Source organism: Chenopodium quinoa, unplaced genomic scaffold (genome assembly GCF_001683475.1).
Source record: "Chenopodium quinoa cultivar QQ74 unplaced genomic scaffold, ASM168347v1, whole genome shotgun sequence".
Taxonomy (NCBI): domain Eukaryota; kingdom Viridiplantae; phylum Streptophyta; class Magnoliopsida; order Caryophyllales; family Amaranthaceae; genus Chenopodium; species Chenopodium quinoa.
In genome coordinates, this window is record NW_018745286.1 from 3,127,237 (window position 1) to 3,271,415 (window position 144,179).

General features: G+C 34.9%; 5 protein-coding genes across 6 annotated transcripts; 1 reads left to right on the top strand and 4 right to left on the bottom strand.

Moving 5' to 3' along the window:
• Window positions 1-21,069: 21,069 nt before the first annotated feature.
• On the bottom strand, window positions 21,070-39,337 carry LOC110711926 (DNA repair protein RAD51 homolog 2-like). Of its 2 annotated transcripts, XM_021890362.1 has the most exons (12): window positions 37,607-39,337; window positions 36,673-36,786; window positions 36,426-36,578; window positions 35,271-35,374; window positions 34,948-35,011; window positions 34,813-34,868; window positions 30,757-30,837; window positions 26,952-27,011; window positions 26,746-26,852; window positions 25,346-25,462; window positions 21,637-21,780; window positions 21,070-21,412 (listed from the first exon to the last, which is right to left on the bottom strand). In XM_021890362.1, the coding sequence occupies exons 1-12, from the start codon at window positions 37,688-37,690 to the stop codon at window positions 21,375-21,377; spliced, it is 1,122 nt and encodes a 373-aa protein (XP_021746054.1). In that variant the 5' UTR covers window positions 37,691-39,337; the 3' UTR covers window positions 21,070-21,374. The 2 variants fall into 2 exon arrangements, with proteins under 2 accessions (XP_021746054.1, XP_021746055.1); XM_021890363.1 differs by lacking the exons at window positions 34,813-34,868; window positions 34,948-35,011.
• A 14,644-nt stretch (window positions 39,338-53,981) lies between these two features.
• On the bottom strand, window positions 53,982-61,565 carry LOC110712015 (cyclic nucleotide-gated ion channel 18-like). Its single transcript, XM_021890442.1, is given in 9 exon segments — window positions 53,982-54,439; window positions 54,441-54,518; window positions 54,520-54,989; window positions 55,564-55,800; window positions 56,618-56,729; window positions 58,011-58,238; window positions 58,240-58,319; window positions 59,109-59,321; window positions 60,853-61,565. Coding segments are annotated over 9 exon segments (1,989 nt in total). The 5' UTR covers window positions 61,318-61,565; the 3' UTR covers window positions 53,982-54,333.
• A 20,610-nt stretch (window positions 61,566-82,175) lies between these two features.
• On the top strand, window positions 82,176-84,687 carry LOC110712009 (protein CHUP1, chloroplastic-like). Its single transcript, XM_021890438.1, has 5 exons — window positions 82,176-82,979; window positions 83,177-83,493; window positions 83,598-83,709; window positions 84,176-84,307; window positions 84,403-84,687. The coding sequence occupies exons 1-5, from the start codon at window positions 82,392-82,394 to the stop codon at window positions 84,493-84,495; spliced, it is 1,242 nt and encodes a 413-aa protein (XP_021746130.1). The 5' UTR covers window positions 82,176-82,391; the 3' UTR covers window positions 84,496-84,687.
• Window positions 84,688-85,172: 485 nt separating this feature from the next.
• Window positions 85,173-85,622, bottom strand: LOC110712049 (RING-H2 finger protein ATL63-like). Its single transcript, XM_021890474.1, has one exon. It carries the CDS (start codon window positions 85,620-85,622, stop codon window positions 85,173-85,175), a length of 450 nt encoding a protein of 149 aa, XP_021746166.1.
• A 2,092-nt stretch (window positions 85,623-87,714) lies between these two features.
• On the bottom strand, window positions 87,715-109,984 carry LOC110712029 (6-phosphofructo-2-kinase/fructose-2,6-bisphosphatase-like). Its single transcript, XM_021890455.1, has 23 exons — window positions 109,735-109,984; window positions 109,574-109,637; window positions 109,127-109,416; window positions 108,191-108,388; window positions 106,889-107,095; window positions 106,701-106,796; window positions 106,445-106,543; window positions 106,325-106,354; window positions 106,142-106,195; window positions 104,649-104,702; window positions 104,479-104,556; window positions 102,765-102,856; window positions 102,630-102,687; window positions 102,465-102,539; window positions 101,506-101,553; window positions 99,722-99,819; window positions 96,634-96,709; window positions 90,330-90,392; window positions 90,106-90,197; window positions 89,635-89,703; window positions 89,450-89,513; window positions 89,283-89,348; window positions 87,715-88,044 (listed from the first exon to the last, which is right to left on the bottom strand). The coding sequence occupies exons 1-23, from the start codon at window positions 109,912-109,914 to the stop codon at window positions 87,967-87,969; spliced, it is 2,229 nt and encodes a 742-aa protein (XP_021746147.1). The 5' UTR covers window positions 109,915-109,984; the 3' UTR covers window positions 87,715-87,966.
• Window positions 109,985-144,179: the final 34,195 nt, after the last annotated feature.

A 144,179-nucleotide genomic window follows, 5' to 3' on the forward strand; every position in this document is an offset into this window, starting at 1 on the left:
GCTAGCATAGCAGCACCGGCTGCATCATCGCTAGCATCCGCAGCATGCTTCGATATCGCAAAGCACAGCACGCAGCATCGCAAGCCATGCGTGCATGTGTGTGGTTGTGCGTGCTTGCTAGCGTAGCAACACCAAGCAGCAGCAGCTGGCTGTGCGTGCTTGCTAGCAAGCAGCACCTAGCACTCGCCACTCGCACAACAACACGCTCCAAGCAGCAGCAGCAACGCATGCGTGTGTTAGCTTGCTGGTTATGCATGTGTTGCGGGCTGGCTGGTTGGGATGTCCAACCTTGGTGCTATGCGGTAGCTGGCAGCCTTGGCAGCCAAGGCAGGCTGCCAGCCAGCCAAGTGGCGAGGTGTTGTGGTTTTGTGTGGGGGCCGAAATTGAGGGGTTGCTTGGTGAGCAAGGGGATTTGGTTCCCCCCCCCCTCCCCCCTGAATGGTCCTCACCTACTCTCTCCCTCCATGTGACACTTGGAGCTTATTGATTGCCTTGCATTTTTATTTTGTTTTTGCTTAAAATAAAATAGAGGAAAATGCAAATCTCTCACATTGATGGGAGAAGGGAGATCAAGTCTCCATTCCCTATAAATACCCAAGTTTTGGGTTTGGGAAAAATCACTTGGGTTGAACTCAATAAGGCATCTCATCATTAGTGAGAAAACCTTTAAGTTCGTAATATTCTAGTTTTATTTGATCAAGTCCCGACTTACCTTCGGGATTAAGACCGTTCGGGTCAGGTCGAGGGTGCAAGCCGTAAGAGGCCGTCGCACTTACGTGGCTCGAGCTTTGAAGTAAGAGCTCGTGAATCGAGCGAAGCACGCGTCAACGGTAAGAATGTATTTTCTCTTTCTCTCTCTTATGTTGTTAATTATGTGATTGCATGTTTAATTGCTTTAATTAGTGGGCGGGTCTTGGGCGGGTTTCCCTTCCGCGTAGCGTTAGATGCTACGAAACCCGACAGTGGTATCAGAGCCACGCTCATTTTAATTATTGTAACTAATAATTAATTGAGGTGATTTAAAATGGATTTAAATTCTGGTTTTTCTTTCTAATTAGATTAAAAGCTCGTTTTAATTAGTATTAATCTCGTATTTTACTAATTTTGGCCAACGAACCCAGATTTCGACTCAAAAATAGTAATTTTTGGGTGGAATCAATGTTCTAAATCGTTTTTGATCTTCTTCGAGAGCTTCCCAGAAACATGTTTTTCGAGGGGTTTTTCGTTTTTGACGAAAAATTTTAAATCTTTAAACCCTGATTAATTATGGTATGTTAAAGGTAGATTAAATATATGGTTGCATTACTAATCTACTGCAATTATAAACCTTATTAAGCATGTTTATTAAGTCATAATTGGTGCTTAATTTGGTGAGTTCATTTTTCACATAAACTTGAAATTTTCACATTTTTGCAAATAAATTGCTTCAAGTGTGAATGTTTATGGTGAACTTGTAATTTTGAAGCCCCTCATATGTTAAAGATCCAATCTTTAATTGTTTATTTGGTTGGAACTTTGATTGCTAAATTCCATGTTGAACTAATTTTTGGATTTAATCATTTTTTAGTTGATCAAAGTCCTAAATGTTCAATACTTGTTATTGAAATTTAATTAATCTTCATATTGGAAGATGTAATTTTTCAATTTTACACAATTTAGTGTTGGATTAGTTTATTAAATGAATGGGTTTATTTTTCCAACCTCTTTAATTTTGTCAAATCTCATTATTAATTTATATTTGGATAAATTAATATGAGTATAGCCCTTCAATTTTGTAGCATCAAGATAGACCTAAATTGATTTAAAGAATGGTTCTTGAATAATTTAGGCTTGTGCGCTACTAAAGTTGAAATTAAATAAGTTGGACTTGATTTATTTTCATTTTTGCTCTAAATTGGTTCTAAAAATAAATTTAGAATTAATTTTTATCACACATAAATCGGGAATTAAAATCCCGAGACATGTGCACGCAATTCGAGGCAAGGACCACTCGAAACACACCCTTGGGCTAGCCGGTCTGCTCACGCAATGTAACACCCCAATCATTCTCTCCTTAAAACCTGTAAATACCTTTAACAATCTGCAAGAGAATTACTTACGTGCTACCGCCACGTGTTCAAACGTTAAGGCTAGTTTAGAATTTAGCAGCGGAAAAACTAACTCAGTTATCAATAAGTTTCAAAACCAAAAATCAAAACCAAATTTAGTCTTACAAGTTGGAACCATTAAGGCCCTTATTCAAAACCCAATAAAAGTAGTAAATAAATCAAACCAGAGTTTAATTAAATCCAAACTTATGAAACGAAATATACAGTGGAAACATCTAACACTCCACTCAAAATCCCACCACCTTGATGCAAATTCTGATTATGTATAAACTAGTGATTAATCTGCTCCCCAATATTACAAGTGTAAAAATTGGATCATTACAGGGTCATTGAAAAGGCAAAGGCCATGACCAAGAAAAAGACATACAAAAGCACGCAATCAGCAACGCTGAGTACATACAAGCTACGAAATATAACAAAGAATTCCTAGCATACTACTAATAAGCAATCAACACACACAATTTAATTACTTACTCAGGCACATGTCTCAATTGTTAACATTACTAACACTGCACTAATTAATAATAAATAATTCATTTCATTCATTGATTGGATTAAGCAATAGACCAGGTTGTCCCCCTATGCTCCATTTCAGAACATTAATAAAAGAAAACTCTATGCCTCCTTTCGGAAACATTAATAAACATCTAATGGCAGACGGGCGCGACTCCGTGGCCATAGCTAGTATGAGATCTTATCTAACTCCTTATAATTTTAAAAGTATTTGAAAACAAGAGACTCGTATATCAGACGGCCTCTGAGAAGTACACGGCTAATACCCCGTGTACCCCAACCCCTGTTTGTAATTACTCTAGATGTGCACAAATCCAGAGTTTTATTGCTCATCCTTCTTGCACTTTACATGATTTACCAGTTTAAACTTCGTGATGACTCAATGCAAAACAATACAACCAATCATACATCAATCATTCAAACAATTCAAATTTCCAATTCAATTCTTGATTTATTAGTGACAAACAATATTTATTATTGAATCTTTTAACTTCCTCGGTGTATAAACACCTTAAGTGCATAATGTCAGGTTTTACAGTGATTTCAAACAAGAAAAACACTTAAAATTTTGTGTGGGAACAAAACCTAAAATAAATTATTACAATAATATAATTGTAAATATCAAATACAACACAATGTATTTCAATCAAGTATTATCAAAGTCTAAGAAATTACAGAAAATTTACAAAGACTACACTAGTGTGAAGTTAATCAAACTTGCCTTTCCTCCAATCCGATACAACCAAGCATGAACATGAGAATACCAATGTCCCTTAAGACTAGATTCTTGATACACTGTCAAAGGCGTGTGAACACTTTCCTAAAGAGGTTTATTTCCCCCACACGGTACTTGGGTTAAACCGGAAATCCTCTTTGAGATACAATTGACAGCAATCTCGTTCTTAGTACTAGAATCGAAATCAAGATGACAATTTACCAAAATTGGATTAATTGGAAGAGTTTCCTCACAAAAGTTTGCAAGAAATTTGAGAGAAAAATGTAGAGAATACTGTTTTTGGGGAAGAAGAATAATGTTTTTTCATTTTCTTCACGAAAATCAGTCTTTTAATAAAAGACTCAACCGTCAGAAAAAACCGCAAAACAGGGTGGCGCGGGCGCGCCATCTCACCCTTCCACTTTGTCAAATTCCAGAGAGGTGCGTGGTTTAGGCGCGCTCTCTGCGTGGCCGCACCTAACTTGCGCGAGCGCTCCTTCATGGTCGCGATCGCGCAACCATCAACACTCTAAATATTCAACAATCCTCCCCCATTTAGAGTGTTCCTTTAAAACATTCTCCACTTCTAACAATTAAACCACATCTCATGCATCAATGCCAATGTCCCTTCGGATTGAATTGACACCTAGTACAACACACTTAACGATGATCATATCCCATGATTTCCATACGGATTGAATCACACGGATATATCCAACCATTCGAAGGTGAAGTACACACAAGACAAATCGAATTTATCATCACTCGACACTTTTATACAGCCATGTGTCTATATCGTTCATAAGTTCATCAAAGTCTATATGTCCATCTAGACTTCTTGAAGCGGCTATTTCGAACTCATATAGGTAGGTTCTCATATACGTAATAGTGCCCTTGTGATAAGACACCTTCATTTAGATCTTCTCAACTCTAAATCTATGAGAACTTTAAATAGACGCTACCTAACACATCACAAGTAACATAGCAATATGGGTCATCATACATTGCTATCAAACAACGTAAATGCAATTTAACCACATTGAATCTAAGACTTGATGTTTCTTCAAGCGTTAGATTGGGTTTCACAAATTCGTGTTTTTGGACATAAACCCATTCCATTCATGGAAAATATGATGGAATGCTTTGGCATAGCCTTTGTAAAGCAATCCGCCAAATTTAACTTTGTTGGGACATAGTCAAGACTTATGACCCCATCATTGATAAGCTCTTTCACTAGGCTATGCCCTAGTGAAATATGTTAAGACTTACCATTGTACACTTAACTATAAGCCTTTATCAACGCCGAATCGGAATCACAATGGATTGCCACCGGTGGCATTGGCTTTGGCAATAAAGGCAATTCTATCATGAGAATCCTCAACCACTCAGCTTCTTTACTAGCTGAAGCAAGAGCTATAAACTCCGCTGCCATAGTGGAATCGGCAACGCAAGTTTGTTTCTTGGAAGACCATGAAATGGCACCTCCCCCTAACATGAATACCGAACCACTTACAGAAGAGTCATCCTCTTTATAAGTGATCCAACTTGCATCTGAAAATCCTTCTAAAACCGAAGGAAATCCACTATAAGTCAGACCATAGTCTAACGTACCCTTAAGGTACCTCAAGACCCTTCTTATTGCAAACCAATGCTGTGCAACCGGATTACTAGTAAATCTACTTAGTTTCCCCACAGTCAATGCAATATCCGGTCTTGTACTAGTCATGGAATACATCAAGGATCCAATTATCCTTGAATATTCCAATTGGGAAACCGTTTTCCCCGAATTCTTAACCAATTTAACATTAGGTTCCATGGGGGTGTTCACGGGACACTTATCAAACATATTAAACCGTTTGATCATCTTATCAATATAATGAGATTGACTTAAGATAAGTCTCCCATTGTCCCTAATAATCTTGATGCCCAAAATGACATCCGCCTCCCCCAAACCCTTCATCTGAAAAGATGAGGATAAGAATTCCTTGGTCAATTCTACTTGTTGTAGACTTGTACCAAAGATAAGCATATCATCAACATATAGACAAATGATGACACCATGACCTTTGTCATCGAATTTGCTATAAATACATTTATCAGCTTGATTCACTTTGAATCTAAAGGACAAAATCGTGTCATCAATTTTTCGATGCTACTGCTTTGGTGCTTGTTTAAGTCCATACAATGACTTAACCAATTTGCACACCTTATCTTCCTGTCCTTCCAAAGCAAACCCTTCGGGTTGTTTCATATACACTTCTTCCTCTAGATCTCCATAAAGGAATGCCGTTTTGACATCCATTTGATGAATCACTAGATTATATACCGAAGCCATTGCAATCAATAACCTTATGGAGGTAATTCTTGCAACCAGTGCATAGGTATCGAAATAATCAACACCATGCTTTTTCCTAAAGCCTTGGATAACCAATATGGCTTTAAATTTCACTATGGAGCCATCCCGTCTCCTTTTCCTAGTGAAAATCCACTTGCAACCAAGAGGTTTGCAACTGGGAGGTAAGTCCTCTATAACCCAAGTATTATTTCCCATAATGGAATCCATCTCATCATTTATAGCTTCCTTCCAAAATGCACTATCTTGACTAGATATTGCCTCGCTATAAGTCTTTGGGTAACTATCCACATTAAAACAATATGGAGTAGTAGAACTAAGGACATCCCTAGACCCTTCAACTAAATAAATTATGAAGTCATCTAGAGGATTCCTAATTTTCCTTTCCCTAGTACTTCTCCTAACTTGAGGAGTTTCAACATTCTCATTATCGAATGTACTTTCATGAGTTTCAAGTTAATCATTCAACTCTACTATCTCCCTATCATTGGCACTGATTTGTAGATCTTTCGGTCTACTCATTGATGAAAATCGATTTTCATCAAAAATTGCATCTCTTGACTCAATAACCGAATGAATCGATATATAGTCATTTTGTTCTATTACATAGAACCTATAGGTTTCGCTATGCTCAGCATAACCTATATATATGCAATCCAAGCCCCTTTCACTGAGCTTTCTTTTCTTGTTGCCGGGCACTCTTACGATTTCCCTACAACCCCAAACCTTGAGATACTTCAAGTTTGGTTTTCTTTTGTACCAAAGTTCATAAGGAGTAGATTGGTTTCCCTTAGTGGGAACCCGGTTAAGAATGTGACAAGCTGTCAACATTGCTTCACCCCAGAACCCTTCACTCAAACCATAGTAAGATAACATGGAATTAACCATTTCTTTAAGACTTCTGTTTTTCCTTTCAGCTACACCATTTGATTGTGGTGCATAACCTACTATAGTCTCATGAATTATACCCAAAGATTGGAAATAAACTGGATCATAATATTCCCCTCCCTTATCAGTTCTAATTCTCTTAATTAATGACTCTACTTGCAATTCTACTTCTCTTTTATAAATATCAAACTTTGTCAAAGCTTCATCTTTGGAATGCAAAAGATACACATAATAAAACCTAGAAAAATCATCTATAAAAGTAATCATGTATCTTTTGTTCCCCAAAGAAGGAGTACTATGAAAATCACACAAGTCACTATGGATTAGTTCTAAAATATTAGAACTTCTCTCAACTCTCTTAAAAGGTGTTCTAGTGATCTTGTTCAACATACAAGTAGAGCATTTATTAGGAGAAATATCACAAGAAGGTATCAATTCTTGTTTGGACATAAAAAAGATTTTATTGTAATTCACATGTCCTAATCTAGAATGCCATAAGTCAAACAAACTCAAATCAACATGATTATCATTTTCATCAACATTCAAACAAACATCATCATCAAATACATACTTGTCTTTCAAAGAAAGTTTAAACAAACCATTATCCAAATAACAACGACCAACAAATGTAACACCCCAAGTAATAATGCATCTATTAGCTTCAAATAAAAGCTTATAGCCAAGACTATTCAGGCCGGGTAGGCCCGGATACAAGATTCCTACTAATTTCCGGAGCATATAAAACATTCCTAAGAATTATTGCAGTCCCTGAACTAAACACAAGCTCAACTTGTCCTCTTCCAAGAACCTTGATGGTAGAGTTGTTCCCCATGTAGAGGTCTTCTCCATCAACAACCTTTTGAAAGGTTTTGAACCAGTGTTTACTCTTGCACGCATGCCTTGAAGCTCCCGAATCCATCCACCATGAGTCATCATCATGCACCATAAAAATGTTAGGATCCGTTGCATTTAAATCCAAACCGGAATTAAATTCAACCTCATGAATTGGATTACCTTTGGTGGGTGGGTCCTTGCTTTCATTAGCACGGCCCTCCTTGGCTTTCTCCATCCTTTTCTTGAAAGAAAAGTAGTCCTTCTTGCGGTGACCAACTTTACCACATTCCCAACAAGCAAACTTGTTATTGTTTGCTTGCCTTTTGGACTTTCCTTTGGAAGAATTATTATTCTTCCTCTTTCCACTAGTAGATGCACTAGCTCTTCCCTCATCTACCATATTAACGGTAGATGTGCTAGGATTTCCATCCTTAGCTCCTTCCATGGCACGAATCCCTTCTTCAATTTGAAGAGGGGTGGCCAAACCGGACAATGTATTCTTTAAATCATGTTTAACACTTTTCCAACTAGGGGGTAACTTATCAATGATACTAGAAACAACAAACAATTCATTCATGGCTATTCCATGTTGTTCCAAGCTACCATATATACGTTGTAATTCATGAAATTGGTCCATTATGGACCGACCATCAACAAATTTAAAATTATTAAAATTGCTAACTAAGAATTTCTTACTTGATGCATCTTCCGCCATGTATTTGCTTTCCAAAGACTCCCAAAGCTCGTTGGCTGACTCAATGTTTTGATAGACATCAAACAAGTCATCCTCCATACTATTCAAGATATGACCACGACAAATGAAATCATCATTGTCCCATCTCGATCTCTCCTGAACGGATTCCAAGGTCTCATTCTCATGTTCATCCGGCCTTGGATTACTTATCACATAAGCAACATTAAGAGATGTAAGAAGATAATACATTTTCTTCTTCCATCTCCTAAACTCAACACCATCAAACTTTTTGAGTTTGACAAAATTTGTTGTTAATTCCTTCACACTAGACATACTTGAAAAATTCTAAAGTAAACCTCTTTAGATTGTTAGGTTTTACAGTGATTTCAAACAAGAAAAACACTTAAAATTTTGTGTGGGAACAAAACCTAAAATAAATTATTACAATGTAATTGTAAATATCAAATACAACACAATGTATTTCAATCAAGTATTATCAAAATCTAAGAAATTACAGAAAATTTACAAAGACTACACTAGTGTGAAGTTAATCAAACTTGCCTTTCCTCCAAGCCGATACAACCAAGCATGAACATGAGAATACCAATGTCCCTTAAGACTAGATTATTGATACACTGTCAAAGGCGTGTGAACACTTTCCTAAAGAGGTTTATTTCCCCCACACGGTACTTGGGTTAAACCGGAAATCCTCTTTGAGATACAATTGTCAGCAATCTCGTTCTTAGTACTAGAATCGAAATCAAGATGACAAATTTACCAAAATTGGACTAATTGGAAGAGTTTCCTCACAAAAGTTTGCAAGAAATTTGAGAGAAAAATGTAGAGAATACTGTTTTTGGGGAAGAAGAATAATGTTTTCTCATTTTCTTCACGAAAATCAGTCTTTTAATAAAAGACTCAACCGTCAGAAAAAACCGCAAAACAGGGTGGCGCGGGCGCTCCATACAAAACTGCGAAATTTCCACAGGAAGGCAGTGAGGAGCGCGGTTTAGGCCCCGACCAGCAGCGCGGGCGTGCCACCCAGGACGCACGGGCGCACCATCTCACCCTTCCACTTTGTCAAATTCCAGAGAGGTGCGCGGTTTAGGCGCACTCTCTGCGCAGTCGCGCCTAACTTGCGCGGGCGCTTCTTCATGGTCGCAATTGCGCAACCATCAACACTCTAAATATTCAACACATAAGACACCTCAAATCCTCGACCTCGTCTTATAAGACTTTAATTCTCCCTTTACTCATTCCATTTCAATAATCATGAACGAGTAATAAGATAATTCATTCCACATATTTATGTACCTTAACCTCTTAGCTCATCTTGCAAGTTATTGCATAAATAACACTTACAAGAAAAACCAATACGCATTTCTCATACATGAATCAAACCAATCATCACATTAATCATCAATCAAATTCACTACCAAACAATTTCAACCAATCTACAAGTTTCCCTAACATGATTCTAAGGTTTTCCAAGTCCTTAAACATGCTTCTAAAGTCAAGGTTTTCGTATCCTTGTACGTACCTTGAGTAAACGAGTTGGTTGGCCACCTTAGAAACTAAAAATCGCCTTCTACAAAGTCCTCTCCTAAACGAAACAACAATGGTTCAATCAATACCCAAGCAATATAATTTACAACAATATTAACTTACTTTAATACCCCTTAAACCATTGAAATAATGCTTTTAAATTACTCACAATCGTCAAAGTTAATAATTCAATAGTTCAAGTATAAGTTTATATGTTAAAATCATGAAAATATAGCTTATAACATAAAATTCCAGCAACTTTAAAATAAGGATCATAATCTGGAAATTTAGTTTAAGATTATAAAACAACCTCATAAACATCTCTACTTGAAAAAATCATTATATAGTAGGTTAGTAGGTTAAAAACTTAAAAATCCATCATAAAACCATGATTTAAAACCTTTAAAACCAAGATTAAAAATCTGAAAATTTAATTTAATTGTAGAATGTATGAATACAACAATCTAAACTTGAAATATATAATTAGAATTCAATTAGTTTCATAAAAACTCAATCAAACCTTCAAAATTCAATTAAACAACACTTTAAAACCTTCCTTTTTGCTAGAATTAAAAGCTTATATATTATTCTTAAAATTTCCTACATAAAAACATTAAAATACATACTTATTCATAAAATTACAGCAAGTTTAAAGCTTTATAAAAATTTGAAAATTTATTTTAAACATTAAACCTTCATTAAAAATCAAAAACTGCCCGAAAACCATATTTAGAGGCTGAATTTGGCCACGAAAGGGTGGTGCTCACTACCAAAAGTAGTGAGTTTTGATTAAAACATTGTTTACACACGAAAAACACTTTTTTTTTGTAAAAATCGAAAGAGTTAGAATCTAAACGTGATTAAAACGTGATTAAAAAATTAAGAACGGAGATCAAAGTTGATTACGGAAAACTGAAAATTTGTTTTTATGCTTAATTAATCATTAGAAATTCAATAGGAACAAAAGCCCCAAATTAATTGATCATTAGAACCCTAAAATCCCAATTTAACTAAATTAAAACCCTAGGTTTAAAATTACAAAATCTGAAAATTAAAACAACAATTATAATCTGAAATTATTAGTTTAAAACATCAAAAACATGATTTTGATACTAAATAAACTAATTTCAAGCAATAAAAACCAAAATCCAAATATCAATTGCATAAGCTTAATGAAAATAATAAGAAATAAAGGAGGAAGAAAATAAGACTAACCTTTTTGTGTGGGGGGAAATTTGGGGATTCATGTGGTATTTATAGGAGAGAATTGTAGGGTAGAATTGGGCCTCATGAAAATAATGGGCCAATTAAATAAACAAATGGGTTAGGCTTTGTTTTTATAATAATGGATTGTAGGATATAGGTTCATAAAATAATTTAGCCTAAAATAATTTTTTACCCAAATTAATAATTTGAAAGTTAAATTCTGAAAAAATACAAATAAATATTATAAATAAAATAAAATTTTATAAAAATAAGGGGGATTACACGCAACCCACATGTGGCTGCCAAGGAGAGTGTGTGAGCTACCTAGCCACGTGAGTGCACAAGTGTGTGGTGTGTGTGCAAGTTGGTGCACGCTCTTTTGCTGCGGTTTTGGTGCGCTTGTTGCTGCGGTTTTCTACTATTTGCAGCAGTTTTGTGCGACACATAGGGGCAGCAAGGCAGCCATGGTGGGAAGCCCAGCACCCTAGGCAAGCAAGCCACGGCCTTGGTGCCTAGCAAGCTTAGCCCCGTGGCTTTGATGCTAGGCACTTGGGACATGTTGTGGGCTATTGTTTTGCGTAATTGGGGTCGTTTTAATTATTTTATTTAATTATTTTAACGAGGCTAGGCCTCGATTCCTCCGGCACTTGCAAAATATTTTGACAAAATTTGGGTTAACCGACTTATTTAATTGGATTAATTAAGTTGGATACGGAATTTAGTGGGAACTTCGTTAATTACTTGATCTAATTGCGTTTTAATCACATAAAATGTTTAACAACTTTGAATTAGGCGCGTTAATTGGATTAACCACCTAAGTTAGTTGCTAGTTCGCGCTTGTTAATGCATTGTTAAATTACTTATTTATCGTTGTAAAATGTATGGGCCATTCACATATAGTGAATGGATGAATGGAATGTATATTGTTTCATAGGTTTTGTGAAAATGGCAACTAGTGGGGCCTGACTAGGATAGTAAATACGGACTGCCATCCGTTATGTATTTTTGTAAATCTAAATACCGTCTGCGTACCGTTGCGTGATTTTGTACCTCAATATTGAAATTAATCCTAGTCGTAGTAGCTAGTAGTTGCATAGTTGGTGGAGATGTCTCGGAGACGGCGTTTCTAAGAAGACAAGCCAAGAAGTTGCATCGAAGACCCTTGAAAATTTGAAGACTCAAGGGGTCATGCTAGTTGCCAAATGCATCTTATACTTATGATTTATATATATTGTGTTTATATATGATTGAATTGTATGATAGATGCATGTTTAGGATTTCAAATGTTGCGATGATTAATTAAGTTCACTTAAATCAACCAACATAGAAACCCTAGGTCCCTATAATATTGAGCCAAACTTGCCATTCCAAGAGCGACACTTACCGAACTAATGCGCGTGGTGATGGGCTACGCCAAAGCGAGGCATCACCGCTTCCCTAGGAACGTAAGGTATACTAGGTATACAAGTCGTCTTGGTTAAGCTCAATGATATCAGTAAGGAGTCCTTAGATGTCGTGGAAATGGAGATAAAATGTCAAGGAAGCATTAGATGCGACGTTTTATCAAACCAAGAGTAGCTTGGAGCTATTAGCAATCGGATTGCTTACCCTAAAATATTAAGTGTTAAGACAAGCCAAAGCATGCTTAATCACTTTTTGATTTTTGGGATCTTGGAATCATTTTATTCTCGCCTAAAAGGGACTAATGTTATTGCGTGGATAAAATGCTCAATAAGATTGAAAAATTGCATGAACGCTTTAAATTTCATACTTATTGGTTTTATGAATGGTTTTTCATTTCAAATTCTTTCAATTGTAAAAATATGTCTGCAAGTAACTCAAACAACAACTCTATGTGCCCGAAACTCCCCGACAAGTTGGCTTTTAGCCTTAACTTGGTCAACTTCAAGGAATGGGAAGAGGAACTCAGGAAAACTCTTCGGAATTGTTCCTTGGAGTACACTCTTGATACTCCCATTCCAAGCTTCTTCTCTAAGGGAATCATGAGTGATGAGGCTCATGATAAATGGTCTTCCTTTTGCAAGAAAGTCTCACGACTAATGGCTAATTCCATCCCGAAAGATTGGAAGGAAAATCTCTCCTTCTATTTCTCCGGACATGTTCCTCAAAGCACTTGAGGATGTTGTCAATGTGAGAGTCACCAAGAGTGACAATGGCAACTATGATGGACTCGTGTTTGATGTGACTAGGTCACTCTCGAACATGAAGATAAAGCCACTGGAAGTAGGTTGTCTTGCTAAGGAGAGGCGCCGGCTTTGGTCAAGGGTCTACAATACCAAATTGAGACCCGGTATGCCCCTCCGACCTCATGTGATTGGAATGACTAGGCTCTTCAAGCACATGGAGCTTCTCGGAATCTCATTGGAGGATGAGATGGCGGGTCATATCTTGCTTACTTCACGGATTCCTTTCTTGTTCTCTTGTTGATTCCTTGTAACCCCCACATTTAAGAAAATGATTAAGGTGATTAAATCTTCATCTCTATTCTGATTTATTCACCCCTCACTGAAGCTTGAGATTCTTCTATACTCGATCTTCCATGTTCTTCCATCCTTCTCTATAAATAGAAGAATCATTTTTTGATTTTGATACACTTGAAAATACACTAAATACAATAGCTTAAACACACTCTCTATTGGGCATAAGTAACTTGACTCCAACCTTCCACCCAAAAGTGCCTTTGTGTAGAAGTGGTGTGTTAACCATAGGGAACGTGTCAGCAAATACAATTAAGCACCTTGGTTGCACAAAATTTTGTTTTCAAGTCAGTGATTTGTATCACGACACGCCAATCATGTTCCATTGTTGTAAGATCAACATTTTGATCTTATTGTTTACTTCTTATTGTAACCTTGAAATACTTCTTATATTACAACACCCTTTATATACTCCGTACTTTATTTTTTATGCTAGTCTTCAAAAAATGTGATAATTTTCAATTTTTATACAAATTATATAATAAACGTGATTGAAGAAGCACTCTAACCCGAAAAATCACATGAGACAAAAGTTAGAAGGGACCCAAAAAAAGTCCCAATTTAAAATCTTTTTGTAAGATAAAAAATTAAAAAAAAAATTAGAAAAAAAATAAAAAGTTCATAATAAGAACAACAAATTACTCGTATAAAGAGAAGCACTCTAGCCTGAAAAACCTTTTAAAAGCTTTTTGGTTAAAAAAAAAGACCGATTTTTAACATTTTGGCAAAAGATAACCCGATTGTGAAATTTTTTTTATTAAAGGAAACTTAGTGCCCCTAATTAACTTAATTAGCCTCTAATTTCTTTTTATTAACTTCTAACTCTTACTAAACCATATAATAATAATTAAATTAATTTATAAATTAAAAAAAAAAACGAAAACAAAAACAAACACCCCACCACCATCCAACAACCCCTCTCCGCCACCACTTTCTCTCTCCTCCCTTTAACCTCCATCTCCCCCTCCACCAAACTCATCAACCTCATATTCTGTCATTCTCAAACCTCCAAACCCTTCTTCTCCACCACTATCAAATCCTTTTCTTCTCCCACCCTTTCCCAAGATGAAAGCTAAAACAGTTGCAATGTGCTTCAAAATCACCCTAGCATCACATACATACATAATCAAAGCCAAAACAAGCATCAATTGCAAGCAAAATGCACAAATTTGAAAACACCCAAATCAGTTTTTCTAGGGTTTTTGGACAAAGTAACTGCAAATTCGAGCAAATTATAAGACAAAATCGAAGCAAAAATACATTGATTGTGTAGGAGAACTTGATTCAAAGCTTTTAAGAAGATCCTTGCAAATTTTGGTAGTAAGTTTGAGAGTATTTGAGGGAGAAATGAGAGTAATAAGAAGTTCGAATGCAGGTGGTGGTCGCCAGCGGGAATAAGGGGGAAAGGTAGGGTTGGTTGGCGACTGAGGTAGGTTGCCGAGGGTGGGGGGACTTTGGCGGAAGGTTCGATGGAGGAGGGGGGCAGCTGCTAGGGGAGGGGGAAGGGAAGGGGTTTGGCTTGTGGTTGGAGCCTTGGAGGTGGTGGGATTTATTTTTTTTTTTATAAATTAAAATTAATTATTGAATAATTAGGTGGGTTAAAGAGTGATTAATGGAAATGAGAGGAAATTATAGAATAATTAAGTAAATTATAGGGTAATTAAGTAAACAAGTTTCTTCTTACAACAACATGAACGTGGTGGTTTTTTTTAACTAAAAAACTTTGAAACTGTTTTTTTTTTTTTTTTTTTTAGCAAAATAGCGATTTTAAAAGATTTTTTCTGACAAATTTTCCTAAAATCTTTCTAGAAGTTCATGATTTTTTATTTTGTTCATAGAGAGTTAATAAATTTAAGGAATGTATAAACACATTATCGTTCATTGCAAAGACTTTTCGACACACCACTAATTTCTAGCCCTTAATTCCTGGCATACCAAAGTAAAGAGAAGTCAATATATCACACTACATAGTTAGCATCAGCAATCTAGCATTGCATATGATGTCATCCTTAATTAATAATTCACTAACTATTATAATTCCAACAACAATACTTCGTCTGTACAATTTTCACCAATGCAATAATTTTACGGCAATCCATTAGATATATTATCCCGGATTAAAATAAGAAAGGGATTTCTTGAAAAGAAGAAAGTCTTTCAAAAGAGGTAAAAAAAAACTTATCTTTTGAAAAAGATGAAAAAAAAAATAAATAAAAAAAAAATAAAAAAAAAAAACCTTACCTTTAGAATGAGACCAAAAACCCTTTGTTTTGAGAGAGAAGTTTTTCGAAATGATTAAATTATATGAAATATAACAAAATTACGTACATACTTACTCGACTAAATGATTTCTGGTCGTTCATAAGTCTACAACAAGTTGAAGGTTTTGGAGACCAAAATTCCGTCCAAAGATCTAGTTTATTAGGTTTTGTATCTGTTTCCATGATTCATATACAAATTTCATTTAAGGGTTTGATTGATAATTTTTATTCATGTAAAAATCAAGTTGTTTGATAGTTTGGAGAATGAAAATAGCCTTAGAAGCGTGTATTATGATGATCTAAAACACAGATATTTCAAATTTTTTTAATGATCAAGGGATAACGAGGGTGTGCTCTGCAATTTAGAGTTCGAATTTTTTTTTTCACAAACCTGTTTGATCCAGAATCGAGATCTGCGATTTTTATAATTTGTTTGTGGTTAGGTAATTACCTACATTTAGTCATGTCATTACCTAAAAATTGAGTTTTAATTACAAACAGATTACACAACACTGCTTTCCTTATGTAATGACCAAAAATAGTTTAGCTCATTACCTAAGCCACAAACAAGTTCGCGAACAAATCATTACATTTTTACGGATCAAACAAAAGGGGCTTGAAAAGAAAAAAACCAAAAGGTTGTCTTCTCCAATTATACAATCGGAAGAACGCCTATCATTCAACCTAAATCACTATGTCGCCGACCATTGTGATGTTGCAAAACACCTATGCGATGCTTCCTTAACAAATGCTTAAAAATTAGATTTTTTAATGAAAAAAACCTTAAACCAAAAATTGCAAAAAAACGAAACGCAAAAACACTATTGATATACGAATTTTAATCCCGAATTAAGGCCGAATTTGAGAATTTATCAACCATTAGCAATGATTTTAGGAATGGGTGGCTAATCTATGACATAAATGAAGAACATTAATGGATATTGATGAACAAGATGAACAATTTTAATTTTAGGGTTTTTTATTAAGATTATATTTTCGAAAAGTAATTTATAATTATGTATTTCTTAAAAAAAAAATACATGTATTAAAAAGAATACATAAAAACAATATAATTTTAATACATTATGGACATTAAAAATAATTCAAAATGAATATAAAGATACTAAATATGGGCCAATCAAATTTCGCCACATATGAGCAAATTGTGGTGCCTTTTTAAAAGAATGACATTTTAGAATTTTTAAAATTGTAGACTATTAAGCAAAAACAACACAAACAGCTGAAGGTATAAAATAATTTTGTACATAGTTGCTATTAGATTCAAGGTGATAAACTTGAACTAGAGAAAGAGGGGAAAGGGAATAACAAGATAAACAAGTTCTAAATTTGAAATTATGTGGGACTAATCTTGCAAGATTTACAAGACTATTAGTGGAGTGTGGGTTATGTGAGGCCTTTTGTAGTAGTTGGTGCTAACACAATTTTATCACGCATCAAAAACAATTCAATAATTGCAAACCTTGCAAGTAAAGAAGAACGAAAAAAGTAAAATTTAAACCCGAAAAGTTAGGGTAACATAAAGAACTAATAATTTTGTCTAATTTTTTTTTTTTTTTTTTTTTTTTATGAAGCCTTTATTTCCGAGCCAGCCCTCATTTATATCCTATATAAACAAAGTTGTGTTTATATCTTCACGAATTTGATGTGGAGTGAGTAAATATGAAATGGACTTCCATTGTCATTTTCACTTTGTCAAATAACGGTTGTAAATGCACTAAAGAGAAACCCATCTTCTTTCTTTGACAATGGAGGAAAGAAACCAGAAGACCCACCTCTTTCTCTTTGACAATGGAGGAAAGAAAACAAATGACACACCTCTCTACCTTTGACAATGGGGGAACAAAGCCAAAAAGTGATGTAAACCCAGAACCATTTGACATTGGAAGAACGAAGTCGAAATAGAAGACCCACCTCTCTCCTTCACAAGCATTCTCTCTCCTCTGCCTCATTAATTTCCACCGTCACGCCCAATCGCTCATCAACCTGATCCACCCTCATACTCAAACTACAAGGTGGTAGTCTCAGCTCAAACACTACCATTTTTGGCGGCTTTGCCGCCGAATTAAACTAAAATCCTAAGAAAAATGGAGAAATTAAGAGTATAATTAATCCTAAAGGGTAGGTGTTTCACTCCTCCATTGTTTCCTCCATTAAAGATGAGCTTTTACTTCTTTTCCATAGAAGATGAGCTCTTCATTCTCCGTTGAATAGCAGCCATAAGAGTAAAATCCGTCATATCTCCAAATTATTCCACCGTTTAAATGTTTTACTGAAGTTACAATGATGCCCTTAGTTTACCACTGAAATTACCGAAGATACCCTTATATTAACAAAACTTGTTAATATAGGATATAAACTTGTATTTTCTCTTTACTTCCATCCTATTAATACAAACCAAAAATCAATTATTGCTTTAATAACCTAAATTGAATAATTTGTCTTAATTTCCCAAATTTGTAAACTTTAATTCCTTGCATTGATAAACCCTGATTTTGCAAATTGATAAACCATGATTCCCTTAATTTCAAAAATTTGTATTAACCCAATTGATTAAAGAACACTAAGGCTTAAATTGATCAAAACACCCAAATTAAAATACACCCTAATTTTGCAAATTATATACATTAACTCTGTTCATTTATAAAATTCAATTTCCCCCAAATTTGATAAACCCAAAATTTTCAAGTTTACAAACTATAATTTCCTCTACTAGTAAATTTAAAGTTCCAATTGCAAATCAATGAAATTTTTTCTAATTAAATATTGTTTTGAATCACCAGGGATCAACAATTGTAGAAATGAAAATAAACAACAAATTGGAGGAAATAATAATAATATCCACAAATGCTATTGAAAATTTTAGGTTGGGAAGTAGTGTTTTTTTAGATAGTTATTTTCAAAAGGGATTTTTAATGGTTAGTGTTAAAACACAAATCTATATATAAATTCAAGAGCCAATTTTTCAACTTTTAATAGCCTCCAAATTTTGATTGGAGCAATTTTATGCACTTCAATTTTTGTAAAAAAATTTTGTAAAAAAATAAAAAGATTTAACATGTTAAAATTTTCTCTTTTTTTTTCAAATTGAACAAACCCTGTGCGTAAACTCATGTTCATTCTAGTTATAGAAAAAAAAATGACTTGTTTTATTAGCTATCGTGGAGAACTGGAGACTATGGTAGATATTATTTACCCTAAAAAAAAGGTTGAAATTCTTTCTAAAAGAAGCATAATTGATGAATTTTGAGTCTAACACACATGTTTGATCAATTGTAACTTTATGTTATGAAAATATTATATTTAAATACTAAACATTGTAACAATTCTAATAATATGGTACAGTATAAAGATAAAGTTATAATTTTAAAAATCTGTAAATATTTAAATTGTTAATTTATTAATCTTTCCTTACTTTTCTTTGTTGATTGACTGATTGATTTTTTTTAATTATTTTTATTCTAATTACTACCGCATTTTCAATAGAAATCATTCGGTCCCCGTTTGGTTTGATGTAAACCATTTTCAATGAAAAGACAGTTTTTGTGGAAAACATATTTTCAAAGGAAATTACAATTGCAAATTTGTTTTCGTTTGTTTGGTTCCATACAAGTAAAGTTAGAGAGAAATTAATAATAGGATTGGAAATGTTAGGATGGATGAAAGAAAAGTAAAAAGGAGGCATGGAAAAGGGAGGAAGATGTGTCTTCCCTTATTTGGTAAGAGAAAATGGGTTTCACCATTGGGAAAATTGTCTTCCACCTTTTCACAAACCAAACAAAGCAAAATGGAAAGAAAAAAAAAAGGAAAATCATTTTCCATTAAACACCTATACTCATTTTCCATTAAACACCTATACTTATCTATTAAAAGGAGTTCCTAAAAACGTCGATGTGCCACGTAATCCATTTTCTTTATTGCGCCACGTCATCTTCCCAACATCTCATGACGCCACATCATCACTCAAACAATGTCGCGTCACCCAAGCAACCAACATTACTCCATATAAAGATAAAGAGGTTTGAACCCAACCTCTTTTATAACAAAAATGACTATTTAACCATCTTAACCAATTATCAACAATGTTATTAATATATATGTAGAAAAATTTATATAAGTGAAACCACAAGGTTCAATTGAAAAAAAAATAAGATACTTACAAAATAACTCAATTTTGATTTGACAATGACAATTGGAGTTTAGAAAAGCCTTTAAAAAATTCATCGACTGCACATCTACAACAGTAGCGACACAGGACAACGCCCGGTCACTCACTAGTTTTACATCAAACCATATGTGGTCTTAAGGTAACTGCTTGCAAGTAACACAAGTTACTCAACCAACACAAGCCTAATATAGATAGACATTCCTCAAAGTCATCACCTTTTTAGTTATTTGAAAGTTGGGATCATTTAATGTAGAATGACGATAGTTGATACTCCTTCCGTTTCAATTTGATAGTCCTATTTTGACTTTGCACGGTCTCTAAGATACCTTTGACCATCAATAACTTTATTATATATTAATAAAAATTATAAAATTTAATTTTATAAAACTACACATCGAAACGTATCTAAAATTGTCTCACATGATTATATACCTTTTTATATATATATTTATGTGTGTTTTTGGTCAATATAATTTTATTTTTTCTAGCTTATAAATAGTCAATATGGGACCATCAAAAACTTTCTCCCTTTTTTTTTTATTAACACGTTTTGACTTTAGCATTGTTCACGCATTTGCCTTTGACCGTGATTTATACGTAATGAAAAATATAGTTATGTGAAATCTTGATAGATTTGTCGCGTTATATATTTTCAATATATCAAGGCGTTTATAAATTTGTGTATGTACCACGTAATCCTTACACCAGTATGATGCCACATCATCATTTAACAACCTTTAGCATCATGCCACATGAGATTTGAACCCCACCTCATTGATTGGAAACCACATGTATTACCATCTTAGCTAGAATTAAATCATGTTTTATTAAGCCACATTTATATATAAATACATACATGATACATGTATTAGAATGAATAAAAACCGAAAAATTTCAAAATAAGTATTGTTGTCGTTGTATTCTTAATTACCCACTTTAAAAAATTAAAAAGTATTTTAAAGCGCCTAATACAAAAATGAAATTATTCAAAGTATCACATGGAGCAAAGCACGGGTCACACACTAGTTAAAGATATTAATGGTTGGAGATATGAGGCTAGAGTAGTTGGCTAGTTCTCTGACTTTTAGACGTGAGGCCAAGGGTCGAATCTCACCAAGCACATCTTAGGAGGGATTCCCTTACATTTTCCCTTGATGGGCCTTCTCCTTATCATTCCAAAAAAATAGTTATTAATACTTGAATTTATGCATTGAAAAATGAACTAAAGAAATGTGCCAACTAAAAAGAAACAGAGGAAGTGGAAGGAGTACTATAAAAGTCTCTTTTTCTTTGGTCTTTCAACCATTAAATGAAAAGTAGTTTCTGGGTAGGAATATACGAACATGTACTGAACCAACTAATAGTACCCAAATTAATCGACTACTCCGTATATTGTCTGAGACATCCAAAATCACAACAGCAAATTATAATTAAAAATATTCTGTACATCTTATGCATGATTACAAAGTGGATTAATTAAGAAAGGCTGGAGGGATCAGATTTGTAGTTAGATAAGTGCTTCAAATTACTCATTTACTGATCAATGGGCATTGTTCTGAGCAAAAGAATTCAACTAGCACGTATCACCGCAATAGATAATGTCGCTGTGACCTGAAAACATTGACATGGTTCAGAGATAATTCCCAAGCAGTCTAGGACAGAAACATTAGAGATAATGAGGAATTTTAAAGACATGCATGAATTCAATCATAATTTGTTTCATGACACCAAATTGCCAGTAACATATCAAAAAAATCATTAATGGAGAGCAATATGTTTATTAAAGCCTTGAAACCGGTAGTTGTGATGCCATTGTCTAAACGAAAGTAACTGACCATGAGAGTGTATTGCATTAATTTGTGGCCCTGAGACTTCGACACCATCATCACTTAAGAAGGAAATTCCGGAAGCAGTTATCTCAAAACAAAATTGCAGAGGTGGAGACATTGGAGATTTTGCAATCTTCATGTATCTTTGACCTGCATTTTTAGATAAAAGATAATTAGACATAAAGAGTATAAGACCTGCAATAAGTTTCCAAAGCAAGCCAAAGAGAGAGAGGGAGACAGGAAAGAGCACATAACTCCTCACCAGTAGAAACAAACATTTGAACAGTTATTGGTCGAAATCTGGCAAATCACAGGCCAGAAACTTCCGCAAATCATGCTCATGATTTGGCAAATTCAAGATCTACCATTACTTCCTTTCTCTCGCTTGTTCGGATTAGAGATACAAAGTTGGGGCTTGGGAGTTATGGTGGGTAGAGGACAGGGTGGTGCTCCTTGGTGAGTTGGTGTTGATGGCCAGGGATGAGGTTGGTTCAGGCTTTTCCACTCTCTCCTTGTACTAGGTTTGATTTGTTATTTATATTGAGCATGGTTGACATAATTAAGCATGGTTGACATTACCTCTCATGTCATGAACAAAACCATTTCTGAACATAGTTCACCATGCTATTTCTTTTTCTTTTTATTTTTTGGGCAAACAAAAGGAATATAATAATAAAATCAAAGTGGTACAAAAAAAAAAAAAAAAAAAAAAAAAGCCTGCAAAAATAGGCCTATTGCAATGGTATTAATATAATTTAAGCTCATTCCTTCTACGCAGGGCCAAGCAAAATCACTTCTTCATCTGCAGCCCTAAAGTCATAGACCCCTACTAAAGCTCAATAACAACAGACTTAGCAAAAATTTTGAGCAATAAACATTGCTGACTAGTAATTCTACAAGAAAATTCAAAACAATATATCTTTAAACACAGCCACAGGACTCCTACAGTTACCTCTGAAAGACTGAAAGTCATCTTACTTCTTTGAAGCTAGATGTGATAGATAGCTTTTGTAAAGAGCATCGCAAGTGAAATATGTGCTTATCCCCTGAATTCTTTCAAAAATTAATAGCCTCAACCCTTTTTAGCTTCAAAAGGAATACAACTATACAGGACTTACATTGATAAGGGTACCGTAGGAAGTAGTGACAACCAAAAAATTAGTCAACAAACAACTTTTGGAAATCAAGCCCCAACATAACCTCATGCAAGAAATTTCCTTCAAAAGAGTAGTATGCTTTCTTAAGATTATCTCACTGAGCCTCCCTGAAGAAACCAGCTTGATAAACAATTAGAAAATCTCCAATAATTCTTTATGTTCTAAAGGTCAAGATTTAAAAAAAAAAATAGTAACCACATTACTGAGCACAGTCCATGTACTTGAGCATAGTTTTGGTATGAAAAAATTTATCCACATCATTATACACATCAGACTTAATAAGAGACAAAACTTCTTTTGAAACAGACAGCATTCAAACCGTCTAATCCAGGGGCTTTATAAACTCCAATACCCATCATAGCCAAAATAAATTTCACTTTGTATGACAATCTATCAGAGTTTTCCTCTAGATTCAAGGCTGAGCCTAGGTCCACTTCAAATTGTAGGTGTAACAACCAATGGTAAGCTATTACCTAGAAGTTTTGTTAAACCTATTACTTCATCTTGAATAATTAGAGTCCATCAATGTTTCCATATCATTATAGAGAAGTTAATTAAGTTCACTCTGTGCCTTTTCCTAACAGCAGAAAAGAACCTATGATCAGAGTCGCCAATATTGAAATAATAGCCTTCTGTCTATGAGAAATTTCTTCAATTTCTACAACTCTCCACCATTTTTTTCAGTTGATTACAGCAAAAATGCTCTTTAACATGAAAAATTACTATCAACATACTCTAGCTGAGACTGAACTTCCTCCAAATCACATCATACCTTTTCAATTATCTGAATAGTGCTAGCAAAATCCTTAGGATGCAAGGTTTTCAAATAGACTTTGGTTTTGTCTAATTTGAGCCATAATTTCAGCTTATGGCTTCATTTGACAGCAACATCACTAAAAGGAGCACAAATAATTTCACCAAATTTACTATGAAAGACTAAGTAATTCAAGAATTTAAAAGGCCTTGCTCCACCAATAGAGTTTAGAAGAGAAGTAACTAAAAAAAAGAGGGGGGCGGTGGGGGTGGAGAGGAGTGGGGAATGATCAGAAATAGAGAGATTGAGGTACTATATTACATCGGTAAAATTCTGCATCTAACCTGAGCAAATTCTACTATCAATATGCCCTTTACACCAAGAGTTATAGTATCCTAAACTTTTAAGGGACTTAAACCAATACTATCAATACAATCATCAAAAATCTTTCATTTATGTACAGCTCTATTAACTCTGTCATCGACGATGAATTGAAGTTGTAATCACCTCCAAGCTCCAACTAGCTAGAGGATTCCACTGATTTAATTTACATAATATCAGAACCAAAATCCTGAAGAGTGCTCCATAAGGGCTTGCTTAACCATATATAGCAGTAAAACAGAAAGCAACACGCTCATGTCTATTCCTTACTTCAAAATGCATGAATATAGAGGAGCTAGAGATCAAATGCATATCCACAGCAGCCATCCCACCCAAATCATTCCTCTATTAAAGCAGTTATAATTGTCTTCTCATGTCCAATGTCAAACAAACTTCAGTTGTGCCTTCTCTTTCTACTTTTAACACCACCAGTCCACCACCTTGGCCCAGTTTTTACCACTTAGTATGTTAAAGCTAGTTTTTAGCAATAAATAGCTACCGCAGCTAGTCATCAGATTTCTTGTAAAGAGAGTGAGCTCTGAAAATTTGCCAAGTGGCCAAACCTTTATGCTTAATGTTAAGCTCCCTATTTCTTTTCTTAAAACTACAGGCTATGTTATGCGGCTTAAGATTTTATCCATGCTAGTTTATTGACATCCTTTATTTGCTCCAGTAATGAATTTCACTAAGATCTACTTTCATTAAAAGAGATTCACACTTCTAACGGGGTTATTCCCTGCATGTCAAATCGTAACCTTACTACTTACTAGAAATCTCTTTAATGCATACGTATCTGATATCAGAAATAACTCGTTTGAAATATTAAATTTGATCATTGAGTGAAACACCAAAGTTTATGCTGTATCAATTCTACATCAATAGCCTAGTCCCAAGTCCCAACCATTAAAATTGAGTTTTACACGGTTGTCCCAACTCCCAAGTTGCAAACACAACATTTTGGGATTAAATTTTATTATAAATGGCCATAAATAATTCCCATTCATTCCACGAAAGCCTTAATAAATCAATATTTTTTTCAAGTCCTTCCCATATACAATCATCTACCGGTGTACAGCTCCCTACCTCTGATAATACAATTTTTTAAGGAAGTCCTTCATAAGCCAATCTAACTTTTCTAGCAACCCAGACCAACACCTTCAAAAGGATTCTCTTAGAGGCTCTTACAATTAGGAAAACGACATTTTTCTTTTTTTTAATTTTTTTTAATAGAAAGAGTAACTGATAATGAAATTATTCTTTAGTCCTAAAAAGTAAATCTGTTACAAACAGATACATTAAACAAAGTAAATCACTTGTTATATATAAATTTTTTAACACATCTTACTTTAATTCTAAAATCTGGGTTTCCATCACTGAAACTAACACTCTATTAGAGTCTATTCCCACTTGATGACATGCGTACCAGATCTCGAGTCAAGGATAAGCCTTATGCTTACAGCATGTGCCCAGTGAATCCCTAAAGCAGCAATCAGATGAGTGTCAAATCTTGTAAGATTGTCTGATCTAGTCTGCATCTGCACTGTACATATAAAATGGCTATGAATATCAAACCAAGCAGCAGGGAATGGAATAGATGGATTATGATGACGGGTGATTTTCCAGTTGACTAGTGAGCAATTCATGAAACCAACAAGTGCGAGAGATTAGACATTGCAAGAACTCACTATACGCAGAAAAGTTTATACAAAACTGTAAATTACAAAAATAAAACAAAAATAAATAAATAAATAAATTATGTTTGGTCTCTTATATGGAAACATCCTCTTTTTCCTTTAAAATAGTTGCTGTACAGTTTACAAGTTATTTAGTTTAGTGATTGCAGATCTGTAAAGGGGCAATAAAGATAATTATGGTTTTAATTTTAAATTGGATACGTACATCAATTGCTTTTTTTTACTTTGAAAAAACGAAGGCAACTTATCTAAATATTTTGCTTTCATTCTTTATATACAAAGTTAAGTGAGAAACTTGCAGTTGCTGAACGGCTGAACCTGCATTAAAGGCTTCAAGGGCGCTTAATATCTAAACACCGGGGGTAGTTAAATGACGCTTGCATTTTTGGACGAACATACCCTCCCGTGTATTCCATGCTTTTCACCCATCTAACTCAAACTAACATTCTTATGTCCTAACAAACCACCACCGACCACAACCGGCCAAGAGCAAGGTCATCGCCGTAGTTAAAGTCAGTTTTTTTTTTTTTTTTTTTTTTTTTGGGTGGAGGCCAAACAAAACAAAAATTCCAGGTGTTTCTTTTCCAATTTTTTACGGTTTTAGTTTTATCATAACTTTTGATCCTGAACTCAGATTAAGACAAATAATATATCATTTGAAAGCCCTAAAAGTCTATTTTCCAACCCAATTGGAATTAAGTCATTATCATTTCTAGATCTTAAGATATGGCCAAAATAGTGCAAGGGTATCGGTTTTTGACCGAGTTTAGTACTTTGATTAGATCTCCTTCGTTAAATTGAAATTGGGATTATGATATATCATTGTAAAGCTTATTTCAAGGGATATCCATTCATGTAAGATTTGCATAAAATAATGAAGCACAGAAATCATATTTGCTCTGTTTCAGGCTGCAGTTATGAGAATAGAAAATTGGGTTAAGATTTGTGGATATTGCAATTATTGTTATGTTTCATAATATCGTTAAATTCCAAATGAAATTTTTATCAATGACCTCGCATAATAATTACCTAAAAATGACAATGTTCAATTATAAAACATGACATTATATCATTACTAACCCTAAAAGGTATAATGGGGACTGCAAAAAGTTAAACAGCAAAAACTTACAATTGGTACCATCAGTATGTTGGAAAGAAAACAAAGAGTCATCATGTGATTGTGATCTAACTTGGTTTGTCACAACAATAGGTATCCGTGAGAGCTCTGCTAGTGATCTGTATATCAAATGGTAAATCTTAAATTCAGCAATTCAGAGTGAAAAAAAACATATAGAAGAGGGGTTCAGAAATAGGTAATAGGCAAGGAAATTTTACTTGATGAATGAAATATGCCATGCAAGTGCATGCTGTCTAGGATTTGTCTGCTCATATTCCCTACACAACAATATATTATATGAGCACTTGAACTAATAAAAATCACGCACCAATAAACAAGTAATTAACTGGCACAGGTGCCCGACCCCTGATTTTAAATAAGTTGATCGTGAATGTTTCAACCTGACACTTAAGGCAACTTCTAAGATGTGGCATTCTCCTTACGATATAACTTGAGGGTAACACAAGTCATTTACCCATCCTCAGAAATTGGTTTCAGTGGTTTGAATAAAACCACCAGTCCTTATTAACTGAATAAGTACTTTAGCTAAATCACATGAATGGTTCTTACTCCTTCCTAGTATGGACAAACCTAGAGTATCTATCTTTTGTAGAAAGAGAGAAGGGCTTTTTGCATGGAGACATGCTTCCTCTAGTTAGTTTGCCTCAATCACAACATTTATTATCCAAATGAGTATTATGCATGTATCTATGATTCACGTATGCACAAACCCAATAAATATGCAACATGCACGATACATGCATACATACGTATGTCCGTATATACATGTGCCTAAAGTCTGTGCGTATGTGCTTTTCCATCCAAGTTAGGCATGGCTGTAAAGAGTGTCTAGAGCATACCACCTTCGTGGGTAAGAATCATAAGCAAAGATACACTAGATGACCAAAATAGTGGAAGCATAGCACTTTTTCAGGAAGAATAATACATACATAGTCCTTCCAGGTTATACATGTTGGAAATAAATCACTGCTTTTAAAAATCAGCAGTCTCTTTCTAGACTAGTAGACTGTAAAGGATATATAAAGGAATTTAGTCTAACCAACTTTTAAATTCTTTCCAATTATCAAGAATCAATTTTTCTTTCATACAGAATGAATTTCTGCAAGACGTAAGAACAGGGTCATTAGAATCCATATCATGCGGTGAAATAAGAAATTTCGTCTTGATTGGTCTTTAATCTCTTTATATCTAACCATCATTAACTGCTGATAGCATGTCTAATTTTCCAGAGCATATAAGTCCTGCTTTAAAAGTTCACCATTTTTCTCAGAGCATATTCTGCTGTATGCTGTATCTTCCAAATGTTTCTTTATTCACAATTATATGTTCATCCACTGTGTAAATGAAGTAGATATAAACAACTATTTCATCAGACACAAGTTAGAACATCTCACAGAATATTGCTCTACCAAAATAAGACAGAAATTGGCTCATTAGTAGTGAGTAGTATTTGAACAAGGCTCCTAAGAGTCCTAAGCAGCACATACTTGGTACCCCTTTCTATTTCCGTGGGATGTGGGCAAAGGGGAAATGCTTGAAGATGAAATGAAACTTTTGCAATTTGAAGGGGTGTTCCTCAAGGACCCCTGTAGAACTCTTATAAAAAAAGAAAAGGCTAAGCTGATTGTTAGATGTTCTCAAGTCCCTTATTTCAATTTCTAGCATGCCTAGCAAAAAAGTGACTTGCGTCAATAGCTTGCTCTTTTTCGATAAAAAGAAACTGTGTTCTTATTTTAAAAAATATAGTGAGTCAGTAAGCCACTGAAGGATTTTTTTACAACTATTCCCATTACAATAACACAATCAAATCAGATTTTTGAACAAAATTTGACAAATACTAATCAAATTTATAAATTCTTGTACTGACCAATTTTTCAAGGGAGTGCAAAAAACTCTTGATTGTTTACCATGGCAGTATGGGAGTAGTTACTTGCGTTTGGGCTATGAGCCAGAGTGGTTATCCTCCCTCCCTTGAGACTCATTGTTGGACTAAAGACCATAAATTGGCTCACAAGCAACTCATCTTTTTTTTTTTAAAAAAAAACATTTTTGTACAGATCTGCAACTTGTTTAAAAAATGTATGGTTTCTTTGCAAACAAAGTTCAGAATCAACAAAGTTCCTTGGGAAAGTAGCCATAAAGTAGGCAATAATTTCATTAGATGCACATAAGGCGCTTATGTGCCAAGAATGCAACTACACACTTTATAGTAAATTCAATAATGTATTAGACCATAATTGCTAAAATAAATCAAAGTAACCCTTTAGCTCATGCTTAACTTGCCGCCTTTTTTGGATGGTAGAAGTCGCCAAATTTCTCCATCTCAACTTTTCTTACCTCACCCTAATGACTGTTCTTTTCGGAACAACTGGGTCTTATGACCCCGTAAGGGGCAGGGAAGATATAACCATCTATTGTTTGAAAGGCCTCATTGTCAATACATATAGTTTCTAAATATTGGTACACACTGCATTACTGCAAGCTATCTAGCATACAACACTCACTGCTAATGTGTAGGTATACATGAGTTGTCTCCTAAAATTTATAGGGCCATCAAAATTCATAACCTCACCATACCCAACCTTTTACTATTTCATCAATCATCAATGCAAATACATTAGATGACACATTTCATTTAGGCACGTTTGTTAATGCATACTTTTTAATGCAAATATCCTTGATTACATATCAGCAAAAATTATAAAAAACTGACATTTAAAAAATAAATATTGAGATGAATCTAACAAGACCCCACATGACTATACTGTTTTACAACTCAAAATCACAAAACGAAGTTAAAGAGTGCACAAAGTCAAACTGTGCCATCTAATTTGAAACGGAGGAAGTACTTAAATCTATTTTAAATTTTAAATTATTTTTTTTACATTTCTTTTTTTATGTTCTTTAAACTTTCAACGTTTGTTTATTCCTTTTTGTTCTTTACACTTTTGCTTTCTTCCATTTTCCATTATGACATCTTACGATTTTCCCCCTCCTTATCCCAAAAAAAAGTAACCACTTACAGCCCACACACTTAGTTTTTCACAGACACTTGGTCTGTGTGTAAATGGTAAGTGTAACAATCATTTAGCTGCGGAGAGGGAGTAATTTTATCACCAAATCTTTTTGATACACATGTCATCTCTTTGTGCATTCTCAATTTTTTTTTCTTTTATTTCTTTAAAATAAATATATATCTTCAATTATTATATAGTTTCAAATGAATCTTCATATTCATCTTGGGAAAAAAATTATCCTTAATCTTAAAATCAATGAACTATTTCTCCCTTTTTTGTATATCCAACCACTTCATCAATCTTTAAAAAATGACATGTTAAGATTTCTTAAAACTAAAGGCAAGATAGATATAATATCTTCTCTGTTGTTACTATTTTATTTTTCTATTTACATCTTCCACGAGACTTTCCGTAGTTTAAAATTTTAAACTTAACATTGCCCAAAACTAGTTTCATTACCGGAGTCAAGGAAAAGGCCGTACACATAAATAAATTGAAAATTTTATGTTATACAACCCACACAGCTTACAAAACCAGTTTGAACTTTATACCATGAATATAGCACAGGTGCAACCGTGCAATCTCCTTTATCCTCAACTCACATTCAATAAATGACAACAAAAGCATGGATAAGTAGTGGATAACCAAAATAATTCTTATGCAACGCACAAAGGGTGCAAGTTCCCTCTCTTTCATTCCTTAAAGTCATAATTATAACTTCTCCTCTACCATGGATGTCATTGACCAAAAAGTATGCAAATTGACAAGTTTTACCACTAACAATACTCAATAGCCCCTTAAACAAAAGTAAAAGGATTTTAAGATAAGTTTTCTTTATTAATTTGATCAGATATATGGCTTTAACAATGTACTTCAACTTACTAAGTTACTATATGACTCAACCTACAAGAAAGATTGCCAACTTTTCACATTAATTTACTCAACATAGGAGCACAAAGACACAATAAAGTAAAAGAGGAATTACCCAGAAAGAAGAGCGGCCATACTGTCAATGATAAGCAACTTCGCTTTATTCTGGAGCAATAAAACCTTTATTTGCTGCAAGCTGGGAAACAGATGCATAGCCCATTAGTCTATCATTGTAGTATATTCATTAATGTAAAGTAACTAGAAACCTAAACTGGGTAAAATGACACATATGAGGGTTGCTCTTTTGTATATCAAAAGATAGCATGAAATTGGAACTTGGAAGTCAATAGCTATGCAAAAAAAATGAAAAAAAAAAAAATTGTTCTCAGTACGTTGAGAGCACACACAAACACCCCCCCCCCCAATCCTACAAAATCATCTCGTTTCTTTTGGGGACGTAGATTTAGTAGAGTGTAAGGGTTAAGGTTTTGTTAAGTACTTCCTCCGTTTCTTAATAGTTGCATCATTTTGACAAAACCATTTGCTAATACACCCCCTTGACCACTATTAACTATGCTTTTCTAAAAAGTATAAAACAATAATATTTTGAAAATATATGTTATGATTAAATCAACCACAATAAAAAAGAATAAAATATATTTTTATATGTTGAAGAAAAGGCGTCTATAGACTTGCTGATATTGGAAAGGTCAAGTTTGTGAAGGATATTGACCACAAAGTTCTAGTTGGAGACAAGGAAATAAAGAATACATGGAGGTCTTACTTTGATAACCTATACAATGGCAATCGAACCCAAGATATTGGTTATATAAGTGTCCCTCGTGATAGGGTTCATTGGAAGTTTATGCGAAGGATTCAAAAGGGGGAAGTCAAAATGGCATTAAAAAAGATGGGATTGAAGAAAGAGGTTGGGCCTTATGGCATTCCTATTAAGGTTTGGAGATGTTTGGAAGAAAGAGGAATTGAATAGTTAGACAACTTTTTTCAACGAGATTTGGAGATGTAATAAGATGCCTTTAGAGTGTAGGAAAAGTATTGTAATACCTTTGTATAAAGATCAAAGGCGATGTCCAAAATTGTGCTAACTATCGAGGGAACAAACTAATAAGTCATACTATGAAACTTTGGGAGCAAGTGAGAGAACAAAGGTTAAGGAGAAGTGTAAAGATCTCAAAAACCCAATTTAGATTTATGTGTGGAAGATTGACTATGGTGGCAATCCATCTTATGAGACAACTAATGGAGATTTATCGGGATAAGAAGGATACACATGGTTTGATTTGGAAAAGGCTTACAATAAGATACCAAGGGAGATTCTTTAGCGGGCTTTAACAAGAAAAGGCGTTTCGCGAAAATATATTAACATCATATATGACATGTATGACAGAGCTAGCGCAAGTGTGCAAACCACGGTTGGGAAGACAGAAGAGTTCCCTATTACAATCGGAGTTCATCAAGGTTCTACACTTAACCTTTTTCTATTGATATATGGACGAATTGACGAGTTCAATTTAAGATGATATGCCATAGTGCATGATGGTTGCTCACGATATAGTGTTGATTGACGAGACGAAAGAAGGCATGAAAAGAAAGTTGGAATTGTGGAGACGAACTTTGGAGTCACATGGCTTAAAGGTGAGCAGATGTAAGACAGAGTATTTGGAATGTAAGTTTAGAGGTGATCACCTTGGATGGGAAGATTGTCCTTAGAGGTAAACTGATATGTAGGATCTATTATTCAAAATGATGGAGATGTAGCTCCCAGGATCAAAGCGGATTGGTTAAAGTGGAAGAGTGTGATGGAAGTTTTATGTGATCCAACATGCCACATAAATTAAAGGGTAAATTCTACCGAATGGCAATAAAGCATGCTTTGTTATATGGTATAAAATGTTGGCAGTAAAGCATTGCCACGCACATAAGATGGATGTGGCGGAAATTCGTATGTTGCAATGGATGTGTGGCCATACAAAGAGGATTGGTTGAGGAATGAGATAATTTTTAAAAAAATATATATATATAAAAAAAAAAAAAAAAAAAAAAAAAAAAAAGCAAGGGTTACATTGATTGAGTACAAGATGAAGGAGAATCACTTATGTTGGTTTGGTCATGTATGAAGGAGACCAAGTAAGGCTCCAGTAAAGAGGCTCAAAGAGTTAAAAAGTGATGGGATCACAAAGGATAGGGGGAAACCTAAGAAAACTTGGAAGAGGGTGAGTGAGAGTGATATGAAAAGTAATTATATATGAATTTATTAGGAGAGTAAAATGAAGATGAGTATAAAAAGATATTCATAGAGGTAAAAAACTAAACATTATTACATCATTTGAACCTAAGTAAAAGGAGAAATGGGTAATTCTCGTTGCACATGCAATAAAAGAGAAATGAGAAGTATTTTATGGAATGGAGGGAGCATCTAAATTATCAATTTTTAGTCTAATGCATTTAAAGCACCGCTCAACTAAAACCTATTGTTATGTCTCACCATGGAATTTTAGCTTCTAATAAATAATATGAAATCGATACATCACAAAATATATAATAAAAATTATACGTTACCTATGTTTTTGGGATATAACAAACAATAACAATATGAAGAAAATGTAACTTAAGGGAAAAAAAAAAAAAAAAAAATTGAGTTTTGATTTTCTATATTACCATTCTACAATTATATAATGACTTACAAGCTAATTAAAAAAATTAGTTCACATTTTTTTCAATAACAACTAATGTTAATAAATGTTCACGTAACAAATAAAAGAATAGGGTTTTCTATTTATTTTCTTCTCATGTTCCTTGTATTCTCGCTCTTCTCATGCTCAAATTAGAGATAACCTTACGTTCACCTATGATTTTGGGAGGTAACAATATCGCATAATCTATTAGAAGCTATATTTCCAGTTTTCCACTGCAAGCTCTTATTCCTCTTGGTTCTTTTCCACTTTTTATTGTGATAATTGGTACCCTTTTAGTACATGTTCGGGTAGCTATATCAGTTTGACCTTATGTTATAAATTTAGTTGATAACGAGAGCAAATATGTAAACAAATGGTTTTAGGGGTATAAATGTCCGTACATTATTCTTAAGAGTTTTAAAAAAGAGGCAATTAACATTAATGAGGGCATAAGTAAATAAACATTTTAAATAATACATTTGTCCAAACACTATTCATAAGATATCTCATACTTCTTAAAAGGTAGGGATTCTTATAAGGCAAAGATAAACCGAAGGGAGTAGTATAAAGCTCCATGTCTCCATCGGCATCCCATGATTAGCATCATTTTCTTATTCCAATCATGACTAAAAGCAATAATAAACTCATGCATCAATAACAACCCCCCACCCCCACCCCCCCTTCTTACAAGTTCTTATTACAAAGATGATTGTTAAAACCCAAAATAAAGGAATCCTACTAATACCTCAAAGTGTCAAATCATTTTTGAAATATAAGATAATAAACCCCAAAACAGTCAAGACTTTTTTAACCTTAAAGAATCGATAAGCTCACATCTTAAACTGACAAGAACATATATTTTAGAACAAGTTGCATGACTATTATCATAACGTCCAACAAAGCAATACTTCTACTGTCACCTATCTTCATTCAGATCATTTTAACCAGCCAACATGCAATGCTAGGGCAAAGCTCATATCAATATTACTTCCTCCCTCTCCTTTCTATGGTTACATTTCTAAACTTTCCTGAAATAAAATACTAATTTTACACATTTACCCCACATATTCTCATACTTCCTCCCTCTCTTTTCTATGGTTACATTTCTAAACTTTCCTGAAATAAAATACTAATTTTACACATTTACCCCACATATTCTCATACTGCTAATACACTTACCCTCATATTATCTACTATTCCCATTTATCAAAATATTTACATATTCCCAAAGCAACTATTTCCTTTTACCATGACATTTACCTCCTCCCAAAGCAAATATTTCCCATTACCAAAATATTTTCCTTCCCGAAACAAATATTCTCATTTTATATACTCCAAAAGTCTTTTTCTTAACACTTGTGTAAAAAACCAAATGAAACATCAGAAAAGTGACGGAGGGGGTAGCAAGTCCAATGCAAAAGAAAGGTACATTTTACAGCAATTGGTTTAATTCTAACATGACTTCAACAAAGTACCTATCAGTAAACTCAAGAAGCGATGTAGGCTGCAACACCAGAATTCTACCTGCCATCTGGGGCAATATATGATGATCAATGCTAGTTCTTCATTAACACCAAAATCCACATTACTTAAGTGGAAAACCGTTTTACCTCTTTCGCCATCCCTTCACGATAAAATACTTCTGGAAAACTTTTTGACCCAATCTCTATCATCCTGACGTATTAAACATCAACAAAAAATTTCTGAATATTGTAGATTAGGATAGCAAATTAAATTCTTGTTTAAATACAACTCACATGAAAGTTATCACAATACACCTAAAAAAAACTCTTTTATCTTTTTAAGATAGTTTTCCGAGTCTAGAGAAACAGGAAGATGAGTTTATGCTTCTGTCAAGTAATTTTTTAGTCAAAACAAAAGCTAACTACTACTAATCAATGGAAAGATAACATATAAAATATAATTCAACTACCTTCGTGAGCTGAATTTGGACTCCACATCAATGTAAATAACATGACCATCTAAGCCACCACAACTCACTGGAAGTGAAGCCAGTAATGCCAGCTTCAGGCAAAACTGCATTTTGAACACAAACCAGTCAGATATTTCCCTAAGCATCACTTCTCTTTTATGATATAATGGAAAATCATAAGGTCTTTGTATTAGATAGTGGTAAATTATCCCTTTCAAAAAAAATGGTGGTAAATTATTATACACTCAAGCAATGCAACATTTAGAGCTTCTAAAACATTCTTCTCAAGATCATTCTTGACTTTGATCAATTTATCCCATAGAATAATAGAGTATAGAGAGAACAATCCAAACCTTTTACCTATCCAAGAGATTGTTCTTAGACACCACAATAAAAAAAAGTCTAAATATTCCTCTTGTAATCCATCTCCCATTCCTTTTTTTTTTTTTTCTTTCTTTTAGCTTATTTTCATTACTAACCTTCCTTTTTGATTTTCATTGTATTCTATATCTCTCGTTATTCTCTCTAAAAATCAACTTCATTAAAATTAGTACAATAATCTTTAATTTGATAATATAACCTTGTAAAACCTTGTAATATTTGAAATACCGAGTTCAGTCATACTTCTACTATTTTTCTTCTAAAATTTAAATCCATACAAATTACTAAAAGAATAGATTCCTAAAAACAGCTAAAAAGGATAAAATTGAGATGTTATATAAATGTCTAAACTTTATAAGCAACTTAAGGTCAAGTACAGTGTTTGAAAAAGTGCACGCTAGGCGCAAAGTGACAGGTGGTAAGCTCTTAACTTGGTCTGGGTGATGTGTTTGTAGGCGTAGGTTAGGCACATGAGGCACACCAAGAGGCGCATCTAAAGCAAATTTCAGCCAAAATGTTTAAATTGTTCATATAGTGTGCCTCACACCAAGAGGCGTGCCTAGGCGCAGTGGAACCCCTCTCACTTTAGCGCGCCTTGAGTTTTCTTATACATTGGTCAAGTATAATCATATTTTGATCAGAATAGATTAGTAAAAGCATTCTAAAACTTGGGCATTTTTAAGCAGAAAATTTCATATAAGAACTCAAGTGTACAAGCATATGTGATATATCATCCCTATTTAAAAGAAAGAATCACATTTATGTTTGACATACTTGTGTTTTTCCGATCCCTGCTGGACCAACCAGCTCAGTCACAACGCCAAATGGAATCCCACCGCACAAGGCCTTGTCTAAACCCTCTAGTTTTGTAGGAAGATGGCCAGCCAAGTGTTCATTTTGAACTCGTTGCTCCAAAAGCGATAATGCCTAAAAGCCAAACTTAAAAAGGGCTATATAAGAATGATACAAAGCAAATCAACTATGAAATAAACAGCAAAAACAGCCAGGACCATAGGCTTACAGTTTCAAAGGGTGGGCAGACCACTTCACTGATGTATGCAAGTGCGGATGTCACCTCTGTCAACCCCACATCAAGTAACTCCATCAACTCAAATTCTGTTAGCGAAAGTGCATCCTAGAAGAAGGGGAAAAAAAAAAAAAAAAAAAAAAGGCCATCAAACCCATGAATAGAAATTGCTATCAAGTACAAGTAAAGATTGTTTAAGTGTCGGTGTTATGTTATTTGGACTCTTCATTTCACCTCAAGTACCAATGTCGGATCTACATAAGTGTGAATACTTCGAGTTTCGACAATTCATTTTCAGCCAAACTCATGCAAAGTTTCACAAAATAATCGGGTAGGACATTTGGATACCTACCCCATGTCCAAGTGTACCCAAGTCCAAGTACATAGAGTGCATATAAAAAAAAAATAATAATAATGATCATTTTTAATCTAATTTTCAAGGATGAAATGAAGCTAAAATCAAGGGAAATCAGCACCATTGCCGATATTTCAATCGAAGTTTTTATCTTAGAAATGATAACCAAAGAACTTCCAGTGATTAGAATAGCTAAGATCACCTAAATTAGCAATACCCCAAGTACATATATCAAAATCATCAGTTTTAAACGACTACATACAATCAATCGGTCTTTTGCTTGCGATTCGAATCCTTTTTTTGACATAATACATCAACAACCAAACAATCAATCAATCGAGTTTTTCCAATCACAATAAACTAACAGCAAAATATAAACCCAATAATAAAAAGTATAGATAGAATCAACTAATACACCAAATCATTCAAATTACACCATTAAAGTAACATTTCAAAAGTACCCAAAAGCTAAATCGTCAAAATTTACAAGAAATTTCAGCAATTTGAGGGATTTAAAAATTATGGTACACTTTAAGAAAATTAAAATTGCAAATATAATTTTCATCAACTGACCTTGGCAGTTTTGATATTGCGGGCTGCAAAGATGTTGGCAATTGAGTTGGGAAGACCCATTTCACTGATAAGCCGATTCGCCATCTTCCTCAGTTCTTCCGAATTCAATGGCTTTTCCCGCCAAATATAAACCCTATATCATATAGGAAATGGTAAGGGTTAATATTGGCGCATAGCAGCTATAATAAGACAAAAGAGTGGGCAATTTTTTTTTTCTTCTACCATACAATGGCTATAAACATACTACTAAAACAACTAGGTGCATAGCTGTTATTTATTTGGGATGCATATAGGAGCGCTAATTGGTAAATTCATTTAATTTTTCTGATTTTTTTTATTGATACAGTGGTATTTTTAATGTACAATTATACTAAAAGGGGTATTTTTAATGTACAATTATACATGTATTTTATATTTTATACTACTAAAGTATATATTGTTTTAGTAGTACTATTTATAGTCATTACCACTAAAGAAAAAAAAAAAATTCACCACTCTTTTATCTTATAGTTGCTATGTACTTGTCATGTAAATAACAGCTATGTGCCAATACTTAACCGTAACAAGGTAAATAAAAAATTTTGCGCAATGTAACAATAGGAGGTATTATTGAAATTGAAAAAAATGGAATCGTAACAATTAATACTACCTCCATTTCTAAAGCTGTCAATTTCTAATGCAAACCTTTAAACCCGACTATTTCGAACCGATCCGAAAAAGAAATGAACAGTTAAATACCCGGTTTTTGAAAACCGAAAACCGATCCGGCCTAATTTTTTCAACCCGAAACTGAACTGAATCGAATTTGTAATCCCCGTATTTTTAAATAATTTATAAATGAAATTTTATTTTATTTATTTGTATTTTCTGGAATTTATTTTTTTAAAAAGTTTCAAATTATTATTTTGGGTGAAAATTTATTAGTACAAATAATTTTATGTACCTACATTCTACGATTGACTATTAAAATAAAAGTCCAATTTATTTCTATTAATTAAGTGGCCCGTTATTTTATTCTTGAGTTCCAATCTAATCTTACTTTACTTACCCTACAATTCATATTTTTTTTTAGGAAACTTACCCTATATATACCCCATTCATTCCCAAATTTTCCCACACAAAAAGGTTAGTTTTATTTTATTTCTCCTTTTATTTTCTTTTTCCTCTTTTTTTTTCCTTTCTTTGTTTTGCCTCTTCTTACGTGAGTTTCCACCCTCACTGCCACCTGCTTCTGTCAGTCACCCCTGCCCACCAAAAACCGACACCGACCACCGACAGTTCGCCCAGCCACTGTCGGCCACCTGTCGTGGCTCTTCCCATCTCCCTCTCCTCTTATTTTATCCTATTTCCTATTTTATACCCTTGTTTGTGATCCTTTTTTATTTTATTGTTTTAAGTATGATTAATTGATTATATAATCATGTTTATGATGTTTTAAACTTATAATTTCATATTATAATTATATTTTAAAATTTCAGATTTTATGAGTTTTAAAATCTAGGGTTTTAATTTATTAAAATTGGAATTTTAGGGTTCTTATGAGCAATTACATTGGGGCTTTGTACCTAGTGTATTTTTAATCATTAATTAAGCATAAAAACATGTTTTAAAGGAAGTTTTAAGGTGTCTTTAATCTAATTATATTGCTGGAAATTAGTTTGGGTATTAATTTATGATTGTTAGTTGTTTTCTAGGAGGTGATTATTCCCTAAGAGACTTTTAAGTGATTAAAGTGGCACAAAGGATTGTTTAAACGAGATACGTACACGTCTACTTCGTTGTACATAGTATCAAGGAAAGAACTTAGTTTCGTGTTTAGAGAACTCTTGGATGGAAATTGTTTAGTTAAACATTGAATTAATTCATGTATGACTTATGTTTATGAGACATGTTTTGGTGAATTGATTATGTTTGTATGGAATTATGGATGCAAGCATGTTGAATTGGATTATTAATTGTTTGTATGGAATGTTGATACAAGCATATTTTATTGGATTGGTTTGTTAAGCACATTTGGATTATTGAAGGGTTGGAATAGAATAGTTTAAGTGAAATGAATTTATTAATTATTCCATGAAGTTATTATTATTTTTATTATTACCCAAGTATGACTTGTTAGTATGTTGAGTAAAGGTGGATTAAGCTGAAATGGCTAGTTGGGTTGACTATGTTCAACAATTTTGGATTTTGGAATTTAAGGGAATTAAAGGTCAATTTGTGATGTGATTATCATTGTCCTAATTAAGATTAAAAGTAAATTTCTGTGAATGGTTGTTTATGGTTTAATTGAATGAGTTGACTATTAATTAAACTTGTAATCACATAAAGTGAAACATGGATGAGCAATAAAACTCTAGAAAGTGTGCACTTTTAGAGTATTGACAATTATGGGTTGAGGTACACGGTGGTAGCCTATGACTTTCCGAGGCTTGTTTGATCAACATGTCCTCTTTTGTTTTGGTATTTACAATTTTATTTTATAATGAGAGTTAGATGGGATCCTAGACTAACTTTGAGAATAGTCGCGTTCATTCTTACATCGCGTTATATTTTTTTTATTTTAAATGGTCATTTGGGACTAAAATGATTTGGTGGATTGGACAACCTCGTCTAATAAATGGTCATTTGGGACCAAAATGATTTGGTGGATTGGACAACCTCGTCTATTGCTTACTCCAATTAAATGAATTAAATTAAATATAAAGAGTCAAGTGATTGGGATTGGTTAGTAAATATGTTGAGTTGATTGAACTATTTAAGTGAGGAGTCTTGATTAATGAATTCGTGATGTATGTTTATTTATTTTAATTAGTTGAGCATGCTAGGTTGGTGCGTTGTAGCTTGTATGTACTCAGCTTTGCTGATTGCGTGCTTTTGTATGTTTTCTTTTGGTCATGGCCTTCGCCTTTCAATGAGCCTATGATGATCCAATTATTACACTTGTATTATTGAGGAGCAGTATTGCACAGGTTAGCTTGATGATGTGAAGTTCAGGGATTTGTTAAACGCATTGTCAAGGGATTAGTGTGATTGAGAGTATTTGTTTTTTGTGTTGAACTTATTTATGTTTACTATTCCGTTTATGTTTTGGGATTTGAATATTGGTTTGGTGTTAAATAAGGGCCTTATATGGTCTCAGTTTGTAAGCTCTGATTTATTGTTTTTCTAAACTATATTATTTTAAAGATTTAAGTTTGGTTTTTTCGTTGCGAAATTCTAATAAAGCCTTAACGCTTTAACACGTGGCGGTAACATGTAAATAATTTTCCTCTATTTTATTTAAAGTAAGTGGTTGGAAAAGGGAGAATTATTGGGGTTGTTACAAAATTTGTGCGAACCTTTACTAACCCAACCCGGTATCAAGCCAAATCGTTACAACCCGAACTGATTCGTCTAAACCCGATAGTAACCCAACCCATTTTAAACCAAAAACCGTTTAAACCCAGCAAATATCCGATAAACCTGAACCGTTTCAACTTGTAACCCGTTGTGACCGAACCGTCTATAACTCGTAACCCATTGTGATTGAACCGTTTTTAACCGTAACCTATTGAGACCGAACTGTTTACGACCCGTAACCCGTTGAGATCGAATGGTTTACAACTCATATCCTGTTATGACTGACCCGTTTACAACCTATAAGCAATATGTTTATGATCTGATCCATTTCAACCTATTACTCGATAATCCCAACTTATTTATGACATAACTTGATTATAACCTGACCCGTTTTGACTAACCATACTCGATAATGATCTGACTCGATTTTAACCCTATATGATTTAAACTGAAACCCACTTCAAATTGGGTAAACCCGTTTTCAAACCGACCAAGTTCAATCCAAATCGATTATGACCTGAACCGATAGAGATTTATAGTGTGTGATAGAGAAAAATGACAACTTAAATTACCCCAAAAAAAAAAAAAAAAGTTTGTTGCAAATAGTATGTCAATATTATGAAACATCCATTTTTTACAAATGTTGCAAAAAATATGAAATGTTGGTCTCGAATTTGATTTATTGTGATTTTTGATTCACGTCATCGTTGTTGACCTTTTTGTGTGAAATTTATATGTAAGAAACATGGAATCTTATTAGAAATTTAGAATTCACACAAATAAATAATACAGCAATATCTAGTTTTTATAATTTTTACTCGTTAAAAATTAATAATTGATGGCTAAAGTTGTGCGTTAGCAATAGTGACAAATAAAAAAGGGCAAATAAAAAAGAACAAAGGAACTACTTAGTATGTAGTAGGGGTGAGCAATAATTTTGGGCATCATGTTTTGGAACTTAAACCGGCTGAGACCCAACGGGTCCAAACCTAAAACCTGTCCCACTAGGTCCAAGTCAAGTTTTAAAACCAGGATCAGTACTGGTTCCAATCCTAGGTATAGAAATTTACCCGCTGGATACTCCAGATTAGAATTGGTTTTGATTGAACTTATATAACTTATAGATTAGGTCCAACATGATAGGATAAAAAAAATTAATTATTTTTGTTAGCCTTTACAATAATTCAATTTACAATCCCCTTTTCTCCACTCCATGCTTCCCTTGTCTACATCTCCTTCTCTTTCAATTCACAAAATATCTCTTCAATTTCATCAAGCAATAAATCCCAGAAGTTATTTTCTAGCTTTAGCATTAGGGTTTTCAGATTTCCCCCGCAGATCTTCAAACAATGTTGATCAAAACAACAACAACAACAACATAAACAAAAACAACAACAATAAGAACGACAATAACAATAAGAATGATAATAGTAATAATATTTGCAAAGGGGATCCATGGCATTTATGAAAAAAAAAAAGAAGTAGTTGTAGACACCAAAATGTGTCTCTCCAATATTAAGTCTGATATGAAGCGTATATTGCCACCTAATTTGGTCCTGGTTGTGCAATAGATCTAAAAATTACTTGAATATTCTCTCTAGCCCATTTCTAAATCATTTTAGCATTTCATTAGCATAAACCCTAACCCACTATCCTTTTCTCTAACCTTAGCCTAAAATCAAGCTAAGCTTATTTCCAAGCCTTGGAATTTTTATATGAAAATTATATAGATGGATACCCCTTGAAATCAACTTTGACTTCCAATGATATATTATAAGCTCAATTTCAATTTGAAATGAAAGAGATATGATCAAAATACTAATAAACCAAGCCCAAAATTGACACTCTTGCACTACTTTGGCCATATATTAAAATCTACAAATAATAGTGACCTAATTATGATTGGGTCATAAAGAAGACATCTAGATCTTTCCAATAATTTGTCCAGCAAACTTGAGCGACATGCGCAAGTTTGTGGAGGAAGTAGTAATGGAGGTTAGTTATGTATGATCAAGTACATAACTGAGAGTGTATTTAGTACCACTGAAAGCGTTTATAGTATCACTGAATGAATTTAGTATCGTTATTAGCAAATACATAACAATACTAAAATATGATAAAAGTACATAGAAGAGAGATAAAAAATGTGTTGTAGGACCCATTACACGTAAAAAGAGAGAAAATAGTGATGGGACCACTGATAAGTCTATTTTATATATATATTTATTCCCCGTCCCAATGGTCATAATTGTATTTATTTGAGCTCTACGGAGCTATTTTTATTACTAATATACATTTTCTAGTGTTTTTGTAGAGTTAGTATTATTTTGTAGTAATTTGCAGATTTACGATAATTCCCGAGCTTATTGAGCCACTACAAAGATATTGGAGTTTGATCGTATTTTATGACCGTATATTTGAAGCCCAAGACCGCGCTAGATAAATTTAGTTTGGTGAATAAGGGCTCGATTAGAGAAGAGAATGGGTCACATTATTATCATGGATCAATTAAGTGCCGCGGACCAAGTATGAAAGAAAGAAGAAGTGGGCCCAAAGCAAAAGAAGGCAAGGCCCAGCTCGTAGCATTGCTGACCGGGCCCGATCTTGCAGCCCAATGCCCGATCGGGTGGGAGAAGTCCAAGCACTGTTAAATTGCTAATTAATGTCGGCTACTCTTTTTTTAGTGGGTTGGGTAGTATTACTAGTATATAAATTAAAGCCTATTAGTAGGCTGACATTAAGAAGGTTAGATTGATTCTATTAGTTCTTAGTTTTGCTTTCCGCAGCTTTTTTTAGATCTTTTTATTATTCTTTTATTTAGTTTTAGTTTTCATGCAACAATTAACTTTAACTTTTATTGTTTTACGATTTTCGTTATTTAGCTTTCATTATTTTAGCATCCAGTATTCTTAGTTTTGTTATTTTCATTCGATCTTGTTTTAGTTTTAATTATTATTATTGTTTTTATATTATACTTTATTTAATTGTTTTGATTAGTTTAGATTTAAATATGTGTGACTAGTTTTATTTCTAGGGTTGTAGGGATCCATAAATAATATGAAGGGGTAATTTATTATTGTTGATTGTTAATGTTTTAGATTAATTTCCTATTGATTGATATAATGCTATGCAATTAGATTTGCGCAGGTTTAATTGTATGAGTTATGCAATATTGATTCGAGATTCGAGAGATGAGAATTGATGTTTAGGCTTAGTTTCAATAGGCAGGTTAATTTATAAATGGTTAAGTCAAGATTTGAGAGATGCGATTTAATACCGGTAGATTAATTCTGTGATTATAATACGTAGCGAAAGCCCTTTATGATCTGATTAATTGAGTGCATTGATAATTTATTGTTGTGTTTTACCCTGGAATATTATTTATTAGTAAACCTATACCCTAGGCCTTTTATTATTGATTTCCTCCCTTAGTTTAATTATTTTCCATTAGTTTAATTTTCATTAAAGAACAATTTGGTTACTTGATAATTTAGATTATATTAATTGATTAGGAATAAAAAGACTTGTTTCCCTGTGGATTCGACCCTACTTCCCTATCTATTTTAGTTAGTGGTTTTAGGAATTACTTTTGATTAGGTGATACGACTTTAGCCTGTCAACCACACTTTGACTTGTACCATTGGAAGCTTATAAAATACCATTGGAATTTTTATTCAAGTACTACTGAGAGTGTATTTAGTACCACTGAAAACGTTTATAGTATCACTGAATCAATTTACAATGGTACTATTTGACTACTCAATGAGGAGCACACTCTAATTGTACCACTAGAAGCTTATAAAATACCACTGAGAGTGTATTTCGTACCAATACAAGCATATATATAATACCACTGGATACATATAATGTAACTATTTGATCACCCAATGATACAACGTGAAATTTTGCGAAATTTAAAGTGAAATGACTGCATTGTCCCTCATTATATATTTGTACCTCACTAACCTCCCTTTGGAATGCCTCGAATTTGTGTGACATGCAAATTTGTGTCACGCCACTCCTTTTGAGTGACACACCGACTTCTCATGTGTAACATGAGTTTTCCATCTTTTATATCTATTTTGGCTCGTTAGTCTATAAATAATTCCTTTTACAATTTATTATGGAGATGAACGAATTACCCTCAAGAGCCCAGACGAACTTATCCGGTGTTCCTAATCAACTAAAAGTCTCAATTCAAGCAATCTGAAGGTCTATAACAAAACCCGAGGTTCTACCTTTTGATCAAGGCTTTCAATAATGAGGTTCTACCTTTTGATCAAGGCTTTCAATAATTAACTTTGATTTAACTTAATTCTTTTGATTTATATTTCATTGAAGTTTACTCATTGTTTATTCATGATATAGTCTTCAAAGTTCGTGTTAGAAGTATGCATTTAATTCTTTTTTTTTTTTTTTTATAAAATCAATTACTTTATTTTATTGCTTTGATTTCTAGTATTATATTAGGCTATTTTGATTGCTGATTATTGTTTATATCCTTTGTTGCTTCCAATATGATTTGCTATACATGTTATATTGCTTTATTTGTATGATCACTACACTGTATGTTAATCAAGATCGGTATTTGAATACAACAACTAATAAGATAATTATATTCCTCAAAAAAAAAAAAAAAAAAAAAGATAATCATGGACAAACGGTTAAGAGCCCAATAATTATGTTCTTTAATCACGTGATCATAATATTAGCAATTTTATGTGTGTGCATTAATATTCAACTAACTTAGTAGAATCTAGTTTGGGGTGAATTGAATTTTTATTTGTCTTTTCGATTACAATTAATACATGTCACAATAAGAACCAAGTAAAGGCTAATACAAGCTTAGTTGTCTTCTCGATTCAATTTTGTATTTTCATCCCCGAACTCTCATATGTTTCGTTATTAAATGGGGTTAGCAATCTAATGGATTGTGGATGGAGTTTAACCTTCATAGATCAAATTGTTGTTGCCTTTGAACTTGTTCCTAATCGTGATTGCTTTTTTTCGTCCCTTTCGTTAATAATTCATTAACAATTACGAGTTCCTTAAAAACTTGTTAGCGGCTTCTTGCTTGTCCCTATCAATAATGCAATGTCAATTATATTGATTGATACAATTGCCAAGCACATTTACAAGTGGTAAGGTAGGTCGACACCTACAATAGTGTGACAATTAACTAGATAGGGACGACTTTATAAGGAAAGTGTGGCAAGTCGGCAACTAAAATGAGCTTTTCTAATTACGTGTACGTTTATGTTGTTTGTTGGTTATAATATAATATTTTTGGATTATTGCTCTTCATTTAGTTTAATTTGAGACATGATGGTTTCGATAAGTTATAACAAAATTAGTTTTAATTGGTTTTGGTTTCTTATTTAGTTTGTGAAAGTTAAACTTTCCGTTGTATATCTTTGATAAAAGCCATAGACATTATCAAGATGGCGGCAATAGACTAGTAGTTCACTTAAGTATATTCAAGTACAAGTGTCTTCTTAATGCAGAGAATAATTAGGGTGTTACATCCTACCTTTAACATCTTTATGAAGTCAACAACAGAGCCTTTATTTCCAGCCCCCAAATTGAAACTAGGGTTCAATGTGGTACTTATTTACTTCACAAAATTTGTGATGAAATCAATTCTACAACTTGTTTTGCTTTTTTTTTTTTTTTTTTTTTTTTCTCTTGAAAAATGATTTGCATTTATTAATCACTTTCAATTCTAGCATAAAGAATTTTGCGTTTATAGTAATAAGCCGGCAATGGTGGCATTGATAGATGTTGCGACATCAAAATTCTAGGAGATTATTATGAGTTATTAAAAGGAGAAATAACCACTGGATTGAATCTTGTGGTAATTTGTGAAAGGAATGGTGTCCTTCCAACAAGTGTATTATTCCGATAGAGGGTTCAGAATTATTAGGAAGCTAATTCTTTAGTGAGGTCAAGTGATCGGAATGCTTAGATGGAGGCCGCTTCCGATCAGTAATATTAATGAATAATTAATGTTACGGCTTAATCTTGACTGAACCCTTCGGGTCGCACCCCAGTCGAATAACGATCCGAGACGACGAATCAATCCGAAGGATTAGATAAGTCATTAGAGTATTACGAACAAAGACATCGGATGTTGAGCTTAGAGCGTCGAAACCGAGCGTCGCAAGTCGAGTCGAGTTTAGAATTCGACAAGATGGAAAATCAAGCAAGCGACAAGTTTGAGCTAGGCCGTAGCCTCGCATTAGCCTAACCATGCAAGTGCTAGACTAGCCTAAGCTACCAAGCACATCGCAAAGCATGCCGCAAGCCTAGCATGCATTGCGTGCTAGGCCAAGCATGCTAGCATAGCTGGTGCTGCTGGCCGCAAGCATGCTAGCAGCTAGCGCATGCTAGCGTGCTAGTGTGCTCGGCCACGCACCCAGCCGTAAGTTATGCAATCAGCGCACTCACACAGCACAAGCATCGCAGCAGCGTGCTGGGCTGTGCGTGCGTGCTAGCGTAGCACCACCAAGCAGCACACACATCGCATCCTAGCAGCGTGTTGTGTGTGCGTGTGTGTGCTATGCGTGCTTGCTAGCAAAGCAGCACCAAGGAGCAGCATCGCAGCAGCGCATGAATGTGCTGGCTGGCCGTGTGCTGGCTGGCTGGGCTGCCAGCCAGCCATGTGGCGTGGTCAACCTGGTCATGGGAGGGGACTATGTGCTTGGTGTTTGGCTTGAGGAACAAGGTGTTTTGGTCCCCCCTGGTGGTCCTCACCAACCTTCTCCCTCCATGTGACACTTGGAGCTTGTTGATTGCCTTGCATTTTATTTTGTTTTTGATTAAAATAAAATTGAGGAAAAATGCAAATCTCCCACATTAATGGGAGAAGGGAGATCAAGTCTCCATTCCCTATAAATACCCAAGTTTTGGGTTTGGGAAAAATCACTTGAGTTGAACTCAATAAGGCATCTCATCATTAGTGAGAAAACCTTTAAGTTCGTAATACTCTAGTTTTATTTGGTCAAGTCCCGACTAACCTTCGGGATTAAGACCGCTCGGGTCGAGTCGAGGGTGCGAGCCGTAGGAGGCCGTCACACTTGCGAGGTTAAGCTTTCAAGTAAGAGCTCGGGATCGAGCAAAGCACGCGTTGAGGGTAAGAATGTTTTTTCTCCTTCTCTCTCTTATGTTGTTAATTATGTGATTGCATGTTTATTTGCTTTAATTAGTGGGCGGGTCTTAGGCGGGTTTTTCTTCAGCGTAGTGTCGGACACTACGAAACCCAACAATTTGTTTATTATTAGTGGAAATGTAAATGATTTTTTTGACAATTCACCTCCATCCTCTTCCTTCCATTTCTCCCTTATCTACATAAGAGAATGAATTTTCATCCTTCCTTCCCTCCCTCTTTCACCTTTATTCCTTTCCTAATAGTCAAGGGGGGCAGGAGTGGGTATGGCATCCCCTTTAATTTTAGAAATTTTAAATTATTATGTTAGTTTTATCATAACTCATTTGGTTTTCAGTGAGTAATGAGATTAATTTTTCAAGGTTGATCTCAAGTTCGAAACGTGTGCCTTTCACTTTTTCATTATTTTTGTGTACTAATTTTACTATTTTGTATAAAAGTGTTATAGCACTACTCTAGGCATTAAATTCCCTTTTCCAAATATTTTCATTATGTAGACTTTTTTTTTTTAATTAATTAATTAATTAATTAATTTATTATTATTATTATTATTATTATTATTATATTTATTATTTTTTTTTTATAATACTTGGTTTGGCTCTTTTTGACATTTTAATATTATTTTTGTGCACAATCAAGTATTAGTATAGATATTAAGTTTGGCCCCCCTTAATAAAAAGGCAAAATTACAACCATTGACACCAACTTTGAGGGGTGTTACAATTATTGATACCAACTTGTAACACTAGTTAGATTGACACCAACTGTGATTAAAAAAAACATAAATAACACTAATGATGCTTGAGTGGGGTCTACTTGCCAGAAATTTATTACTTATTGTATTAAAATCTTTTTTAGTAATTTGAAATAGATTATTAGATCAGTAATTAAGTTTAATGTGTTAATTATTGTTTAAAACAAAAGCCCCAAATTAAAATAACAATACCCCAATTTTTTTTTCTCTCCTCCTTTCTTCGGCCATTTTCTTTGTTTGTGTTGCTCCTATCCCTATTTCAACCTACGAAGGCATAATTCAACACAAAATTGAAACAAAGTCAAACCTAACAACACATAATAATCCATTCATACAAAACATAATTCTTAAATTAAAAAAAAAAAAAAAAAGTAAATGGCTGCAAACTTAGTACGCTAGATTCACAATTCCACTTAAAATAACCAAACTTTCATCAATGTTTAATGAATTAAAAAATGTAAACTAAAATGACAAAACTCAATCCTTAAAGCTTACCAGTTAAGTGCTCCAAGCAGAATCTAATTATCAGCTTCAAAAAAAATTGTTCGTCTTCCTAATTTGGTAAAAATAGCACACTAATTTACAATAATCTACCATTGATTTCAAATCTCTACCAAAAGATGATGATGAAGGATGGGAAAAATAAGCAATGAAAAGGAAACAGAAGACGAAACAACAAAGAAGATGACTGGCTGAAGAAAGGATCGGAGGAGAGAGAAAAAATTGGGGTTTTGTTATTTTAATTTCGTGCTTTTTTTTTTTTTAAAAAAAAATTAACTCATGAAACTTTACTGTTTTAATAATCCGTTTTAATATACGTTTTCTAGTGTTTTTGTATGGTTGGTGTTATTTTGTAGGAATTTGCAGATTTATGATAATTCCGAGCTTATTGAGCCACTATGAAGACATTGGAGTCAAATCGTATTTTATGACCGTATATTTAAAGCCCAAGACTGAGTTAAAGAAATTTAGTTCGGTGATTAAGGGCTCGATATATAAAGAGGTCCAAGATTTACAAGTTATTATTACGGAACAATGAAGGAAAGATTTTGGGTCCAAGCTTGAGAAGCCCAATCCCAAGAGAGCCGCCCAAGCAAGCCACGAGTTCTGCTGGGCGTGATTTTGCCGGGCCCAATTGGGTGAGCATCATCTGGGCCTTGGGATACGCATCATTGCTGGGCTGATTGTGGGATTTTGTTTACTAGATTTCTATTGGCAGCTTTTTCACTAATTTGAGTTCAATTAGGATTCTTGTTAGTTGACTTTTAAAAGATTCGTAATCCTTATAAAATGAATGGAGTAGTACGTAGGGGGGGGGGGGAATCTTTTATGCTTTTTAGTTTTCTTATGTTGAGATTAGATTAGTTTTCTTTTTGTTTTATTCGACTACTCATGTTTAATGTTATTATTGTTTTGTTTTCTTTTTAGTTTTAATATTATTTTTACTCTAATTTAATTCTTGTTTTTATTATGAATTGTTTTTTTTGTTTTGCTTAGTTTAAATTTAATTATGCACGTGTAGTTTAATACTAGAGTTCTTGGGGATCCATGAATAATATGAAGGGATGAATTGTTATTGTTGATTGTTAATGTTTTGGGTTAATTTCCTATTGATTGTCATAATGCTATGCAATTAGATTAGTGCTGATTTAATTGTATGAGTTACGCAATATTGATTCGAGATTCGAGAGATGACAATTGATGTATAGACTTAGTTTCAATAGGCAGGTTAATTTATAAATGGTTAAGTCAAGATTCGAGAGATGCGATTTAATACCGCTAAGTTAATTATGTGATTGTAATATGTGGCGAAAGCCCTTTATAATCTGGTTAATTTATGCATTGGTAATTGATTGATGTCTTTCATCCCAAAATATTATTTATTGGTGAACCTATGCCTAGGCTTTTATTTATTTGATAATCTCTAAATCTTATTTGCTTAGTTTAATTAGTCCCCTTAGATTAATTTACATAAAATCATACTTGTTACTTGATAATTTAAATTATAATAATTTATTAGGAATAAAAGAACATTGTTTCCCTGTGGATTCGACCCTACTTCCCTATCTATTTTAGTTAGTGGTTTTAGGAATTACTTTTGATTAGGTGATACGACTTTAGCTTGTCACTAACATGCTTTCATCCTAGAATCACACAACTTATCTTGTTGCTTACAAGCATACAACATACAATACTAATAATGAATAAATAAATTGCTTATTTAATTTGATTACGCATCGAACAAGTTTCCCACCAAACCCCTGCCCCAAATAAATTGAGGTAAACTACACCGGAAGCTAAATGGGTAGGCGAAAGTGTCACTTATGAGTGACTGGACGTACTGCGCATAATAATAAAAAGGAACATATAGCGTCTTGTACTCCCAGTAGAAGTTAAGATCAAATATAAAGTTACATAACTCCTCCCATATGTTCATACTCAAGGTATATACGTTCCAAGAGTTTTGGTACGTAATCTCTTTTACTTTACGTTGTTTTACATATTCTTAGAGTTGGTGATGACTCTTAAATTCACAACACAATCAATCAACATAAATCAGTCAAGTAATCAAACATTCCAATTTAATTTTTAAATAATTAGTGACCACATTTAATTTAATGTTGAACCCTTTTTAAAACTACCTCGGTGTAGAAACACCTTAAGCACATAAAGCACTGCAAATCCTATCCCTCGTTGTTTAGAACACCTTAAGTGCACTTAGGCACCGCAAAACCTTTTATTCCTGTGTACCAAGACACTTACTAGCTCAATTCCAATTATAGCATTAATAAAAATTATATGAAGCATAATAAAATTCCCTTTTCATAATCCAAACCAAATTAAACATTTAGTTTAATTAAACATGCTCTCAATCATGCCAATAATAAAAGTGTGGTTCATATTCAACATGCCATCATAATTAATTTCAATCAATAATTTACCTCAAATAATTCATGCTTCACAAATCAATCACCAACAACAATCCAACCAATAATTTCAACCAATACCTATCATGATACTAACTTGGAATTAATTAAACAAGTCCTACCATGCTTCTACACACTGAAATAATAACCGAGTACGCGAACGTACCTCTAATATGATCTCAAAGTCGCCACGACTACACAAAATCACTCACTTGAAAGTTTCCTACAACCCAATGTTACAAAGAGACATTAATACCTATTCATAATAAATTTCCAGCAATATATACACTCTTTAAAACACTTTTAAATCCTCTAAAACATGCTGAAAATTAATTAAAACCATCTACACACTTTTATTCCCAATTAATGGGTAATTAAAGTGCCTTCAAGAAAACTTAATTCTAGCCTCTACATAAAAATTCCAGCATTATAAAAACTCTTACACTTGTTGTAATTTAGTTTAAAAACATTAATTTCAATAGTTTTAATCAACTACAATCAAATTCCATCAATAAACATCAATTTAGAAACCTAGGGTTATCAATTTGGGGCTTTTTAATTCAAAAACCAAATCTGAAAATTATGTACATATTAAACATTATTAAAACATCATGAAATCATCACACACACCCAAAATCAATAATTAATCAAGGTTAGATTGAATTAAAAACAAAGGAGAGGTTTTTTTTTTTTTTTTTTTTTTTTTTTTTTTTTTTTTTTTTTTCTTTTTTTGGTTTGTTTGTTTGTTTGTAAAACTACAACTGCAAAGAGGGAGGGGAGAGTGGCCGGTGCGCCACCTTCTGCGGTTGCTGATGCTGCCGCTCCGTGCTAGCGGCGGCTGACTGTGGTGGTGGTGGTGGCAGCTGGCACTGGTTAGTGGTGGTGGTGTACGTGAGGGGAAGGGAAAAATTAAGGGGAAAGAAAAATAAGAGGAGAGTGAAAGAGAGTTTACCTTTGGGTATTCTCCACCTTTGAAAAAGTTTAATTTGCTCATAAGATGGGTATTTATACTCTCTCTCAAAACCCTTCCAACTAAATTTCTCTTTTTACCCTTAATGATTCCTATTCCCATTCAATTTGGCATTTGACTTTCTTTAAAACTCTAATAACTTTAAAACTTCCGTTTATAAATTAAATATGCCCCAAAAATTTCTAAATAATAAATTAAAATATTTCCAAAATAAATAAATAAATAAATAAAAATAGTTTATTAATTAAAATAAACCTTTTTAAATTATTAAAATACCATAAATAATTCATTTTTAATTATTTAAATACTTCATAAAATAATGTTTTAAATTAATATACGTATAAAAATACGGGGTATTACAGTATGTTAATCCCAATATAATTGTTGCAATAAAAGCACCATATTTCTCTTGATCATAACTTGTATTGTACTGCATTGTACTTAGACTTGTAAAAAATGTTTCACAATCAAATTAAATCAAAATCAATGAATGCTTTAGCTCACCAAAGACTTTTTGAATTTTGATAACAATGATTCTAATAGCTAACATGGTTGCTCAATTTTCTTAAAAAAGAATCACAATCTTTTCCTTACTATCCCTTCTTACCTATCCAACTAGATCTAGATAACACCTAAGTACAATGCACTCTCAAATTTTGTCCTTCTCTCAAAGTTTCAATACTTAAGTAAAAATGTCGATGTAGCATTCGTATCTTTTGAAAAAAGGTGAGGGGACGTGATTTGAGTTAACAAGATGACAACAATGTAGAAATTAGCAAAGAAGTTTATCTTTCAAAATTAACTCAATAAAAATTCAAAGGAAATGGAGTTAAAATTAATTAAACCTTACTAAAGCCGAGACAAAATTGAATGTGAAACAGGTGATTTATAGAGTTCAAAATACAGAAATATAGTTAGTTTGTAATGAATTAGGCTATTGTACATCGAGAGCTGGAAGGAAAGTAAAAGATAATTTAGAAATGGCAACATGCCAAGGGATATTACGTGAGTTTGCCTTGCAATTCAGTTAAATTGAATCAATACAACAAATGGAAGAAGGGGTTAGTTGGGGGCCAAGGGAGACAATTGTGGAGAGTTTCATTATTATTGGATTCAATTTAGATTTAGTGAGAATCTAACATAACAATGGTGGTGGTAATGCTTAATGGTATTGTAAGTATATCCTTGTTCAATGGTGCATGTTTTATGTTTTATTATTTGAGTAGGTACGTCCCAATTAAAAAAAAAAAAAAATCTTAACTAATTTATAATTTTGACAACATAAAGAAAATGGACCACATTTTATGTCCTTTATGTCAATATTTTTTTTTTTTCAAATAGATCACAGCGTAAATATAATAACCACGGTGACTTTAATTCTAGCAATCCATCAAACAATATCTTTGGGATAATAAGTTTTCCAAAAAACTATTTATCACAATGAATCTAATTTGAAGGTTTGATCATCAATCATCTTGAATGCCTTAATTAAAAAAAAAAAAAAAAAAAAATCTCTCCAAAAAGTGTGCAATGTTCTCAAGAAAACTTATATTTTATAAGATGTTATGTCCATTAAATTAATAAGTCATCTTTTGTGGAAGGTTTAACCAATTGACCCTTTTGATGAACCCCTGTCATTGTACTGGCAGCAAACCGAGAAGCAAAAACCGTTATGTTCGGAGGAAATATTAGTATCATCTAGTGCTTTATTATGGTAGTCATTGCTTTGATCATCATCCTCCATACTATAATACATGCTTTCTTTTCCTATATCTTCTCCATGCAGATTGAATATAGCAAGCCCCCCACATTCTCCATTGATGTGAATGGTATCGAAATGCGTCTTGTAAAGCTTTACTATGGAGACGCTTAAATTGCGTGGAGAAAAATCGAAGATCTTCTGCTCCAAGAGCAAAGGCTTCAACTTCGCTTAGTGCTTTTACTGTTCTTGTGGAAGAAGGAAGACATATGTTTGTATTGGGTAGTAATGCCCATGTTAACAATTCTTCTCCACAAAAATCACCTGGTCGTAAGGTGATCGAGTTGAAGAATCCAGACCTTCCACCACCGGTTGTGGAGCTTTCAAGTTGCCCTCTAATGATGAAAAGCATTTCATCTACAGGATCATCTTCTCTGAATATATATGTGCCTTGCGTACTCAAGGTTGCAACAAGACGCTCACAAATAGCATCAAGCAAAAGCTCATCCATTTTTGAGAAAAATGGTACCTATCAAATTCAAAAAAAAATAACATCATGTTAAGTTTAAACTCTGTGAAAGAAGTGAGGAATAACTCTCATTAACTACTTTAGAAGAATCACATTTATCATTCTTGTCAAAATATAAACATGTAAAAAAAAAAAAAATTCTAACTAAGAGTCACGCCATTTTAATATTATTTAACTCTTGGTTAAAATATCCAACTTGAAGCTATTTACAATAGATTTTTAATTTATGAAGATAACCCATACACATTACACAGATTACTAGCTACAGGGTTAAAACACAAACTCTGAAATGGATTATTTCAAATTAAACACTATATTGGTAATGTAAATGAGGTGATTTTATATGGTTTTAGGTGCATTGAAAATTTTAATTTTATGTGTACATATGGACATAATAGCATGTGATGTCAATTTTTTAATGGGACATTGCATTTTTCCATGAACAAATCATGAGCAAGTCAAATCCTCATGACACAACACTCATATTTAGACAGGTAGTGATTTTTGTACCATGAAAAACTAATATAACATAATTAATAGTAGGAAATAGATAAATGTATCAAAAAAGACATACACGTCGAACAAGGTTAAGGCATAGATGACGTTGTACTTCACGACGCAAATCCAAAGGCAAAGAGCACAAAATAGAGGCTTCATTAACCCCCCTTGTAGCTAGCCAATTATATTGAACAAATCGATGAACTCGTTGTTGCAATGCCGGAGGCAATTGACGATGTCTCATCCACTCTTCGGTGTCTCTTCGTTTTATTCGCCATTCTTCAACACGGACCGTCAACGATTGTAGATATGTCTTCAATCAAAATGCAACTTATTGTAAGTATGCAAATTTTGCAAATATGATTCGATCCACTACAACAGTCATATTTATGTACTATTTATTATATGTAAAAGAAGTTATTTCTTTTTAAATTTATTTACTATAGCTCAACTTTTATTGAAATATTCTCAATCCTTTGAATAGTTTCTTTTAGCAATAGGAATTAGAAAATATCATTAAAATTCAATATTAAGGGTTTAAAGGCTAAAATTAAAATAAATCAAGTTTTTTTTTTTTTTATATCATTTATAATCAATTGTAAGTTAACTAATTTCCTTTTCATTTTTTATTTTACTTTGCAAAATATTGTATAATCTAAGTTGATTTTATAGTCTGCTTTACCATAACTAGTGATACAATTTAAATACACACTAGGTGAAATTCATACTCATAATTAGGAGACTTAGTTCACTTTGATAAATGATTTTTCATAAATTTTCTAGCTATAAAGATGAAAATATAATGAATAAGAATTATTTACAAAATTAAATAATTTCTTAACCAAAAAGGATGGAAATAATGATTCTTAATCAAATGATATAAATTTTACAAAGGTAAAATAATTCATTTCTTAGGTAAATATGTTGATTATTGCCTAACATTTTGAATGTTCCCCTTCTTAAATTTGACCCTCTTTTATTCTTATTCTTTTAACAAGATGGACATCAATAGTATCCTATAACATATATGTTGTGCTAAAAATATGTTGCTTTCAAAAGATATTTAGGTTATAAACATGCATTAGAATCATTATAAAGAAACTTGATAAAAATAAGATGGACATCAAAACCTGCATATTTCCGATCAAGAGGCAGAACAAAAATAATCCCCCGATACAAACACATATCGCAAAAAATGTTTCCCCAATAAAGGTGGTTGTGTCTAGATTTTGCCCGTAAGAACTGCAAGAGAACACTTACACTTGTTAGTGGGATTTGTAGGGACAACAATTTCTATTGATATGTAAAAATATTCGATTTATTACATACAAATATGATAGATAAGATATTTGGATTAATTTGGTGGATTATTGTTGAGGTATAACCTTCCAAAGCAGAACATGTGGTGTCCCATGTTGATTAAAAAAAAAAAAAAAAAAAAAAAAAGAAGAAGAAGAGGAGGAGGAGGAAAAAAAATACGTTATAAGGTTAAAGGGGCTACTCCTATTCTCATATGATTTTGAAATGGAAATCTCCTATGACCTTGTAAAGAAGATTCTCCCTCTCTCTCTTCCCCTTGATACAAGATGATCAGGTCGTATAAAATGATATCAAAGTTAGGCCCACAATTAGACACTTTAACATGTATAATATATTTTGGACCAAATTGAATTAGAATCATGTGTGGGGGAGGCCGCATGAGATATCACACATGGTTGTATTAAAGGGATCTGAAAGGTATAACCTTCCCACACAACACAAGTGAGTTCCACATTGATAAAAAAATAAATTAAAGAAAAAAAGACTTAAACACTTTATAAGGATAAAAACTACTCTTCATGTTGTCATTGATTTTGGGATGAAACCTCTTTTAACCTTTAGATTTTACATTAATTGTGCAAACTATGTACTATCTTTGTTTCTTAAAAACCTTCTTATTTAATTTTCATGATATCTAATGTACATCTTTAGCTATTATGAAAACTAATATATTGAATATACTTTAGGGATGATATTATTTTAATATACTTATTATAAGGGTTATTCAACAATCTAATATTGGACCGAAGACCAAAAATACAAATCATGAAACTCGGGAACTGGACCAAAATTACTAAGATCGAACTCAGACTTGATTGGAAACATCATTCCAAAACTTGAATCGGGCTGATTTAAGAAATTTTTTCATATTTAAAAATACTTTTATTATGATATGAAAAATAAGGGAAAAAAAATGTATGAAAGAAAAACAATAGCCTAATACCTTTGTTTGAAAGTTTAATATAAAAAACTTACAAAATTATAATAATCATAACATATTGAATGTAAAAGTTAAAAGTTCTACAGGTTTATTTGCATAATTTAAAACAGTAAGGAATTATTACAACTATTATATATGCCAATTTCGTGATAGGAAGATGGTGCAACCAAATTAAAACGACAAAAATATATTATTTAAATAGCGATAGAAAATATTCATAATATTTCTCAATAATAAAGTTGTATAATCATTAAATCACATACCTTAAATTCTTGAGCCCAAACCATAGGCAATATAGATATTTCCTAACAAAATTTGAGGAACCAACTCCACTGGTAAAAGCTTCAGCAAACATTCCAAATTTAAAAGAGGCATCATCATTTCTTGGGTCACAATTAATGACCAAATTAGTATTATTATACCAATATTGTCTATCAACATCTGGAACTGTTGAACAATCTAGATATTTAGGTAAGCATGCAGGAAATCTTTTTTTTCTCTTCATTACATTGTGCTCTCCAACATGAGTATTGCCGGCTTATTGCTGCCGTATACCATATAGATCCCAAAACCTGCACTATCAAATTATACTAACAATCAGCTGGATTTTGTAATTAATATTCCCTCCGTCTCATAATATATAGTGTTTACATCTTTTTTTTTTTTCTCGTTTGTTGTCCATGGTTATACTTCCTCCTTTTTTACTTGACCCGCTTTGACTTTTACACTATTCACTAACCTTCCTTCAATCTTCTCTTGTGAATTATGTTTAAGGAAAATATATTCATGAGATCGAGATCTTGTTAGAATCGTCTCATTAAGTATTATCATAATATAACGTTTATACTTTTTTACTTATGCAGAATCAGAGTTATTGATGGTTAAAATTTTGCATTGGCAATTGTAATAAATGAAACAAGTCAAGTAAAAAATTACATAAGAAGTATATTACATTTCTAGTTTAGGAAATGTTCCCACTAATGTGTTTAATTGACTAACACACTCTCTTACACAAATACATAATTTTTCTTGGACAAGAAATACGTAAATTACTTGAATAACTTTTACACATCTATGAAGTACAATTCATAACACAATCCTACTCAATTTGTTTTTTTGGACTTTCCCGATAAGCAAAAGTTATAGGCATGGTTGTACCATGGTACAACCAAATATAGATTAGAAATATTCCTATCTATCCTTTAAATAGAAAATTCAATTATCTCATCACTATCTTATAACATATGTATATGTGTTATAAAAAGTGTAAAAACTATTTTTAAATGAATGGAATATGTATTTACTAGTAAAATTAAGAGAAAAGTACGAAGTTTGATAAATATTTAGTTGATCATGCTTACATGACTAGCTAGCATGTAGAGAAGAAGATTATAAGCTGCTCCCGACCAAGCAGTCTTAGCAACAACTCCTGTAGTTTTGATGATTCGCTTATTTAATGGGAACATTAGAAAAAACCTAGGAATATATTGAAATAAGACAATGAGTGAGAGAGTATAATTTGTTTGATCTGCTTTTGTTCTCTTCATCTTTGGTATGATGAACCAATTCATTATCTGCATATACATATTAAATCATCAATTAAGATTGAGGGAAATTTTGATTTAAAAAAAAAAAAAAAAAAAGACAAGCATATAGAGAATTAAATTAAATATGCATGTGACTCTTAATCTTTGCTAGTAAATGCCCAAGCATGCCTTTGAAAACTATAAATAATTAATTATTTACTGAATTTAACAAAAAAGACAAATTTATCGATATTATTGGAAACTAATTTGTGAAACTATATGTATTCTTATTAATCAACAGACGAAATATTTTGTATTAACATTAACCACACAATCATAATATAAAGATAAGTGTTAATGTTAATTAAATTACATTAATAGTTCTTTAATTATTTTGCTTATTTAGCATGTTCTTGTTTTTTTTTATTTTTTTTTTATTTTAATAATTTAGTTATAAATAAGGTTAAGAGTTCAAAGTTTGTAAAAGTCAAGTCAAAGCTTAAAACACCATGTAACATCAAATCGATCTTTGTACACTAAGAGATGGAACTCAATACACCTCCAAACTTATTTAATGGAAAAAGTGACCTCTAAACTTCGTGTAAATGCCAATGATATCAATCTTTGATAAACTCATCATAGTAAAGTTGTTTGTTGGATGAACAAGTGTTGCTAGTACTAAAAACATACATGATATAAATCACTAATCTTAGATTTGCAAAAAACAACTTCTGTGAAAATCTATCAAATGTTTATCAAAACTCTTATAAATATGTAGCCACTTACATAGTTTCACCCATATTATTCAATAAATTTATAGTGGACGACACTTATTTTTATTTTTTTTTCTTTCTATAGCTAGTTCTTTGTGTAGATAAAATTCGAATTTATGTCACTTTGGATTGAAAAAAAATCATATTACAAAGGTACATTTAATATCATTTTCATTTAGTTTTTGATTTGTAATTGTGAAACTCATATGTTTTAGATTGAACAATGAACCTAATGTTATTTTTACCTATAAAAATCATGTTGGATTTGAAAAATGACAACTAAAAACTAAAAACTACTATTTGTAGATCCCCAAAAACTGAAAACAAAAAGTGATGACAGATAAGCCATCAACTATATATTACTAATGTTCTTATTTGTTGGTGGGAGGGAGTTCTCAAGTATGGCTTAAGGTCTCCAAAATGGTTGAAACAACTTTGCCTCTAAAATTGACATTTATGTTTGATACATGTTATGCAACTATTTTTAATAATTACACACAAATCATGATTCATTGAAAACATTTCATGGGATATGAATTGATTATAAAGATTGTAGTTTAAACAATATATTACATCATTTATTTTCTTTCTAAATCTATATTTAAATTTTATAAAAAACCACAAGATTTCTTACATAACTTGTACAAGCACAACTCCCAAAATAACAACTTAAATTGTTTAGATAATGTTGTCAAAAAAAATGATAACAATCATTAAAAATACTTTTATAAGGATACGTATAATAATTTCAATTTTTATTGATACATATAGAAGATACTACATGTGTAAAGCTACTAATATCATACCTGAGGAAGAGGTAAAGAAGCAGCAAAATCAATGACAAAATCAGACTTGAGATATTTCCATGCGATCTCATTAGGATCCATTACCAACTCTCCCCTCCCAAAAACCCTTGACCTTGGAGAAATGAAACCAGTGCGGAATTTTATTGCAATGTGAAGGACGTAGAAGAGGTCAGCAAGGGTACGAAACACGGTAACAGATGCAAGGAGGGAAGTGTCAGAGGAGAGGCATGCGTGATCGGAACCAACTGATGGGAGAAAGAAATAAAGAGGATCGATAAATAGTGCAATGACACAAGTAAGGAGGAAAATATAATTCCATTGTGTTACAATGTATGAGTTTGGGTCTAGGACTTGGTATCTCCATAATAGATGATAGTGGAGTTTTTGATCATCTAAGGAGGAGGAGGCGGTTGCTATTGGGTGTGAGAGCCGACGAAGCCCACGAGTTGAAAGGATTTTGTTCATGGAAGAACGAAAAAATTATAGAGAAGAAAGGGAAGGAAAAGAAACATTCATGCACAATGAAACAAGCAAAGACTAAATTTAAGATTGTAAATTTCGATGCAGCATATAATGTAGAATTAAAAAAAAAGTATTATTAGTTCATAAACTTCAGAAAAAAAATGAAAGCCAAACAAAAAAATAAGATAAAATTTATTTACAATAGATTTGAGAAATTTATGAAGCTCTCTATATTGTACCCTCAATAATGATCACTAGACTTTAATCAGAATAAATGGATGATTTATAACGTCAATTGGAATTTTTTTTTTTTTTTTTTTTCAGAATTTAAATTTTGTAATATGTGGGTGTGTGTAGGCAAAGATTGAGAGATAGAAATAGCTAGAGAGAAATTACATCCTTTTTGTGTATAGAAAGGGAGCGAGAGTTCCATGAAAATTAAGGGTTTAGAGAAAAACTAGGACAAGAATCTCAAAATAAAAAAGGTAGTTAGTATATTTGACTTTATTATGGAACTTTGAATAACAATTTAATTATTAAGATCTAATGATAATTGAATTACCACTTTTTTCTTAATATATTATATCTTTTTATTTTCATGTCCCATCTTACTTGATGGTTGTTTGTATATACGAGGCTATTAGAAAAATTAATATAAAAGTACCAAGAACATTTTATCCAATATATAGGAAATGTGGATGTTATCTAGTTTAGTTGACTAACATGTTATGGGTGATACACACCTAATATATTTAATTTCGTCTATATCGTTGCCCTTTAAATAAAAAAATCATATAGGAGTTGATACAAAAACATGAATTAGCAAAGGTAATATAAAGGATATCATATACTATATCTTAAATTTCATTGGATTATATTTCATTTTTACATAATGTTCTTAAAAAAAAAAAAAATTGTATTATTTTATTTTATTTTATTTTTTGACAGGATATTGTTTTTCATCCTAACAATATGAAATTTAAAAATAGGTATGGATATTTTAAAAATGATAATTAATTAATTAGATAAAGCTTAGTAGTAGTGAATTGATATTTCAAATGACAGTTTATATGAAATAAAATAACTCCTCAAATGTATTTTTTGTTCTGTTTTTTAATTTTAAATTTAGTTTATGGGACATTTGGTATGTGACCGGGAAGGAAGTTGGAGATCAAAGTGTAGGATAGGTGTTGGGAATCGTTGTAAGTCATGAAAATGTTTCAATAATACATTGTTTGGTAGTGATGATAATGTCTAAGAGATAATTAGCAAGTTTACAAAAGAATTTTTGTTAATAACATAATTCTTCCTTCCTTTTCATTAATGACAATTTTATCATTTTGTTTGTTTTTCAATTTTCCATCCCTTAATATAGCCCCTTATTAGTTGGTGGGGATGGGATGATTTTATCACCAACCCCCACATAAGAAATGTTTTGTGATCCTCAACTTTCGATATGGGAGTGCCATAGGTACCTCAGCTTTCCTTATATGTGGGTTGATACTCCAACCTAGTAGAGGTCTTTTGGATAGCACTTCTGTCCTATACCAAAGTAAAACATGCGGGCTAGGTCTAGAGAGGACAATATCTACTATTGGGTTCATGTTGACCTTGGCCGTTACACAAAAAATTTAAATTCGTGCCTTGAGTATCCTTATTTCTTACTTGAAACCCTACTTGTTTCGGGGTTTTCTGATGTCCTGCGGGAGAGTTACAATTCCGAGACTGGAACCGGGCGCCTGTACCTGCAAAATAACGGAGACTCCTGGGAGCTCCGCCTCCAACGGTCAAGTTAGTACCTGATTAAGGAGTAATTAATGCGGAAATTAAAGAGATTTGGTCTCTCTAGGTGAGAGTGTTTAATGTAGGTAATCTGCTTTGTTAGCGAGATCAGCCGGTTATTACTGTGTGTAATTAATGTGTTTTTTCCGTAATGTTTCTGCTCTCTTTTTGTAATCCCCCTTAATGAGGATTAAGGGAGGTATTTATAACCTTGGGAAACGTGCCCATCCTAGGTTTAGGTTAACCTAGGGCCGGTTGGGCTTCCCTCGGAAGTTGGGCCTGGGTGGCCGGTTTCTCCATTAGGCATGGAGTATGCCACATGTCTTGACATAACAGGTCCAAGGTGGACGAATAAGCGCGTGCCACGTGGGAAGCCCTGACTGTTCCAACTGGGGGACACTTGGCAGGACCTGATTGGTCCACGTGGCGCATTCCGATTGGCGGGAGAAAAATCCCCTAATCATTTGCCCCTCACAGGTGGCACGTGATTGGTCACGTGTTACCTGTGACAGGTGTCGCACTGTAACAGGCGACGGCCTGCTACAGGTGTCAGTCGGCGAAAGGGCGAGAGATTTTCCCGCCCAAATTTTGAATTCTGAAAGTGACCCTTCGCCTTCTCACTTCGCCTATATAAGGGAGAGTTGTCTTGAGTCATTTTCACAATTTGAGAACTTTTTGAGAACATTCGGACCCCTGAACTTGCTCTGACATTTTGGACCTTTTCTGCCTACCGCCTGTTCTGACAAGCCGACTGCACAGGATTTTCAGAACTCATCAACCGTCACTCGTTCAGGTAACTCAGTTCTCTTATTCTTAATTTTCTTTTTATTTTCTGAAATGGCACCACGGAAGCACACGACACGACCTAGGTTAGTGATCAGCCGGTCACCGGGGACGGCTGAATCTAGGACTAGGAGTGCCGCCTGCCCTTTTCCGGACCCATCTTTGCCCTTTATACAAAGCTCGACTGTATCTGTGTCTATGCAGAGCAGGATGGCCAGAACGAAAAAGACAGCTAGGATCTCAAATTCAGACGGCTCCTCCCACAGGGTGCCGCTTAGTGAAACATCTGACCAGGCGCCAGATGTGGAAGTGAAACAAGGCGGCCTGGATGCCGGCAATTCTGTGGGGGGAGTCATAGTGACCCCTTCCCATTTAACAGTTAACAAATCTGCTCCTTTTCAAAGAGAGGAGGCGGGCCCCTCCGGGAGAGGGGAGGAGTCGTCCTCTTCGGACTCGTCGGAGGACGATTCCGAGTCAAGCTCTTCTGGCCATGCTTCTTTGGGTACAGAAGAGAAAAACAGCCGCCTGCAAGAGGCGAGACTTTCTCACGCAGTTGAGAAGGGGGACAATTGGGCGGAACCATCCGCCTCTTACCGAGAGCTAAATACCCCCTACTACTGCACGGTACCTCGGGGTCGAATCACAGCCATGCAAGAGAAAGTGGAGAGCTTTATTGCAAACCACACCATGGGCCCCGATTTTCTAGTGTTTGTGCCGGATCCAGAAGACACAGTCGTCTGGCCGGCTGGTTCCAGTTATGATAGCGCCTGCTTTGGCTGCTACGAGGCGGCCATCAAGGCAGGGCTTCGCTTCCCATTACATCCGGCTGTTCAGCGGATTTTGGATGGGTATGAGTTGGGGTTATGGCAGTTAGCCCTAAACTCCTGGGTCAACGTACTCGGCTATGTGGCCGGGTGCGAACTGCACGGGGTGGAGCCGAGCTTCGAGGCTTTCGCCCATATGAACTATCTCAGCCGGACCCCTAAGACAGGCGGTACCGGCTGGTATCAATTGACAAGCCACAGGGGCTACCTCATGACAAGAGGTAAAGCAAACAAGTGGAAGGACTGGCGGAGCACCTTCCTCATCATTGAGAGTTCAGACATTGAGCTGAACAAGCGCTTCAATAGGTGGAACAGGAATCCGCCCCTTCTTGCAGGCGGCCGTAGCATGCCGCCTGTTCCCCCCAAGGCTAAGAAAGAGATCCTTGATAAAGGACTCTTTAAAGTAGAGTCGAGGGTCGACTCTACATCAGGGGTACGAGAGCAAGTACCCCTGCACTGCGTCCCGAGCTTCAAGTGGCTCTATGACGAGTACTTTTTGGCCGCCTGCGGCCTCAGCAGTCGGTGCTCAAGAGGTAGTCGGCCTGTCGAATACTCTGTTGTTCCATACATTTGTTGTTTATCTTTTATTAACTTTGCTGTTTGTTTTTGCAGCTGACGCCATGAGCAAAACCACCGCCTCCAAGACTGCGGCGGCCATGTTGCGGGCCTCTATTATGCAACAAGCTTCAACCGACTCCCCCAAAAAGGGGGCACCCTTGGTGAGCTCCGAACCTTTCACCCTCTTTTTGGAGTGTTTATGCATATACTGACTTTTTTCTTCTGTTTTAGACGGGTGCTCCAAGAGCTTCATCTTCCCAACAGCCGGACCCCAAGGCCCGGAAGACGACTGTTGGGAGCTCTCCTGGTTCTGCCAGGAAACAGGTGGCGGCTGAGAAACAGCCGGCCACTTCTTCTAAAACTCCAACTGGGCCGCCTAGAGGTATGAAGTTGTCCTTGTAAATTTTAGACTTGCTCCCTTTTTTACTATGTCTAATCCGGTTGTTTATGCTTGATGCAGCCGGCCCCCAGGAGCCTGACTTGGTAGAGATGGCCAAGTCTATGATCAGGGCAGTTCCTCCAGCTGAAAGGGAGGCGGTCAGGGGTGTCGGCACCCTTGACCTTGACGGGATTGCAGGGGTCCTTGCTGAGGTATACTTAGCATATTTTTGAGTATTTGAATTTCTGGACGCCTGTTTTATTTTTTTTTGGAAACTGACGCCTGTTTCTTTGTACTTAGGCCCTGCTCCGAGTGAACGGCCTTCGCAAGCCGCTTGATCGGAAGAACAAAGAGGTAAAGGCTGCAAAAGCTATGGCCGCCTCTGACTGTGATAAGGCAATGTTTCAAATTGCCCAAAATGAAGTTCTGACCATTGATATTCTTTATTATCAGGCGCAGGCTACCGCCGCTGTTCGGGCTCAGTTAGAGGCGGCCCAGAAGAAGAATGACGAGCTGGAGGCGACCATCACAAATCTCAAGGCCGAGCTGAAACCTCTTCGCCTGAAAATGTACTCTTACGAAGCCATGGAGAAATCCTTGGCCAGCGTAAAGGAACGCCTGGTGACCCAGGAGAAGAGTCTTACCCAAGAGCTTTCGGAAAAGGCCGAGCAAGAGAAGAAAGAGCTGGTCCGGGAGATGATGGAAGACTCCGCTCAAATCCAGCGCATGACCTGGGGCCGCCTCTTCCCCAGTGCCGACTTTGCCTCTTGGGAAAGAACGTACCGCCAGTGTTCGAATACATATAATCAAGAGATCCTGGCGGCTGCTGAAGAAGAGGCGTTGGAGGAAGCGTTGGAGGAGGAGGAGCCGGTAGTGGCGCTTGTGCCGCTTGGGGGTATGGCATCAAAAAAGGATGTAGCTGAAGCCGAGTCTAGCAAGAAGAGTGCTGACCAGGCGGCAGCTGCTAATACTGAACTGCCCCCTTCTTAAGCTTTATGTATTCTTTCCACGGCCTGCGTGCCGTTTGCTTTGTATTTACCCGGCCAGGGGGCCGGGGCTTTGAATATTTTGCTGGTCTTTAATGGCCGGCTTATTTTTAAAGAATTTTTGTTTTGCTTCAAATTTGTCTAAGTATTCCATATCTAATATCCAATTGTTCACTAGATCGACTGTTTTACATGGCCGAACGTTGCATACAGGTACGGATAGTTAGTATGCCACCTATGCCCCTGGACGACTGGTTGTCTGTTTCCAGGATAGACGATCAGTCGGCCATTTATCCAATCAGTATTCGAACTATTTTGTCTGGATCCTTTTTAGGCAGGCGGTCCTGTCATTTGTAAATTTAACCAAGTAGGAAAGTGGTCTGACCAAGTAAATAGAGTATTACCTAGTCGCCAAGGAACTGAGTAGTAGAGATAACAAGCGGCGGGCACCGGTTGTTTCCCTTTATTGCTAATGTTTGTTGGCTTTTAACTCATAATTTGTTAACCTAGCAGGAGTAGTGGTTGAGAGCCCCTGTTTGTTAAAAACAGGCAGACGACTCATACCTTTTAGGCTCCATACTAAGTTTGAGTGACTATAAGTTAACATAGGAGTTACTTAGTCTTCGTCACAATCTAGATTGAGTAGTAGAGGTACCAGGCGGCGGAGGCCGGCTGATCCCCTTGATTTGCCAATGTTTGTTGGCTATTAACTCAATAGGTACCCCCTGTATTTATCCCAAGTAATACAGGCGGTCATCTGACTCAGATGTCAACTGCTACCACTGGTTTGGTTAGTGATAGAGTTATCCTTGTCTCAAAAACGGCTACGTGGTTGCCCTTGGGGACAGTCGTATAGGTGTCGTGTATTTAGTTTATAGAACAATGTTCCACCCAAAAGGGAGCTGCTCTCTGCGACGAATTTCATCCGGAGGGATGCCGTCGGACGCCTGCTATGATGTTGGGACAGGTCGTATTAGTTTTGTAGATTTGATCAGTTGGCTTGGCGCCTGGTCTGATCATTCGGCCTGTGGCCTTGGTAAGTTTTGGTGAACGTAGGTGCTAAGTAAAAGGAGGGTAGCCGCCTGTTAGGCACAGGGTCGGCCAGGCCCTAATCTTTTTAGCTAAGTATTAGGGGGGTGGCTATGTGTTTGGAACCAGACGACCATCTTCTTATGGAGAGTAGCCGACTATATGCCCAGACGATATGCCCCTATTGTGAGTAAAATACTCAATGGAGAGTAGCCGACTGTAAAGGTATAGACGACATGCCCCTCTGAAAGAGTTAAAAACTCAATGGAGAGTAGCCGACTGTAAAGGTACAGACGGCATGCCCCTCTTTAAGTAAGTAAAAATTAAACATGGAGAGTAGCCGACTATTTGTTAGTAGGCGTGCCCCTCTTAGTACGAAATTGAATAGTAAGTGCAAACTTTTATTAAGTAGCTCTTGACTATTTACATCATTCAAAAGAAATATTTCTTAAGATTATCTACATTCCAAGTCGAGGCAACGGTTGTCCGTCTGGTGTTTCCTGACGGTAGGTACCGTCCCTGACTTCCTCACAGATTCGGTAGGGTCCTTCCCAGTTGGGAGTTAGTTTGCCAGACTCATTAGCCCTACCAACTGCTTCCATTTTTCTAAGTACAAAGTCCCCTACTTTGAGTGGACGCCTGTGTACTTTTTTGTTGTATGATCTAGTCATTCTCAAGCGATAGATCTCATGGCGCAAGACAGCATTGCCCCTCTTTTCAGGAAGTGAGTCTAATGCCAGGCGCATAGCTTCCCAGTTTGCCTCTTCGTCATATAGCATTACTCGAAGAGTCGGCTCGTAGTGTTCTATTGGAAGAACAGCTTCCGCACCGTAAGTTAGGAGGAATGGAGTTTCTCCAGTCGCCCCTTTTTCAGTCGTCCTAATGGCCCAGAGAACATGTGGTAGTTCATCCGCCCATAGGCCGCCTGCTCGTTCAATCTTTTTCTTGAGACCGTCTGAGATGATTTTATTAAAGGCTTCTACCTGGCCGTTTGCTTGTGGACGGCCGACAGATGCAAAGTAGTTTGCAATTCCTTGGTCACCCAACCAGCTTTTGAGAACAGGCGTCTCAAATTGGGGACCATTATAAAAAACCATAGACATGGGAACCCCGAACCGAGTGATGACATTTTTCCAAATGAATGAAATTACATCTTTCGTCTTGATTCCCTTTACAGCCTCCGCCTCTACCCATTTAGTGAAGTAGTCGACGGCAACAAGTATGTACCTCCTTCCGCCTGTAGCAGGCGTATATGGACCCAGAATGTCCATGCCCCACTTAGCAAACGGTAGTGGGCTGTGAATGGTAGTGAGGTCAGTAGCCGGACGGTGAATTAGTTTGCCAAACCTTTGACACTTGTCACATTTTTTCACCATCTCCATTGCATCTGCTTCCAAAGTAGGCCAAAAGTAGCCCTGCCGCCTTGCCCTTTGAGCAAGCGTCCTACCGCCTATATGAGAAGCACAGTAACCAGAGTGAAGATCGTCTAGTATCTCTCGTCCCTTTTCTGGAGTAACACACTTTAAGAAGGGTTGAAGGTACCCCTTTTTGTGAAGTTCTCCCTTTATCATTTCAAAACAGGTGGCTCGTTTTTTCAGTGCTGCCGCCTGTTGAGGATCATCCGGCAGTGTACCGTTTGTCAGATATGCCCTGATTGAATCCATCCAGGTTGAGCTTCTATCTAGGATTCCAATAGGGTTTTCCTCGATGCTTCTCTTCTCCATTACTTCCCAAAAAACAGTTCGAGGAGTATCAGAGGAGGCGGATGATGCTAATTTTGACAGTGCATCCGCCTGGTTGTTTTCTGATCTCGACACTTGGATCAGATGGAAATCCTCAAGGGAGCCGACTGCTTGTCGGACCGCCTGTAAATACTTGATCATGGCCGGATGGGTTGCTTCGTATTCGCCATTGTACTGACTCACTATCAATTGTGAATCGGAACAGGCGTCTATTTTTCTTGCCCCTGCCGCCTTGCACATGCGGATCCCGGCTAGTAAAGCTTTATATTCTGCCTCATTGTTTGAAGCCTGAAAACTGAAGCGTAGAGCATACTCGTACTTGTCGCCCTCTGGCGACTGACATATGACGCCTGCTCCACAACCATTTGAAGTAGAGCTTCCGTCCACATATACCTTCCATACTTGGTCTGGAACTTGAGAGTCAGGAGGACGAGTCATCTCTACAATAAAATCAGCAAAGGCTTGCCCCTTCACTGCTTTTCTAGGCTCGAATGTAACTTCGAGGCTCTGTATTTCTATGGCCCTTCTGATCATTCGGCCTGACGACTCCATGATGGTAAGTGGCCGCTTGATAGGTTGGTCTGTATACACGACGACTGCATGTGCCAAAAAGTAGGGCTTCAATTTTTTAACAGCCATGAAGAGTGCAAGACCAAATTTCTCCACTAGGGGATACCTCAACTCGGCATTTTTCAGTACGTGACTGACAAAGTAGACCGGGAGCTGACAGCCGTCTCTTTCAGCAAGGAGAACAGCGCTTAACGCATGATCAGAGACGGCCAGGTACATGTAGAGTACCTCTTTGGGCAAAGGGCTGACCAGCCTCGGCAAGGAATGCAAGTGAACTTTTAATTTCTGGAAGGCGGCCTCAGCATCCGGCCCCCATTCAAACCTTGCCTTTTTCTTAATTTCCTGGAAAAAGTATAGGCATTTGTCGCCTGATCGGCTTAGAAATCTTCCCAAGGCCGCCAGACAACCTGTTAACTTCTGAACCTCTCGGATGGTACGAGGCGACTGCATGTCAATGACCGCCTGCACCTTCTCAGGGTTCGCCTCTATTCCTCTCTGATTGATAAGGAATCCGAGAAATTTCCCAGACTCAACTCCAAATACACATTTCTTGGGATTGAGCATGACATGGTGCCGCCTGAGTGTGGCGAAAGTTTCTCGGAGGTCCGACAGATGATCTTTGTGAATTTTAGTCTTGACAATCATATCATCAATGTATGCCTCGACGTTTCTCCCAATCTGATCAAAGAACACAGTGTTTATCATTCGTTGGAAGGTAGCCGGGGCATTCTTAAGACCAAACGGCATGACCGTGTAACAGTATAACCCCTGATCAGTGACGAAGGCCGTCTTCTCCTGATCTTTCTTCCATAAAGGAATTTGATGGAAACCAGAATAGGCGTCCATAAAACTCATCAAGGCATGGCCGGCTGTTGAGTCGACCAGGTTATCAATTTTAGGCAGAGGGTAACTGTCTTTGGGGCACGGCTTGTTTAAGTCTGTGTAGTCTACACACATTCGCTAGGTGCCATTCGGCTTTTTAAAAAGCACCACATTTGCAACCCAGTCTGGGAAGTAACATTGCCGAATGAACCCTGCATCAAGTAATTTTTTAACTTCGGCGGCTGCCGCCTGACTTCTTTCTTCGCCATGGTTCCGCTTCTTTTGCCGTACCGGCTTCTTTTTCGGATCCACGGCCAGTTTATGTACCGCCAGATCAGGACTAATGCCTGGAATTTCATGGACTTCGAATGCAAAGATGTCCTTGTATTCTTTCAATAGTTTGTGAAAGTTGTCACCAAGGTTTCTCAGAGCAGTCGTCCCAACTTTGACTGTTCGGTCAGGACGTGAGTCGTCTAAGATCAGGTCCGCATGCTCACCAGCCGGTTGAGGGCGGAACTCATCCGGCCGCTCCTCTGCCAATGATTGCTATTTTCTTGATTTTCTTGCGGACTCTGTCTGGGACGCCTTTCTCTTTTTGCCGCCTGCTTCTTGAACAGGCGCACTCTCCTTGACATTGTCAAGGTCTGTTTTTTCTCCACTTGACCCAGTGGCCATAACAGTGGGCTTGACATCCGAGAGATAGCACTCTCGGGCCATCCTCTGATCTCCCCTTAGGGAGCCGACTGTTCCATTATCCCTCTCAAACTTGAGCAACATAAGAGACGAGATTATAACAGCCTTGGATTTATTCAGGGTTGGTCGACCCAGAATCATGTTGTAGGCCGAGAGTTCCTCTACTACTAGGAATCGGACTACCATGTGTCGTCCTTCCCCTTTTTCACCAAGGTGAATGGGCAAATCTACTCGTCCCAGTGGGTGGACGACTCCTCCTCCAAACCCTATTAAAGGGTGGGAGGCCGGATGTATGCAGTCCGTCTGATATTTCAGTTTCGACAGACATTTGCTGCTGATGAGATCTGAGGAGCTCCCGGTATCTATGAGGATCCGGCCAACTCTCTGGTTGGCCACTTTACATTCAATAACGAGAGGGTCGTCATGCGGCCCCCTTACCCCTCCTAGATCTTCTTCAGTGATGACAATCTCAGGAAATGAATATTTGGACGGCCGTTCTTGGTGAACGGAATTTACATCTAACCGCCTGATATTGTCTTTGTTGCCCCTAATAGTGGGGCCGCCTCCTGAGAAGCCGCCTGCAATAGTGTAGACGACTGCATCATCTGTATCGGAGCTGTCGTCCTGTTGATTCTTTTTGGCCGACTGCTTTTTTGAGGAAGTGTTCCCCGCGGATTTCTTGACATAAGTGTCAAGATCACCTTGCTCAGCCAGGCGGTCTAGGTACCGCATGAGACTGATGCAGTCATTGGTGTGATGACCTACATCATCATGATAAGCACAGAATTTATCTTGGTTCCGGTTGTTTGCAGAACCCTTCATGGGGACCGGCTTCTCAATTGAGATCCGTCCCTTGTTTTCTTTTAGGATAAACTGGTTATCCTTGTTAAATGCATACTTTGGGGAGTATGGTTTGAATTCTTTTTTCTTTTTCTGGGCCGGCTGTTTAGAGGAATCAGCCGCCCAGACCTCTTTTCTTTTCTCATCTTTGTTAGACGACCGTTTCTGTTGTCCTTCTCTTTTGTCGAACCTTTTCCCGTCCGACTGTTTTATCGTACAAAGATCAGTCGCCTGTATATAGGCTTCTGCTTCAATCAAGGCCTCTTGAAGAGTCGCCACCCTTTTTCGAACCAAATCAAATTTGAAGGTAGACCCGTCTTTGAGACCTCTGAAAAAGTCAGTATAAGCTACCTCATCCGGTAACCCTTGAATCTGTATTCTCATCAGGTTAAATCGCCTGATGTAAGAACGAAGCCCCTCCTTCTCGCCCTGCTGAATTGTTCCCAAATCAAGGGTCGTTTTCTTCGCAGGGATGTTCATGGCGAAGTTGGAGGCAAATACGTAAGCAAGCGTCCTGAAACTATTTACACAACCAGTCGGCAGGTTGCCGAACCATTGCTGTGCGATTCCTTTGAGAGTCGCTGGGAAACACTTGCACCAAGTGGGATCATCCAACCCTTGAAGGTACATCAGGTTGGTGAATGCCATCAGATGGTCTTCTGGGTTAGTAGTGCCGTCATAGGCGCCTACTAGTACATTTTTCACTTTGGCCGGCTGAGCGGCTCCAGTAATTTCCTTGGAGAAGGCCGACGGCTGTTCACCAAGTCTAAGCAACCGTAGCTGCCAGTCCATAGGTTGGACGTTTTTTGCTGCAGGTCCACCAAACGGAGGTGGCTGCAAAAAATACTGTTGTTGCGGCACAAATGGTAAGTTTGGTACCGCCTGGTCACTATGAAAGCTGGACTGACGGGAGGTGCCGCCTAACTGACTCTCATGGTACGACTGAGTATGCCTCATCGAGGCATTTCGCAAACTGTCTTGAAAGTTTGAAGTAGAGGCCGACTCTGACAATCGGTCACTCTTCTTCTGCTCTAGCAGTAGCCGAGCATCTGTGAATGTTTGCTTCGACCCGTCCGCCTGAATATGACGAACAGGTTTCCTATTTCCTGTAGGATAACGGAATTTTGTGAAATCAAGGGCAGGTGGCTCCCGCTTCCTAGATTTAGGATGAGGAGTCGCCTCTCGCCCTTGAACTGGCTTCCTCTTCAGTGAAGTGGAGGGTTTCTTGGCCGACTGCTCCTTGACTGGAGCAGGCGGCTTCTTGTTGATCAACTCTTGAATCTCTCCCTTGAAGTCCCTCATGAAGGTCATGAGTTCGTTCCTTGTGATGGGAGCAGACCCATCAGTCGGCTGTTGCCGAACAGGCGGTGCGCCTGCTGGCTCGCTTCCTGTTTGAAGATGCTCCCGTTCCCTCCTGTCGTTATGACGGGTACGTCGGGCCCTTAGGGTCCCGTCTGAAGCTGTATGAGCTTCAACTTCAAATTCACTTTCGGTATCATGGTCCGACTGAACTTGAGGGTCGTCTAGGGGACGCCTCTCTTTAGGAGTCGGTACAGACTTGGATGCCATCTCAGAAGTACTCTCCCCACAGACGGCGCCAAATGTTTCGGGGTTTTCTGATGTCCTGCGGGAGAGTTACAATTCCGAGACTGGAACCGGGCGCCTGTACCTGCAAAATAACGGAGACTCCTGGGAGCTCCGCCTCCAACGGTCAAGTTAGTACCTGATTAAGGAGTAATTAATGCGGAAATTAAAGAGATTTGGTCTCTCTAGGTGAGAGTGTTTAATGTAGGTAATCTGCTTTGTTAGCGAGATCAGCCGGTTATTACTGTGTGTAATTAATGTGTTTTTTTCCGTAATGTTTCTGCTCTCTTTTTGTAATCCCCCTTAATGAGGATTAAGGGAGGTATTTATAACCTTGGGAAACGTGCCCATCCTAGGTTTAGGTTAACCTAGGGCCGGTTGGGCTTCCCTCGGAAGTTGGGCCTGGGTGGCCGGTTTCTCCATTAGGCATGGAGTATGCCACATGTCTTGACATAACAGGTCCAAGGTGGACGAATAAGCGCGTGCCACGTGGGAAGCCCTGACTGTTCTAAATGGGGGACACTTGGCAGGACCTGATTGGTCCACGTGGCGCATTCCGATTGGCGGGAGCAAAATCCCCTAATCACTACTATTACTACAACCTCTAACTAAAGTTAACCTAAACTTAAATTAGTCTAGCCTAATTTCAACTAGATCAACCCATTTGACATGTCTAGTCATATCTAGAGGTGTCAAAATCGAACAGATCCGAAAAAAATATCCGTTTCGAACTGTAACTGATTCGATTTGACCCAAGAAATTCAGGACCCAAATCCGATCTGTAACCGACTTGAACTAAATCTGAATCCGAATTTAACCCGATCTGAACTTAACCCGGCACTAAGGTTGACCCGATTTGAACACAACCCGAACTCGATATGACCCAACTTGAACTCAACCCGATCCGAAAATGACCCGACAAATAACCGATTTAATCCGATCCGCTTTAACCCGAACTGATATTAACCCGACCCGATTTTAAACGATCCGATTTTAACCCGGCCATAATTTTAAATCTAACCTATTATTGACCTTTTTTTTTCAAGCTCTTATACTACTATATATTTACAAATTTACTAATTATTAATAAGTTAGAAAATCTATTAGTCTAACAAATATGTTATACAAATTGTATTAGTAATAAAGCAAATTAATAATACTCATAGCCTCATGAAATTAAACAATTGAAGAGTAGTACCTTAAAAAGAGGACATTCTTTTTTGTATATCACCATATGTGACTATCATCTATCAATCTATCAGTCTATCACTAGTTCATTATTACTAATCAGTTCACTTATGTACGTAGGTATGATAAGTCATCGATAATTATTCAATTCAAATTTGGCTCCAAGATAAATATTACAAAAGAATTGATTGAATGAGAAAACTAATTTTTCGCATTTCGTAATAATTAACCACGCAATATAAAAAATGACACATGAATGACTTGATATCGAAAATAATAAGCTTAAAAATGACCTTATTTGGATATTAGATTTGGTCAACTCAACCAAAATCTAGACAAACACGGAAAGGATTTGAATTGGAATTGACCAGATACTAAATCAACCTTATCTTAATCAAACCGAACTTGACAGAACGAAAATAATCCGAATCGAAATCAACCCGACCCAAATTCATCCGACCCGAAATTAACTCGGTCAAACCCGTTTTGAACCCGATTCGAATATATCCGAACCAAATATGAACCGATCAGGAGTTGACCGGACCCATATCCGACCCCCACTCGATATACCATGACCCGAATTTGACCTGACCCGAATTTGACTTGACCCGACCCGATTCGAATTAAAAGAACAATTTTGACCCGAACATATCCGACCGAACAGACCCAACTGAATAGACTCGACCCAAACTCCATCCGGTTATCCGAATTGATACCTCTAGTCATATCCAATTATTAAACACCCCATCATTCTCTATTATCAGCCTCATTTTCTTTTTTCTAGATTGTTGTCCTTTAGAGTCTGTCACATAAAATAATTGGTTATAAAATAGGAAAAATTGGTTTTAATAATTTCAACTTTGACCGATTTTCTTTAAATAATCCCAACTTTAGATTATTCTGGAATAATCCCAACTTATATAGGTATTTTCTTCAAATAATCAAAGTGTTATTTTTGTTGCTTTTGTTGATCCGTTTTGGGACTATTACGTATAACAAAAATAAAAGTTCGGATTATTATAATAAGATATCTATTTAAATTGGGATTATTTCAAAATAATCAAAAATTAGGATTATTTATAGAAAATCGGTCAAAGTTAAAATTATTAAAACCAATTTTTTCAATAAAATACCACCATAATTTTCAGAGGTTGAATTTGGTGTGACCAGTAAAATTTTACAGTTTGGTCCAAATAAAACCAAACCAAACTACATTACCTCCCACATTATATCAGACCAAACCACATAAAACAATTTACTACCATTATTTGGTGTTTTTTTTTTTTTTTTTTTTTTTTTTTTTTTAATTTTTTTCTTTTTCAGTGGTCATTATTTAGGTATTAATATTTTATTTGAAATAGTTTGTAACTAATATTTTTTATACGGTAAAGTTAAACGGGTCTCAGCCAAAGGCTCCTATCACTGGGCACCTTGCTGGCAATGCCTGGGGCTTGGAGATATGGGGAGGGAATTTGTTCAAGGTGAAGCTCAAAGCTTGCACCCCGAGGATGTGAGGGGACACCGAGCCATTGCACCAGGAGATCTTCCTCAAATAATTTGTAACATAGAAGCTCAATATATTGTTGGGAATTTTATTCCAAGTCCCACATGGAAGAAATAGCAAGGGAAAAAGTTATTTATAATGTGATGCTCAATACAATAGTACAAGGCCTTTTGGAAAGGAGCCCAAAAACAAAACCGTGCGGGCTTGGCCCAAAGCGGACAATATTGTACTAGTGTGTGTATGAGCAAGTATCCGCGGCTCGACAAATGGTATCAGAGCTGGGTTATTCGGTTCGGGGCTGGTGGCTGCTGTGGAGTATGTGGGGTGTTCCTCGTGTGTCCTCGAAGTTGGTGATCTGTGTCCTTTGTGTCGAAAGTCCTCTTGATGGTGTTCAATTGCTGAAGGGATCAGGGGATGTCCTGTTACCGGTGGGGTTGCCTTGTAACTCGTGGTTGGAGCGAGTGGCCTAGGCATGGTCTGATGGTTTGCGGTGGTCCTGTAACCAGGGGTTGCCGTGTAACTCGTGGTTGGAGCGAGTGGGCATGGTCCGGTGATTTGCGAACCATGGTTAGCTGATGGTGTAGTCAAGGCGGCCGGTTCCGATAGTGCATCGGCGGTACTGAAAAGGAGGCGAGTAACAGATCGGGTTTATCGTTTGAGGGAAGACCATGAGTGGTGATATGGTCCTTAGTCTAAGGGAAGGATTGTTGGGAATTTTATCCCAAGTCCCACATGGAAGAAATAGCAAGCGAAGGAGTTATTTACAATGTGATGCTCAATACACTAGTACAAGGCCTTTTGGGAAGGAGTCCAAAAACAAAACCGTGCAGACTTGGCCCAAAGCGGATAATATTATGCCTGACATATGTTAACAAAATGAATCACGTAAGTCAATACTAACTTGATATTCTTTTATATATTACGAAGTACTTGTCTATGTACGTAAACCAACTTTAATTTATTTAAACTAATAATAATTTATTTTTCACGTTAAGTAGTTTATTATGGCTTTGTTTTGGTGGTTTGGTTTAAATTTGTAAAGCTAAACAAAATCATTAATTGATCGAAAAAATTTCTCAAATCAAACTGCTAATAATTTATAATCGGTTTGATTTTCGATTTGGTGCGATCCACAACATAGTATGAACACCTGTAAATTCCCGGTACATACATGGGAATCACTTGGAAGTTGGCGAAGGAATGCAATATTTAATGGAATTTCCTACCCATATACTTATAAATGATGGACCGACCTTTATCTTCTGTTCATAAATATTTTCAACTACAAAATGAAATGTTGTTATACATTGATAGTAGATAAAAATACGTTTCATTCAATAAGAAATGCCCTCTTTTGTAGGCAATGTGGGAAGTTTTAAGATCTTGATATTGGCATGTTCTAGCTATATGCATGATAGCTACTATGAACTCGCTACGTAATGTACTTTCTGTTTTTTTGCTTTGCTTTTTTAAGTTTCATATTTTTTAGGGTAGTGAAGGAATAAATAAAGATTAAAAGATGAGCCTAGTTTTTCAGCTTTAAAGGATAAGAGATGTCCCTTTCTAGACTAGGATAGACTGTTCATGAAGAAATCTTATTATTCTGTTAATCTACAACCATATTTGGCTAGTTCACAACACAACTTCTAAGCTTGAGATTAAGTTATTATACATATTAGGTCTAACCAAATCTTTCTTCAGTTCAATACAAAATTTGTCTCTAAATAAAAGAGTGTATAATATTTTTTGAATTTAACAGTTGAAACATAGTAACTTGATTAGAGATGTCAGTGAGGCGGGTTAAATAGGAGATGCGCCCCATCCCCGTCCCAATAGGGCGAGGATGGATCTTGGTTTGGCGGGTGATGGGGCGGGGATGGGGATAAAAACCATACCCGCCATGGGTGATGGGGCGGGAGTAGATTTTAGGTTGTACCTGCCCCATCCTCGCCCCACCCCACCCGCCCCATCCCAACATCCATATATTTTTAAAAACAAAATTATATACTTTTATACAATTTTATGAAAAAATTATGTAAAATAAAATAGTAAATATAATACTTTGTAACACACTTATAATATAAAAAAAAAATGTGTAATATTAACAATAATTTTTTCTTATTGTAATCTTTATTAAATATGAAGGATTGTGTATTTGGGAGGCGAGGATTAGACGGGTCTTAGGTGAAGGTGGATATCCAAGTCGGGGGGGGGGGGGGGCGGGGATGATTTTGGAGCTTTATCCGCCGGGGCAGGGATGAGGATGAATTTTAGACCCACCGCAGGGATGAGGATGGGTATGAAAATTTTAGGTGGAGATGGGGAGGCCAACATCCGCCCCGTCCCGCCTATTGACATCCTAAACTTGATAGTGCATCTTGTAGTCTTGTACTGTAGTACATAGCCGGAGGCCCCAAACAAAGGCTTTTGAACTTAATTAAAATTTTAAATTGATATTTTTTTTTAAAGATAATTGATAGCCGATGTGTTACTTTCTTCAAATCTCGTATTTGTTACAAATCTTTTGTTAATATGGAAAGGGTTTGGGGGGGGGGGGTTGATTTAAATAAGAACAATTTACGATTGAAGAAAGAACTTTGATCATGCATCGTTCACTTGTATGCTTATCTTTAAATCTTTGTATAATCATGTAGATCTTTTCCATGCATGCCAAATATAAATGTCATCCATATTACTCGATCTACTATGACCCTACCTAAGACGCTAATCATCAAACTAACCCTAATTTAACCCGAACTATGTTGAGATACAATTTGAGTTCGATCCAAATCAAAGTTGATTGTACTTAAATTGATCAATAATAGATGAAAATTGAATATTAACTGACTTGTTTTCTACCTGATCAAACTAACACTAAATGACTTGTTATTTAGTTACAATCTAAACCCAAATCAAATGACCTATTTACCACCTCTAGCTAGATAAAGATAATATCGTAGAGTTTCAACAAGGAATATTGTTAACCTTCCTTTATGTCATTAGATGATGAATTTGACTAAAAGATTAAGCTGATGGTTAAAATATTTTATTATTTAGTTTTTACATTCTATTAATCATGCCTTAGATTAAAGTCGTGACCTACTTGTCACGTTGCATTTGTTAGAGTAATGCATGTGGAATATTGTTGTGTGAAATCTTCTCCCACCCGCCCTATGACGCGAGTTTGCCTGGGGTCGGGCGAGGTCTTTGGCACCACTCCTTGCAAGAGGCATACTCTGTATTATTTCAAACCCCACTCGCCCAATCGGGTGAGTTCACCTTGGGGTCATGGGGGGTTGAGCGAAGGTTCAGGCCATTATTTGCTGCTTTCTTGTGGACTATTTACCTTGCCCAACTCGCGCGCAATCAGGCGGGCTCGTTGGGGGGTCAAGCGAGTGTTCGAGGCAGCGATTTTTAGCATTATTTTGTTTGTTTTTGTTTCGATACTTATGGATACCCTTTGAGCCACTTCATTGCATGCATATCCGAGGAAAAACAAAAAACCATAGAGTATAATTTTGAAACCCTAAACACAAAAATTATTCCCAATTTGAGTAGTTTTTAAACTAATTCCAGCCTTCCAATTGGGGTACGAAGTTGGAAGGTACCTTTATTACCTTTGGGAATCAGATCAATCATCACTGAGAACCTCGTACATACTGGTAGTGGCGAAATACGCTTCAAAGGCAGCTGTAAAACACATCACAACCTTTTGAGATCTTTGATATTATTATCATATATTTTTTTTATTTTCCTAATTCTATATTATTTTCATGGCTTCAACATCTAAATTTCCTACAACATCTTTATATTATATCAAAGTACTAACTCAACCAAAATTTTAAGTTGATGGTTATTGAATTTCAAGGTTGAATATTATATTCTTAATTTTACTTCATACTAACACTTTTAGATGGTTAGGATCACAATGTCTTACCAGCAAAATGTATATTTTGTACTTCAATTAATTAATATGATTATTAGTAAACTAATTCTAATACTCCAAACCAACTTCGACAAGATACATGGTTGTTTCTTAAAATTGTTCAAGTCCAACAACATATATTATATACATCAATATAGATTTCAATTAGATAAGATGTAGCTCTCATTGTTTCCTTTTTTTTTTTCCCTGAATGTTTATACTGTCGGTGCACCTAAATGCCTACGAAATAGTTTCAACCTTTATTGTTATTTAATTTAATTTTGATAGAAATAAATAGAAAATAGCTTGTATGTGGTCACATACATGAAGCAAAGACATAATAAATTCAAAAGTTTACACTGATTTGACTTAATAATTTAGAGAAATTGACATAGTGTATTAGTCCCCATCCTAATTTATGGCTAAGATAAAGAGTACGTACTATTCATTCTTTAACTATGACCATGTGTTTTACAAATTAATAGAGAAATGTTATTACCTGGTAGTTATATGTTGTTGGATTACACTCAAGGTATGTTCTCAAATTTTTATATATAATTAAATAATTTTTACCAACAGTAATATTAAAATATAAACAATGACATGCGTGAATTTCTAAATGTTGTTATAATTTTTAAAAAATGGAGGAAAGTATATTTGTAGATCACATCGTCCATGGTCAAGTTATCTTTTTTTCTAAGGATTGTATTGATTACATTTAACTATTATTGGTAGAAAAACCATAAGGTAAAATGTTAATGCTTTGAAACTATGCAATGAAAAGTGTCTAAAATGGACTCTTTGTTAATAGGGGTAATTCATGCAATTATTACATTTGTTCAAAAATAATATATCCTACCTAGACCAACAGTAAAATTGTTTTATATTTCTATGAAACATTTTTTAATTGTTTAAAATGTGAAAAACTTAAGAGGTATACGAGGAAATGATATCTCGATTGCGTAGATGATTGAAGAAATTAGGAATGTTGCAGTCAGTTTGAGGATATGCTCTATTAGTAAGGTAAAACGGGAATAGGTGCAACGGGTTAATGATATTGCAAAAAAGTGCCGCTGTACTTTCTCTAATTTAGTGCTTTAGTGGTCTCGTCTTGTAATTTGCTATTGTCAAAAAAAAATGTGAAAAACATAACAAAGACAACTTTTTGGTTCACCAATTATTGCTCTAATTCAATTGTAGAAAACGGGAAAAAAAGAAAAAGAAAAAAAAAACCGTTGTTTATTTAAAATAACATTTGTTGTGATGGTTGATTGTAGATATATAACTCCCTGTATGACTGGGCACACAATAAAATAAAGGTGACTGATAAAACATAGATCAAAGTGACCTCTATGATAAGGAGTAACTCGCAGATTATGTAGTGACTTGTATGTATAGAAATGAGATGAAATTTCACGTCTAATGACACGAGGCTTTTTCTAGAATTTGCCATGATTGTGGAAAGCAGTACACGATCTACCTGGGTTAACAAAGTACAAACAAAAATCTAGTTGAAGCAAAACTTAAGTTACATTAATTCACACTAACTGAAGTTGCATTAAAGGCAATGCCAGCTCATATAAGAAGGTTAATAATAGGTAACTTTGACTAGAGACTTTTCAGCTTTTGTAGGACAAATCACAGGAAACTTAAAACTTAAAATCCAACTTATAGTCACTAGAAAAAGGAGGCTAAAAATAGCCTAAAACTAAGAAAACCAAGTTTTAGGTAAGAAATTGATTAGTTGAGAAGTAACATCATGTAATATGTAGTAAGATCCAAAGTTTTTTCAACACTTAATTTCTCCTTTAAAAGCTTATTGCATATTTGCATTGCCCAAAAAAAGAGCAACAGCATTGCATAGCAATATGCAGAGGAACAATAACAACAATTCAGAGATGACCTTCCTAGTTGAAGACATCGAAGCTGTCCTCGAAATGAACAGATTACTAGAGAAGGAGAATCAAGAGCTGAAACACGAAGTGGCACGTCTAAAATCACAGATTGCTTCCTTGAAAGCTCATGATATCGAGAGGAAATCGACTTTGTGGAAGAAGTTGCAGTATCCCAGCAGTGTGGGAAATAAAGAGGAAAGTTTACAGAAACAGACAGTTCAGAGTCTTCAGACATCAGAACAGCTGCGTACACCAGTGTCAGAAAGTAAAAAACCGTCGCCATCCCCACCACCGCCTTGTAAGCAGATTGTTCCTCAGGATTCAGACATGGGATCAATGAATAATGGTCCTCCACCACCACCACCTCCACTGCCGTCTAAATTACTGCTAGGCTCAAAGTTAGCAGTTCGTCGAGTTCCTGAGGTAATCGAGTTTTATCGTTACCTCAACAAGAGAAATGCCAAGATAGAGAATAGAACAAATAAAACAACAGCTTCAAAGGAAGTCAGTCCAGGGAATATGATTGGAGAAATTGAAAACAAATCAATGTACCTCTCTGCTGTAAGTAATTCTATATTTTCTTTTCCTAACTAACTATTAATAAAGTCTGAATGTCATGATTTCCGTTTTCAAAACTCGGAAACTTTAGGGGGGAAGCTTATTTGATACATCAACAAGTTTTTCCTGCTCTTTATTAATGTTTTCCTGCAATATAATTGGGTAGTGCTAATATAAATTTGATATTCGGGTTTGAACAGGTTAAATCTGACGTTGAGATGCAACGCGAGTTCATCAATTACTTAATAAGAGAGGTGGAAACAGCAGTCTTCACAGATATATCAGCAGTGGAAGCATTTGTAAAACGGCTAGATGGAGAGCTGTCAAGTCTGGTAGACGAGAGAGCTGTACTAAAGCATTTTCCGCAGTGGCCAGAAAGAAAGGCTGATGCTCTAAGGGAAGCCGCTTGCTGTTTCCGTGATCTGAAGAGTATAGAATCCGAAACATTCTCTTACAAGGACAAAACCAAACAACCATTGCCTCAAACATTAAGGCGGATACAAACGTTGCAAGACAGGCGAGCATGTATATAAAAAAAAAGTTTATGATGCTAAGGTTCAAATAATTTGTGATGTTAATAATCCAGATTACTAATATTATGATCAACTGTTGTAAATTCAGGCTGGAGAGGGTAATAGAAAACATCGAAAAGACGAGAGAAGGAACGTGCAGAAGATACAAAGAGATGCAGATTCCTTGGGATTGGATGCTGGATACAGGCCTTGTTGGTCAGGTAAAAAGAAATGAATTGCTGTTAATTCCATATGATCAAATTGTTGACTTATTAACAGAAATGCCACTAGATAAACACTTTTTTGTTTATCATGAATATCAACTTGTAATTTCTCGTTGAACCTGAGGTTTTTTTGTCCAATGACTTCGAAAGCTATAATTACTCCTTATGAACATTGAGCACATACAATTTTCAAAATTTCTATATGAACAATTCAATGATATTAGGATGATTGGGGAACTGAGGTAACAGAAATTAGGAAGATTGAGAGGAATACTTATTTTATAATTTGCCCTTTGTTTTTAATTGTTAATCCACTTTGCTCGAGCATGTTTGTGAATACATAATTTTGACCAATAACAATTGTAATTATCTTTTAGTTAAATTTTAAAAGGTGGATATTTTATATTCATTACTAATAAATAGCTTATATATTCATGTTTCCGAATGTGTAAATTACTGGCAGATTAAGTTAAACTCATTGAAGCTAGCAAGAGAGTATATGAAACGAATCATCAAAGAACTTGACAGTTCTAGATTGCCTAGTTCAGAAGACATCATACATCAGGGTGCTCGTTTTGCATATCGAGTTCATCAGGTCAGAACAATTACAACCATACCAATTTCTGTTTTTCATTCAAAACTATTAACTTGAACCACACTTCTGATGTCTAAATTTTCTAACTGTCACAGTTTACTGGCGGTTTCGACTTAGATACAGAGCAAGTATTTGAAGAACTCAAACGAATTCATAGTGCAAACTCTCCACAAGCTTGTAAGGCTTGAGATATGGACTAATCAGTTATTGCAAAGCAATAAAATAAATCATAGTTTGTAATATAACTCTTCCATGATATTTATTAGTATATAAATAGTATAAATTAGGATAATCACTCTGTATAATTTTTCTTATTTTTGAACTAATAGTTTATAGATACTTCCTATTTAGTGAATACAAATCAACAGAAATTTAGAGCTTCCTTATCTAATTTATCATGGGATTGTATTAGGAGGAAACGTAGATATATAATTTTGAAATTATTCTCTTGCTTATGTTCTTTCATTTTTAATTATGCACATAACTATAACTATGTAGTATGTGCATACTTTGCTTGATTCGATTTTTGCTATTAAAACTTTTGGCTACATTTTATGAAAACAGATCTAGAGATTTATCTATAAGTTATCATGTTTAATCATGTTATTTACTAATCTTTACCAACAATAGAACTTTAAATGTTTTGATTGTTTAATCACGCGAATGATAAGTTAGGTTGCTTGTATTGAATGAGTTAATGTACTACCTCTTCCCTGAACGGAAAAAATGAGAAAGGGAGTACTAAGCCAACACATAATGATCGAACAAACTCCGGTGAGGCTTTTATGTTATGTGCTATACACGAGAGATATACTCCTACATAACTTAGCTATAACTTAGAAGTTGAATCAATAGTAAAAGGGTCTCAAACAACCTGTACTATTAAAGCAGATGAAGGATTAAACCTTTTCTCAGATCTGTTCCTACTTAACATCCTTCTAAGAGAGCAATCTAACATGGGATAATCCCTACTTCCCACATTCTCGTCTTCGGAATCTGCATCAATTCCCATAATTTCTACCAAAACTTGATCATTATTTAATCTGTTATCACGGTTCATGGCGACAGCCTCATCCGTTTGATTCGTATCATCATCCACGAGCAGATGCTCCTCTGCTGCCGGATCTTCAGCAGCAACATCAGTTCCCTCACCACTCGCTGTCTCGCTTTTCTGACTAACATCACCTTCCATCACAACTTGAGCTCGACAGATTGGACAGGTAGAATGGCTAAAAAGCCACATATCAATGCATTCCATATGAAATGCATGTGAGCATCTAGGCAAGCTCCTTCCTACCTCACCTTCCTCAAACATACTCAAGCAGATTGCACACTCCAACGCCACCCCCTTAAACCCTTCTCCACTTCTGCCCTCCGACACCGGTCCATACACAAACGTCGGGATCAAATCTATCACCGTCAATTCAAGACCCTTAGTTTGGTACGAACAAGAAGACAAAGAGGTGATATCATACGTGTAGGTTGTTGACGACACAGTGTGACCTCCGGAGGTGAGGTGTGCGGCCAAATACACCGACTATAGACGTTCGACACAGGCGGCCCTCAGCAAGGAGCCACCTCGCGTAAATATGAAGTAGGAGGACAAAAAGGATGACCAACAAAAGACATAAGATGGCAGCAAGCAACAAGTTATTCTCATAGGCGATAGTGGTGCTACTAAGCATATTGTTTGGTGTTGCTGATGATACACAAAGATGCTTCAACTAATAATCGTATCGCTTTGAGTATATATATATTCTTACAATGTATACAGAACAAAGGAACAAAGATTAACAACCATAGGATACCATGAAGAATGTGAGAAAATGTGAAGTTGCGTAAATGCTAAGTTGTCAAAGTGAAGGGGAGGTGCCTCTAATTGTGTATGTCTATAAAATAAAAACGGTGTTACGTAAGTCAAAAGGAAGGTTCCCTGCATCCAAGGAGAATGGTTGGAGAGTAGATAAAGGACTCGTGAAGTTGACGGCAGACCACCCACGGAAATTTTTTATTTCTTACAAAGCATATTTTATGAATTTGGTGCATTGAAAAGAGGATGATTTTTATGAATTTGTTGCATTGAAACTGGGAATTTTTTATTTTTCAGAGATTGAGGATCCCAATCTCTAAGCACTCGGGAACCAAAGATCAAATTATATGGTATCAATAATAGTAAGAGTGATAGTAATCGCAATATAAACTCAAACTCAGCTTGAACTTGATTCTAAATACGCTAGAAATACATACTAAACATTTTTTTTTCGGTCCTAAAAATTATTATACAAAGCTTAACTAAAGTTTAAAATAAATATTCAAATTTTAGAATTTCTCTGTACAAAACAGGATTTTTTTTTATTTTAAATAACTCTTAAAAAATCAACTAATTTTCTTAGATTTATATATAATCGACTTTACTATTTGAAATTTTCAACATGTATACTCGAGATTCATAAAATATATATTAAAATATCATTTTCTACCCAATTTTAGTACACGTAGAAGAGAGAGATTGAAAGCGAGAGGGTAATGTGGAGATAAGAAGGGTTAAGGTTTAATGTGCATTGAGATTTAGAGACATTTCACACAATTTTACCAAATAATGTTGGTGCCTTGGTGATATACGAAGTATATTAACATATATTGAAAATTTTCCCAAATAGTAGTAATCAAATTAATAAATACAAAGTAAGTCCATATATAATTTCTAACAAAGTTTGGTTCACTTAGTAAGGTTTTTATCTCAGGTCTAAAGTTCGGATCTTGCAAAGTGAGGATGTTTGGAGATAGAAATTTCCTTACCTTTTCCCTACTTTTAATTGCCTAACTCGCAAATATTAGACTAAAACAACTATGAGAGTTGAAGACTAGTGAGAGTCTTTTCCTTGCCCAAAAAAAAAAAAAAAAAAAAAAAAATGTCAAAATTTGCTTAGACATGCAAATCAAGTGCAATGAGTCAATCCCAATCTAAACTGAAGCTGGACAAATATTATGGCTCAAACCCAAAAGATGGCCCAGTTAACTCTGATTTAAACCAGCTTGGGAAAAACAGAGAGGGCTAGCAATAGTGCCACAATTAGAACATATTTTCCATCACAATGTCCTTTGCCATTCTTAACATGCGGCCTGGATCAAATCTGACCATAGAAAGCTCAAGTATACAGGCCATACGCTGATACACCGCCTTTTATCTTGTGAGTGTAATATTAGAGCTGTCAAAACTAGCCCGAGCCTAAATAACCTGACATAATAATTGGCTATTAATTTGCCCAACATGACTCAAAACTGACCCAACCCTGAACGTGAACTTTCAATCTGACAATTTGACATGACATCAATCAACTTTGATACGGAGTAATTGTTTTACTAAACCCATATTACAGATTTACAGTTGCATCTATCGTATAATCTGACACAAAAGACAAATGTAGCAACTTTATATTGACATTGAACTTGTTATTTATATACGAAGTATATTTGTTTTTATGAAAAATAAATTATGGTCAACGAGAAAAACCATGACCATGAAAGATATATGTCAATAAGTACATTGAAATGAAGATAGTAATACATTCATCAAGTGAGAACAATAGAAATACACCGAATTCAGATGAAGGATTTTCATGTTATAAAGCAACAAAAGACCAGCTTCTCCCACCAGTTTAATCCATAAGCTTGTATCGTTTCTCTTGTACACCTGTTACTCCCATTTGGATCTCTATAATTGTGTGAAGAGGCACCTAAACATCGATAACCGACATTAGCAATACAGACATGAAATAACAATAGTTCTGTCCGGAACTTCAACAAGTTAAATTCCCTTCAGATAAGAAAATTGAAGACGATTCCAGATTTTCTTTAAAAAGAGAGACCGCATCAGGAAAAAAAAAAAAAAAAGATAAAATCAATTCAGACTAGAAAATCATCACATCAGGTAATTCAGGTCAGGAATAAAACATATAGGCTCAGGTGAACAAAGTTACAGGAAGCCCCACCATATAGGCTCAGGTGAACAAAGTTACAAATAAACCAGGCAAAAGAGTCAACAACAGTAAGCTAATCTATTACTCTATACTAAAGTGAAATCGTTTTGGAGGGAATTTTCCCTCCTTAACACTACTATTTTTTTTTTTTTTTTTTTTTTTTTTTTGTGAAACATTAATTTGTCTAGGATAGTGAGTTAGTGACTTAATTTTTTTTTTTCTTGGAAATCTTCTCTCTCTCATGCTTAATATTGTGCGTAATAACTCTTATCACCCTTGGAAAGTGATACAAAAGTAGTATGATAATAAAAATAATTCAAAAGTCTTATTAATTACTTTATATACGAATTATTGTAAAGATGATGTATTTGTCCATAGAACAACTAATGGTCGTGAGGGATATTTAATATTGGCCGGGAATTGCAATATGAAGACTTAGGTAATTAAGTTATTGTTTCTTACTATCTACCATTTATATTCCCTTTGATCTTCCTTCTCTAATGTATATAAATATTATGACATGACTACATTTATAAGCCAACTAAAAATTATCAAATAGATGTATTAAATTTAAAACCCTGGGCATCCCATGGGCACTATCTAGTTGTCCATTTACAATACTAGTTGTTTATAGTTCTTAAGCTCGGATTTTTCAAGGACATACGACATCTAGACACTATCAAAAGGGATCCTTAACAATACCTAATCCCAAAGAGGGCAAGATCACTAACTTTTTTCCTAAACTTTAAGGAACCTACAAACATCCAAACATATCACTATTAGTACTTTCTGCAGAATTTATGTGTTTCTGGCAAAGTGTTTGGAGATGAGATGCTTGGAAGTAGTCTTTGAACTATGTACTTATTGCTTAATAATTTTAGCAGATATTTGGTCCCAAATGGAGGTGAACAGGACAAGTCTATCTGTATCTATTTAGTTCATAGGTGTTCATTGTTAACTTGTGAACAGCAAGGGTAGATGTCTGCAAAGTTTACCTCAATATGTGGTATTTCTTTCAAAGGCCTGTCAGCAAAGTAAGCATACAATGCTCTCAGAACAGCCTGCAATTAAAGAAAAAAAAATCAGGATCATAGTAACATGTTATTATCAATAACCAAAATTTAGGGAATACGCTTAGTAAATTAACATTAAGCTGTATTACCTGATGAGAAATTACTACAACAGGTGCTCTTTGTCGCTCAAGCTCAATGATTACAGGCTCCAGCCTGCATCACAGGAATTTATGTAACTTTGAATTTTGAAATCAAGCATATATTGCTCTGGAAATATAGTGTGAGGAGAGAGCAAAAGGGGCTCTCAAGATTATCAGAAGATGTAGATACAAACCTCTGGATGACATCCAAGTATGACTCTCCTCGAGGATAGCGATACCGAAGCTTGTCTTTTTCACGTGATCTGGAATTTGAAGAATAAAGGAATTAAAACAGATGTGTATTCCTTCAAAATTGCCATCTTTCATGTGTAGGTTATGCTGATGTAATAATGCAATAACCTATATGGAAATAATCCAGAAAAGAGCAAGATAAAATTAGTACGGAGTACATTACATAATTTGAGTCGATAGGATACACTGTCAAATATTGACAGACATCCTTGGTTAAAATAATATTTAATCAAACCAAGTCCATCAGGCAATATAATTTAATAAATTAATAGGGCCTTCCTCAGTAAAGATAGCACGGATTTAAACTAAATGTTCACAAATAAAAACACATATATGTATTCTAAGTTGTGGAACTATTCATAAAACAAATACATAACAGTCAATACAATATGTAAATGGAATGAGCTACATACTCATATTCTTCAGGCATATTCTTCTTGATCTCCAAGTAAGTCATTCCATCACATGCTCCAGCATTAATTTCATCAAGTGCACGCCACTGCACCTGTGGAGTTCACAAGAATACGAGAGTCAGATAGTTTTATAATTTTTATATAGTAAAAATCACCAGAAATTAGCGAAAAGGAACATTTAATGTCAAGACTAGACACATATTGCATAACTCAAATTAATTTACCTTGGGAAATCCAACTATATGATTTGCAGTTGAAATCGATCTTTGCAAAGTGCTGGTCCATATCTGCATGATGAGAGAGAGAGGGGGGGGGGGGGTTAGTTCTCTGTAAATAGGAAAAACCAATATCTTGAAATCCAACATACACATTTCTCGCAGACAGTTCACATAACAATCATTGAGAATGCAACTGAAATAGCTTAGGTGCAGAAACCATCACAGAAAATAACTAAAACTATCTGATCAGACACCAATATTAATGATGTAACCCTTTTTGTGGCACATAGTCCTTCAGGACCAGAAACAAATAGAAAGATGAAATAACTTCTTAAAAGGGTGTGGAGCCGCGGGGGGGGGGGGGGGGGGGGGGGGGGGGGGGGGGGGGGGGGGGGGGATGGGGGTGACCAAGACCCTAGGCATGGACTCCTGAAGTTAGACTGTAAAATTGTAAATGGACAGTATTTACAATATTCTCCTTAAGCATGTGGTCAGGTAGCCATGACTTCTTGCTCAAATTCTTATTATGACAAAGTTCTCTCCCAAAGTGGCTTTTCCATTCTCGGGTTATTATGTTATTACAATTACCAGATAAACAGGTGATGAACTAATGACACCAACCTAGTGAAGTTGAAATTTCGACAAGTCAAATAATTTCCCAGCTTATCTCCTTTTGCAAATGTAGAAATTCCACAACCAGTTCAATTCATGTTTATCTCTTCTTTTTTTTTTTTTTTTTTTTTCTTATTCTTTTTTTTTTTTTTTCTTTTTTTGGCGGGGGGGAGGTAGTGGGAAGAAGAGCAAACTGTATTAGGAGTGAGGATATATGGAGGAGATTAACGTACCCATGAAGTAAATCAGAGTAACATGATCAATATAAAGAACCCTTACACCCATTCATAAACTCCTTATGAGCAACGACAACTAGGGATGGAAATGGGTCCAAGACCCTACCCAGACTTGTCAGACCCTACCCTAAAATATGGGTATGAGTCTTACTTTTTTAAAACCTACGGTGCAGGTAGAATATGGGTCTAGGTAGCATTGGATGGGATAAGGGTTACCCTACCCATGGACCCTTAAGACCCATACCCTACCCAAACCCATACATAGACTCGCACAATATATTAACTTAGAAAAAGTTTCAAAAACAAATTAAAAAAACTTAAGGATTTAGATTTTGTTGGGTTATTCTCCCCAAATCAAAATTAGCCAAGTAGTATTACTATTATTGTTAATAATAATATCTAAAGTAGTAAGAAGAAAAAATGAAAAAAGAAGTAATAGTGTCGGTTGGCAGATGTTTGTGGACTAAAGTCCAAGTTGGTTGTTAGTTTGCATTTATTTGGCAAGTAGGTGGGGATTATTGAAGGCATGGCATTTGGTTGTATAATGCCGCGAAGCAAGAAGTGTGTGTGTGTGTGTGTGAGAGAGAGAAGACACACACCGTGAGAAAGGTAGCTAGCAAAAGTGTAGTAGTGCTAGCAAAGATGAAGAAGTTGTTGGGGACGGACAACCGATAGACACAATATCGGGAAGAATAATAATATACGGAACTACAAAAACGACACACGAGATTTTTATGTGGGAAGAAGAGCAAATTGTATTAGGAGTGAGGATATATGGAGGAGATTAGTGTACCCATGAAGTAAATCAGAGTAACATGATCAATATAAAGGACCCTTACACCCATTCATAAACTCCTTATGAGCACCGACAACTAGGGATGGAAATGGGTCCAAGACCCTACCCGTCAAACCCTGCCCTAAAATATGGGTATGAGTCTTACTTTTTTAAAACCTACGGTGTAGGTAGAATATGGGTCTAAGTAGCATTGGATGGGGTAAGGGTTACCCTACCCATGGACCCTTAAGACCCATACCCTACCCAAACCCATACATAGACTCGCACAATATATTAACTTGGAAAAAGTTTCAAAAACAAATTAAAAAAACTTAAGGATCTAGATTTTGTTGGGTCATTCTCCCCATATCAAAATTAGCCAAGTAGTGTTATTATTATTGTTAATAATAATATCTAATGTTGTAACAAGAAAAAATGAAAAAAGAAGTAATAGTGTCGGTTGGCAGATGTTTGTGGACTAAAGTCCAAGTTGGTTGTTAGTTTGCATTTATTTGGCAAGTAGGTGGGGATTATTGAAGGCATGGCATTTGGTTATATAATGTCGGGAAGCAAGAAGAAGTGTGTGTGTGTGTGTGTGAGAGAGAGAAGGCACACACCGTGAGAAAGGTAGCTAGCAAAAGTGTAGTAGTGCTAGCAAAGATGAAGAAGTTGTTGGGGACGGAACAGCCGATAGACACAATATCAGGAAGAATAATAATATACGGAACTACAAAAACGACACACGAGATTTTTATGTGGAAAACCCTTCCTCAAGAATAAGGTATAAAACCACGGTCGATCTCCAAGAGACAAAAACAACTTTACTAGCAATAATTTCGGGAGTACAATACCACTACTACAATTACAATATCATATACAATGCATATTTGGATAGTTTACGCTTAGTACCCTTGACATGGGTACTGATACTAATCCAAAAATACCCATCACACTAATATTGTGTATGTCTCTCGTCAGTTCCTCCCTCACAATGACTATTGTACTCTCCTTCACATTGAGATGCACTCACTGCTAGCACTACTACATTTTTGCTAGCTACCTTTCTCACGTTGTATGCCTTCTCTCTCTCTCTCTCGCTCTCTCTCTCTCTCACACACACACACACATTTCTTCTTGCTTCACGACATTATATAGCTAAATGTCATGCCTTTAATAATCCCCACCTATTTGCCAAATTAATGCAAGCCAACAAAGTCAAGGTTTTATTAAAAACTTAAACGTCTGCCAACCAACACTACTACCTCTTTTTTCATTTATTCTTCTTACAACATTAGATATTATTATTAACAATAATAATAATACTACTTAGCTAATTGTGATTTGGGGAGAATAACCCAACAAATTCCTCCCTCGGGCCAAATCACCAAACACATCTACTATATCACAAAACCAAACCCTTTTCAATCGGTCTCGATTTTGTGGCGTCGAACAACTTGGCCCTACACATAACAAATATTGCTATCGGCCTTCTAACTACCTCCGCAATCATCACTATCACTCACGGGACTCGCCTCCTAACCATCAACATTATCAGGAGAACTTTCGACATAAGACAACAACATAGCCTGGATCTCTCAACTCGCATCACCGCTAGCTATCACCCGAAGCACACTACCTAACCAACACAATATTAGGTAGACTGTCGATACAAGGCTACAACTCCGTAGCATAGATATCTCATCTTATACCGCCGCTACCACCACGGAACACGCCACTTGACCATCACAATATCAAGAGGACTTTCAACACAAGGCTATAACTCCGTAGCATAGATCTACCATCTTGTACCGCCCCTATAGCTATCACCCGACACCCTTGAGACTCACTGCCATAGTATTTTCTCAAATTTTTCCCCTACGAGCTGCTCTTCCCCCTACGACCGATCTTCTAACCTCGCCTGTTATTACGGAACTACAAAAACTCTTATACTAATCCAAATATACCCCTCACACTAATATTGTATGTCTTTCGTGAGTTCCTCCCTCACTACTACAGCTATTGTGCTCTCCTTTACATTGAGATGCACTCACTTCTTCTACCTTCACTTGCTAGCCAGCTTCTGTTGGACCCGGGTCACCCACCTTCTTCGGCCGCACGCACACTCCACTTCACATTAGTATGATAATGTCCGCTTTGGGCCTAACCCGCACGAATTTGTTTATAGGCACCTTCCCAAAAGACCTCATATTAATGGAGTGTGCACTTACTTATAAGGAGCTCTTCACTTTCTTATTATTTCCATGTGGGACTTGGGATGAACAACCCCAACAAACCTCCCCACAGACCAAGGACCACATAACTCATGGCCTCCCTTCCGGCGAAACCATCTTTCATCGCCGCTACCACCACGAAACACGTCGCATGTGAGGCGGACTTTCGACGCAAGGCTACAACACCGTAGCACAGATCTCCCATCTTGTACCACCGTTATCACCACAGAACACGCCACTTGACCATCTATCAAGTGGACTTTTGATACAAGGCACCACAGATCTTAAATTGCAAGGTCACACATTTGAGGGAGCTTCCACACCATAACACCCATGTCTATCCCATGGAACCATCGGCTCTCATACCATTTGTTGGGCCCAGAACACCCACCTTGTTGGGCCGCACGCACACTCCACTTAACATTAGTATGATATTGTTCGCTTTGAGCCTAACCCGCACAGATTTGTTTTTGGGCACCTTTCCAAAAGACCTCATACTTATGGAGTGTGCACTCACTTATAAGGAGCTCTTCACTTCCTTATTCTTTCCATGTGGGATTTGGGATGAACAACCCCAACATATTTTTAACGATGTTGATGATGAAATTGAGTATGATACAAAAGATGACTACAAAATGGAAGCCTATTAACTTTGTAATTGTGGACTTAATTTTACGAGACTTTAAATTGTAAAATGCTTATGGATTACAATAATTTGTGATCTACATTCTAAATTTTTTTATTTAATTTTTTTTTTACAATACTAAGGTGGCTAACGCACGCGCTGCACGCACACGCCATATCTAGCCATGTCTAGAGAGCCCTATCAGTTGGCAACATTAATAAAGGATAATATGTAAACAAATATTTTTAGGATATTAATGTCTGCATATTGTTCTTAAGAGTTCTAAAAAAAAAAAACAATTAACATTAATGAGGGAAAATAAATAAATAAACGTTTAGAGGGTATAATTGTCCAAATATTATTTATAAGAGTTCAATCATTAAATTACACAAGGAAAAGCTTAAATGCAATAAACATCTTATCAATAGGAGCATATAGGTAAACAAACATTTTAAGGATATAATTGTCCTCACACTATTCATAAGTGTTTTCTCATACTGTTCAAAAGGTAGGAATGTCGGTCATGTTCTTATGTATTAGTTTATTTGTTTTTGGCACAATACATATAATTGTATACTAAAAAAATAGATTTGGGGAAAAAAAAAAGTTAGCAAAGGACCCAAATGGGACCCTAAACCCTAGCATAGGGTCCGGGTAAGGGTCTTAAAATTTTAGACCCTAAGGGTCCGGGTAAGGTATGGGTATGGATTCAAAATACCGGGTCCGATTATTACTAGACCTTACCCATTGCCATCCCTGACGACAACCATTTTATAAATTTGAAGCCTCAAATTTTCAAACTCCCACGAAAATTGCACTGCATTGGATGAATTAGACTTTGCCTATGAGAAACAAAACTCTTTCCTATAGGATCAACTGATCAAGCAAAATACATAGCACCTTATCTAACATATACCTACTTATTTATTATTTTATTCTCGATGAAAGATGGCCAATCTGTTGTACACCCAGTTGGACTGGTTCAACAACCATCACCTATATTGAATCCTACTATGGGAAGATCTTCTAAGTAGTGCTATATGTACAAATGTACCCAGCTCCAACCCTAAACAATAACAAACCACTAGAGAGGCTCTTTCAAAGAAATTTCAACAGATACTCACCTTTATGAAAACGAGGTATGAGGTATGGAGTACCAAAAAGAATTATAAGAAATTTTAAGTATAAAAGATAGGAAAAAAAAATTTCAACAAATCCTTTTTAAAATGGAGATTATAGGTATAAAGGCTGTCTAATAGATAGAAAATGCCAAATAAAGTAATACTGAACAAGCAGAGATGGAAATAAAAAACAAATTCTTATTATAAACAGAATTTACGGATAAGGCCAGCATCATGAGTAGACTTCAAATATCTCAGAAAATACCCAAGAAAAACAATATTGACATACAAAAATAATTAATTGAAGAATGAAAATCCACAAGTAAATCGATGTCATGCCTACTACTAATGGATGGGAGAATTGGCTCAGGATAAAGGACAAGTGACTTAAGGAGCCTATCTACATATCTCAAGGTTGGTTTGGAGAAGAACAATGCTAGTTATATGCACTACGCATTGGAACTCACTTAACCACTTGGTCCAAGCCCAAAAGATAAAAGGAGGCAAGAAAGAGTTTCCAAAGAATCACAAAGGCTAGATCATTTCACAGCATCAGCATATTAACCATACAAGTGTCACATAGTACTGCAGCATTACTTTTTGTAATTTTTTCAACCATCAAGTTACTAATGCAAAGCGTAAATAAAAAATGTACCAGGTTCCAGTAATCAGTTTAAAGTGTTAGTTTAAAGTGTTGATAATATACTTACTGAAGCAGCACGTTCAGATTTTAAACGTTTTTCTACAAAGTCAGCAAGCTTCTTGGCATACAGCGCTCCGGTATCACTGCAAACACAAAGCAGATATCCATTTTTATTGAGAGCTATCATCACTATTGGCAATTTAGCAGCAAATCTCTCTAATAACGAAGCTCTGGTTAAGTATGATATAAAGATCTACAAAAAGAAAGATTCAATGAAAGAGGTCAAACAAGAAAAAGAACAATGCATTAATTAATATTCATTACTAAAGTATACTTCTCAAGCATACAAAAGAAATGAGGAAGCTAAAGGGGGTTCATATAGCATGTTCCAAGCAATATACTTCCTCTGCTCTTTTATAGTTGCAACATTTTGACTTTCACATTTGTCAATGCATAATTTCAACCCTTTAAATTTCTTGTTGCAGGTAGTAACAAATATAAATAATTGACATTGTGAAAACTTAAATTGAGACAAATCTAACAAAACCCTACATGACTATATTTCCTAACATATAAATCAACAAAGGTGGTTAAATGAGAAAACATGCACAATGTAAATTTCACTATATTGCAACTAAAAGAGAACGGAGTTAGTATAATTTTTATATAGGAACATTACTATGTTAATATGCATAGACAGATTTGTTGGCCAATTTTATACTCCCTCCGTCCCAATATGTAGTTCCTGTTTGTGTTTTTTCACGGTATTTAAGAAATGGGAGGAGAAAGTGGATGAAGTATATTATAAAAAAAATGAAAAGTACAATTATAGACAAAAGTTAGAGAGAGAAAGTGGAAAAAAGTACAAGGCAAGTGGAAAATTCAAGGATAATTTAGGAAGTTCAATGAATAAAGTTAAAAAAAATGAGGGTATAATAGTCTTTACATACTATCCAAAAATAGAAACAAGAACAACATTTTGGATCCCAAAATAAGAAAACAGGAACTATATTGTGGGACAGAGGGAGTATAGAAGTTGCCCATCATTAAGTTGGGGCTAACAGCATAAACTACTCACTTCATAAGTCATAACAAGACTTACACCTTACTCCTTAGGTAGTTAATTGGCACTAATATTTTCATATGACACCAATTCACCATAACGATCTATGATCACCACCATATGGCTTTTTTCAACAATATAGAATTAGCTAACTCCTGATGTTCCTACTTTAGAATGTTGCATTTGTATGAAATAGTCAAAAGATAATACTAAAATTCTTATATTAGGTATAATTTTTATGTTCAGCGGGCCTTATTAAATGCTTCATTTACTGTATTATTTGACATGTTAAGTATGACCTAGAATTAGGTGCACACATTTTAATTTTCTTCCCAAAAGCCAAACACTAAACGGCCAATTGACCAAATTGGTATAAAAATTAACACCCTTGTGACACATTGGTATAAAAGTTAACATAGGCGACAAATTAGTATAAAGTTAACACCTTTGCGACATATTGGTACAAAAGTTAGCAAATGGCGAAACTTGAACCTTTTTTGTCGCCGGAGGAAGCGCGTATCATATAATTGCTTTTTTTTTTATTATCGTTTTTAACATCTATAGTATTTTCTTATGATTATTGACAAATAATAACAACAAAATTTGTAAGAGCAAATAGAAATCTCAAAAAGACAAATTGAAAGAGAAAGAGAAAGAGAAAGAGAAATGGATAAATCTAAAGAATGGAAATGAGGAGAAAATGTTTGGGAGAATAATTATTGATCAAACATTGTTCATATTGGCATATTTGTAGAAGTAGCAAGTAGCTAAATTACTTTTTTTTTTTTATTTCATATACTCTAATTATTATAATTTGGTGTTTTAGAAGTGAAAATTATTCTAGAAAAGGCCTAAGATTTCATGTCTTTAAACTAAATTAGATGAAATTAGCTTAAAGGTTATAATAAAATTATACTTCCTCTGTTCCACAAATATTGCAACAAGGATGAAATTACGCATCACAAAGCACATTTTATATGCTAAATATCTATAATTATATAAGAGTAAAATTATAAAAATTTGATATTGTGAAAGTATTTTACGACACGAATCTAACAAGACCCCACATGACTATATTTTACTTTACGTATAAATCATAATATGTGGTCAAACAAGCATAATGAATAGTGTAAAATTCCCCTAGAACGGAGGAAGTAGAAATTAGGAACAAATTTATTTGTATACTCTTTTATATTGCAAAAATTGAAAGCTCAATGTAAAGCCAAAAATGTGTTATTAAATCTCGATCTTGCAATTTTTCTGGAATAACTCTTTTGCATTGTCTTGAATTTTACTATATTATTTTATTTCATTTTTCCTCCTCTTTTTATTCTTTGGCTGTTCTTTGCTTTTTTAGAGTTCTGAAAAATATTAAAAATAAAAAGTAATAAATTTAAAAACAATATGATACACACTTACTTCGACATGAAAAAAGGGGTAATTGTTGTTGTTTACTAACTTTTATACCAATTTGTCACCTTATGCGAACTTTTATACCAATTTGTCACATTTTGCTAACTTTTATACCAATATGTCACCGGTTATAATTTTTATACCAATATGTCGCAAGGGTGCTAATTTTTATACCAATGTGGCTAATTAGCCAACACTAAACTATATCCTTAATTAAGTCAAATCCATATCAAGATTTAAATTTACAGAATGGAATAGGCCAGTAGAGACAACAAGTCTATATCCTATAGGCAGTACATGACACGGCAAAAGAGAATGTCAGTGGAAGATGCAAAGATGAACCAAATAACTTTTGCGTAGCATATGATTAATTACTTACAATAGTTAGCATTTAGCATATATTTGGAAGTTTAAAATTATAACGATGAAGTAGAAATAGATGCAAAGATGAAGAGAAAGATCTTAACCGTAGTTTAAAGATATATAAATGAACCACTCAACTTTACCTTTCACATTGCATTTGTGTTATTTAGCAATTAACAATATTTAGCATACACTTGGAAGTTAAATCTTAAAACCGTAGATAAATAAAAAATAAGAGCAGCAGTTGGCAGTTTTAGAACATTGAAAGAATCAAATAGTCTGAAAAAGAAGTTACAACATGGTAAAGCTAATGCACCTTAAAGCAGAGTCACCACCAATCCTGGCTCTGACATTATCTCGGCTTTCACCATGTCTAGTAAGTAATATTGGACGGGGGGTGAGATGGGTGTTGACCTGCAATACAGTGAATAATTATGGTCAATGATTGTTCAGCAAGCACAGCATAATTCAATGCATCAAACATGCTTGTGGACTCTTAATTTAAATTTAGCATGTTGTTGAATCAGCTACTTACCAAATCATGTAAAAAGATAAGAAACAAATTTCATCCAACAAAAGAAATGGCATAACCTCCACCAAAATCTAGGCAATAGACAAATATATCCAATCTTGTAACAAATTAAAAAGGGACGCAGTAAGGCATAACCCCATGGGTGTGAATCTGAAGGGAAGCTAAAGACATCACTTGCTCCCAAAGAGCAAAAGACCACCCACCATAAATAATCTCATCACCCATTACTTTCCAATTAACTGACATGTCGACATATAAATTCAATTTGACCCATTAAATTGATTAAAATATAATTTATTAGTAGCACACAATCATAGCATTTTCAGTTAGGGCATTTTGGGTTGAGGGATATCTATCAGACTTATCACAAGGATAAGGCTGCATACAACCTACCCAGGCACCAAAATAATATTAAGTACAAAAAAAAAAATGGAAATAAAAAAATTAAAAAAAAAAACCCCATGATAAATCTAATTACAATAGTGTTGATGCTGATGTCATACCAACAACAATATCAAGCCACTTCATGTAATGTGAATTGCTTCTGACAGATCTCAACTTCATACAGTATTTTGAAACATGAATTGGATATACCATGAGTCCAGATCCAAATCTTATTTATAGTACTTTGTTATAAAGCAAGTTTCATTTAACAACAAGAGAAAAAAGATACAAAGTAGAGGGACCATCCACCATGTATCAAAGCAGACAGGAAAAAACACTATTATTCTTGAAATTAGTCAGAAAGGAACACATGACGAAACACCCCATGAACTTGAGCACAAAAGAAGAATTGTAAAATATACTCTCTCTCGTTAAGTAACCAATCCCCCAAAGACAGGAATTTGTATCAATTTTTTTCATCCAAAGCACCCATATGATAGAAGAAAAAATGACCATCTCATATGTCTCCTCTTTCTGAATTTCATTACTGAATCTGTAAAAGACCCCTAAAAGCGATAGGAGCATTCTAATGACCCCAGCCAATAACCTCTTCCAAATAAACATCCATGATGATGCAAAAACAGCAAACAGAATTTATCAGGAAAGGTTCAGTCAATTAGTTTATTTTTCCATCTACTCCAAGTGCCTTAAGATTTCTCTAACAATTAAGGGTTCAAGTAGCCCAGTCATCCAAATAAATTTGACCAGACATCCAAATAAATTTGACAACAACGGCAACTCTGTCTAGAAGAGGAAGCACAGTCTAGATATTAGAGAAAATTGTTTTTAGAAATTCTTATAAGGTCTTCTTATCAATGACAATTCAGAACGGATGAAACATTATTGTAAACTATCCTTAGATAAACACTTGAAGCAACTATAAGTGGCTGGCACATTTGTGGGGTTTAATTATTACTTTATTGGTTTTACTATTCCGGAGAGCATGGAAATTTATGCACAAATTTGTGAGACTATTTCTTAGGCTACATTTTGGAGGTAAATATTTTAAGTACCAATAGGTGGCTGGCAGGAATTATTCACCCACATGCGGTAAGGATCTTTGCAACACAAGATTGAAAAACATGTAACAAGTTTTTAAATATTTAAGGATTCTGATAATATACCAAGAAAAAAACAATCCGTCCTGGAAGGTATCCACTTATGTTATTCACCTGCACCAAGAAGAATAGGTTCGTCAACAAATATAAAAGCAGGAATTACATCAAGTCAACAAAGGACACTCTTGGGCAATTTTACTTCAACAGAAGATCAAACTTCAGCTAAAACATGCTCCACCTAAAACAATAGGAATCATGATAATAATTAACAAGCTAACAAGCAGGTAAATAATAATGAACGAGGAAATAGGGGGGAAAGGTTGATGGAGGAGAAGAATTTACCAAGGCTTCCTTCTTTCCACTTCAACAGAAAAACTTATTTGCACTTCTTATAATTATAATGAGTTTACTGATCCTTATTTGTATTTATGGCAACTTATTTAAACTCTCTTGAACCCAAAGCTTTACAAGAAAATTCAGATGGGATACATTAACAGCTGCAGAACTACTGGTACAGGTAATGTAAATAACCTGTGATTGGCACTGTCATGGTAAGCTTTTCTTTTCTTTTTTCTTTTTTCTTTTTTCTTATTTTTATTACCTTGAGGTGATGCAGCCTTAATACTCTATGTGAATATATCTGCACTTTTCTAAATTGAAAATTCAAAATGGAAGCCCTTATCTGACCAACTTCATTTTCCCACAACCATTCATTTTAGGTGAAAAGAACAAAACCTAACAATTCTATCTGTCCCCTAAAATTCACTGTTCAGGTAATCTGCACATTTCTAGTTGCAAAGTACAACTACTCCCATCTTGACTCTTCTATTTGTTGAGCCTTACCCATATTAAGGTTTCATGGACACTTAGATGTGATCCTTTGGGGATATGTAGCATAAACTAAATTCAAAACAACATTCTATTCAATTCATAAATATTGATTTGACGAGTTTATGGAACTTTTGACAAGACTAAATATTAATATAATGGTAAACATGAGCATGAGAAAGGGTGGAAAACTTTACCTGAATTTGGCCACCACGTCCACTGACCGTATCTATCATTTTTATATAGGACCCTTCTTCCACTGGTTCATAAACCTAGTATAATGCACAAAATGGTGCTAATTTTAACTTTATATACATGATTCACATCAGAATTATCAGAAATACATGCAATTTTGTCATTACCTTTTCATAATTATCCAGTCGGCGTTTGAAGTCTCTATATCCAGCTTCAAAATCTGGCCTGATGATATCACAATAATTAGTATTTATGAAATTCCAAGGAAATGGCATAAGTTACAGCAGAGAGAAAACGCATACTGCTCTGCATAATCTGGGCTCTGTTGGACCTTAAGACGTATGTTTCTCTCAATAATTTGTTCATCATAACATAAGGTCTCCAAAAATATAATCTGAAAGAGGTACATAAAAGAATAATCAATAATAGATTTAAGAAGCGTAAGGTGATTTTTTTTTAATAATTTTGCACAGTTGCTAACAGTTACTCCGTCAGTTTCATTGGCAATCTGATGCTGTAATTGAACGGAAGGTACCAACTGATTTTGAAGGTATAGCGTATCCTTGTCAAGGTTTCAAGTTCCAGTTTTTAAGGTTTTGTATATGATAATGTATCTTGATTCGTTAGATAAATTGCTTCATGATAGCTCAAGTGCATGAGCTACTTTTACCTTAGCCTTCCTTATGTAAATGGATGGCACACCTTAGGGGCCATTTTAATACACTTCTTAACTAATCGCCAAAAAAGGCACTCCTTCCATCGAGCATTGACCCACTCACTATGAAGAATATGGTCACAAAAATAACTAGTCAAAGTAGTCACTGTTTTGTGTAAAATATCCAAACCAAATTCCTATATACCGGTCCTAATGCCACACATTGACCTTGCATAGTTATTGTATTCAGCCTGGTCACCTGCTATTGATGACAAAAATTTAGACAAATAATTCCAAGGATATATAGAACCCTGTTGTAAGTTCCAAGGATTTTGATGGATATCAATGTTAGGACTTAAATGGTTAGACAAAGTAGGAATTTTTTGGCAAAGAGTATTGATCAATTTCAGACAGAAGTAGTTTCCATGATTTAGTGGGTGCTACTAGCGGAATAACACGAAATTCTTGGCTGCATCAACCAAAAAAAAAAAAATCATTTCTCTCAAAGAATTTTATCATCATTCTGAAATGCAACAATGGGAAGACCAGGATCTAGTTTCCAATAACAGAGTTTTAGGATGATGCTAATAATTAATATTGAGTTTCACATATAGGTATTGTTATAATATAGCATTTACTTAACAGAACATGCATTTTTTTTATAGACAGATAACACTGCTAGATGATAAAATACATGATTTGATTGACAAACTTATGTGATGTATAGAAGTAGTAATAATCATATTTCATATATGATCCTCAATACCTATATAAAGTCATCAGTGGCACAAAGTTTTAGGAGATTTTTTAGATAATAGTATTATACTGTGAAAGTGGGGAAAGCCCAAGGAACGAGGGAGAAAAAATAAACAAAATCTAATGAATTGTTGAAGTTTGCCGTGTATAAAAGTGATGCAATTATTCTGAAATGGCCGAATATGGCATGTGATGCATATATTTAGTAATACAGGGATTAGAAGTATACCAAAATGGATAAAAAAATAAATAATAAAAATAAAAGGTCTAAGATTTAGGAGATGCCAAAATAGCGCATGCAAAACACATCAAAATGATCAAATAGACATCACAACACATCCAGCAGATGCAACTAGATCTTATATGTAAATATTTTTTGAGGGATGCAACTAGATTTATATGAGCCATATAAATTATTGTGGCAAAAGAAACAGAACAAACTAAGCAAAATGCTAAGCTTCCTGCAGATGCAATGAAATAGCTTAAGTTTGTCAATCTGATCTAAAACAGTTGAAAACAACATATAACAAAACCATTCTTAGCGACCACAGGTATAATTCAATTCACAGCGTTTAAGCATTGAAAAGAAATTGATATTATAATACCTTGCAATTTCCTTCAGCCAGTTTCATCAACATATTTCTTCTTCCTCTGGTGCTGTTAGTAGCATCAAAAATACCTACCTAAATGAAATATTAATGAGTAGATCAAAATAAAAAAACAAGAGATACAACTATCCCATACCAAATAATCACAATTTAACATAAAAACGCACTTGGCCGCCTTCTTGCATCCAGGATATCATATCTTCCATTGCAAGGGCAGCAACCTATTAGCAAAGGCAAAAGATATAAATTAAAATAGTACAGAAACTAGCTTTAACTTTTAAGTCGCTTAGATGACAGTTTTAAGTAAGGAACTAAGGATCACGCATGTAAATTCTACTGTTCAGAAGTAACAAAATGAAGCGCTTGAAAATATTAGGTATCTTCCAAATTAAAACTGGTCTATACAGACACATATGATTAATGAATAAAAGCATAATCGATAAGACTAGGGAGGGTGGGGACAGGAAGGTTAATCCTTTTGTTTCTAGGTAGGCATTATCAACTATCTAAGGGGGTGGAAAAAGTTAGCATCACTTCAATTTTGGGGTTATTAGTTATATGCAAAAGAAACATTCGCATACTCATTTTTTACTCAATGTTCAACATAAAGCATGAATTGAGGTTGATATTGTAATAAAAATTCTTCCACTTCTGCCATTACTTAAGAAACTCAGATACAGTGAAACTGTACAGGATCATTAGCTCCTTTTTCCTTCTCAAAGTTCCCACTTTTCTTTTACCCTTCATAATTAAGCGAGTACATATAATATACTCTATGGACTTTCATCACGGTAATTTGTCCCTCAAAGTGATTGCTTCATTATATTCCGCTTTAAACTAATTTGGTGAAGCACTGCTACAAGTATCTACTATGGAGGTCAACTAAAATTTAATCATTTCTACTTGAAGTTTAAAGATGAATTTGCCAGCAATTGGGCTTCAGAACAGCACCAATACTATGCCATGGAGCCTAACATTATCTAGGTTAAGTAACCTATTTGTGTTTTTAACACTTCTTTGAACATCATAAAATGCAGCCATGATGGTCATTTCTTATTCGAGAAGAAAGAAATTCCATATTGGATCTTAGTAGCCTTTAGTCTTCTCTTCTTCTCATTTTCTTCTTTTTTCTGACTTTAATAGAAAAAACAATAATCGTTTGTTAGCTGTAATTAGACGATTTCCAGGTTTAAATAAAGTAGAAGTGCAATTGCAAAGGAAAAGGTCAAAGGGAAAAGAAAAGAACAAGATTATTAAAGTAAAGCTTGTATAGTCGTGGTTTCTAGAGTTTCCACTATTCGCATACCAACCCTACCCTGTCCTCTTTCATGTGCCTTTCAACTTTCAGCCTCCCAAAAAATAGGAAAAAGAAGAGAAATGCAGAGCAGTGTTGGGTTAAGGCAGCTGGGACATCAAGAATTACCAGCTACAAAGGAACATGTGAATACTTTTGAATTTTACAATGCCTACTTGTCACTTGACTGCATCACATAATCTTTCTTTCGGAAATTAGAACCAGATTGACTAAACAAGCTGATGTAAAGTATCAGCCATAATTGTGAATCGGGATTAAGACAAACTAATGAATAATTTAACACAATCAAACAAAGCAAATCTAAACGTATACACCTCAGTAGGAATTCTTCCAAAAATGAATCACCTCATTTCGTGCCTCTATGCCCTCAGTATTGTCACCTCTAAAAAACTCAGCAGACTGCAACAGAAGATGCAAAATCCGTCAAGCCAAACATACAGAAAGTGAGGAAATGTGACACATATATATTACCATGGAGGATCAAACCAGTTGATTAAGACCAATTTGAATCCAAGAACCATTCTTTACCTGATTAATTCCAAGCTTCAAGCGCCTATACTGTTCAGAAAAGAAAATTCATGAGTCTCCATGCCATCGTCCATACAGACTAAGGAGAACAAATAAAGAGATCAGGAAAAGAATAGTCACCTTCCCCACATTAAAGTGTTTGGTATCATGGCCTAACCACCTAAGATATCTTGTCAATTTAGCAGCAGTGAAAGTCTTGCCTCGAGCAGGCAAACCAACCTTTATGGTAGAGAAATAAGGGAAATATATCAGAGGAGAAAGAGAGAGAAATAGGGGGGTGGGGGGGGGGGGGTGGAAGGAATGAAAACAATGCTCAATCCTATCTTTACTTTAGGCATCATGGAAAGCTAGAGCATAGCATTCATGCAGAGCTTACCAGCACAATTGCCAGATGTCTATCTTCCTTTGGGCCAAGCATTTGATCAGCTACGGCTGCTGCAGCTACTGCTCCAGCAGCTGCCGGCATTGCAGTCTTAAATGAACGAAGGAACAGATAAATAAAACTTCCAATCAAGAAAAAAGAAGCTCCTCAATACAAGATCATTTGAAGAAAAGTTGCAAAACCTTGTTTTCTGAACCAGGTTTCATATCATCTGCAAAAGTACCAGCACTAGCTGATTTGACTAGTCTAGGAGACCCCACCCCTCTGTCCACAAAAAGTCCCTTAGGAGATTCCTGTTTCTGCAAAGGTGAAGTAGTCATTGCTGGTTTTTCTTCCACCACAGCAGTTGTCCACACTTTAGCAGGATCTTGTATTCCTACCTCTATTTCCTGCATAAATATAGCCAAAGTACTTTAAACCTAGAAAACAAAAGATAGAAACATCATAATCAGTTATGTGAGAGAGGTAATAAGATCTTAATGTGAGACACAAGAGATTAATAAACTACACTGAAAAATCATACAGACTAACAACTGACGCTAGTAGGGTTCCTACTTCCTAGTCTTCCTATCTAAGGAGGGTGGTTTTGTATGTATGCAGCTTAACCAAAAAGGTTGGTCACCAAGAGATCCTTGACTACTGAGGCAATTGATTAAGCTACTCCCATAGCATACTAGACCACAATCAGGTGTCCTTAAAAATGTTCCCTCCTAGGACTGGACAAGGGACCAGACAGACACAACCTCACTAGCTAGTACTTTAACCAATGTTACTCAGACCGTTTATTTCACCTCAAGTACCCGTGTTGGACCCTTGACACTTGGACATAGGAAGGACACTTGGACACTTCATTTTTAGTTTAAAATTAAGAAAAAAATTCACAAAATAACCGAGTCAGACACTTGGACACGTACATGTGTCAGACATGGGTTCCCCAGCCCGAATCACATAGCTTACTAGTACAATTGCAAAGAAAGTCATGCAGCTTCGCACTTGGAACTGACAGACCCATTTCAAGCCAACTACGAATTTATGAGTAGATAAAATCAGAGATTGAAACACATGCTCTATTTGAAATTTAAGCAACAAGAACTTTACAAATTGTGGGTTAGCTACCGATGAACATAATACTAACTCTAGCCCAGTCCTTGGGGTTGAAAATTAAGATACATCACGAGCATGATCATGATCTAAGATCTGTAAGCAAATAGCATCAATATTCATATAAAGGTTATGGTTTGCAGATTTTACTTCAAATTCCTTCAATAAGATAGCCTAGTCAGGTATAATTAGGGGAAACAAACATAAGTTTCCACTTGTTTCCTACCAGTTTTCTAAGGGACAGATTATTCCTCAAGTTAGTAGTTTTAACTCTCTTTTTGCATTTACCTCAAATTGGTAAGTCATATAAGCCTTTTACTCTAGGACATTAAGAATTGACAATTACATTAATTACACGTAATACTTGAAAACGAATAACAAACCTCATTAACTGTAGGCTCGCTTGGCCGACTGCCAGTATCACCACTTTTTGAGAATTGTGAAGCAGTTCCAGAGCTATGTTTGCTAGCAGCTATGTACCTAGGCGTTTCTGCCTTATTAGCTGGATACACTGCAGATGTTTCAGGAGATGGTACAACATAATGTTCAAGATCAAGCTCCAAAGTAGCAGAGGACCCACTCTGCATTTAAAGAAAAAGAGATGAAAAACAGAAAAGCAAAAAAAAAGTTACACTATCTACCAATCACATAGAATTTATTTTATTTCCCTATTAAGAAACATCTTCAAACATTGTGTTCAGAAAAACTCATCTGCAATAGCAAAAATGTCTTTGCCAAATAATACCATGATGAAAACAAGATAATACTGAAGAGTATTGGTGCAAGATAATGTCTTACCAAATAATACCATGACGAAAATGTCTTTCCTAAACAAATACTAGTACCATGTAGAACATTTAAAATAAGATCATATATTAGTATATGAATTTTCAAGGCACCAATTAAGTAATCAATTGCCATGCTTGAATGAAGTAAGTTTGAAATTTGAAAAAAGAAATATATAAGGAAAATTTGTCAAAATAAGCCAACCTTTATGCGGTTAGCTCAAAATAAGCCAACCTTTAGATTAACTAAGAATAAGTCGATATCTTCCCATAATGACTCAAAACATATTGGTTTGGGAGGTAACCTGTTGTTTAGGTAACTTATGCCACTTGTTGTTGACTTATTTATGATATATAATGTCTTCATTACAATAGAGAGAAACCAACAACTATATATATCCAACAAAATTAAACCTAAGTTGACATGCTTTATATAGAGTATATTAAGCAATACAAATCATTGCTTTCACAAGCAAGCTTTACATGCCCCAACAATCTTAACGAAACCACAAAAGACCTTGAATTAAATTATACCTCAATGCCTGTCTTTGCATTTATGCTAACATCAGGAATGCCACGGGCAGCAGAAGGGTGAATGTTTTTCTGGTAAGCTCTCCAACTCGATGCGAGATCAAAGGGTGAAACTCTATCAGCATTAATACAAACCCGATACTCCAAAACAGCATCAGCATTCAACCTAAACAATGCACCCCTTGCATCTCCCTCCAACCTACCTCCAGATAGTATCCTGTTCGGACCTTCTTCGATTATACACGGATTATTACTATCTTTCGGCCTCAATAAGAACTTGAAATCCAACGTTTCTACATTTTCCAACAACACACAATCAATCATCTCACTCAATCCAACCCCCTTATAAGTAATATCAATTCAAAAACATTCATTCATCTATCCATTATAATCCAAAACACACAAATAAATCATCATAATAAACTTCATTTCATCAAAAATTCAAATTACCATGATTAGGAGGAACAACAAAGCTCAATTCCCAAATTGAAGTCGATTCACGCTCCAATGGCAACTAAAATCAAACAATCAAAAACAACAAATTAACTTCCACAAAATAAAAAATCAACAACAAATTCATCGATTAAAATAGAAATAATAATCATTATTACAGCTTTGGAAGAATCCCAAGAACCAACTAAAGGAGCAGAACCAAAAATATGAGGAAGAAGGTCGCCATTAAGAATATAATTCTCCATTTTAAGAGAAACATAGAGTTGTCCACCGTTAGCTTGATCATCGTTTCCGCCATGAGAGCAGCTATCGGAGTTCGTCGAAGTTCCCGCCCCCATTTTTTCTCTCTCCTAAAAGCTCAAAGTTTTTTTTCTTTTATCTTACTTAGTTTTTGTGAGTGTTTTTGGTTCGCTCCTTTTTATTTTTCCCTAATTTTTTATTTTTTTTACCTCTATTATTTTTTTTTTTTTTTTTTTTTTTTTTTTGAAATGGTTTAATAAAGACGGCTAAGATCTTCCGCGTCACTAGAATTTAGAGGATTTTTGTGTTTTTATATGTGTGGATTTGGTTGGAGGGATGAAAAAATTAGGGTCGATTTTTTTTCAATTGATAAGGTTTTGGAAATGAGGCTGAGATAGTGAGATGGAGAGGAGGGTTGATAAAATTTAAGAATTAATGCAATTTTGCTTATTTTTCAACTAGTTTAAGTCTCGTGTAACCCACAGTTTTTACTTAACCTAATTATTAATTATAGTGTTAATTTTAAAATAATTTTTTTTAAAAAATCAATATGTTAATTGAAACAAAGTCTTGATTTTCTTTTCAAAAAAAATTAACTTGCATTTTACTTTATATTGATATCAAAAGTTATTGATCATTAAATATTTAAAAAAATGCAAATTTAATGATAATAGGATTTTATATAAGAATGAGATTTATATTAATTATAACCCGTGCAATTTACTTATCTACGCCCTATGTCCCTATTTTGTTGGCATGTTTTGACAGGCATAATGTTTCATAGCATATTTTGACTGACACAATGTTTTATATAAGTTTAATTGATTTATTTTTTGTGACAATTAACAATCATGGTTTTTTATTTTTATTTTATATATATATAGTACGTTATTGAATTGTAGCGTTATTATTATAAATAAATTAACAAATGCTTCATATATAATAAAAGCTAAAGTGTCAATTTTGGTTGGAGCAAAAAAACTTTCAAATAAAAAAAAGACGATGTAGAATGATACGGAGTATGGGAGTAGTACATTATTTTAATATATTACCTTATATGTAGGATATGTTTGTTTATTATACAAACATACACATTATAAAATATATGAAAGATAGTTAAAATATTATCATTGAATGCATATAGAATATACTATATGTGTATATATAGTTGTCAAATCTATATTATATATTAAAAGGCGTTTCTAAACAAGCTTACATGCCACGTGGCGCCCTCCTCATTTCCTAAGCAAGCCTACATGTTACGTAGCATGCTTAAAAATGTGAATTGTACAAGGTTTGAACCCACAACCTTTACTTTATAAACTAAAGTGTTTGCCACTAAACTATCACCACATTAAATGTCATTCTACCAAAATTAAACGTAAATAAAGATTTCAATCGTGGAATTAATGCAGTAACTTGGGGCATCGCCCGAGCTTTAAAACTAGTTGAAAATTAAATATCTATCTATTTATATATATATATACTAAAACAAAGGGCGCCTAGATGCAAAAATGACATATGTCACTATGTCAATTAATATTTTCCCGCCCATTTACAAACTCTTAAATAAAGAAATTTTTATAATATCTGTAATTGTTATTGCAATATTCCATTTTATTATTGATTTTTATCTTAAAAATCATCATTTCGATAAGTACGATCATATCTAATTAAAAAAAATCTACGCCTTTTTATTCTTTTTTTTTAATTTAATTTAATTTTATTTAATCATTTTTATCAAATCTTCAAATATTATAATATACAAAGTATTTTGTAAAATATTTTCTTTAAGTACAAAAAATTATAATATACAAAACTTTGTAAAAAAATCTAGGCCATTTTGAAAATTACGTTTAATAATCTCCTACTTAGTATGAACCATAATGTGTTAGACTTTTAGTATCTTCAAACACACATCGTGTCATCGTGTATAATATAATCTGGTCACTTATAATCTCCTACTTAGTCCTACTGGTCACTTTGATATAGCTTTTTAAAAACCTTTGTCTACTAAAAATGTTTTGAAACTAATCTTTTAGAATGCCCAAAAGGTAGATTTTATGAGTGATTATAAAAGTATATATCCTACGTAAATAAGTATTAGACTTGCTGGATGTTAGTCTTCGATCTTACCCCAAAAGTTAATAATTAATGGCAGATTTTGATGAGAATAATCAATTGGTGGAGTTGGAATGATTTTAATAGGAATATTTAACTATTAAAATCACACAAATTTTTATATGTGACTGGCCACACCGTGTGGCCGGAGTTACTTGAGTTACTTGGTCAGGGGTTACTTGAGTTACTCGATCAAAGTTTCGGTCAGGGTTACTCGAGTTACTCGGTCAAGGGTTACTTACGGGGATCGGTCAGTGGTTACTTAAGGGGTTCGGTCATGGGTTACTCGGTCAGGGGTTACTCGAGTTACTCGGTCAGGAGTTACTTGAGGGGTTCGATCATGGGTTTACTCGGTCAGGGATTACTTGAGGGTTCGGTTAGGGGTTACTTGAGGGTTCGGTCAGGGGTTACCCGGTTAGGGGTTACTTAATTGAGGGGTTATTTAGTCAGGGGTTACTCGGTTAAGGGTTACTTTGTCATGGGGTTACTTCTCGGTCATGAGTAACTCGAGTAACCCCTAATCGAGTAACTTGAGTAACCCTTAAGCGAGTAACTCGAGTAACCCCGGCCACACGGTGTAGCCAGCCATACAGAAAAATCCCCTTTTAGATTATAGTTAATAGAATATTACAAAAGATAATTGGCAATAAAAGATTATCTAAATATTGCAAAATATTTCATTGAATTATTACTAAGTTTGATATATATAGATTCTCATAAATATTGGGTAGGGGTAGATAATTTGGCCTTGGATGTGGATCCTTTGCCTTGGCAATATCAACATAATTATTTATACACGTAAATATATGCTGACCACATATTTAGAATAAATCATACATGTATATTTGGACTAATGTATTCTCCATATATACTTTGAAAATTCTAGAATTACTACTATGAGTATTATTATGAAAGATCATGCATATAAAGTTTTATAATATTATATTTGTTTGATAATTTCCTATAAAATATGTCATTATGCTATCTAAATTATTGTAAATAGATAATTTAATAATATATTATACAAGTAATAAGTAGTCAATTTATTTGTATAAAAAGTAGTCCTTCATCATTACAAATACAAAAGAATTACATAAGAAAATTAGTGATAGTAATAAGTTGGCAGGTAATTGAGCGGGTAGGCTGGTTATAGACGGGTATGACATCAAATCCACCGCTTACCCGTTACCTACGGTGGGTATGACTTATGTACTCATACCTACCTACTTGCCCGCCAAAGTTGGACCCATATCCGCTCCATCTAGGGCAGGTGCGGTGCGAGACTAACATTTTTATACTTGTCATCCCTAATTTTAAGTCTATAAATAATTTAATAGATAAAATAATAGTATAATTTAATAATATATTATACAAGTAATAAGTATTCAATTTATTTGTATAAAAAGTAGTCCTTCGCCATTACAAATACAAAAGAATTACATAATAAAATTAGTGATAGTAATAAGTTAGCAGGTAATTGAGCAGGTAAGCGGGTATGTAATAGACGGGTATGACATCAAATCCACCACTTACACGTTACCCACGGTGGGTATGACTTATGTACTCATACCTGCCTACTTACCCGCCAAAGTTGGACCCATATCTGCTCCATCTAGGGCGGGTGCGATGTGGGACTAATATTTTTATACCCACTTGTCATCCTTAATTTAAGTCTATAAATAATTTAATAGATAAAATAATAATAGAATAATTATGTAAATACCAACGTTAGATCATGCTATGATATTTCTAGCTAGGAGCTATATATGTTAGAGCGTAACTTTTGATTTCTACTTGACTACTATTATTTAAATTTATTTTGATAAGTAAATTATACATATGAACTTATTATACCGTGCAATTGCACGGGTACTATACTAGTTATAGGATATATAAATTAATATTGAAGAAAAAGGGAAGTAAAAAAAAAAAGGAAAGTAAAAGTGGCGGGAAAATTTTTAATCAGAACATGACAAGTGTCATACCAGATTCGCTTTCAGGATTTGGTTGGAGGGATAAAAAATTTAGGGTCGATTTTTTTCCAATTGATAAGGCTTTGGAAATGAGGCTGAGATAGTGAGATGGAGAGGAGGGTTGATAAAATTTAAGAATTAACACAATTATGCTTTATTTTCCAATTAGCTTTAGTTCTGTGTAATGCACGATTCTTAACTCAATTCTGTTTTATTCTCGGACTAACTTTTTTTTTTCTTTAGAAACCACAAAAAAGCACCTTCATTAATTAATAGACGAACTGTCCATGAGTACACAATCCAAAACATCGAAAGAGCAATGACTTTTCCAAAACTGTTCGTTTCCAAAAGGTACTAAACTTGCTAGGTGATGAGCAATTGCCATCCATTTTAACATGGAAAAAAAAAGCTCAAAGCTAGCACTAATAGCTAGAATATCATCAAGGGTGGAGTCCAAATCAGTCAAGAAAGTCGAAAAACTATAAAAGGGGGCCAAGCCTCCTATTTTAAGAACCTTTTTTTTCCAGATTTCATTTTCTAGTTTTAGGAGAGCTTCTCTCTCTAGGTTTAGCTTAGGATTAGAGTAGTTTAAAGAGAAAGTGAGGATTATTCAATGAGAGATTGAAGATGATGAAGATGTAAGAGTGACAATTGTATTGGAAGTTTCAAACATCAATCAATGAGAAATTCTTACCTTCTCTTCTCTTATTTTTATTGCTTTATTTTGATTTTGCTTTGTTGATTGCTTTTTAATCATGCTTCTACTTGTTAATTTGTTGATTAGCTTGTTAATTGCCATGATTATGGAGTAATCTTTTTTGCTATGGTTTTGGGGATGGTATAATTGAAGCTTGAGCATGTTTTACCTATAGGATTTGGTTTGATCATGATTAAAGTCTTTGTATGCTTGATCTTCAATTTGCTTGCAAAATGCATGTTGTCTGTGGATTGAAGGTGAATTGATGCTTGATGATGCAATAGCGGACCTTGCTAGATTCATTGTTGTCAATTGTGCTTGATTGTACCTTCTAATATATGGCTCTAATGCGGTAGCATAGAGGTTATGTTAGGAGAAACCTTTTGGCCCCGATAGGTGGTTGGATTGGACCTTAACTCGGCATTCAAATATACTTACTTTGCGATCATTCCGATTTTATACCTATGCATGCTTGAGTGAAGCTTAAACCTACCCATCTCCTTAGCGTTTTAGCTTTTGTCTTATTCTAGTCTAGCCTTGTAGTGTTAATTGTCGTTTCTTTCCTCGATTTGGCCTAGCTTAGTTGTTGGTAATGATTTTGGTGATTAGTCGTTCCCCGTGGATCGACCCTTGACTTACCACTAGACTTGTGTTTCATGTTTAGGTTTAGGTTTATAAATTTTTGTTTGATTGAAAGTGTTTTAGAATCCAACGACCTAAAATATCCCTCATCAAAATGGCGCCGTTGCCGGGAAACAACTTCCATTATCGTGTCATTACCTTATTGAGTCTTGGCCTTTGTGTATAATTTTTATTTGGTTTGTTTTCTTTTTGTTTTTCTTTTTGTTTGTGTATAGCACTTGAGCTTTCTTGTTTGGTTTCTATTTGTTTATCTTTATTGAGTCACGGATCAATTTGTCCAAAATGGGATGTCTTGTTCTTCTTTGCCTCAATTTGAATATGAAACCTCTTGGGTTTATTTTAATAGGTTTGAAGACTTCTCTAATTGCCATGGTTGTTCCTTATGGGAGGCTTGTGAGGTCATCTATTGGGGTTTAAATGAGTACACTAGAGGGGTGATTGAAAACATGTGTAATGGTGAATTTCAAGCCAAATCTTTGGATGAGGCTCGAGATTTCTATATGTGGTTTGCTAGGGGTAGCTATGAGCAAGATACTTATGCAACTTGTAATGATTTTTCTAGTTCTTGCATGATTTCCAATGATGAATCTTTTTTTCCCCGAGTTGAACCCACAATGCATGATGCCAACCCTTCCCCTTGTATGCTAATTGTGGTGAGATGCATTCCAATGTTGATAACGTTCATGCTATTTCACAATGTTCATCAAATATGTGCATGGACTTCAATGATGCTCTCCATACCCCAAATTCTCAAATGCATGATTATCCCTCTACCCCTTCTAATTCTTAAATGATTCTAAATGAGTTTCCCTATGTATCTAATTGTTGAAGCTTAAGAGTTTTGATGGTGATGAATAAAAGCAAACTTCAACTAATATGATTTCTCTAAGTGTTGTAACTAGAACAAGTGAAGTTGACTTTGGAAGTGGAAGAGTAATTTGTCTATGAAGAAACAAGGAGACTCCAAGGAAAGTTAAAGAAAGTAGAAGAAGAGTTCCTTGGTGGAACTGACTGAGTTCCCTAACAAGAACATGAAGAAGAGCTCTCTAACAGGAGCTTAACAACAAGTTGAGAATATTGACTTGGTCTGCGATGAAGACAGCAAGTTCCATAAGAACTTGGTCTGCGAAGTTCCAGCACGGAGCTGGAGAGTGAAGGACAACAGTAACTCAATCCTGGTATGCGTGAAGCCCAAGTATCCTTAACATTCAACGGTTGATGAGATAATCTAGCTAGAGAAATAAATCTTTTTGTTAAGTTTATTTACCTAAGGATTATTGTAAATACGTTAGGTTAGTTTATGCTGGAATTTATTAGAGGCGTGACAAAGCTTGGCGAGCTTAAAAATGGAAAGTTTATAAAAGATAAGTTTTCAATTTATGAAAAAGATTTTCTAAAAAGATTTTATAGAATCTGGTTTTACATAATATTATTCTTTTCATAAATTATAGTTTTGATAAGTTTTCCAAAATGATTTTCTTTACAAAAGATTTACATAAAACGTGTTTTATGAAATTGGTAGTTTTATAGTTTCTATCTTTTTGAAAACCCTACTTTACATACGAGTAATTCGTGTATATAAAGTAGAATTCATAATTTGCACAACTTGTGAGTTTATGCGTGAAGAATTTGAAGAGAGCTCTTGAGTGTAAGTTTTCCAAGCTTAAACTTTGTCATATTAGTTTCGGATTCCATGTGTAGCTTTCCTATTATATATTAGAGTCAAGAGCTTGTATTGTTTTGGTTTTGGGTGAGTGTTTAGCTTATTGCATACAGATTGTAGGCTTCTAGATTAAAGCTGAGTGAGTAGACATTCAGGGAGTGTCGAGTAGAATCTAAGTCTGGGATTTAGATTGGGTAGGATAGGGTCCTATCGAGTAGCAAGTTCAGTTAGGAACTTGTGATTAAAGGGCTGATCATAATAGGTTGTAACTAGGAGAGTTTGCCCTATTATAGTGAAGTGTTTTGGTGTTTGAAATCCCTTGGCGGAAGGCTTCCTTGTAAAATCTTGTGTTCTTTGCTAAGTTCCTTTATATTCTGTTTTAATTCCGCTTGCTAAGTTCCTTTATATTCTGTTTTAATTCCGCAAAAGTAGTGCATAGGAACTCACATACAATTCACCCCCTTCTTATATTGTTCGTCTCAACTAACAATTGGTATCAGAGCATTGGTTCTCGTGTAGAAGCAAATAACTTTCCTGAGTAAGTTCCTGAGGAGAGATGAACTATCGAGAGAAGCTTGAAGAAGGGTACTCTACCCAACATCCACTTATGTTCAATGGTAAGTTCTATACCTACTAGAAGAACAAGATGGAGATATTCATCAAGGCTGAAAATTACCAGGTTTGGCGGTTTTTAAGTCTGGTGATTTTGAGTTAACCAAAACTAATGAGAAAAACGAGGTAGTTCCTAAACCCTTAACTGATTTTAAAAAAAAAAAGAGGATTTTAAAAAATATGAACTGAATGCTTTAGCTATTAAATTGTTGCACTATGGACTTGGACCCCATGAGCACAACAGAATCAAGGATGCAAGTCTGCTAAGCAAATATGGGATCTACTGGAAGTTACTCATAAAGGTATAAACGAGGTAAAACATTCCAAAATTGATTTATTGATATCTAAATATGAAAGAATTGTAATGCTACCTAAGGAAACCATAGAAGAAATGTTTACTAGATATAATGATATAATTAATGAGTTGGGTTCCCTTGGCAGACATATTCTTATAGATGAACAGGCTAGGAAGGTGTTAAAGAGTCTTTCTCAAGATGAACGTTGGAGATCTAAAGTGATTGCATTGTAAGAAACCAAGGACTTCACAGAGTTCAACATGGAACAGCTGGCTGAATCCTTGATGACTCATGAACTTCACTTAGGTTCCAATGTTGAAAGTTCCAGGAACAAGAGTCTTGATTTGAAATCCTAAGACTCGAATGAATCTGAAGTTGATGAAGATGAGATGGCCATGTTGGTGAGAATATTCAAGAAGATGATGGGTAATAGGAAGTTTGATAGGAACAAGTAATTCTCAAGTTCCAAAGAGACTACCTGTTTCAAGTGTGGTTCAAAAGATCACTTTATTAGAGATTGTCCTCTAAAGGAAACTGGTCGATCAAAGTTCAAAGGCAAGGACCAAGTTAAGGAGTCCAAAGCCTACAAGCCATCCTTTTCAAAGGAGAATGTGAGAAAGGCTATGATAGCTGCTTGGGGAGACTCGGATTCAGAAGAAGAAGAAGAAGAAGAAGAACCCTTAAAAGAATCAGCACACTTGTGTCTGATGGCAAAACAGATGAAAAGGCAAATTAAAGGAGCTAGAGGCTGAGGTATGGTTTACGTCTAATGAATTAAGACATTTTTCGAAAGAAAAACTGATTGATGCTGTTTTGGAACTTCAAGGTGATTTAATGGATCTTTATGTTGAAAAAGCATAAAGTGACATGGCACTTAAAACTTACAAAAGAACACAGTGAATTGATAGATAATATGAAACTTGATTTTCAACAGAGATTCTTTGACTTGGTTTGATGATAATGTGAAGCTAAAAGATACTGTTGAACGTCTAACACATGATAACATACTTATGAAAGTGGAACTCTCCTTATTGAAACTGAGTGGTGCTACTCTTATTGAAACTTAGTATTGCTACTCCTAACCCTGAAGTTCCTCTTCTTGATTAATATCCAAATTTTGAAAAATTAAAATCTGATTTAGAAGAATTAAAAGTGAATAAAGCAAGACTTGAGGGGGAACTTGAAAGATCTAAGAAGGGCAAGCAACCCGCAGAGTACAATATACCAGAGGGATTGCTAATGCTCAAGCTAAAAGAACAGCAGGTCTAGGGTACAAGAAGAAGTTCCAAAAAGAAAAGAAGTATGTTGACTTGCCAAGTAGTATTGTCTGTTATTTTTGTGGTAAGACAGGTCATAAGCAAAACAAATGTCCTAAGAAAGAAAAGAGCACTCTCAAGAATGAAAATCAGGTTAGACATATTTGGATTAGGAAATCTGATTCTGCATCTATTACACAGGAACCCAAGGAGACCTGGGTTCCTGACACTAATGTTTGATTTTTAATGTAGGTTCCAGTGAGGGGGAACAACACGTGGTACCTCGACAGTGGTTGTTCTAAGCACTTGACTGGAGATAAATCAAGATTTCTCTTACTGGACGCTTACTATAGTGGGACTGTGACCTTTGGAGATAACATAAAAGGAGATATTATTGCTATTGAAAAGTAGGAAGGTAAAGTTCCCATGCTATTTATAATGTATTTTTTGTCGAGGGTCTCAAACACAACTTGTTAAGTATTTCGCAATTCTGCGATAAAAGATAACTCTGTTAGCTTCACTTCTAATTCATGTAGAATCATCAATAATGACACTGGGAATACTATACTGGAAGGAACTCAAAAAGGGAACACTTATGCAGTGGATCTCAATGAAGTTCCAAGTAGTAGTTTAACATGTCTTAGTGTTATTGAGGATGATCCTTTGCTATGGCATAAGAGATTCATCCATGCAAGCTTTTCTTTACTTGATAAGCATAGATCAAAGAAACTTGTGGAAAGTCTACCTCTTATAAAGTTCCTAAATGATAAAATGTGTCATGCATGTGTTAGAGGAAAGCAAACTCGTGTTTCTTTTAAATCTAAAAATATTGTTAGTACCAAAAGACCTTTGGAACACATTCATATGGATCTCTGTGGTCCAATGAGAATCCAAAGTAGAAGTGGTAAGAGGTATGTTATGGTAATAGTTGATGATTTCTCAAGGTTTACATGGGTTTTCTTTCGTGTTAGCAAAGATGAAACGATTGATGAGTTTGTTGCTTTTGTAAAGAAAGAACAGAGAAGAACAAGTAATCAACTAGTACACCTCAGATCGGATCATGGAACAGAATTTGAAAACTGTAAGTTTGATGAATTCTGAAAAGAGCATGGAATGGATCACAACTTCTTTTCCCTAAGAACACCATAACAAAACGGAGTGGTGGAACGCAAGAACAGAAGCCTTGAGGATATGGCTAGAACAATGCTGATTTCCAGTGGATTGCTTAGGAACTTCTGGGCAGAAGCAGTGAATACAGCATGCTATATGCTAAATAGAGTTACTCTTAGAGCCATCACCAACAAGACTCCATATGAGCTAATTAAAGGGAGAAAGTCTAATATATCTTACTTTAGATCTTTTGGTTGTAGATGTTTTGTTCATAATAATGGTAAAAGAAACTTGGGAAAGTTTGATGAGCGAAGTGATGAGGTTGTATTCTTAGGATATGCCTCAAATAGTAAAGCTTACAGAGTCTATAATAAAAGAACAATGTGTGTAGAAGAATTTGTACATGTTATTTTTGATGAAACTGAACAAATGATTGATGTACAGGAAGGTGATGATGATTTTGAAATTGGACTTGTGCGAAAGTATGATCCAGATGAGGAATCAACATCATTGCAAAAGCAGCACTCTGAAAAGGAAGGTGAAGCGAATCATGAAGCAAATAAAGAGAAAACAATAGAGGAAGCACCAGGAACTCCACTCCAGAATCGACAACAAGTGCAAGAAAAAGTTCATGTAGAAGTCCAAGCTGAAACTCAAGGAGAAGTTCCAACTGAAGTACCAATCAACAATGCTACACAAAAAAGGTTGTATTCCATCAGAGACTTTTGCCTAAGTCTTGGAATTATAAGAGATCACATCCAGTTGAGGCAATTATAAGTAATATCGCTAAAGGAACTCAGACCAGATCTCAGCTTAGGAGCTTTTGTGCTTTCTATGCATTCCTATCCTCCATGGAACCTAAGAACCATGTTGAAGATTTCTATTCAAGCAGAATTGAATGAGTTTGAAAGAAACAAAGTTTGGCATCTGGAACCTAGACCCAGTCACCAAAAGACTATGATGAGACATTTGCTCCTGTAGCAAGGCCAGAAGCCATCGCCTACTTATAGCTTTTGCTGCTTATATGGGATTTAGGTTGTACCAGATGGACGTCAAGTGTGCATTTCCAAATGGATTTCTTGAAAAAGACGTCTATGTGGAACAACCTCCTGGATTTGAAAATTCAGATTTCCCAAACCATGTTTACAAGCTTGACAAAGCACTTTATGGACTGAAGCAAGCTTCTAGAGCATGGTATGAAAGGTTATTCAAGTTCCTTTTGGATAATGGTTTTAAACGTGCTGAAATTGATAAAACCTTGTTTTTAAAATCAAAAGGAACTGACATCTTAGTTGTACAAATTTATGTTGATGATATATTATTTGGTGCAACTAATGAATCCTTGTTTAAGTACTTTGCTCACCTCATGGGTGGAGAATTTGAAATGAGCATGATAGGTGAGTTGAATTTCTTTCTTGGTTTGTAAATCAAGAAAACTGAAGAAGGGATTATGATTCATCAACAAAAGTACATAAAGGAACTGATCAAGAAATATAAGCTTGAAAATGCTAAGACTAATAGAATTCCCATGGGTGTTGCAACTAAGATCGATGAAGACTTATCAGGAACTTGCATAGATTAAACTATGTACCAAGGTATGATCGGTTCTCTACTTTACTTGACAGCTAGTAGACTTGACATATCTTTTAGTGTAGGTCTATGTGCCAAGTTCCAAGCAAACTCAACGGAGTCACACCTGTTAGCAGTAAAAAGAATCCTTCGTTACTTGAAAGGAACTGATGACTTGGGTCTCTTCTATCCTAGAAGTGTTTCATTTAAATTAAATGGTTTCACTGATGCTGACTATGCAGGTGACTTGGTAAATAGAAAGAGCACTTCAGGTTTGGTACAGTTTTTAGGACCATGTTTAGTATCTTGGGGTTCCTAGAAAGCCAAAACACAGTTGCATTATCTACAGCTGAAGCGGAATATGTAGCTGTAGCAGCATGTTATTCTCAAATGTTATGGATAAAGCAACAGGTTAAAGATTTTGGTATTCTATTTAAATGTGTACCTATTTACAGTGACAATACTAGTGCTATATGTATTTCTAAAGATCCAGTTCAACACTCAAGGGTCAACCACATCCACATTAGGCATCACTTCATAAAAGGACAATGTGGTCAAGGGAATATTAAGTTAGAAATTTGTCATACCGAAAATCAAATTGCAGACATTCTAACCAAGCCCTTGAATAGAGAAATATTTGAGAAATTGAGATTGGAACTTGGGATGATCAAGCTGACTTGATTGCTTCTGAAGTTCCAAGATATGGCAAAGTCAGAAATAATGTGAAAAAAGCAAAAAGGACATCTAGCATAACCTTGGTGTGCTAAAACATAGCTGAAGTGTCATCGTTGGTGAATTCTTGGAGGCTAGTTCACTAATACTTGAAAACGTGTGTAATTAGTATTGTACATTGCTTATGTGTATAATGTGTGTTCCAGATATGATCGATTTTTGGAAAATCTTAATTTTGGAAATTACTTTAATTTGGAAAGAAAATTTTTTGTTAAAAAACTCATCCTGGTTAATTTTTTTTTGGAAAATAAATTGAACTTGTTCAATTAATGACTGAACAGTAAAACATTCATATCCTTTGCACCACCTCATTAATTATAAAAGGCATCTTTTACCCACCTTGTCTCTCCACTGTCAAATCACCAAAACTACTCTCAGTAAAACCATCAAACTTACCAAAACCCTTAAACCCTCGTTCATGGCAATTGAAACCAACAAGAATTCTACGGAAAAAAATTCCCACACCACAACCATCCGAACTAGAAGAAACTTCACCTCTGGCTATGGTGGTTTACAAATCACCTAAAAATAACGAAGAAAAATTTGAAGAAGTTCCTACAGCAAACACCCCCACTACCTCTACCACAAAGAAAAATCAATGGTTGAGGAGAAAGCTTCAGTAGTTGGAGAAGTTTCGTCCTCTGATGTTCTCGACAGAGTGAAGGAGTGGAAAGAGAAGAGAGCAAAGCAAAAAACTCTTCAAGAACATATCAAGGAAGTTGAAGATTTTGCTGAGGGGGAATTGGAATCGGGTGAAGAGAATGATCCTGTTGAAGAGGAGGATGATCCAGTTGAAGAGGAGGATGATCAATCCGAATTGGAATCTAGTGCTGGAAGATATGTTATTGGACACAGATTAGATTTAACTTGGTGTAGGAAAGCTAGGTTTTTGGAATTTCTAGATTTGTTATGATTTTAGGGATGGGAACACATGTTGTCTAAATCTTCTAATAATTGCATGTATCCACTTGCTATGAATGAGTTTTGTGAAAATTTTAAGGTGAAACAAGGGGTAATTTCTAGTGAAATTAACAAATTGTTATTGAGTTTGATGTTGAACGGTTGGGAACTATTCTGAAAGTTCCAACTGAGGATTATGAGATGTATGTAAAGGGAAAATCTGGTGTGAAAGTGGGTAGTTTCTTACGTGGTGATATTGTGGAGTATTTGGGAGGAAAAAAGGGAGTCAATACAATGAATCATAATGATTTAAGCCCTTTGAACAAATTGTTGTTTAATTTGGTGAAGAAAACAATTCTACCCCGTACTCAGAAGAAGAATGAGGCATGTTTGTTGGATATGGCTGTAATTTTCTGTCTGGCGAAAAAGATAAAAATTAATTTTCCTTCATTAATGTATTAACATCTAGCCCACTGTGTTCCCAATAAGAACAAACTAGGCTGTGGAGCTGTGTTGTCAACTATCTTTGAGAGTCTTGGTGTGAAACTCAAAGGAGTATATGGTGGCTTGAAGGAAAAGGCAGAAAATGTGATTAATGAGAAGACTTTGCTGGGGATAAGTCTGGTTGTTGTAGATGGGGAGATCAAGAAGGTGGAAGAAAAAGATAAGAAATCTACAGCCAGTGGGAAGAAGAGAGAAGGAGCAGTTTCTAGTGAGCCTGTGAGGAAGAGCCAGAGGCTTACAACGAGTTCCTTACCTCAGACCAGCATGGAGGAGCCTCTGGAGTTGGATACTAATGATAAGGTTGTGGAAGGAAAGGGGGCTGAGCTTACTGAACGTGCTGATTTTGCAGAAAGACAGCTTAAGGAAGCAACAGGAAGAGTTCAAAAGCTAGAGAAGAGTGTGCAGGGCCTTGAGAAGAGTCTAAAGGAACAAAAGTTGGAGTTCTAGAAGGCCCTCAAGAGCCTGGAAGATAAACTGAAGGCCAGCATTAAAACGCAGAAGGAGGACAACAAGAAGATCCTTGAACTCCTTCAAGACTAATCCAGCTTACACCTTGCAGCCTACCTTAGCCTAGCCTATTTAAGCCTTTATCATCTTTTGTTGTTTATGTCATGAACAATTTTAATTTCGTTTAGTATTTTTAAAACTTTGGTCTGTAACCTCTAAAACAGGATGATCTTTTAGATGTTTTTAAATGCTTATTTTGAACTTTGCATATACATGTGTGTTTTGTATGGTATGAAAGCATGTGCAGGATTGTGTTAAGGGACTAGCTAAAGGGAGGTAGCTAGCGCTGCCTTCAGTTTCCCACACTCGATGAATTGCTTGTGGGACTGTGGCTAGATGTTTAATAACTTGAATTGCAGGACTTTTTGATAATGCAAAAAGGGGGAAAAGAAGAAGCAAACTTGAAAGTGGAAGTTGTTCTGGGTTCCAGTTGATAAAGTATCAGAAATTATTTTTGATGCCTTGTATAAAGTAGTTTAGTTTTAGTTTTGTTCTGTTCTAAGTTTTTTTTCTACTTTAGTTTTATGAGTGTTTTATTTGTTAAAAAAATCAAAAATATAAAAATACGTCCTTCTATTCTATTTAACTTTCTTTCTCGAAGTTTGCTAAGTCTGTCATCATCAAAAAGGGGGAAATTGTTGAAGCTTAAGAATTTTGATGATGATGAATAAAAGCAAACTTCAACTAATAGGATTTCTCTAAGTGCTGTAATTAGAACAGGTGAAGTTGACTTTGGAAGTGGAAGAGTAATCTGTCTATGAAGACACAAGGAGACTCCAAGGAAAGTTAAATAAAGTAGAAGAAGAGTTCCTTAGTGGAACTGACTGAGTTCCCTAACAGGAACATGAAGAGAAGCTCTCTAACAGGAGCTTGACAACAAGTTGAGAAGATTGACTTTGTCTGCGATGAAGATAGCAAGTTCCATAAGAACTTGGTCTGCGAAGTTCCAGCAAGGAACTGGAGAGTGAAGGACAGTAGGAACTCAATCCTGGTATGCGTGAAGCCCAAGTATCCTTAACATACAACGGTTGATGAGATAATCTAGCTAGAGAATATAAGTCTTTTTGTTAAGTTTATTTATCTAAGGATTATTGTAAATATGTTTGGTTAGTTTATGCATGGAATTTATTAGAGGCGTGACAAAGCTTGGCGAGCTTAAAAATGGAAAGTTATAAAAGATAAGTTTTTAATTTATGAAAAAGATTTTCTAAAAAGATTTTATACATAGAATCTGGTTTTACATAATATTATTCTTTTCATAAATTATATTTTTGATAAGTTTTCCAAAATGATTTTCTTTACAAAAGATTTACATAAAACATGTTTTATGAAATTGGTAGTTTTATAGTTTCTATCCTTTTGAAAACCCTACTTTACATACGAGTAATTCGTGTATATAAAGTAGAATTCATAATTTGCACAACTTGTGAGTTTATGCGTAAAGAATTTGAAGAGAGCTCTTGAGTGTAAGTTTGCCAAGTCTAAACTTTGTCATATTAGTTTCGGATTCCATGTGGAGCTTTCCTATTACATATTAGAGTCAAGAGTTTGTATTGTTTTGGTTTTGGGTGAGTGTTTAGCTTATTGCATACAGATTGTAGGCTTCTAGATTGAAGCTGAGTGAGTAGAAATTCAAGGAGTGTCGAGTAGAATCTAATTCTAGGATTTAGATTAGGTAGGATAGGGTCCTATTGAGTAGCAAGTTCAGTTAATTGTGAGTAAAGGTCTGATTATAATAGGTTGTAACTTGGAGAGTTTGCCCTATTATCGTGAAGTGTTTTGGTGTTTGAAATCCCTTGGTGGGTTGAGGTTTTACTTCCAGTTGGGCCCTGGAAGGTTTCCTCGTAAAATCTTGTGTGCTTTGCTAAGTTCTTTTATATTCTGTTTTAATTCCGCAAAAGTAGTGAATAGAAACTCACATACAATTCACCCCCCTTGTATTGTTCGTCTTAACTAACAATCTAATGAGCATATTCGTGAGGGTAACTTGATGGGATGTACAAAGGAAGAAGTGTTGATGGAGAGGCTTGATGAGATGATGAGAAAGCATGAGGAGAAAGACAGGAGTTTATTAAGGAGATAAAAGCGAGGATGGAGGCACTTGGGAGCCAAATTGCCCACCTAGCTCAATCCTGAAAATGCCCTTCCTTTTTCTTCCCCCTCCCATATGAGCAAACCCAATGGAAATTGTGAGAACGAGTCACCTCATTTGGCATTTGAGTGTATTGTTGAGGATGACTATGATGATGATGTTGAAAGTGATAGAGGGTGTATCGAAGATGATTCTTTTGATGAAATTTTGAAAACTACCCCCTTTATCCAACTTGAACCTCAACACTCTTTGCAACCCATTGAAGATCCCATTTTGGTGGACCTAAAAACTAATTTGAGGTTTCTAAGAGAAAAGATGGGTTATGGTGATGATGAGATACCCATGTTTGAGCATGTTGATTTTGGGAGTGTTGAGAATGAAAACCATGCTCTTTTAGAGAGTGAAGAATCCCAATTGGTGGTTGAGGATGGTGAAAATGAGCTAGAAGAGAAAGATCGTGTTTCAATGCAAGGTTGTGTGATTGAAGCTGTGAGTAAGGTACCCATTCCAATTCTTTCAAACTACACCCCTTATTCAAGGAAGCTTGACAACATTCCTTCTTACCCCATCTCACTTCCCTACTTTCTCAAGCATCCAACAATTGAGGAGCCCCTTATCTCTCTAGCTCCCCATAACCTTTCTTTTGAACTCAATGATGGGATTTCATCTTCCAAAAAGCAACAAATTGAGTTTGCTCTTCCCTTTTCCTTTTCTAGTTTTGGTTTTGATTTTTCTTCTTCTTATTTTCTCGATTTTTCTTTTGATTCTTTTACTTTTGCTTTTCCCCCTTCTCTTAAGCATAAAGTCTCTTTGCACTTTATTCTTGCTTGTCATATAAGCATCACGTATGCTATATACCTTGATATGTTTTCCGGTGCATATGACAAGCTTTTGCGTTCTTTTCCGGGTTATTTACTAGAAGGTCATGCTTGGACGTTAAGCAAGCCTTTCTCGGGTAACCCGTGTTTTATTGCTTTCATTTTCTTTTCTTTTAGATTAGATTTTTTCTCATAGAAATGTTTGTGTTCCTTGTTCTAGGTACATGACTTTATATAATCTTATGCATTGGTATTGGATCAAGAATCAAGGAGGATTGATCCCACCTTTGCTAAGCATTTGGCATACAAGGCATAGCTTTGGAGGAAATTGGCTTTGAATGGTTTTATTGGCTCATTTGTGGGTATTTACACCCACCTATATCCAATAATATCTTTCCTTGCCCTTTCTCTAATGGTTGGTGACTTGTTGGACATGTGTTGGTAATGTTGGATTGATTTCTTCCTTTTCCCCTCACATGGATTCTTTGGTTTATGTTTGAGCATGTTGTATCATTCAAGCTTGGGGAAGGGTATTCTATCATGTTTGGTGGGATGTTGATTCATTTATGCCATGCACAATTGTATATGCATTTCCATGTTCTTTATTTTGAAAACTCCAAAAAAAGATTTTTGTTTCTATCAAGGCAAATTTGCAATGTGTTTTGTGTTTGTTCTTGCTTTGGACATAATAACATGTGGACTTGCATTCTTAAATGTCTTTCTTCCTAATTAATAGAGTTGTGCACGGTTTGCGAATATGTTTGGTTGATTTTAGGATATGTTATGCTAAGGTAGTTGGTTAAGAACTTTGGGACCTTGAAGCCCTAGTTCACTCGTTTGTGGTAAGATGGAGTTGCTTCCTATGGTGAATTTGAATCCAAAAGTGAGTTTTTGCTACAACCATGTGAGGATTTCACCTATCTTGCCTTCATAATATCTTGTTTAAGCGACACATGGATCCTTGACTATTGCTTATTCTAATCTAGAACTTGTCTTTTATCTCCCGAGATCGCAACCGAACCATTTGGGAAGGACAAAGGCATCTTTTCGGGGTGATTTATTTTCTTTTCTAAGATAGTTTTGTATTCTTGGGTTTTTGTTTACATTTGCCTTCTTGCTTGCCCTTTGAGCCTTCTACCTTCTTTTCTAGCCACATAAATAGCTTTCAAGCCATTTGTTCCATTTTCGTTTACCTTATTTGATTTTGTGGAGCATTTGGTCATATCTTGTTGGTGACTATGAAAGTATTTGTGTAGATATTTGGGTTCATTTGCTAAGCAAGTTCGTGTTATATTAAAAGTTTGTGAATAAAAGCAAATGTAAAGTAGAAAAAGTCGTCCAAAGTTAAAAGAAGCAAGGACAATGTAATAAAGTGAAAAAAAAGAAGAAGAAGAAGAAAAATGAAAAGCACAAACAGATTTTGATGTGGTTATTTTTCTCCCTAGTTTAGAACATTGAGGACAATGCTCCATTTAGGTTTGGGGGAAGCGTATCCACGCTTTTTGTATATATGGTTGTGGTGTTCTTTTGAATAAGCTTGGGGGTGATGGTATTTTTGTTTGATAATTGGTGACTTCTTAAGTCGACTTTTAAGAGATGGCCACTCTTTTGCTTCACTTAGGAAATACCACCAAATATTCAAATTTTAGCCTACCTTTACCCTTTTTTCCGTTACGTTACAACCCTTCAAAGACCTTTTGACCCTTATGGTTGAGTCACAAGTCGGTGGAGGGAGATATAAGTCAAGCTTATAGAGCGAGTTTGCATGGTCAAGATGTCGAGTAGCCTTTAACTCTCTTCTTTTTTGGTTCCTTCGAGGAGTCATTGAGATGCTCACTTAAGGTGAATTTGAAGCTAGTAGGGAGAACATGGTAAGATTGGTTGGGACGAAAGGTGAATTGTGTCTTATTAGTTCTCTATGCTTAGCATATCTTATGTTTCAATCAACCTTGTGAAAGGAATGGTATCCTTCGAACAAGTGTATTATTCCGATAGAGGGTTCGAATTAATTAGAAAGCTAATTATTCATTGAGGTCAGGTGATCGGAATGCCTAGCTGGAGGCCGCATCCGATCAATAATATTGATGTATAATTAATATTATAGCTTAATCTTGACTGAACCTTTTGGGTCACACCCAATCGTGTAGCCGAACCGAAGCAACGAATTAATCCGAAAGATTAAATATGTCGATAGAGATCTTACGAACTAAGACGTCGGATTCCGAGCTTAGAGCATCAAAACCGAGCGTCATGCGTCGAGTCGATTTTAGGAATCGACGAAGACGAGAAAAATAATCAAATGACGTATTGTTCTAAAATTACAAGGATAGCATGAGCCCTAGCCACGCCTCAGATCAAAGGCAAGTGGCTGGGGGCCGCAAGCACCAAAGCACCAAGTCATCGCAACCATCGCAAGGCCCAGCTAGGCTAGCCGTTTCGTGCGGGCTGGCTGGGGCAGCTTAGTAGGCATGCGCACCATGGCAGCTTAGCGGGCTTGCCCAGCAAGGCCAATAAGCAGCCAAAGCTTGCAACGCTGCTGCTGGGCATGTGCTGCTGCTGCTACTCGCTTGCGGTAGGCGCACAGGCTTGCTGCCATGTGCGTGAGCTTGCGGCTAAGGCCAGGCCTAGCCTTGTGGCCCAAGGCTGGCCTTGCTGCCCTAGCTGACCGAAGTGGGTGGGGCAGCCCCTTGCCTTGTTCTACAAGGTCAAGGTGGTCCTCCCACCTGCTCCCTCTTTGTGTGATAACACTTTCCATTTGATTATTGTTTCATGGATATTAATTTAATTTAAAATTAAATTAAGTCTAAATTTTTCCTTTTTATCAACCATCCCACATTAAAAGATGATAGGAATTCTTGGAAACAATTCCCTATAAATACCAATCATTTGGCATTGGGAACTTCACTTGAGTTGGTGAACTCTAAGGGATCTCCAAAAGCGAGAAAACCTTTGTTCGTAAACTCTAAGTTATTTTTGGTCTAGCCCCGTCTAAGCTGCGGGGTAAGGACCAGTTACGGTTCGGTAGCGAGGGTGTGAGCCGTCGGAGGTTCTCGCACTTGTGGAACTTGAGGCTTTCAAGTCCGAGCTCATCGGTTGAGCGAAGCACGCTTCTAGGGTGAGTATTCTTTCTCTCTTCTCTTGTGTTTGTGTTTATTTGCATGCTTTTGTTTATTTTGTAATTATTATGCATGCGATCCGGTTATCGAGTTTTGTTTCCACGTGGTGTCCACCGCAAAACCCAACACCTTGGGTATCTTGAAACATGCGCTCCTCTACTTCTTTAAAAAGACTTGCATCCATTCGTGCTTGTTCATTTGCAAAAGTCCATTCATGAGCATTTGTTTGCTTTCTTTCTCTTTTTGATCTTCTTTTTCATGCTTTACCTTATTTGTTTGGTTTGTGAGAGTTAGGTTAACCTCTTGGGAAACCCTCACGAGAGTATACTCGTCTTCTCGGGCGATCTAGGGGTTTAAATGGCTGGTCTTTAGTTGTTAAAATTCACCGTGATTCCTACAAAAGTGAGTTAGTGTACATTTCCATCCTATCAAGTTTTCTTCTTTCTTTCATAGCTTGAATAAATTCATCATTTTCCCTTGGGCTTGATTTTGTTTTGCTTGAGGATGAGCAAAAGTTTAGCTTGGGGGAATTTGATGAGTGCCATTTATGGAACTCACAGGGTAGATTTCTTCTTTACTTTATGCTCGTATTTAGCCTTTTTAGTCTTGTTTTCATGAAACAATGCTTGCTTTGCGTGCTTGTGTGAGAGTTTAGAGAATTGCGTGCTTTTGATAGTTTTCTTATCATTTTACACATTTCTTGGCTATTCTCTCGCTTTTCGTTTTGTTTGACTTGTTTTATAGGTGTGTCGGGATTTTTCGAGGCTCAAATGTCGAGGAGGAAGCCCAACACGAGCTTTAAAAGTCAATGAAACCGAGTCCGAGAAGTTAGAGAGTAAGCAAAACAAGTTCGAAGTCAATGCAAGGTTGTTTGGGCAAGCACCTTCACCTGCCCGAGCTACTCCTCGCACACCCCTCACTCAAGAGCCCTCGCAGCAGCTAGCCACAAGCCTCGCACCAAGCAGCCGAGCAGCAGCAATCTAGTGTAGCAACAGCAGCAATATGGCACAGTAGTGGCCACCGCAGTACGACAGCCACCGTGGTCCGGCAATCATTGTCGTGGTGCGACGATACTGCCATGGTGCAGCAGATGCTGCCATGTCGCGGCAAGTCATCGTGGCACTGCGCCAGCTGCCGTGGCGTGGCAGTTTACATCTTGGGCGCGGGCGCGCAATCAAGGCAAATAAGGCCGAAATGATCCAGTAAGCAGCCGCGGCCTTGGAGCGCCTTAACCGCAGGTGCGGCCCCAGCTACCTTGTTTACCGACCCTGATTTCCGCGGGCGCGGGCACGGCCTATGCTAGCGCGGGCACAACACTGAGGGTTTCGATCTATTCGATTTTTGTTCTATTCTTCGAAAAACTATAAAAACGGGCTGAGCCTCCTATTTTAAGAACCTTTTTTTTTCCAGATTTCATTTTCTAGTTTTAGGAGAGCTTCTCTCTCTAGGTTTAGCTTAGGATTAGAGTAGTTTAAAGAGAAAGTGAGGATTATTCAATGAGAGATTGAAGATGATGAAGATGTAAGAGTGACAATTGTATTGGAAGCTTCAAACATCAATCAATAAGAAATTCTTACCTTCTCTTCTCTATTTTTATTGCTTTATTTTTATTATGCTTTGTTGATTGCTTGTTAATCATGCTTCTACTTGTTAATTTGTTGATTAGCTTGTTGATAGCCATGATTATGGAGTAATCTCTTTTGCTAAGGTTTTGGGGATGATATAATTGAAGCTTGAGCATGTTTTACCTATAGGATTTGGTTTGATTAGGATTAAAGTCTTTGTATGCTTGATGTTCTTCAATTTGCTTGCAAAATGCATGTTGTTTGTGAATTGAAGGTGAATTGATGCTTGATGATACGATAGCGGACCTTGCTAGATTCATTGTTGTCGATTGTGCTTGATTGTACCTTCTAATATATGGTTCTAATGCGATAGCATAGAGGCTATGTTAGAAGAAACCTTTTGGCCTCGATAGGTGGTTGGATTGGACCTTAATTCGGCCTTCAAATATACTTAGTTTGTGATCGTTTCGATTTTATACCTATGCATGCTTGAGTGAAGCTTATACCTACCCATCTCCTTAGCGTTTTATCTTTTGTCTTAGTCTAGTCTAGCCTTGTAGTGTTAGTTGTCGTTTCTTTCCACGATTTGGCCTAGCTTAGTTGTTGGTATTGGTTGTGGTGATTAGCCGTTCTCCGTAGATCGACCCTTAACTTACCACTAGACTTGTGTTTAGTGTTTAGGTTTAGGTTTATAAATTTTTGTTTGATTGAAGGTGTTTTAGAATCCAACGTCCTAAAATATCCCTCATCAGCCATCGCAACGCGACAAGAAGTTTTGTCGCAGTCAGAACTTCCGATCTTTTTCCGACAGTTCGACTCTCTTTTTTCCCTATAAATAGAGGTAGTTTTCCTAGATTCCATCATCAACAATGATCAACAAAATCAATCAACAAACACACAGCAATCATCAATAACCCACAACAATAATTCGAGGGAGAATTCCTAAACCCATGTTCTTAGCCTAAACACATCCTATATACATCCCAATCATTCACCATACTTTGCGTGATTCGAATACTCTAAACCATACTCAATGTTGTCTTCGACCTTGACGTGAAAGGTTGATATTTCTAAGGGTTTGAACCCAAATCTATATTTCTATTCCTATTTAATTTAGCTTATTATTTACTTTATTGATTTTACTTTCTTGAAGTTTACTAACGGTGTATTGTTTTTATAGCAAGAAAGTCGAAGCATCAAAGTAAGTAATTTAATTACTTTCTTGAATAGAAATTATGTTTAGGATAACGCTTTGATTTTGTTATTAGTAACATGCTAGGATTGTTATTAATTTGTTTAGTATCATGTCTAGGATCTTACTACTAACAATGCTTTCATGATGATGATTATGATGTTAATTATACGTTGCTTGATTATCAATGATTTATTGTTATTGCTTGATCACGCCCCTTTTTGCATGTTTGAAGGGAATTTGTAATTGAAATCACACCTAATAAGATAATTAATAATTGCATCTAGATTTAACATGATTTTAACTCAAGTGATCACCAATATTAGATTTAATTGTGCATTAATAATCAACCAACATAAATTAAACAGGTTTAGGATTAATTTGATGTATGTATGTTGATCGAAAAGCGCGCATGAATATCAATAAGAATAAAGTAGAGGCCTATTTTAAGGCGGGTTTGACCTCTTTAAGGTTAAGTTCGTACCATCATCCCCGAACATCAAGTCATAGTTCCAAACTAGTATGGAGTTAGCAATCTTTGTGATTGTGAATGGGGTGTAACCTTCACAATCTTGAACAGTTTACAAGTTTCTAAAACTTGTTGGCGACTCTCTTTCCTTGGAGCGTTGGCATGCCTAAAAGCATGGCCCATACGTAGGGCGAGGAAAAATTCCTTACAAGCATTTTAATTTTTTTTTTGTAGGTTAAAGTTGTTTTTAATTCTCTGACTATTTTTTCGTCTGGATAAGTGTGTATACTACTCTAATACTATTTTTATCCTTATTAACACACGCATTCTCAATCTATATATCTATATATATACCTATACTAAAATAGAGTCTTTTTAGAGGGAATTCCCTCCTAAACTCTACTTTTCATATTATTATTGTAAAAATATTGATTTGCCTAGGAACTCTATTATTCGATAATTTATTGTTATAAATTTATAATTAACTTTTGAACTACGTTTTGCTAGATACTTCTACATTTGAATTTCAAATACCAATTTTTAAAAACCGAGCATGGCTCGGGAAATATCTAGTAACTATACTAACAGAGGACGCTCGACCTATAACTTGACACACGTGACTCTCACAATGAAATTTTTTCAGCGCTTATTACAAAGTATTATTTATGGTAAATCTAAAATTTATTGTAATACATATGTTAATATGAAATTAAATAAATCATTTTAGTCTTACTAAAGTCACTAATTAATCTCATAATAATTTAATTTAAGTAAGTTGTGCGGTTTTCAAACTTATAATTTTGATAATGTAATTTCTTATCAATAACATAATACTAGAACAAACACCAGGAATGACTCGTGTCACTTCCTAGTGTTATTATTTTCCTTCCAAGATCCCTCTTTCTTATAATTATTTTATTATTAAAATATCTCATTCCTTATATAAAATATTTCACAATTGTTTGATTTAAACTATAAATATCAAGTCCTTATTTTGAATACATTTTGATTTAAATATTTTATACATGTAAATATCACAATAGGAAATATTATATAACAATGAATATATTTGATTTTTTAATATTAAATTGATTCTTTATTTGATCTTCATTGTAATAAATTGAATCTTTAATTGATACACGTAAACAAATGTCACAATATCATAATAGGAACTCTTCTATAGCACTGTTCTTTAACAATGAATCAAATTGATAATTTATTTATTGCACGTATCACAATAATGGGAAATCTTCTATAGCACTATTCTTTAAGAGAAAATACAAGTTTATAACCTTGATAAACAAAAATTATTTATCAAATGGTGTATATGTAAATTACATCTAACTTTTGGTTAACTGTTGTTTTCTCTCTCCTCCTTCAACCTTTTGGTATTTTCTGATTTGCTCTCTCCTCCTTCAACCTTTTGTTGTTTTCTCTCTCCTCCTTTAACCTTCAATTTCAATGGTGAAAAATACCCCTTCTCACTATGACTGGAACAAGTGACATCTATGGAGGAAGAAAAGCTTACCTACCCTTTAGGGTTAACCATGTTCGTTATTTTCATTTTGTTATTTGGGTTGCCGCCGGAAATAGTGGTACGAAGTCGAATTTAATGGAGGAAGGAAAACTCAGCTACCCTTTAGGGTTAACCAGCATGCCATTAATTTCTCCTTTTGTTAATAGGGTTTTTGTTTAACTTCGTCGACGAAGCCGGCGAAAATGGTGTCAAACGGACTTGGAAGAGGAGGTGAAAGTGAGCAGAGATTGGAGGAAGAAGATTAAGGTGGGTGGGAAGAAAAAATATGAGCAAGAGGAAGAAGATGAACATAAAGAAGAAGAAGGTGGGATGAAGAAGAAGATGAATAGTAGCAAATGGTGAGTTAACGGTGTTAACTCCAAAAATCTGTCCAACTTGTCATAGTGGCCCACAAACAGTAAAAAATATATTTTTGTTAATCAAAAAACACAATTTTCAATGCAATTTATTTACGAAAATGCCATTTGATAAACATAATTTGTTTATCAAGGTTATAAACCGGGGCTTGCTCATTCTTTAATAGTGAATCAAATTGATTTAACTATTAGATGCACGTATCACAATAGGAAATCTTATGATATAATTTTCATATGTATATTCTACTAATAAATTTTCATACTACTAAGCTTAAATAACCTTTTTTTTATATTAAGTTTGTATAATCATCAATAACTTAATGCTAAAACAGACACCGAAAATAACACATGTTATTTCCCCTCAAAATTCACTATTTTTTTTAAATTTCTTTTTAATGTCAATTACTATATAAAGATTATTGTACAAGATTCACATTATACTTTGAGTAATTACCAAATTATGATATGATTTGAACAATTTTAATTTACCAAATTATGGAAAGAATATCGAGCAACCAATTTTATTTTTGGAATGAATATTGAATAAATTTCATTTTACATTAAATAAAACCTTTATCATTTAGTAAAAAAAAAAAGTTATGATTTAAACATTGTAATGGCTACAAAAATTGTGTGGTTATTGCAAAATTGTCCTACAAATATCTTATAAAAGTTAAACTATTTTTAAGAGATAGTAAACATTCGATTTTTTAAATCGTTGAGAATAATTGTATCTATGCAAAGTAGTGTTATTATAGAAATAGTGTTATTCACAATTTTTTTCATTGCTAAGTTATAGATATTTAGCAACAAAAATCGCGCATATTAGGTTAAGTATTGAGTGCGATTCAAATTTTATATTTCTGATTTGAACTTATTTTTTTTTTTCTAATTAGGTCTGAAATAAGTAAAGTTGTACAAATAAGATGAACTAAGCATAGTCTCACTTAGAAGAAAACTAGATTTTGACTTTTATAGTGGTTGTATACAGTTGCGACTTTCTCTAGGTGGAACTAATCTTCAAGTCTTTTTCTAATATATAGGTTTTTTTTTTTGTAATGCTTAGATACTTAGTAAAAAAATGTAAATGCAAATTTTTTTAAAAACCTCTAATAGTTAGCAATTTCTTATAAGAAAATAAAATAAAATAAATAAATCTATTTTTATTTACCTTTTTTTATCTATAATTTAATGATTTTATGTATTGAATGTTGTGTTACTTCTCAAATTAGAATAGGTATCAAAATTTATTTTTTAATGTTTGATTTTTGATACATATACATATCAAATTTTTTTGTTATATATTCAAAAATCAATAAGATATTGTTTTTGACCCAACTACAATAGTTGGGTAGTCATTATATTTCAAAATAAGATATTGTTTTTGGACTTATCATGCGTGACACGGGTCCTAAACTAGTTTAGATATAATAGAATGTAGTCAAATAAGCATTGAATGTAATACTTCGTATAATTTAGTCTAATGTAGAATTATTCATACACTTATACATACAAAATGACCGTATATTTAGTAAATTATACACATATATTTGGACTTATGTAGATGAAATTATGGAATGCAGATGAAATTGAATTACTATTATGAGTATTATTATGAAAGATCATGCGTAAAAAATTTATTATAACTAATAAGATTAATTATTAAAATATTCTAAAAGTTAATTACTTATTAAAAGATTAACTTACTTATTAAAAGATTAATTAGCCTAACCTATACGTGTAAAGGAATAAGAAATTGTATGTATTTTGATAAACAAAATTACAGGCTATAAATATACAAGGTATAGACTAATTATGTACATGAAAATTGCATAATAAATTACAATTAAAACAGTGGAATAAAGGATATAAATTATATTATACATAAGTCAAAGATATCAACTCACAAATTAACGAAAGATAATTTGTTGCCCGTAATTATCTTCGTTGGTCAAAGATATGATTGAGTCATTGAGAATATATACACATAATAGTCATCACCCTAAAATACAAGAACCAAAATAGAAAAAATAATATATACTCTGTTAATGTGAATACAATAGAATATATATATATATATATATATATATATATATATATATATATATATATATATATATATATATATATATATATATATATATATATATATATATATGTATATATATGAGTTGGATCATGTGAAAACCAACCTTAAGTTAAAAACTGAAAACACAAAATCTTGACCGTAGATTCAAACTCATCTTATCCTACGGTAGGGGTTTTTTCCAGCCTTTTGGTTTCTCTCTCCTGCATTTTCATGCATAACATTCTCTCTCCTCTCTTTTCTCTTTCCTGATTTCTACATTCTTCCTCAAACTTCATACTACTTCTCCAAAGCATAGTTGTGATTGATTCGATTCTTCATCAAATTGATTCCTATTATTGTCTACGATCTATCAAGTAAGGAAATCGTTTATAATTTTGCTTTATTTTAGCTTTTAATCAATGTTTTTTGAGTTTTTTTTTTTTTTTTTTTTTTGAGTTTTTCGTTTCTTATTTGTGTAATTTTTGAGTTTTTCGTTTCTGTTTTTTGTTATTTTCTGATTTTTTAATTGTTTTTTGAGTTATTATTTTGCGTTTTTCATAATTTCTTCATATCGTTGTTTTTTGAGTAATTTCTTGAGTTTTTCGTTTCCGATTTGTGCAATTTTTTTGAGTACTTTGCTTCTGTTTTTTATTAATTTTGTAATTTTTGGCAAATTTTGTAAGTTTCGTAGGAGTAATTTAACTTTATTTGAGGTAGTTCATTCTTAATCGAGTTTCATATAAGTTTAATTATGTTATAATTCAGCTTAATTTCTTCGTTTGGCATTCTGAGCACATCAATTTCGTCATCAAATTTTTCTACGTTAATCGATCATTTCATTGTATATTGATCAATTTCTCTATTTTCAATTTGTGTTTGATTTTTCGGCTTAATTTTTTGAATTTGATTTCGATTTTTTCGGTTTTATTTTTTCTCAATTGTGTTCGATTTTTTCATTTTAAGTTTATCAGTTTGTGCTCGATTTTTTCGGCTTAGTTTATCACTTTGTGTTCGATTTTCAATTTCATCATCAAATTTTCTGAACTTTGTGTTTTATTTGATTATTTTGATGATATTTTTCTAATGTTGCTGCATTTTATTGATGTATTTAGTCTGATTGTCAGAAATGTGATTTCCTTGCTTTTGTGTTGCCGTAGAAATTGTTTATATATACAACCTATAATTGGACAGTAAGCTGCTCGTTTGTGAATGGACTGTAAGCTGCTCGTTTGTGTATAGGTGTGTGATTGGGTGAAAGTTCTGCTTGTGATTGTGAGCGTGTTGATTTCACTCCTGTGTGCTGTGATGTGTAGATATGTGATTTTGCCTATTAATGGGTTGTTATATGTTGTGTATAAGAAAGAATGTGATTAAATAAGTTCTGCTTGTGATTGTGATTGTGAACGATATTTTGTTTAATTCTGCAGTAGATTTGTACATTTTCATTTAAGATTTTATTCGAACAGTAGTGCAGATCATCCATGACAGTCTAGACATTTGAGTTATTGTTATTATTCCACTCAAAGAGTAAGAGAGTTGAATGTTAATACCAAGTGGTCAATTGTATTGTTATCCTACTATAGACTTTCTTTTGAAGTAATGGTACCAGAATCTAAGTGCACTCTGATACGGAGCTAGATATGTATTGTTTTGTGAATCATAGCCTCATAGGCTTATATCTGTTAAATGGTAGAAGTGTGTCCTTAGAAATTTATTTCTAAAATTCGAGTATGCTAGTTTGCGTTATTGCGAGCTCTATCATGCCTAATCTTACCTTGTCAGCTGGAGTTAGTATAGTAACCTTCTTCAGCCTTTGTGAAGATTTATCTCTGATTGTATGATTTTTGGTGCCTGCCTGTTCAATATCTACATTTAGTTGGGATTCCTCATATACATGTGGCTTGCTCGTATCATGATATCCTGGTATGCTTTTATTTGCCTCTGCTTCTGTTCTTGAAACGTTGATCTTGTCAAGCTTGTTTTGCTTCAGTCTGTATGATGTTGGTCTGTATGATGTTGGTCTGTGATGTTGGTATGCTTTTATTGGCTGTTTTGGCATGTTGAAAGCCTATTAGCTCAATTGGTCGAGCACCGTGTAATCACGGGATGTAGGTTCGAATCCTACATAGACTTTTTTAATACTTATTTTTATATTTATCGACCTCTAGGTAAATGGTGTCAAATTGATATAATTACCCGAAGTTAATATATAGTTACCTTATTTTCGATATAATGACCTTAGAATTATGGAAATGTTGTAAATTTTGTTTCAGTCACCTTATTTTTATATATAGTGACCTTTATGTAAATGGTGTCAAAAACTCAGACGATATAGTTACTTTATTTTTGTATATAGTGACCTTAATGTAAATGTTGTAAAAATTGTTATAGTTACCCTATTTTTGTATATAGTGACCTCTATGTAAATATGGTCAAAATTGAAATAGTTACCCTATTTTTGTATATAGTGACCTTAATGTAAATATTGTAAAAATTGAAATAGCTACCCTATTTTTGTATATAGTTACGTTATTTTTATATATAGTGACTCTATGTAAATATCGTCAATTTAGATAAAGTTACTTTATTTTAGCATGTAGTGACCTTTAAAACGTTGCGTTTGTCAAAAAAAAAAAAAAAAAAAAAAAAAAAAAAACCTTTAAAACGGTTGAATTGATTATATGTAAGGTTGGAATGATCTTAGGGCTTTAGAACCGTCTGATCTTTTGTGCTAGTAATGAATGGCTAAGATTGCTTGTTTTTAGTTTTCACCATAAGCTCTGTTTTTAGCGGAACCTCCCCGTATATATATATATATATATATATATATATATATATATAGGAAGAGGATCATGTAAAAACAAGATTAAATCTGAAAACTGAAAACGGTTAATCTAGATCGTTGATTTCTATCTAACGGATGAGATCATATATGCCTTCTACGAAGTACTTCGTACTTCATAATAATTTAATTGGTTCAAATAACATTTCATTCTCTCTCCTCTATTATGCCGTATGTTTCTTTTCTCTCTCCTCCATAATCTCTTGATTTTTTCTCTCTCATCTCACTCATTCTCTCCTTCCAACTCAAAATAAATGTTAAACTCATCAAATTTCAGTGGATTTTGCTTCAATCTTTAATAATTTTGACGTTAGCTTTAAAGGTGAATCTCACAAGTGACTTTTTCATTGATATTTTTTGTTTAATTTTTTTATTTTCTACATTTATGTTTAAAATCAAACTGATTTTTTCAATCTAATTTTCAAAATCGTAGGAGTAATTACAATTTATTTGAGCTTTTTCACGTCTATTTGAGTTTCATATCAGTGCAATTTTGATAAAATTGAACTTAATTTCTTGGTATTATTTGTTTTGGGTCGATAATATGATTTTCTAATTTACACCTATATATAATGTTTTTGGATAAGCTAGGTTGATATTCGTTTGATTATTATGTTTAATATGATTTATAATTTTTCTATTTATGTATCGAATTTGATTTCTAGGTTTTGCAATTAGAATTTTGATATTCTTTTACGGTTGATGGTCTTTGCTTAGGTGGCTACTCGTGGTGTGGTTCGGGAGTTTCTACTACTCGGATCGGTGTTTGGTAAGCGGTGCAGTAGTCGAGATTTGGTGCGGTGGCGAGCTGATGGTTGCAGGGTGGTCCGATGGTAACTGGTTGTGCGGTTGGAGGTACAGTTACTTGAGTGATAGGCTTACATGTAGTAACTTTGTCCTTGATTGGGCTCTGTTCTTAGGGACAGTGTGGGGTATGTTCTTTGCTGCGGGGTAGCTCAGGGTCCTGAGAAGTGGGATACGAAGGTAGCAGAGGCCAATGAAATTTTATGGGGTCTGAAGTTAGCGCTGGACGAAGGCATTGATAAGTTAGTGGTTGAAACTGGAAAGTGATTGCTTGGGTTTAATTCAAGATATGCGTGCTCAACCCAGTGGCTTAAGTTCATTTCATTTAATTGTTGATGATATTTTAGAGTTCTAGTTTTAGTAGTATGGTCAAAATTGAAACAGTTACCCAATTTTTGTATATAGCGACCTCTATGTAAATGCTGTCAAATTGATATAGTTACCCTATTTTTGTATATAGTGACTTCTATTAATAGGATCAAAATTGATATAGTTACCCTATTTTTGTATATAGTGACAAATGTTGTAAAAATTGATATAGTTACCGTATTTTTGTATATAGTTACGTTATTTTTATATATAGTGACTCTATGTTATTTTATTTTTTTTAAACTGTTAGATCTTGTTAGTAATAATGGATGGTTGAGATTTTCTGTTTTTAGTTTTCACCATAAGCCCTGTTTTTAGCGGAACCTCCCCGTATATATATATATATATATATATATATATATATATATATATATATATATATTTATTTTGTATGTATTTATCCGGATTTTTATTTTTATTTTTACAAAGCTTCTTTTAACTTTGGATCGGATTGTTTATTATTACTCCCTCAGTTACTTAGAAATTATTGTTCCATTTTGGCTTTTATAGTCATTAATGTGCACTTTAAACCTTTAATATCTTCGTTTCATGTACATCACTTTTTAAAGTGTGTTACGGAATACACTTTGACATACACAAAATTCACAAATTTTCAAAAAAGGCGGGTATACGTTAATTTATTGTAAAACGGGTTAAAGTTGTGTTAAAAGTAGTTAAAGTTACCCTTTATACTACAAAAGTTATTATTTTCTATTGATAAATTTTATCTTACAAAACTTATAATATATTAGATTAATCATATTAGTGTTTATAGTATATAATCAGGGGCGGAACCAAAGTGGGTTGGGGTGGGTCTTGGCCTCCCCCTTGGTTTTAGTTATCTAATAAATGTTGCATTAATTTATGCTAGTTGTAATATAGATGAGTTGGTCTTGGGTGAGGACACAGAGATTTTTTCCAAGCTCAAGTTCGAACCTTCTCCCTAACACTTTTTTTTTTGGTCTCATTCTTTTGTTATATTTCAATATACTCCATACTATTTTCATACGGGACATATTACTACATATATTACTCTTGGCCCCCTTATTAAAAAATTCTGGTTCCGCCACTGTATGTAATCACGTATCTATAAGAAATTACACATTAAAATAAAATTTAAACCAATGACAATTAAAAGTTACCCTTTAAGTGGTTAAATTTACCATAAATATAGTTAAAGTTACGTTTAAACTGACCATTTTACAATAAAATTAATGTACACATGTTGTACACAAGACTTATTATAATACTTCGTATGTTATTTAGTTGACTTTGATATAATATGATGAAAGTGAAATAGTTGGTGTATTAAAATACTAACAAAATAATATTTTTTATGAGTATTCCCTTGTTACAAAATAATAAGAATAATGATAAAAGTAATTTTATTATTTATACCTTTTAAAAATTAAAAAACATTGAATAAATTTATAAAACTCAAATTAAATTGACAAAAACCAATAAAACGATGATACCTGTCAAGGTAACTTGTAAAAGCAAGTTACCAACCAGTTTTTGCCTGTTTAAATTCAATACCTTCAAAGGTTGTAGTACTAATGTATAATTCAAAGGTTGTATTATTAAAAAAAGAACGGGCCAAAAGTTGTATTATTATTTTCAATTTTTCCTAAATAAAAAAAGTAATAGTGAGTTTAAGTATGAACCAACTTACCCATGAGAGGAGAGATATATAATAATAAAATATACCTCCTCTGTTCTTTTTTAATAATAATGTCAGAGTTTTTCATACTTACCAATGCACCTTTTGTTTCATTAGTATCTCTAATTATGCTTTAGTTAAATAAATAAATAAAATAAGATATAACGAGTTTAAATCTTGGTACAATTTAGTTGTACCAAGATCGTACAAGTTTTATGATAGATCGATGTTTATTATCTATGGGGAAGTAGAATAGTCTTCAACACAAATTCTAGAGTGGGAACTTTGTCAATTCATCCCTATACTCTAGAATCGAGAGCACCATATGTGGCGGAGCACTATAGACCTTGAGATTATGGAATGGTTCATAGCATTGTACCATTTTATGATAATAATACTACATTTTTTTTGGAAACTCACAAAGTTCCAAAGGTATGTATTTAGAAGAATCTATGAGGCAACGAGATACAAATTAAAGTAAGAGTTAACTAGTCCAAGTGCAAAGTGCAAATATCAAAATAGTTGAAGGAAAAGTTAGCTCTCCACATTTTTAATCATTTTGAAGATGTTCATTGCAAAGTAAAAGATCCAGTCTGTATCCATTAAAGAAGAGTAAGAGACCCTACGGAAGTAAGAGTTTATGGATTTTTCTATATTTCTTAGTATCTTAACCAATTCATAGCAATAAAGGAAGAACCACCAGTTATAATACATGTGGAAAATACTACTATAGTAGCGCCAGAATGGTTAAGAAATTACTTAAAAGAAGGAGTATCACATGGTGAATCAGTGTATAATTATCTTGAAAAGTTGAAGCTAGAAGATATTTATCCTTAGAGGGAAAAGAGCACTTATTGAGATCTTTGTCACATGGAACGAGTCATATGTTGTCA

Bases quoted from the DNA above. Each gene is read 5' to 3' on its own strand.
- LOC110711926 (XM_021890362.1), bottom strand. From the start codon at position 37,690: ATGGCGAATCGGCTTATCAGTGAAATGGGTCTTCCCAACTCAATTGCC. The intron at 35,012-35,270 runs GTAGTTGAATTA...TTAATACGTCAG, and splicing joins TCCAAATTCAGCTCACGAAG to GATGATAGAGATTGGGTCAA. The intron at 25,463-26,745 runs GTAAGTTTTTGC...TTATATGTACAG, and splicing joins ACATACTGATGGTACCAATT to TGCAGATGCAGACTAGATCA.
- LOC110712009 (XM_021890438.1), top strand. From the start codon at position 82,392: ATGCAGAGGAACAATAACAACAATTCAGAGATGACCTTCCTAGTTGAA. The intron at 82,980-83,176 runs GTAAGTAATTCT...GGGTTTGAACAG, and splicing joins AATCAATGTACCTCTCTGCT to GTTAAATCTGACGTTGAGAT. The intron at 84,308-84,402 runs GTCAGAACAATT...TAACTGTCACAG, and splicing joins TTGCATATCGAGTTCATCAG to TTTACTGGCGGTTTCGACTT.
- LOC110712049 (XM_021890474.1), bottom strand. From the start codon at position 85,622: ATGTTTGAGGAAGGTGAGGTAGGAAGGAGCTTGCCTAGATGCTCACAT.
- LOC110712029 (XM_021890455.1), bottom strand. From the start codon at position 109,914: ATGGGGGCGGGAACTTCGACGAACTCCGATAGCTGCTCTCATGGCGGA. The intron at 102,857-104,478 runs GTATTATAATAT...TACCTCTTTCAG, and splicing joins TGGCTGAAGGAAATTGCAAG to ATTATATTTTTGGAGACCTT. The intron at 89,514-89,634 runs GTTTGTATCTAC...CCTGTGATGCAG, and splicing joins TACTTGGATGTCATCCAGAG to GCTGGAGCCTGTAATCATTG.